Below are 144,179 nucleotides of genomic sequence, written 5' to 3'. Positions count from 1 at the left end.
GGGATTGAAATTTCGAGAGGGAATATAATAAGCAAGAAAATCTGTCCTTATTATCTTATTTTATCATTGCATGAATAATATTGAACTTTATATATATCTTTTTACATAATGTTATTTTTAAATTTAAAGTATGAATTTTGTATAACTATTTTTTATGTTACTAACTTTTTTTTTCTTTAAAATAAAAATTGGACTCTAACACTCCATTTGGATCAAGAGAATATACGGGAGAAAAGAAAACATAGGAAAAGAAATTGGGTAGAAAATTAAATTTTTCTTTGTTTGGATCATCAAAGAAAATGAAGAAAAAAAAAAAAGTGAAGTGTGATACAGCATAATATTTTCTCTTCTCCCATGACATAAAAATAGATAAAAATGAATAAATAAAGATATAATTACGTATTTGTCCTTTTGTATATAATATATTATAATTTATATATAATATAAAGAAGAATATTAATGTAATTTCACATACTAATAATTTTCTCTCTCCTTATTTTTCCTTTCATCCAAACACAAGAAAAACTTTCTTTTATTTTCTTTTCATCCATTTTCTCTTCATCCAAACAATATAAAAAAAATCAATTTTTCCTTTCATTTTCTTTCCTCTCTTTCCTCTCATTTTCCATCTTCCATCCAAACAAAGTGTGAGTGCTATTTTTTTTTCAATCTCGCTACGTTACCAACACATTTCTGCCAACATCTGCCAACTCTGATTTATAATTGTATTTAACGGAAGTGTCTTTGTGGATGTGTCTACTAAAAATATTTTTTTTATGGCTGTTTTTAATGGAAATGTCTCTATAGATATATTTCCTAGATGTGTCTCTTTATACATGTGTTTAAAATATAATAATTCATTATTGTTGGTAATAAGTTGGCAGATAATGTATTAGTATCCTATACTTTTCCTTTTTTTTTTTTACTAAAATAGGAGACTCGAACCCGCATTCTCTTAATTGAATATGGAGAGACTATGTCATTTGAGTTATTACTCATTTGCAAAGTGTGAGTGCTATTAATATCCGTAAGTATTGATAGTATATGTTAACCCGTATGATATCCGTACATAAACCCATGGCCTATAAATTAAGTTGCAGTCATCTCCAAGTTCACGAAGCCACCACAAAAGTAATATGGGTTCCAAGAAGGCTATGGTGGCACCCACCGCCATTCTCTTCTCCCTTAACCTTCTCTTTTCCGCCACAATGGCAAGTCTTTTCCCCTTGCAACCCCCTCCTCCCGAAGCGCCGCCTCCTAACACACCGCCACCCAACGCGCCACCACCTAACACACCACCGTCTTGTCCCTTAAATACCTTACAGTTAGGTGCTTGCGCGGGTGTCTTAAACATGTTTATTGGGCCGCGGCCCATACCGGCCCAATGCTGCACCCTCTTGGATGGTCTTGTTGACCTTGACGCAGCTCTTTGCTTTTGCGATGTAATTAGGGTTGACTACTTGCCAATAATCCACGTAGACGTTCCTGTTGCATTGTCCCTCTTGCTCGACGCCTGTGACAGAAACGCTCCCGAAAACTTCCAGTGCCCACCACTTATTAATTAGAAATTAAACAAAATACACATATATATGTTAATTGATGTGCTAGTATATATATATATATATATATATATATATATATAAAAGATGCAAATTTATCTGTAATTATCTTTATTAAATATTTAAAAATTATTATTTAATAAATTTAACTAAATCATCATTTAATAATTTTTAACTATCAACTTCAGCAACTGTCAAATGAGTTTTCACCATATTTATATGGATGCACATTTAATTTTCTATATATGTTTTTGTTTAATGCTTATAATATTTAATATATGTATGTATGTATATGTATGTGTGTCTTAGCTTCGATCTGCATGTAGAAGCTATCAGTCTTGGACAGTTGGACGTATTAATAACCCTCCTAAGTCCTCATCAAAACATAAGTATGCATACGTATACATATGGTATGTCCATCCAAGGAGACTATATATTATTATAATAAACGTTCACGTGAGGATCAAACTGGACTATTAGATCTTCATCTTCATGAGTTAGCATCTTTGTTGGTCTGTTGAATAAACTTCCTTTATTCCAAAAGTAGTGTTCACTGTTTTTTCTTTCCTTTAATTTTTTTTATACAAATTTGAATGAAAAATATAAATAAAGTTTAAAATTCACTATTATTTTTATGTAAAGTTAATAGTTAAAATTTGTTAGATAATTTAATATATTTAATAAATAACTTAATATATTTGATTAAATTATCATATAACGCTCAACTATTAATTAACTTTATGTAAAAATAAATGTACATAAGTTGTTATTTAAAATTAACGATATATTATTTTTTTATTATTCTATTAAAAAAAAATTTTGCTCAGATGAACAAGGTTTAATAAATAGCCACCACTCAAATAAAGATCCCAAAAATAATTTTTTTCTAAAAACACCTACGTGGTAAAACCTAAACCATACATTCTAAAGCCACACTTTTAACTACATAACACTTAAAACCATAGTATTTTATGAAGAAAAGCGTCACCTAATGGAAAAAAGTAAATTAGAAGATTTAAGAGAAGAAATAATTAAATTATCAAAATTAATAGATCAAAAACTAATGATTTTAACTAATGTTAATTGAATGACACCGAATTCTTAAAATCAATACAAAATAATTTTTCTCAAAATCTTTATTTTACTATAAGTTTTATTGAAGGACTTCAAAAACCTGAAAAAACTTATTTTTCACATGGAATTTCTAAAAAATGTTACTATGGAAATGATTCTCCACATCTTTATCATACTTTTAACCCACAATTAAATTCTATAGTAGATATGCTTGAAGAAATATTAGTATCCATAAAATCTCAAAGAAATAAGGAAAAAGAGAATCCCAAAGAAGAAAAATTTCAAAATATAATCAACATAACAGAATTAAAAGTAAAACCACCATTGAAATTATGAATATTGAAGAAAAATTAGAAGAAGTTACAATGCTTTTTAAACAATTAAAAATGGCTCAAGAAAATAATATTATGGAACAAGAATTTCAAATAGAAGAAAAATTAGTAAATTCTGAAAATATAGAAAATGAAGAACACATCCTAGATTATTCAAGTGATGAAGAACCAGCAATTCCAATACAAGTAAAAAATGAAGCTGGAACATCTAAGGATAATCAATCTCAATTTAAATGGGAAACAGGTTTTGAAAATTATGCTTTTAAAAAGGGATTTATAAATAAAGATTCAAAGTACACAAAAATACCATCAAAATACGTTCCTAAAATCCAGGAAATGGAAGGAGAAAGAATGTTCGATTTAGACTGTAAAAAGAATGAAAAAGAAATTTTCGAAAACTGGTTGAATTCCTTCTTATTAGAAGCCTTTACTAATCCAAAACTTAGTGAATTGTCTGGAAGAGATATCTGGAATTATATAGGGTTTCATACTAAAGGAACTATAAGAGATTATATGACATCAATAGGAAACCAAATAATAGAAGAATTAGCAACAAAAATAACAGTTTATGATAAGATATTACATATAATGATGATTCTATATAAAAAAATTTTTGGAAAAAATATTATAGATCATAGACAAGAAGTCTATAATAAAGAATATCAAGAAGCAAAAAACCATTTAGCTAATATTCAGATATATGATTTATGTAACGTGGAATCTTATATATGTGAATATAGAATACATTATTATAAATTAAAAGAAGAAGATAAAGACCATTATCTTAGTATGTATATAACAAAACTTCCATATCCTGCTAATGAATTTATAATGGGAAGATTTATAAGAGAAATAAATAGAGGGACAATTGAAAATAATTTTGGCGGAGCAACCTCTGCAATAAGAGAGGAAATAAAAGAACGTTGTATGCAAGAAGCGACTCAAAAAAGATTTGAAAACATAATTAGAATTTGCTGTCAGGATAATGAAGATATACCTTAAAAATATGGTCTTAATAAAAATTTTCAAAAAAAAAGAAAATATCAATTTAGAAAAAGAAAATACTATCCAAACTGGAGAAAAAAGAGGTATTTTAAAAAAAGAAATAACAATAAAAACAAAAGACAAAAAAATGACTATTGCCCAAATAAAAAAGAAAATTGTAAGTGTTGGTATTGCTAGGAAGAAGGACATTATGCAAATGAATGTCCAAAAAAGAAGGATAAAAAGGACCTCACCAAACAAATAGAAATTGCTAAGTCTTGTTTCATGGAACCATTAGAAGAATCAGATGATAGCTTAGACTATATTTTTGAATATGTCTCGAAAACAGACTCAGAGACTTAGCAATAATGCCACATTTATTACTATAAAAGTAACAGAAAAGTTTATAAATGCTTTCATAGATACTGGAGCAACACAATGCTTTGCTAGTACAAACATAAAACTTGATTGAAAAAAATTAAAGAAACCATTAAGAGTTAGAATAGCTGACAAATCAATACATAAAATTGACCAAAAAGCAGAGATGGCTGAAATATTTATTCAAAATTATAGGTTCATTGTTCCATCTATATATATGTTAGATTCTGGAATGGATTTTATCATAGGAAATAATTTTTAAAGCTATATCATCCATTCATTCAAGAATTAACATATATAGTTTTAAAAGCTCCACACGATTCTTCAATAAATCAAAAATCAAAACGTATAAAAATACCAACTACTACTATAGATAAGATTTTAAAATTTAAAATATTTTCTATATTAGAAACATGTTATTTACATTTATATTTTCAGATAAATATTCCAAAAAATAATCTTAAAATAAAAATAGAAGAACTTTTGGATGAAATTTGCGCTGAAAATTCTTTAGATATTAAAAATACAAATAAAAAATTAGTAAGCATTAAATTAAAAGATCCTACAAAAGAAATAAATGTTCCAAATAAAATTCCTTATTCCGCAAGAGATAGAGAAGAGTTCTCATTAGAATGTAAAGATCTTTTGGAAAAAGGAATTATAAGATTAAGTAAAAGTCCTCATGCGGCTCCAGCCTTTTATGTCGAAAATAATAATGAAATTAAAAGGGAAAAACAAAGAATGGTAATTAATTATAAGAAAATGAATGAAGCAACTATTGGTGATGTTCATAAACTTCCAAGAAAAGATTCTATTTTAGAAAAAATCAAAGGAGCAACTTGGTTTTCATCTCTTGATGCAAAATCAGGATATTGGCAACTTCGTTTAGACGAAGAAACAAAGAAATTAACTGCTTTTACTTGCCCAACAAAAGAATCAACAAGTGTGTTGCTCTATGAATGGAATGTATTACCATTCGGATTAAAACAAGCCCCATGTATTTATCAAAGATTTATGAAAGAAAATCTAAAAGAGTTAAATGAATTTGTTTTGGTTTACATTGATGATATACTAATTTTTGTAAAACAGGATAAAGAAGATCATCTTCAAAAATTATTAATAGTTTTAGAAAGACGTAAAGAAAAAGGATTAGTTCTTAGCAAAAAGAAAGCAAGAATAGCAAAACAAGAAATATAGTTTCTTGGATTAATTCTATCCACTCAAGAAAAGCTAAAACTTCAACCAAATGTTTTAGAAAAGGTAAATTTATTTCCTAATAAAATAGAAGATAGAAAACAATTACAAAGATTTTTAGGGTGTATAAATTATATTTCTGATCAAGGATTTTTAAAGAATATAACAGAATACACTAAAAGCTTATTTCCAAAAATAAGTACTAAAAAAGAATGGAAATGGGAAGAAAAAAATAGTATGCAAATTCAAAGAGTCAAAGAATTATGTGAAAAACTTTCAGAACTTTATATTCCAGAAGAAAACGACTACTTAATAGTAGAAACAGATGCTTCAGACATAACCTGGTCAGGATGTCTAAAAGCTAAGAAAGTTATAAAAAGTTTGGAACAAGAAAAAGAATCACTAGATTCTAAATATTCCCCAAAGAAATTACTTTGCAGATATATTTCAGGGACTTTTACTCCAACAGAACAGAGATATACTACTCATGAAAAGGAAACTCTAGCAGCAATTAAATCTCTTAAAAAATGAAAAATTGATTTACTATCCAGAGAATTTACATTAAGGACAGATTCAAGTTACCTAACAGGTTTCATACGATATAATTTAAAAGTTGATTATAATCATGGACGATTGGTAAGATGGCAATTATTTTTGTTACAATATCCAATAAAGATTGAATATATTAAGGGTGACAAAAATGTTATTGCAGATACATTAACAAGAGAATGGAGTTCATCTACAACGCATTAGATCAAGAAATTCAAAAATATGAGCAAGAACTCGAAAAATGCAAGCATTGTCAGCAAATAAGAACACAGATCCAATCTCTCAAGAAGACCATTGAAGCAATGAAATCAACACAACAAGCGAAACCATCATAGTTCAGCCAGCTAAGCATGGTGGACAAATCAGGTGAAGAAAAAATTTCAGAAAATATAACAATTGCTGAAATTATTAAAAAATCCACCCAAGATAAAAAAATATTATGTAATTTATAATAGCCCCATGAAAGGAGTATATGATGCTTGGGAAAAAGCAGCACCATTCACACATCAATCAAGGATAATTCATAAAGGAGGATTTTTAACACTGGAAGAGGCAAAGGAATCCTTCAGGGAATATGAAGCTCTTCATCCAGAGCAAACCCTAAAAAGAGCAGATAAAGCTCCAATTCAAACCCAGAGAACAGGAATAATAAGAAACATTCCTACAAGGGCTGAAATCAAGAAAAAGAAAAGGGTCTGTAGATCAAATCTCAGAGAAACCCTTAATATAGTCCTGAATTGGACTGAAGAAAAAAGGGCAATTTTGGGATATTATCCTATTGCCAAAGAACAGCTAACAAAGATGGTTATCTTTCCAGATGCTTCTCCATCTGACACTTATCAGTTTTTCCAATATGGATTAATTGATACAATTTTAATTTTTAATGATCTAAAAATTATTAGTGAGTTTCCTGCAGGATTCGTTGATGCAGTAAAGAGATTTAAAAATATGATTGACAATGTAAATCCAAGGGATGTATCCCTAAAATTTACAAACAGTCAACCTATTTTTAATGAAGAAGAAGAATGCTTGGTTCCAGCACACCAAGTAATATTCATGTCCGTCTTCCCAGGAAATTTTCAACCAATTGATCGAATTCAAGATTTAACAATTTACAGTCATGAAGGAAGACTAGCCAGCACATTAGCAAGGGTCTTTGAAAGAACTAAAAAAATAACGAAGAAATCTCACACAAGGATTAATTATAAAATTAGAAATACTCTGTTTATGTCCAGTAAAAGAAATGAAATTGAAGAAAGAGAGATGAGACTCTTGGTGGAATTTGAATCAGCATTCTATAATTTATCTGGACTTTTAGAAAAGCTCCCTGAAAGGATAAAGAGGAATCTCTGCTATTTGATAAAAGATAGAGAAGACCACAAGTGCCAGTTATGTGCCTCAGAAATATCTGAAGAAAGCAATAATGAAACGGAATCAACCCACATGATAAAAGAAGAGGACAGTGCATCTGAAGCATCCCTCAACATTATTGCATAATGACGTAAGTGCTTAGGTCATAAAGCACCAATAATTTAGCTGGTGCAAGATAATAAACAATGACGTAAGCAATGACGTCATAAGAAGGGTAAGGATGAGAATTGTCAATCAGACCCAACTATTATAAATAGGTTGCTTAGGCAATTGTAGAGATCATCAGAAAACAGAAAGCAGAAGGCTAAGAGTACTCATATGCTAGGAGAGCAAGGAGGAAGCTGTCGAGGCGATTCTGTAGTCTGACAAAGAATTCTCTTAGGAAAAAATAGTTCTAAACTCCCCTCTGGAGTTAATATTTACAATATCCCCTCTGGAGATAAAAACACCTTATGTAAAATATACTAAATAAAGGAAGTTTTTCTCCAGAAAGGTACATCTTTATTCTAGTCTCTTAGTTATGAATTATTTAGAAAGCTTAGAATTAACGGAAGAATCTGATTATTATAGATTAACTGCTTTATTAGATAATGAAAAACAGGCTGTTCTAAAAACAGAACTAAATCTCAAATCAAATGAAAATTTTAATAAACAAAATCTTTTAAAAGAAGTTTTTAATAGAAAAAATATAATATACTATGAAAAAATTCAACTTGAAGCTCCTATAAAAATAAAATATGCTAATGGAGAACTCGAAATAGCCTTGATAAATGATGAAGAATTGAGTAAACAGATTGAGAAAATTAAGGATCAACAAAAAGATCTAAAATTGGATGGATTCATATTAGTACCATACAAGTCTTAATCAAATCTACATATATGAAAGGAATTAATTCACCAATAAGTTTAGCAATCTGTGACAAAAGAATTACTGATGACCCAATAGATCAAATAATTAGAATTGTTCATGGAAATTTGGCAAATATAAATGTTAAATTTAATGCCCATCTTGGATATGCTATACCTTTATAAACTGAAAATCTTGGAAGATCTATAAGTTTAGCTTATAAATTTCACAGAAAGAATCTAATAGAACAAGATGATGAACCATTTTTAATTACATATGCAATAAATTATGCTTTAACAAATAGCCATCATAGTATAATATTTAAAAACAGAGAAAGAATTTATGTCGATGAATTATTTCAGAAAATTGTAAAAACAGAAATACCAATATATAAAGCTATTAAAAACCCAGTTCTATTATTAAAAGAACCATAAGGAAAATCGGTTTTATCGAATTTTCAAATAAGAGAATCTAAAATTAATAGTCCTTTAAGTTTATCTAAGTTAAAGATTAAAGAAGAAAATTCTGAAATAAAAGAATTAACAAAAAAGGTCGAAAAATTAAATGAAACCCTAAATACTAAATTATGACAATAAATAAAGAAGAAATATATGTAACTTATCAAGATAAGAAACAAGAGCTCTTTGAAAGAGAGAATCATTTGAATTATTTGCAGTTTTCTGAAATAAATCAAAGAGCATTTGAAGCTCTAAAAATAATCTATAACAAGTTGAAAGGAGAAGTTGAAGAGCTAGAAAAATTAATAGAATAATCTCTAGAAAATAGTGATGAATCGATAATAGAGTTTGCAGAAATTTTAAAATAAATAATGTTAAACAAAACTATCTTTAGGAATTATGATAAAGCATAAAAAGATTGAAAAACCAGAAAATAAAATAAAAAGGAAAAGAGCAAGAAAATTAAAAAGTAAAATAGAGAGTATAAAAGAGAATTAAATAATCTTCAGATTGAAATTGATGATCTTATAATAAAAAGGATAGAAATAAGAATAAACATAAACAAGTTAGAATTAAATTTAAGAAATTTATAAATGCCTGGAAAACCATATTACGATTTAAAAGAATTAAAGCTGTTGAAAGAAAAAATGAAGAATGAAATTGACAAATTAGAAAGATATTTAGAAACAAGAGAAAGTGTATAAATAAAAGAAGTTCTTAAGGATTTGAGAAATTATATATAATAATCCATGTAAAAAAGAATATTTTAATGATAGAAATTAGAACAGAATTAAAAAACTATAAGTACGAAATTAGAATTATAAATATACATCAAGGATTAGTAATAAATAATCATATAATAAATACAAGAGAAATTGTAGAAATGGTTAATATTTTAGATTACGAAATTGCAAATTATTTTTATCAAAATCCTTTGAATAAAGCACCACCAATTGAATCTATACAAATTATAAACTTATTCGAAGCAAAATATGAAGAGTTAGTAGAAATTTCGAAAAAGGAATTAAAAGAAAAATCGAAATTGAAAAATTGGTATCAGAGCCAAGTTAACGATTAAGGATAACACTTTCTCTTAAAGCAACACTTTTAGTAATACGCTTTTAAATCAATAACAACCACAAAATGAAAAACGTCTTTACAAAAAGATGAAAATGATAACTTTATCGTAGTGTCCACCTTAATAAATAAAATTAAATTGAGTAGATAGAGTAAAAAAAATAAAAAAATTTAAGGCTTATGAAAAAAAATAATTTGTGTAAAAATTATTTTAATCCGATTAAATTTTTAAAATTGTAAGAATCAAATGATTGACGCGTATATTTTTATAAATAAATTTGACTATAAATTGTTGACCTGTCATTAAGTCATATTAAGTATTTCATTTTTTGAAAATTAAATTAAGACAAGCACTTAATCTTTAGGGTAGTATTTGTTTTGAGGTATTGAGATAGAGATTGAGAGATTGAGAATCAGTATTGTGTTTGTTGGTTCAGAGATGATACTAAAATTTCTGTCTCTGTCTCCAAAATTTCAGTATTTTAGTACCTCCAAAAAGTAGGACACAGGGGACTAAAATTTTTAGAGATGGAGACTGAAACTTTAATAACATTTTATACCTAAAATACTCTCATTTCAATTAATTAATTCCAATTTTACCCTTTGTACAAATTAAATTAGAGTTTTATTCTTATTTCAATTTTTGTCTCCCATTTTGTACCAAACAGAATATTAAAATTTATTTCAATCTCTCTCTTAGTCTCTGTCTCTCAATCTCAGTCTTTCCATCTCTATCTTTCTACTAAACGCTACCTAATAGCCGTTAATTCAAGAATGCCGGCAAAATATATCAAAAACAATATAAAAATAAATGTATATTCAGCACCACCATGCCTTGTATTTGAAGCCAATCACTGTACTACTTCAAAAGGTGACTGCAAATTAAGGGATCAAGCTTTCCAAATTAAAAGAAAGAATTTAATTTGATATAATAATAATATAAAATGTTTTATATTTATTTATTAATTACATTGTCTGATTATATATATGTTATTTTAAATAATTATTTATATAATTAATATAAAAAATAATTATTTTATTTAACGTAATTTTATATAATCGAATGTATGTAATAATATTATGTAATAATTATATGAATTCAATTTTGATGGATCTCAACAAAGAAAATAAATAGTATTACAGTAGCAATTCATAAATAATTTTAACATGTAGTTGATTCGTAAATCAAATTAAAATAATCAGGATATTTGCATTTTCATTGGTCCATTACCTTTCCTGATATAAATACTATTATATTTATAGATTTAATTATTTTATATGTCTTTATAGTTTTACCAAATTTTTAATTAGATTTTTATATATATATTTTTTCAATTGGATTCTATACCATAATTTTTTTTTTTAATTTGGTTCTTAACGTGACAAAAATATTTAAAATAACAGAATATTCTGTTAAAAAAACGAATATTCTCACTATTCAAATTAAAAACTTAATTAAAGACACCTCAATTTTTCTAAAATTCCAAAATAACCCTTGGCATTGTACCACATTCAATCATTGCCCTAAGTTCTTCGCTGAGCTCCCCTGTAATCGCGTCTCCTCTGCTCGGTGTCCATCGCGTAGTCGTTCGCCGTCACTTCTCGCAACCCAGGGGTGCTCCACTACTCATGGAATGCCACGCCGCTCCTCCCTCCCTCCCTCCCTTTCGCTTGCGTTCGTCGTCGCCATTCCCTTCGCTCAAGTCCTATCTCTACTCTGCTGCTCACGTGTGACGTGTCATCACTGCACCGTCCCATTCACTCGCGTTCATCGTCGCCGTCCCTTTCGTTGGCGTCCCGTCGGTGCACCGTCCCCTTTGCTTGCACTCGTCGTTGTCAATGATTGTCCCTCCTTTTCCTCCATTGAATTTGTATGAGTTTGTTTGATTCTTTTGTTTCTACTTCTATTTATGTTCATGTTTGATTCTCTTTGTTTCTATTTTTTTTTCTGTTTGGATGTGAGTTTGTTGATTTTTTTTGGATGAACATTTGTCGAATTTGTTTAATTGTTCTTGTTTAATACCTTATGTTTGATTCTCTTCTTGTTCCTATTTGCTGAACTTATTTAATTTGTTGGGTAAAGTACTAAATTGGTCCCCTAGGTTTGGGCGTAATTCTGTTTTGGTCCTTAAGGTTTAAAGTGTTCTATTTGAATCCAAAACGTTTTCATTTAGCATCAATTTAGTCCCACAGTGAGGTCAAAATTAAATAATTAACAAAATGTCCTACATAACAACAGTTCAAGAACAAAATCGATAATCTGGAGAACAAGTACAAGCTCCAGAGGCATAAAATCAACCATTGATACATCAATACATTTATTTATTATTTTTTATAATATAAATAAAATATTTTCTATAAAACTAAAGAAAATGATAAATAAATGTATTGATGCATCAATGGTTGATTTTGTGCCTCTAGAGCTTGTACTTGTTCTCCAGATTATCGATTTTGTTCTTGAACTGTTGTTATGTAGGACATTTTGTTAATTATTTAATTTTGACCTCACTGTGGGACTAAATTGATGCTAAATGAAAACGTTTTGGATTCAAATAGAACACTTTAAACCTTAAGAACCAAAACAGAATTACGCCCAAACCTAGGGGACCAATTTAGTACTTTACCCTAATTTGTTTAATTGTTCATGTTTTCTAATTTTGTTTACCGGTCGGATTTAGCGTCGAATTTTGTTTAATTGTTCCCCATCCATCTTTTGTTATAATTGCTCTTGAAGAAAGTATGCTCTATCTATCTCATAAAACCACCTTTGTTGTTTTAATGTTATTTTTTGATGGTACTCATGTATGTATACATGTTATTAAATTTTGTTGTAGAATATTGCTATGCTTGATTTTCTACTACACTACAATACAGCTAATGCCATCACATTTTAACTCCTGTATAATTTACATACCCACTATGTATTTTATGCACATGATGTTTCCAATTATCTATGCAATTGAGTTTGTGGCAGTCAAATATAGTGGCTGCCCCAACTGAATGTTGCTTTTGTCAAGCATTTGGACTTCTGTTAACTTTTTCTTTTCTCGAGTCCTTTGAGTTTTGTCATGCTTTTATATATGGAGTTCTTTTGATATTTGATTGGTTAATTCTTACAGCAGAAATTCAGTAACAATCTTAATAGTGTTCCTATGCCAATAGTAATGATAGATCAAGACTTAGATACTGAAGCAACAATTGTGCAGCTTAGCTTTGGTGATCGCCTTGAAATTCTTATTGATATGGTGACATGGCTCTTTAAAATTTATTTGTCCTCAAACTCTCAAACTTTGCAATTCATTTGAATGTATTAGTGAATTTTTAGTTAGATATTTTTGAAGTATGAAAGCGTTGCTTTTAGAGTTAGAGAAGATTTATTATTCCTCTTACTTCTACTATGTTGTCAGTCTTTAAATATCTTATCCCTCATGCCATGTCACTGTAAGTGAGGAAGGTTGTATTCAAGGCTCAATTTTTTAGTTATGGAACCCGTGAGTGTGCTTTCCCCGGATATGGAAATAGGGAGTGCTAGACGAGAAGGTGGGACAGCTTTATGTCATGTCTAGGTGGTAGAACTCACAGGGTCCGAGTTCTTTGTTAAAAAAAATAAGCAAACAAGTCGGAGGGTACAACTTGATGATGGCTATATATATTTTATCAATCTGAAAATGAAATCGTACAGTCCGAGTTTTCTTTTTTTAATAATAATTTAAATCTGCCAATGGTAAACGGTGGGTCCGATTTAGGATTAATGAAAATATAAAAGTGTGCAACTCGTACAACAGTCTCAGATCCGTGTTCTTCTGCAAGCTTGATCGTCTTCTTCCTCTGGTTCTCTGCATTTGTTTTTTTTCTCCTTCATGGTATGTAACCCAAAAATTTGTTAGTGTGATTTCTGTTATTATTTAGTAGAGTGAGAGAAATGGATGATAGAGTACTTTTGAAAGTGTATTATTTTGGTCAGATTTTATTACAAACATCTGAGGATGTGAAGTTTATCTGTGAAAATCCGTTAGATGTTGCTATTCCTTTCATAATTTCATTTGAAGAGCTTAAAGGTGTGATCTGTGAGAAGATGGATTCTGAGATGTCAAGGAGAATATCTTGTATTTTATACAGATATTCCATACCAGTGTTTGGTGGATTCGTCCAATTTGAAGCTAGTTTGCAAGAGATGTTTTCAATGTATATTGAAAGTCGTGCTCAAATCTTGTCTATCGAGTTGTACGTTGAGTTCGAACAATCTGAGGCCGACCGGAATATTATACGCGAGGATTACAATAGTGACAGTGAAGAAGAGTTCGAAAGTAATTACGAAGTTATTGGTCCAGACGGTGATGAAGATCAAGGTGATGGCATCATGGTTCCAGATGTGGTGGACGTTGCAAATGCACTCGCAAACGAGGTGCCGTTTGAGGAGCCATCTTTCATGCGAGTTTTGGATTTGGATGTCATGCATGTTCCAGAGTTTCTGGAATATATGAGTGCAGGTACGTGGTTGCCTATATTTATAAATAGGATTAGAAGCTTGTAATTAATTAGATTGATCGATGGACGAAATAGTTTAGCAATGTGTGAATATATACTAAACTAGCGTTTGTGTATCGGTTTTATTTAGTTAAGTTTAAGGTAATAATATTGTTAGTTAGCTATTGATTTAGTTTAAAAAAATAAGTATTTATTAATCAGTATTTGATTATGTGTTTATGTTGTTGTTTTGTTTAGAATGAGACAGTGAGCAGATGTATAAATAATTATTAGATCATAATTGATGCTGTGAGTATTGATTTAGTTGTGGTTTCGATTATTAAATATTCGTGTATTAAGTATTTTATGTTTGACTGCCTTCGTCGGCAAAATTCCTATTGTCGCAGATGGTGAGTTTGCCGTTGGGATGGAATTCAGTTCCAGAGAAGCTGTTATTAAGGCAATGAAAGAGTATACCATTCGAAGAAGTGTAGACTACTAGGTGTATGAGTTGGAGCCGTTGACATTTTATGCCAAGTGTACACAATATGGGTCAGGGTGTGATTGGCTTGTTAGGGTTAGCATGATCAGCAGGAAGCACTGTTGGGTTATAAGGAGGTATAACGGTAGTCACACCTGTACCAGAGCCACCATTTCTCTGGATCATTCTAAGCCTGATTCGGTCACAATTGCAGAATCCATCAAGCCGTTGGTCAAGGCTGACCCCTTGTTAAAGGTAAAATCAGTTATTGCAGAAATGCAGTCGAAGTTCAACTACACCGTCAGTTATCAGAAAGCATGGTTGGCTAAGCAAAAGGCAGTAGAAAAAATATACGGAGGTTGGGAAGCATCGTACGAAGCATTGCCTATTTGGTTTGAGGCCATGTGTCATAAGGAGCCATCAGCTGTTGTCCATTTTGAGATTATGCCTGCATATCAAGGCGATGACTTGGTGACTGATATTCGGGTATTGCATCGAGTATTTTGGAGTTATTACCCCTGCATTAAAGTATTCAGACATTGTAAGCCAATTATCCAGGTGGATGGGACTCACTTGTACGGAAAGTATAAGGGTTGTCTGTTAGTGGCAGTTTCACAGGATGGCAACAACAACATCGTCCCCATTACGTTTGCTATTATGGAGGGAGAGACTTATGATGCGTGTGGCACTTTTTCCTCAGTAACCTGCGACAACATGTTGTCACTCGGGATGGTGTGAGCCTGATATCCGACCAACACGAATCCATCAATGCAGCAGTGGCACGCAGTCACGGAGCTTGGTCACCTCCCAGAGCTTTCCACATGTTTTGCATCAGGCATATAGAGTCGAATTTTCTGAGAAAATTCAAGGCACCGTACCTACAAAAACTGGTCGTCAATATAGGTAACATTGAGTAATTCTAAGAACGTGGCTAACAGAGTTACTTTCAAGAAGTGCTTCTCATCCATTTTTTTTACGATTGTTTTCTTGTTATCGTGTAGGTTATTCGCGGACGGTGCGCGAGTACGAAGTGCGTTACCAGCGTTTACAAGAACGGGGCGAGGCTTACAGTAACTAGTTAGACCGAATTTTCCGCGAACAGTATGCGTTGGCATTTGATGGTGGCTATTGATGGGGCCACATGACGACGAACCTAGTGGAGTGCATCAACTCAGTATTGAAGGGTGCACGTAATCTACCCATTACTGCTCTTATCAAGGCAACATTCTACAGGCTTAACGAGTTGTTCACCCGAAAAAGAGCCGACGTGGAAGCACGGATTAATGCTGGACATGTTTTTTCAGAAGTCGTGACCTCAAAGTTGCATGCAAACCAGCTAGGATCAGGAAACATCCAGGTCAGTTGCTTTGACCGGCAGAATAAGGTGTTTGAGGTGCGTGAGATGCCAAGTGGACTACAATATGCCGTCGACCTCCGGCGACAACGATGTGATTGTGGTAAGTTCCAAGTGGACCGGCTTCCTTGTCGCCATGTATTTGCATCTTGTGCAAATCAACGACTGGCGACTAGATTCGCAAGCTTATGTCCATGATATGTATAAGATGGACCAGGTTCGATAGGTGTACCGAGCCAGTTTAGGCCACTGGAGAATCCTACTACATGGCCCGCTTACAATGGGCCTCGCTTCGTACCGAATCCGTTTCTGAGACACGTAACCAAAGGTCGTCCTAGGATGACGCACTTCTTGAATGAGATAGATACGCGAATGCTACGTCACCCCAGGCAATGTAGGCAATGTAGGGATGAGAGACACAGCCGTAGTAGATACCGTCAGACAGCTGGTGCAAATGCCGACGGAGATGCTCAGTAGATTCATACGTTGTGATATTTGCAAGTTTGTAACCTATGACAATCTACTCTGTGACAAATATGACTTTATGTATTTTCCAAACATTCCTCTAAGATTATGATATTTGAAATATTTTGTAATGATATCTGAAACATTACAACTATAGAAACAAGTCTTGAAACAGTTACTTAATATAGTTACTTAATACATAAAGATCTTGAAACAGTTAATTAGTACACAAAGAAGTTAACTGATAAATAGAAAATCTTAAGATCACAACCACTACTTCTTCATTGCCCATTTTACATCCTGTACAAGACTCTTGCACTTCTTGGCGGCCTTTTTGAATACGAAAGGAGTGTACCGACTAGCACTGCGACGTGGCGGATCAATCCGTAGATTGTAACCTTTGCCTGCATCCGCTTTTGCACGTGCATCACCTGTATAGAATTTACTAAATAAAGTACATAAAGTAATCAAACCAACAACGATACAATAGCAGTATAACAACAAGTTCTACAAAAAGACCAAGTATACCATGTAGTCAACCGAATCACAATATAATCAACACTTTAAACAAGTAAGGGAATGTATAAAATATAATACTATTATTATAGGATTCTTCATCCTCCTCGGACTCCTCGTCTTAATATTAACCTCCTAACAATAATATTTATAATTAAGAAATATAAAAAAAATTAAAAAAAAAGTAAAAAAAAAAAAAAACTTACATATTTTGGATGACTGGGATAATGTATAACATGAAGTTCAGGACGATCAACATCTCTAAATTTTTTTTTCTTTGGCATCTTCAGCATGCTATCACCATGCAAGCTTGGAGGGTGGAGAAAGGAAGAAGACGAACTGGCTGAGTTTGGTGAAAAGAGTAAAGTGAAAACGGATGATGAGTGTGGGGGTTAATGTTGGGTAGGGCACCGTTGGGGGAGCCAGCTGAGCGTGACAAGTGGCAGGGGAAGCACAAGTCAGAGGGTCCGTTTTCTCACCTACAACACGGATCGTCCGAGTGGCATCATACAAGACACACGGTCTGATTTGTGGTATACCTGACACCACTACTGAGGTGAAGCACCACCCTTTTCCATAACGAGGTCCAACACATACTATACTTCCATATGAAAATTAAAAAGCGTTGTATTCAACATAATTTTTTCTCCTCCAAATTTTTATAACTGATGTTGCTGTCACTGTGGGAATTATAATGTAATATACTTATTAGTTACTATTATTTCTGTTTTATTTTATTAATTATTTTTTTTGTATGTTCTTAAGATAAGATATTTTGAATATATATATATATATATATTTTGGTATAATTCGTATATAAATAAGCAAAAAAATGATAATGATAAAATAAAAGAGATTATCATAGAATTATTGAATAGGGATTATAGGAATATTTTTTATTAAATATTTATAATTTTATCAAATTTTTAATTAGATTCCTATATTTTTTTTCAATTAGATTTTTACAAATTATTTTTTCTTTCGAGAGTATATAAATAATTTCACAATTTATTAATATTTTTTTTACGTTTAACGTTAATAGGAACTAAAGTTAAAAAAATATAAAAATTTAATTTAAAAAAAAAGTATAAAAACCTAATAAAAAATTCGATAAAATTACAGGATATCCAGAATAATTAAACCATATTTATATATAATTTCCTCATTCACGACAAAACAAAAAACAACAATAGATCCTATTGGAGAATTATTTCCAATTTTTTTTTGTTAAGTCTAATGGTAATTCGAGTCAGTTACGATAGTGGCGTTACATGTATACAGTTATTAACACTTGGTGGTATTGACAAAAGAAAAAAAATTAGTTACAGTCTAACTAGTTAACCATAAGCTCAATCATTTTGAGAAATTGGAAGTTTAAATATTGAAGTGTGAATATTCAACTCTATCGTATTTTCGAGGGATGCTCTAGGTGGGGATGCTTTTCCGATTTTCTACACGAAGTTAATGAAAGCATTAATGATTATTTTTCAAGAATAATTAGAATAGAATAAATGCAGAATTATTTTTTAATTAATTAACATTAGTTATTTTGTATTATAAAATTATATTTTAATTATTTTTGAAAAATTTAGAATTTATGTTTAAAATTTATAATTTAGAATTTAGTATTTAAAATTTAAAAAAATTATTGTAGTTAATTAAAAAAATTGATTCTCTAATTTATCTATAATAATAAGTATAACTTTATTTGGTTACCCAAAACCCAGGCATCAATGTCAAATTCTAAACTAATTAAAGTCTTATAGAATATTATTACCTCATGCGTCTATGTCCATTTTGATACCAACACATGTACAAATAGGAATATTGGATTCTTCCTCTTTTTTCCCTATAAAAAGTACTGTCTACTGTGTAGTCTATCATTCCGAAACAAAAATTATTTCACTATATTTTTTAACTAAATTAAATTTACAACTTCTAGTTCATATATAAACTCAATATACAAACTACAATAACTTAGAACATGCATGCATAAAAAATCACTTATTACAAATAGTTGACAACTACTCTAGGATTGAAATTTCGGGAGGGTATATAATAAGCAAGGAAACCTTATTACCTATAAAAATGATGTAAAAATTAGGGTACATTATTTAAAATGTTTATTGTATTGAATAAAAATAAAAGGCTAAGTAATTTATTTATAATGAAAATAAAAAATAAACCAAAAACCAAATCACATTATACACATGATATAATGAAAATCACTAATTACAAAAGTTTGTTTTTTATTAATTTTTTGTATACATATCGAATTAAATAATACTATACGAGTTAAAATAATTATTTTTTATATTGAGAATATAAATAGTTATTCAAAAAACTAATATAATTGAACCATTATGTAAAATAATTTATATTATGATTGTATCAAATTTAAACTATATATACACATATCTTTACGTAATTTTATTTTTAAATTAAAGTATGAATTTTGTATATATATATATATATTTTTAAATTGGAATCTAAATCCTATTTATATAAACTATGTACAATACTATGTCAAGAAACATTTTATATAGAAAAAAGGCTTAAATAAAAGCACGTTTGATATATGTTAGCGTTATTATATCCGTACAGAAATCTATGGCCTATAAATTAAGTTTCAAATTGCAATGCTCTGCAAGTTCACGAAGCCACCACAAAAGTAATTAAGAGTGAAATTAAATATGGGTTCCAGGAAGGCAATGGTGGCACCCGCCGCCATTCTCTTCTCCCTTAACCTTCTCTTTTCCGCCACCATGGCAGGTTACTACTATCCACACCCTCCCCATTCCCCACCACCACCTATAAGTCGACCACCACCACCACCACCTATAAGTCGACCACCACCTCCACCTCCACCGCCCCCGCCCCCGCCCCCGCCACCTCCACCTCCACCCCCGCCACCGCCACCGCCCCCTCCACCCCCACGCCCTCCACCCCCACCACCTCCCCCGCCACCTCCACCACCACCCCCACCACCACCGCCTCCGCCGCCACCGCCCCCTCCACCCCCACGCCCTCCACCGCCACCACCTCCACCGCCACCACCACCCCCACCACCACCCCCACCACCCCCACCACCACCACCATCGCCTCCTCCACCCCCACGCCCTCCACCCCCGCCACCACCGCCGCCGCCGCCACCACCCCCACCGCCCCCTCCACCTCCCCCTCCCCCTCCCCCACCGCCGCCGCCACCACCCCCTCCACCTCCACCCCCACCGCCCCCTCCACCACCGCCGCCACCACCACCACCCCCACCTTCCCCACCCCCACCTCCCCCTCCACCACCCCCGCCCCCTCCACCTCCCCCGCCACCACCGCCGCCACCACCTTCACCACCACCACCCCCACCACCCCCACCCCCGCCACCGCCACCCCCACCCCCACCGCCCCCTCCCCCTCCCCCACCGCCGCCGCCACCACCCCCTCCACCTCCACCACCACCGCCGCCACCACCACCACCCCCACCTCCCCCACCACCACCCCCGCCCCCTCCACCTCCCCCGCCACCACCTCCACCTCCACCTCCCCCACCACGACCGCCCCCTCCACCCCCTCCGCCGCCACCACCCCCACCTCCCCCACCACCACCACCGCCTCCACCCCCACCGCCTCCACCTCCACCGCCCCCACCTCCCCCACCACCACCGCCCCCTCCACCTCCCCCACCACCACCACCCCCTCCGCCGCCGCCGTCACCTCCACCACCGCCCCCACCCCCACCTCCACCTCCCCCACCACCACCACCCCCTCCGCCGCCGCCGCCACCTCCACCACCGCCCCCACCCCCACCTCCACCTCCCCCACCACCACCACCGCCCCCTCCACCCCCGCCACCACCCCCACCTCCCCCACCACCACCTCCACCACCGCCCCCACCCCCACCACCACCTCCCCCGCCTCCACCCCCACCCCCACCTCCCCCACCACCACCACCCCCTCCACCCCCACCACCACCACCTCCCCCACCACCACCACCACCGCCCCCACCTCCACCACCGCCACCCCCTCCACCCCCACCTCCACCACCACTATCCTTTTGTCCCATACCTGACCCAAGGTTAAATGCTTGCGAGAGTGCAGCGAGGGGTATAAACCGGACTAATAATACGCGGGAATGCTGCCGCGTCTTGGAAACTGCTCCTAACTACGCAACCGCTTGCCTTTGCAGGGCAGTAAGGACTAACGGAATTGGAGTCCCCGTATCCGTTTCTGTTCTTATCTCAATTCTCAACGCCTGTAACATAACGAGCACTCCCGCCAACTTCCAGTGCCTAGCAAAGTAATTAGAAATTAAACAAAACCCACACACACGCATATATATGCATGCATATTTAATTTTCTTTATATCTATGTGTCTTAGCTTCTCCATGTAATAGAAGCTACTCAGTCTTTGGACGTAGTAATAATAACCTCCTAAGTTCGATCATCAAAACATCAATATGCATACGTATGTCCATCCAAGGAGACTATATATTACATACAATAATAAACGTTCAAATCACTTTTCTTCTTTCCTTTCTGCTACTTTTCTTACCTTCCTCCTATCTCTACTTATTTGTTTTTCTTTTTACAAATTTTAATGAAAAATATAAATTAACATTAAAATTTATGTAAAATTCATGGTTAAGATTTGTTAGATAATTTAATATATTTAATAAATAATTTTACATATTTGATTAAATCATCATCTAACGATTCTCAAATATTAATTTTATGTAAAAGTAAATTATATATGACTTTAGGATATATTATTTTTTTAGGTAGAAACTGACATATAATTATCTTTATATAAAGTTGATATTTTAGAATTGTTAGATAATTAAACAAATTTAATTAAATTATCATCTAATAATTCTTAATTATCAACTTTTCATAAAATCAGTTCTACGTTATCATATTCAAGGTTTTTGAAGATAACAATTAATTTAATCCGATTAAATTTTAAAAATTATAGGAACCAAATAACTGACCCATATATTTTCATAAACAAATTTGATTCTATAAATTGTTTGACCTGTCATTATGTATTAAGTGTTTGATTTTTTGAAAATTAAATTCAGACACATACACTTAATCTTTAATAGCCGTTAATTCAAGAATGCCCGAAAAATATATCAAAAGTTCAAAACAATCTAGGGATTAAGTACTTTCAAATTTCAAAATAAAAGGAAAAGATTTAATAATTTTAATGTAGTGATAATATAAAATATTTTATATTTGTTTATTAATTATATTATTTAATTATATCTATTTTTTTAAATGATTATTCATATGTAATGATACTATATATATTCATATGAATTTAATTTTAATGCATCTACAGATAGTGTTACAGCAGCAATTCATAAATAATTTTAACTTTTCTAGTTGATTCGTAAATCAAAATAATTAGGACAGAAGAGTGCTAGAGGTCAGTAACTTTTGTGATTTATAGCCATTAAATGGTGTGAGATTGGTATTGGATTTTATTCAATGGCTCACTTTTTTTTGCTGGCCAAATTTTGGAGAAATTGCTGGCCCTAGACTTTTCCAATTTGCTCATTCACGAAAAAAACAAAAATAACAATAGATCATATTGGGGAATTATTTCCAAAATTAAATAAAAAAAAAGTCTAATGGTAGTTCGAGGCAGTTACGTTAGTGGCGTTACATGTATACAGTTATTAACACTTGGTGGTATTAACAATAAAAAAGTTGATGGTATCTATAGTTTAATGAGTTGCAACAATATAATTCATGGAAAATTTCCCTGCAAAATTATAATTATTCATATGAAAATATTAATTTATTTTTAAGGAGTATCTATTCATCCTATAATTATCAAAGTCAACCTTCTAATGTGTAAAATTTGTAAAAGTAAAAAGTGAAAAATTAATCGCTTTTAGACTCTTTGAATTCATGTCACATAGCAAGGAGACAATATCTAAAATTATTTTGTATTCATAATTTTATATATATCTAACATTTGTAAGTATATATATTTATTTTAATAATACAATTATTAAAATAAGATCATACAATTATTTTAATAATAATTAATGAATTTAAATAAGATCATTTTAGACTACTAGAATTTATTTTTTATTATTTCTCAAATAATCTTTCTACCAAATAATTAATGATAATAATAATAATGAAAAAGTTAGTCACAAAGGTTTTTTTCCTTCTTCTGCAGAGGAGTCACTTATTCTATATATATAAGCAGAAAAAATTGCGGCAAATTGAATCACCAAATAATAAATTCATCAGAAGAACGATTTCATTATATTTACACTTAAAAAATAAAATACTGCACAATAAAGGACTTAATTAATTAAAAATAACAAAATAAAAAAAAACATATGCCAGGCCTAATATAAATGACTATACATAATTACAAAAGTTCAAAAGAATATTAAACCCAAAAACATAGTTTAATTTACACCGTATACATACACAACAAATTAAAATAAAAGCTAGTTTCGGCCATGGATGAATCTATATATAATGTTGAATTGAAGTAGTAATAATCAAGTGGAGAATATTATAAGGAATATGAGTATGGCAGCAAGAACAAGAGGGTATAGCGAAAGCAATGGAATTTGCGGCGGAGAAACCGTACCCATAAAGAATGGACCCAACAAAAGTATCCCAGCGATGGTACAAAATATTACAACGGAGGCTTGACCCCATACTTCTGGCTGCCTCATCATTTTGCGGCACTTCAAAATTAATGGATAGATACAATAGAATACAGATATTGAAGTGAGGAAAGAAATACAGGTAGTTATTACTCATGATGCCGTGGCCTTTAAATAGAGTTTGAAACGTTGCAATTGGTGGTGGTTCGGGATAACCGTCACAACGGTTTATTCCCGTTTAGGGTTTCTAAACTCTAGTTTAAAATTTTTAATAGAATAATAATGCTGGGAGAGTATTCGAAGTTATTGTTTTTAGTTATTAATTAATTATTAATATTTAAAAATATAGATTAAAATATATTATTAAATTATTAAATTAAAAAAATTAAATCGATGATTAAAAATATAATAAAAAAATAATAAATTCTATAATATTTTAGTATTTTTTTAATAAAAATATTATTTATATATTAAAATCGTTCGAGAAATTAGTTACCAATAAATTTGTATATAAATATTTGTTTAATTTATTTTTAATATATATGTATATTAAATATATATTTTATATTAATAATTAATCATAATAACTAATTTTAATATATATATATATATATATATAATATAATATAATATAATATAATATAATTGCTCTTCTAAATCTAAGTGGTGGTGCTGTGGTTTTTGTTGGGGGGAGAAGAGGAAGAATAAGGTTTGCGTAAAATAGGCAAATAAAATAAGAGGCCTGCTATACATATAAGTTTTTTTGGCTTATAAGTTTTACAAGTTGGCACAAGCTCAACAAAAAATACGCATTATACTCCCACATTCAAGAGTAAATAAACGCACGTTATTCAACTATTTTCTGTTTCCAAAGCGCACTACTCACCATGTATTATAAACGACTCTTCTTCTTCCTCCATGAAAACGAGTTTCTTGCCAAATTTGAAGATAATGGAACTTCAGAAATACACCCAAACTATTACAGAAATACACTCAAACGATTACAGAAATACACCCAAAGGATTATAGAAATACACCCAAATGGTTATAGGAATTCACCCAAACAATTATAGAAATACACCCAAAGGATTACAGAAATACACCCAAAGAATTTAAGAAATACACTCAAAATTCGTTGAAGTACACCTTATGCATAATTCAGAACTCTTTCTCTTTCTCCTCCTCATCTTCTGCTGCTTCTTCTTTTTCAAAAACGATTTCAGAGTTTGATGTCAAAAAACAATGGAAATCGAGAATAACGAATAAAGAAAATAGAGGAAAAAACACGTAAATGAAGAAGGAGAAAAAGAAGGTAAGAAACGAAAGAAAAGAAGAAGAAGAAGAGGAAGAAGAACGTGCAGCAAGAAGAAGAAGAAGGTGCAGTGAAAACGTGCAGTAATGGTTGAAGAAGGAGAAAGAGAAGGCAAGAAACAAAAGAAAAGAAAAGAAGAAGAAGAAGAGGAAGAGGAAGAAGAACGTGCGCAAGAAGAAGAAGAAGGTGTACTTGTAAAGACTTGTAAAAAAAACGCTTGTATGTGAAGAATTTCTCATAAAATAATAATTTATTAGATTTTAAAAATTTAAGAAATAAGGATAGAACTAACGCCTAAAAAATTATTAGGAATAAAATTGATATATGTAAACTAAATTTTAAAAAAAAATTGAATTTTTTTACAAATATTAAACAATATATATTTTATTATAACTTTCAATTTAAGCAATATTTTAAAAATTTAATTTTAGTATATTATTAGTATAAAATAATTTTATATATATCAAATTATGTAACGATATATTAATAAAAATAATTATTTTTATTTTTATTTTTAATTTTTAAAACTAATAATAACAATTATCATTATTGCCATCAAATTTTTATTGTATATATTTTAGCCTCCATCTCCATGGCTCATCATCAGAAACTCACTTTCCTCCATTGACAACCGTCATCACCTTCCATCTTCTGTCTTCGATTTGCATCGTTGTTGTCGTTTCTTCGTTTCTTCACCAAGGTCTTCCAGCCGCGCCATCATTACCGCTCATGCTCTTATCACCAATAATATATCATAGTAGAAAGTGCTATTTTTATATAAAAAATTAGTCAACAAATTAAATTAGTTATATATGTCTTATATGTAGTGTGTCGTTGTTTTATATATTTTAAATATGTATTTTATATTTTAACATATATTATATACATATACATATATAAATGTAGATGATTTAGTATATACATAACTTGATTAAATAAAAAATATTATATCTATCTGCATACAAAAATAAATTTCTATTAGCCAGGTGTATTAATAATTTAATTTGCAACGTCACTGGAATTATTTATCTCAAGTATCCATTATAAATGCAAACATTTGACGATGGTAGGTGATGGTATAGCGGTTTCAGATTTTGCAAATTTTTTAATATATTTTTAAACATATTTAATTACCATTCATTTTAAGTGAATAAGATTTTTTAATCAAGCCTCTTTTTTAAAACTTTTTTTAATTTTATTTTTTTCTTCTTCTTTTGTTTTGTCTTTTTTTTTCTATGCGTATTTTCTCTTTTTGTTTCCTTTTTCTTCTCCCTTTTATTTCTCCCTTTAGCATATATTTTTTTTCTCGAGTTTTTCATGTATTATTTATACAAAAATTTTGTACATATATAATTTTTTCATTGTTTTACAAAAATTTGTGCATTGATTTTAAAAAGAAATTAGCATTTGTCAAGAATTATAATTATTTTAAATATGAAAAAATTCTGTAACTAATTAATGTTTTTTAAATGAGTAGTTCACATTGTAAGATTCTTTTTTTTTTTTTAGTAACAAAAGAGTTTAATACAACAAGATAGAGTACATGAGAAAATAAAAAATATTTTCTTCAATTTGTAAATTATTTTTAACATTGCCATCAATTACTCTAAGAATTAGCACTAGTTCCATCTTTGTAACTTTTATCGATCTCACAATAGTTTTTTTAACATCTAATGCTTTGTTTTGAAATATCATTTCCTACCAAATACTCCAAATGATGGTAAAGAAATCCATCAACAACTTATTTGAATTCACCGTTCTCATTAATATAGATATCCAACTCTCAAATTATTATTTTGTGGTATCCAAAAATATTCAAACACCACTAGCATCATAAATCCAAACACATCAAAACCTGCCATGAAAAATCAGAAGTAACAAATAAGTGATGAACATTTTTAACTTCTTTTATTTCAAACACAAAAACAGTATTATTATAATGAAGTTGAAAATTCACGTGCAGTTAATTTCATGTGAAGTTGATAGTTGAGAGTCATTAAATAATTTGACAAATTTAACTAAATTATCATCTAACAACTCTCAACTATCAACTTCATATAAAATTAACGAGTAAAGTATCATTTTTGTCCCCAATGTTTGGGGTAAATCCTATTTGTGTCCCTAACGTTTAAATCGTCCTATTTGTATCCCTAACGTTTATAAACGTGATTCAATGTTATCCTGCCGTCAATTACACATCATGAGTACTTTAGTTTGAGTTTTAAAAATCTTTTCTTGAAGTTAGAATACAAATGTCTAGATAGAATCGATGATTTACTTCGAAAAATAGCTCATCAAAGATTGAAACTAATTCCTACAACATTTACATAATTCATTTTTTTAGGGACATAATTGAATCTAAACACAAATAGTGAGTATAATATTAAAATCGAATACATCCAAGTGAGATCTAATTGAGAATGAATACATTCAAGTGAGAATAATTGAAAAATATAATCTAATTTGTTAGTATAATTGATAGTAGGATAACATTGAATCACTTTTATAAACGTTAAGGATACAAATATGACAATTTAAACGTTAGAGACACAAATAAGACTTACCCCAAACGTTGGGGACAAAAACGATACTTTACTCTAAAATTAACTGTACCTAAGTATTTACATATAATTAATAATATCAAATCTACCTCAGTTTAACTTTAGCTCTACAAACCAAGTAAACAATTCAACTAAAAAAAACAAACCCCTTCATAAAACTCTAATTAAACTGTAACCTGATATATTTTAGATACTTTTTTTTTGTTATAAGACTTGCACAAAGAAATTAATAATAAAAATGTCTTTATTATCAAATTACACAATATGTCTTTTTTCTTTCTTGTCAAGTTAGACACAAGACATCATTTAAAATTAATTTAACTTCTATTTCACTCACTAACATGTTCAATTCTATATATTACACATACTCATTAAAAAAAAAGGCACATGCATTTTGAGAAGATTGCACTAGTAACTTTCATTCTTTATTTGTTCCTTCCTTGAATTTTCTTTTACTCATGGATGAGACACACATATACATAATACAGTATATAATCTTGCTAGTTTTTGGGTAATACTAAAAGAGTGTAATCCTTAAGAATAGTGCATGACCATACTGTATAAATTTTAGGTTCTTCAATAACTTAAATCATCATCAATTAAAAATTTAAAATCATTAACAATAGCATACGCGTGGTTTCATCTCCGATATGAAGAGCTCTTTGCGTTTCAGGCCCGCACACATCTAAAGTGAACGTTCTCCTCCAACGTGACTTCTCTTCAAGAAGGGTGCATGTACTCCTCTCTGCTTTTGTCGTCAGTTGTCTTTTCTCACGATTTCTTCACGCAAGCTCCCTTTTTCACGGATTTGGTTGATAAGGTAATCATCAAATCGAACCCTAGCCCCATTGTCTTCATCTCCTAATTTTCTTTCCTCTGTCCTACCAAACGTTGTCTACAGCCTCTGTTTTTTAGGACTTTACTTTCCCGTCGTTCATCGTATGTTAGGGATTTTTTCATAGAGTCTCAAATTGAAGATCTGCAATCAATCAATCAGGTACACTCTTCTGGTCCCTTTAGTTCTAAACCTATTTTTCTTTTCATCATTTTTCTTTTCCTTCATTGTGTATATCCTTGTGATCAACTTTTCGTATCTCTTACACTGTTAATCTAGGTTTTACTGTCTAGGGTTTGTGAATCTGCTAATTTGCGAATTGTCTATCTGGCTTCGTATGTTTCTGGGTTCATGTTCTTTTTTACATTCTTTGGAAGTTGCTGTTAATTTGAATATGGTCTACGAATTGAATTCATCTTCTTCATTTTATTGTTTGCAATTTGGTGTTAATTTGATTATCATTTCTCCTTTTGCTAGCTGTTGAATTTTTTGTTGCATGTGGTTTGTCTATTTTATCAATTTTTTGGATTTTATAATGATTATAAAGATAAAATTTCTACTTATGTTTTTCTTTTATTTATGGATCATGGGTTTGGTTTTGTGAATCATTGTCTAGATATGGGGTTTCTACCTAATCTACTTCCTCAGTGGTGATGTGATTGACAGAATTTTTCTAGCAAAGTGAGTTTATAGATCCACCCTCTCCTATTCGAGTTTTACATTTCCATTTTCATTCTCATTCAATAATCCATTTGAATTGTTTTTTATATTGTTTAATTTTATTTTTGTATTTTTTAATAAAAACTATTTTATATTTCATCTCTTGCATTTCATAGACATAAAGTTGTTTGCGCTGAATTTAATAGCTTCATTGAGAAAGGAATGGGTATTGTGACACCAAGATGGCATCACGGTCCTGTGTTATCTTGCTTTGAAAATGTCTTCTGCACACATAATAATGTTTTGCCACATATTTTTCACTGAAAATGTGGGAATCCTTACCAACGTATGGGGTTTTTATCTAATTTATTTCATGAGTGGTGATGTGATTGACAGGAATTGATTGATAGTTTTTTGGTCATTTATTTATATTTTGATGAAACCTTTGATTAGTCAACTCAGTTGCATTTCATTTTTTTATTGGTTATGAATCCAATTTTTTTTTCATATTCAAGAAATCCCTTAACTTCACATAAAGTGAATTGCTGGTTGCATGTGGCTTATGTGAATCATTATCAAAATATGGGATTTATACCTAATCTATTGTATGAGTGGTGATGTGATTAAAAGAAATTGATTGATAGTTTCTTGGTCATTTATTTATATTTTCATTTGATGAAATCTTCGGTTATTCACTCAATTGCATTTCATTTTTTTTATTGTTTATGTGAAAATTATTTTATATTTTAGCTGTTGCATAGACATAAAGCTGTTTGCACTGCATTTAATAGCTTCATTGAGAAAAGAAAGGGCTTTGTGACACTAAGATGGCATCACGGTACTGTTTGTCTAACTAGCAAATCCCCTCCTTTAAAGAGAAATCCATGGAGCAGGTTATCTTCCCTTAAAAATGTCTTCTGCACACCTAATCATGTTCTGCCATATATTTTTTATTGAAAATGTGGGAATCCTTATCAAGGTATGGGGTTTCTATCTAATCTATTTCATGAGTGGTGATGTGATTGACAGGAATTGATTGATAGGTTCTTGGTCATTTCTTTGCATTTTGATGAAACCTTTGGTTAGTCAACTCAATTGCATTCCATTTTTTAATTGGTTATGCAAAAACTATTGTATATTTCACGTCTTGCATATAACTCAGCTGTTTGGCCTGAATTTAAGAGCTTCATTGAGAAAGGAACGGGCTTGTGCCACTAAAATGGCATCACAGTACTGTTTGTCTAACTAGCAAATTCCTTCTTCCTAAGAGAAATTCATCCAGCAGGTTATCTTCCCTTGAAAATGTCTTCTGGACACATAATCATGTTGTGCCATATATTCTTCATTGTAAATGTGGAAATCATTATCAAGATATGGGATTTCTATCTAATCTATTTCATGAGTATTGATGTGACTGACAGAATTTTATTGATGTGTGCCTATAATTTTTTTCACATTCATTTGCTGTTTGGAACATATGTTTACCTAATACATTTACCAATTCTCATTGCCATGAGTAGAATCAGTATTTGGGGTAGTTGATGACTGCCTTCCCTATGGTCTAATGATATGTAGGTGCACTGTATTAGGCATTGTGTGATATCTTCTTTTTTGGTCCCTATTCCTTGAATTCTTCAAACTTTGACTGTTTTTTTTTATCAGATTTTCATCGTGTGATTAGTTCTCTCTATGCTATTGAATGGAGATGCATATGGACTGGGATTTTCTTTTCCTTCCATTTTCATGTTCAATTTGAATTCAAAAAGGTGAGTCTTATGCCCTGAATTTTTCTATAAAAGGATGGTTGGTGAACCACATTCAATGCACAGGCATTCTGTTGTCTTCTATTTTCTCCTAGGCTATGTTTATTCCACATTTTCTGTATTTATATCTTCATCTATTTGATATTATTTCTAAGATGCATCCTCCTAGAGAGGTTTGGAGGCTGAAAGTTAGGGTTCTAAGGCTTTGGGTTGTGCCCTCTTTTGATAACCATGAGGTTCCTAACTCAATGGAGATGATTCTCCTTGATGATCATGTTAGTCCCTATTAGCTACTGTTTTAAATATGGTGTTAGTTGTTCTTTTTAAGTTTTCAACTTAAAATTATGTTTTTCACTAATATGATTTTGTTTTTTTGTTACATTTTCAGTGTGAAAAAATTAAAGCTATAGTTAAGAAACAACTTCTTAATAGGTTTAGGGATCATATAGTTGAAGGTCAAGTTTATAGAATAGCATACTTTACTGTTGTGTCAAATCATGGTAGTTATAGAGCAACTTCTCATGAATTCAAATTAGTTTTCTTTCATCGAACCACTGTTGTAGCTGTTGTAGCTGTTAATGATGTTATCCCAAAGACTTGTTTCAACCTGTTTCCTTTTTCTGACCTGCTGAATATGACCCAAGATTATGATTTTTTGGTTAGTATGTATATTATTGTACTATTCTTTTATTCAGGTTTTTTTAACGAATTGTTTGAATATTTAATAGGTTGTATTTATTTAGAATAGATGTCATTGGTTTTTTAACTTCGGTGGGAGAAGAGAAAGAATATGCAAAAGAGAAAAAAAATCGTGAAAATGATTGTGCTGGAATTAACTTCAAAAGAGTATGTTGATTCAGTCATTTATGGTGGTTTCTTTTTATCTTTGAATTATCTTTTTTTCTTATTTTCTATTTCATTCTTTTTCATCTTTTGAGTTTCAGTCTTACAATGCGTTGTGCATTGTTTGGGGACTATGTTAATCAAGTAAATCATTTTCTAGCCTCTGGCTATGTGGAGCAGCCTATTGTTGTCATTCAACTTGCGAAAGTCAAGTTCTTTAGAGGTACATTGTTTAATTTCTGTACATTTTCTTATTTATACTCTAAGTGTTGTCTCCTATGAACTTTGCTAGACTCTTTTGATATTGCTGTGTAGGTCAAATAGGTCTCCAAAATGTGATGTATGCCACTCAAATGTTATTTAATCCTGATCTTTCTGAAGTTGTTGAATTCAGGCGAAGGTTAGCATGGTTTATTTTGCTATTTTTGTTTCTATTCTTGAGATACAGCCAATCTAGAGTAATAAATACATGTATTTGCATCATTTTTTTTGTTAGTATGATTGAGCAATGTGTCAAAGATATCCAGCCACTATTTATTGCAAATGAGGGTAAAGTTGTTTCCTTGGAAGATGATTTTATGCGCTTAACTAGAAGATGCACTATTGAAGAGCTCCAAGATAACAATGAGGTTGGCATTTATTGATTTAGTTGTGTTTATTTTATACACCAATGAACAGAGAAAAAAAAACAATTTTTAGATCTGTTCTTTTATGCATATTGTTAACAAATTTTAAAATGTCCCTTTCCTAGGAGGGTTCTTTTATCATTTTCGGTATAATCAGAGGTATTGTTGAAGATGGAAGTTGGTGGTATTCTGCTTGTGTGTGTGGAAAGGGTATCTATCCTCAAAATGGTGCATACTACTGTGATTTCTGTGTGAAGCATATAACTAATGTCACTCCGAGGTAAAAAAATTTTGTTCAAAATATTTTTTCATTTTGTGTTGTGGATCTTTTATAAGAATAATGTTTCATGGTATTATTCATTTTGAAATGTTTTTTTTTCGATTATGCATATTTAAAATTAAAATAACACTTGAAGATCATAGTGGGGAGGGTATTTTCGTTCTCTTTGATCGTGAAGCATCTTATTTGTTTAAGAAATCATGCGCTGACCTGTTTACTGAGGTTCAAAAAGATGCAAGTGTATGTTCTTAGTTTTCTTTTGTGTGTTGTTCACTTTATGTGGTTCATTTTTTTTATAGCTATATTCTTTATTTTGGTTGATATGTGTTACTCAATCTGTGTATTTCTTATCTATTACCTTAAAAATAGCTTATATGTGGGGATACTTATCCTCCCATATTCTAAGGGCTCATTGGAAAAAATTTGCTGTTGAAGGTTGATACCAAAGGTGTCGGACTTGATAAATTTTTTGGCACTTTCCGAGTTAGGAGAGTATGTGATGATCCTACCATTATTGCTATGTTTGAACTTTCTGATTATGATGCTGACGATGAGTCTACTCGAAAAAAAGTTACATATACATATAAGTATTTTTAGATTGTGTAAGTTCATGTTCTTTTTTTTTTTGTATTGTGCTGTGGTCAACTTTTCTTATGTTCTTTTTTATTTTTTAACTCTTATGCTATATGAATAGGAGCCTGAACTAAAAAATATGTGTCATATGAAAAAAGGGATACTAATATTAAGAAGGAGTCATCAAGCACTTCTATCAAAAGTGACAATGTTGCTGCTAAGTCTTCTGGAATTTTATCTAAATTTCTAGTTCTTATAGATTTTCTGGCTGAAAAACAGCCTGATGTTTTTGAAGGGATTGAGATTGCTGTTTTAATTAATGATAAAAATGGAAAAGCTGAGAAAACACCCAAGAATGACACCCTTAGTGATGACTTTTCTTATGAACTGGATATATTGCTTAGCTCACCAGTGAAAGAAACTCAGGTGCTATTATATAATACCTTTTTTTCTGTCTTATGTGTGCCATTTCTAAATGAATTTTTCATTGATTAAGTCATTTTCATACCTTTTGTTAATTCCTATGTCATAGGAGGTGTTCTTCCAAGTTCTAAATGTATGTTCTTACTATGGAGAGAAGGTTATTCATGAAGATCATGTTGTCACTTCCAAGGGCAAGAGGAATTTGAATCCCCAATTTGATGAGGCGGCTAATGATGCAAATGGGCGTGGGTCCAAGATTGCCAAGGTTGATGGAGTTTGATTTAAGTTGTGGAGTTGAGCTACTGTGTCTAGGTGTAGGTATGTTATATAATATATCTACAAGTGTTTAGAAAGGCTTATGATTCCGAGTGGATCTAAACTAGCGTGAAGACTCGTGCAAATGCACGGGATTAAATTTTTGTTAACATTTTAAAAAAATAAAATTATTCAATATACTTAGTATATTTTAGAGAAGAGGTAACTACCAAATCGGTACCCGGAAGATTCTGACGCTGACAAAATGGTACCTGACTTTTGTTATTGACAAAATAGTCCCTAAAAGATTTTAAAATTTGACAAGCGTGTCCCCGAGCTCGCCGGAGCAAATCTCCGGCAAGCACAATGCTGACATGGCCACCGTATTTTGGTGACCTGGCAAGCCACCTCCCAAACCCTAATTCCTCCTTCCCCAACGCAGACTCCCTTTCCTCTTCCTCCCCATTGCAGCCCCCAATACACACTCCCCCCTTCCCTTTCCTTTCCCATCGCAGCCCTCTTCCCTTTCCCTCCCTCTCATATCATCTCATCTCATCTCATTTCTGTAACGAAGAAGAACAAAAATCTGATACCTCAAAATCACATCCTTTCACAGCATTCACAAACCAAAACGAGAATTTGAGAAGAAGAAGAAGAAAAATAAGAAGAAGAAGGAATAATGGATCTAGCACTAGAGGAGCTGCAATTCCTGAACATCCCAGAAATCTTGAGAGAATCAATTTCAATTTCAAAAAGATCACTGAAGACGTTCTACCTCATAACCCTAACCCTAATTTTTCCTCTCTGATTCGCAATCCTCGCACACTCACTCTTCACACACCCATTTCTCACTCAGTTTCAGAACCCTTATCAGGACTCTTCCCAGGCTAACCATGAATGGACTCTTCTCCTCACAATCCAGTTCTGCTACCTTCTCTTCCTCTTCGCCTTCTCTCTCCTCTCCATCACCGCCGTCGTCTTCACCGTCGCTTCCCTCTACACCAACAAAGATGTCTCCTTTTTCTCCACCGTCTTCGCAATCTCCAAAGTCTTCAAGCGTTTTGTTCATCACTTACCTCTGGGTCACGCTTTTGATATCCTTCTCTTCCTCTGCTATTTTTTGCGGTTATTGTGAATGTGTTGGTCATTGTGAATCTGGATGTATGATCAAAAGAAAAGAAATTGGGGGGGGGGGGAGGGGGTTGTAACTGAATTTTTTTCTTCTTTTTCTATCTGTGTCTTTATATGATCTGCGATGAGAGGAAGAGGGAAGTGGGCTGCGATGGAGAGGAAAAGGGAAGGGAGAGTGTACGTTAGGGGGCTGCGATGGGAGGAAGAGAAAAGGGGGTTGCGATGGGAGGGAGGGGGAGGGGGTTGCGTTGGGTAGGGGGTGGGCTGCGATGGGGAGGAAGATGGAGGGGGAGTCTGCGTTAGGGAAGGAGGAAAGGGAGAGGGAAGAGGGCTGCGATGGGGAAGGAGGAAAGGGAGAGGGAAGAGGGCTGCGATGGAGAAGGAAAGGGAAGGGGGGAGTGTGTATTGGGGGCTGCAATGGGGAGGAAGAGGAAAGGGAGTCTGCGTTGGGGAAGGAGGAATTAGGGTTTGAGAGGTGGCTTGCCAGGTCACCAAAATACGGTGGCCATGTCAGCATTGTGCTTGCCGGAGATTTGCTCCGGCGAGCTCAGGGACACGCTTGTCAAATTTTAAAATCTTTTAGGGACTATTTTGTCAATAACAAAAGTCAGGTACCATTTTGTCAGCGTCAGAATCTTCCGAGTACCGATTTGGTAGTTACCTCTTTAGAGAAAACTCTCATATCTAATATTAATATTATAGTTTTAAAAAAATAACCATACTAATTTAATTGTTAATACAAAAGAAGAAAAAGATAGTCAAATACTTCATATTCATTTACAGCAACTATTCATATTATATAGCAAAAAATTACATAGATTAAGTAACAAGTTCACATACTATACATATTTTAAATTTTAGAACACAAAAAATCTAGGTTCCAAAATATAATACATATCCAAAAGTAACACCAGAAAGTTTCAAATCACCTAAATAATTACTTTCCCATTAATAAGAAAACAAAATATGTCCAACACTGTTCAACATATAGTTCAAAATATGTGTCACACAGAATAATACATAGGAGGTCTTTTTTTATAAGCTCTAAGATCTTTGAATCAACAACTCTATCTGGCGGTTAGGTAGGGAGTCCAGTTTCAAGGTAATCTTGTCCCCTTCCTTTAAATTGTATACTTTACAACGTTCTTTCCATTCAATCCCAAACTTCCATTCTCCATCTCTTCCTCCACTTTTCAGTAGGTGAAAAAAGAATATATTCTTGCTTACACTGGAAGGTGAACCAGTGATCTTCCAAACCGAACTATCTCTAGAAAGTTTAAGATATGCAGCAAATTTTCAAGACAGATACTACAATGAATGATTCATAGTTAGGTTAAAGGGAGTATTTTTCTATATAATGAATAACAGATACAAAACCAATATTTAATAAGTTTGAAAAAAAAAGAAATAACTCTTTTAAGATCAACTTGCCAGTCTAGATTGACTCAAATCCGAATTTGTGATGGTCTTCTGATAATAAACATATGGAGTGTATCTGATTCAGGATATTTAAACTTTTTAATCACCACATTAAAAGATATCTATATGTACCACGATATTAAAATACAAAACATAAGAAAAAAAGTTGCATTTAGCATTACCCGTTGTCAGACAATTCTGTTGTTTCATTACTTTCTTCGCTGACCTCCGTTGATGAATTCGTTGCACGAGATAAATCTATGGGATTATGAGGATCATCCCCTTCCAGTGTGTCATCTTCATCATCATTTTCATCACCGTCTGATGAGAACTCATCATCAGATGGTTCAGACCCAGACAACACCATCACATCAGGTGTTGAAGGCTCATCATTCTTGTTATATTTTATATGGAACACTGTATATATGTTATTAAGTGTTTCCTGGTCCATATGGCCAGCCACATAAGAGTTACGATTGGGGTAAATCTGAATCGGTTGGTTCATGTGATTCCATAGTGAAATAAAAAAGATTCTGAAACTGACATATCTGAATTGCACAGTTGCCCCTCTATTGACAAAATAGAAAACTCTAATTTGTTCAAAGGAGCTGTCAGTTATAAGTAGCTGATCATTGTTTCTTTTCAGCTGTAGCACCAAGCAATTATCGAGCTCATCAATCACATAGAAGGTAGACTCTAATTTTCAGATGTACCTTCTATGTGATTGATGAGCTCGATAATTGCTTGGTGCTACAGCTGAAAATAAACAATGATCAGCTGCTTATAACTGACAGCTCTTTTGAACAAATTAGAATTTTTTATTTTGTCAATAGAGGGGCAACTGTGCAATTCAGATATGTCGGTTTCGGAATCTTTTTTATTTCACTATGGAATCACATGAACCAACCGATTCAGATTCACCCCGATCGTAACTCTTATGTGGCTGACTATATAGACCAAGAAACACTTAATAACATATATAGAGTGTTCCATATAAAATATAAGAAGAATGATGAGCCTTTATCACCTGATGTGATGGTATTGTCTGGGTCTGAACCATCTGATGATGAGTTCTCATCAGACAGTGATGAAAATGATGATGAAGATGACACACTGGAAGGGGATGATCCTCATAATCCCATAGATTTGTCTCGTGCAACGAATTCATCAACGGAGGTCAGCGAAAAAAGTAATGAAACAACATAATTGTCTGACAACGGGTAATGCTAAATGCAACTTTTTTTTTCTTATGTTTTGCATTTTAATATCGTGGTACATATAGATATCTTTTAATGTGGTGATTAACAAGTTTAAATATCCTGAATCAGATACACTCCATATGCTTATTATCAGAAGACCATCACAAATTCGGATTTGAGTCAATCTAGACTGACAAGTTGATCTTAAAAGGGTTATTTATTTTTTTTTTTCAAACTTATTAAATATTGGTTTTGTATCTGTTATTCATTATATAGAAAAATACTCTCTTTACCCTAACTCTGGTCCACCTTCTAGTGTAGGCAAGAATATATTCTTTTTCCACCTACTGAAAAGTGGAAGAAGAGATGGAGAATGGAAGTTTGGGGTTGAATGAAAAGAATGTTGTAAAGTATACAATTTAAAGAAAGGGGACAAGATTATCTTGAAGCTAGACTCCCTACCTAACCGCCAGATAGAGTTGTTGATTCAAAGATCTTAGAGCTTATAAAAAAAATGCCTCCTATGTATTACTTTGTGTGACACATATTTTGAACTATATATTGAATTGTGGTGGACATATTTTGTTTTCTTATTAATAGAAAATAATTATTTAGGTGGTTTAAAACTTTCTAGCGTTACTTTTGGATATGTATTATATTTTAGAACTTAAATTTTTTATGTTCTAAAATTTAAAATATGTATAATATGTGAATTTGTTATTTAATCTATATATGATATGAATAGTTACTATAAATGAATATAAAGTATTTAACTATTTTTCTTCTTCTCTTATATTAACAATTAAATTAATATAGTTATTTTTTTTAAAACTATAATATTAATATTAGATATGTAAATCTTCTCTAAAATATATTGAGTATATTAAATAATTTTTTTTTTTAAATATTAACAAAATTTAATTCCCTGCATTTTCATGGGTCTTCACGCTGGTAGTTAAAGAAAGCAAGTGCTAAATAACAAATTGCATGTACGAATACCTCATAATATTTACCAGAAGAATCTTCAAGGAAAAAAAAAACATAATACTTCTTTTACATTGTATATTACAATTTACAATATCTATTTCAAACTAAAAAAACATTATTCATTTATATTTTCAATGTAAATAATAAATTAATATATTTTATTTTCAGTTCTTATTTTTATTTTTTACAAAATTTCAAACATATAATAATTTTTTTATCATTACAAAAAACCTCTGATAGAATAATTAGAATAATACCAAATTACTACCGATCAGAATACAAAAAAATATTAACTCAAAAAAATCATACAAATAAGAGGTTAATAAAACTAAATAAATTACAAATCAAACAAAAATCATCTAAATGGATACATCAAAACATAATTAAACATAAAAACATAAATCAAATTGATGTTAGTTCTTCACATACATTCAAACATAAAATTATTACCAGGTTTGTTGCAAAAGATGTACCTGAAAATTCTTCATCACCCATTCGAACTTTATTCCAATCCATGATCATGTGATTTCACCAAACGAAAATTGTAAGAAAAAGATAATAAAAAAGGACAAAAATTGGTATAAAACTCATCAAAACAAGTGAGAAAATTGGAGGCTCTGGACTCATGTAGGAAGGAAACGTTACAATAGAAAATACTGAGAGCAAACACATAAGCACTATCGCTAATCTTTGATTATCATTGAAACAACTACTATTGACCATTTTCCCTTTTTTTTTTTTTTTGGAATTCATAGATTGTTCTTGAGTCTTGACAAATGTTCAAATTTATAGGGAATTTCAATTGAGAATATTTATTACCTATAAAATGAAAATTGGAAAGAAAATTATTTATAAATAATTTATTAAAAAATGTTTTATTATCTGTGTGACATAAATTTATAATCTTTTAATTAAATTAGAACATATTTACTACGTTGATTAACATTATATTTTGCTGGTGTATCAATATGTGATAAAATAATAAAAAGAATTAGTTGAAATAATAAATTATTTATAAATTAATTAAGAAATCATGGACTCAAGTCATAAAAATAACAAAAAAATTTGTTACGTGAATTATATATAATAAATAATATTTTAAGAATAAAAGTTAGACACGTTTCGTATTTTTATTTTATATATTTTAATATATATATATATATATATATATATATATATATATATATATATATAGCATACATTTAATAAATATACTAGTATACATAAAAGTAATTTATGATGAGTCATGTAAGGTGGATACCTATTGATTTTCTGTTTAGGATAGCAAATTGAAAATACATTAAATGTATTGTTTATTTTGAGTGCATGAATTGACAACAGTTATTTCCTTAATAATGCAAATTATACCATGTAATTAATTAGGAGACAGTTTTGCAAAAATGTAAAAAAAAAAAAAAAAACTGCCCTTTTATTATTATTTTCATTTAAACTGGATTAATGGATAATAAATAACATAAGGAAGTAATAACAAAAGGTGCATGCATCTGCTACAAACATAATGAGAATGCTGATTCTTTTTTATTAATTTTCTCTTAATTGTTGTACAAAAACTAATGGACTATTCTTAAAAAAGATGAGTATTTTTTTTATTCTTTCCATTTTAAAATAATTGTCATCTTTATTCAATTAGAAATCTAAGAAATTGATAGACCTATATTTAAAATTATACTAAATACATTATTTTAAAATATACCAATTTAATAAAAAATTTCTACATATAAAATTCCATCTAAAATAATAAGAATAATAAAGCAAAGCATATCCCTAAAGATATATAACAATCTAATGGTTCATCACATATTGTGCAAATTGTTAACATAATTTAAAGCATATCCCTAAAACTGATGACTTGGACATTGTTTTTGTGGGGATGGATGGTTTCAAAGCATGTAAAATTTGCGTTGGATTTCAGTCAAAAGTCAAAACTCATAAATGGGTCATTACATATTGTTAGACAAAATATAATTTTTTAATAAAAAATTATAAAAAAAATAATTAGTTGTTTGATAATGTTCCTATATATAATATTTATATTTATTTTAAATTAAATTAGATCATTTGATAGTTGATTATTTATTTAAATTTTGAAATTAACATTAAGTAAAAAGTGCGGAAACAGTTACAAGAAATTTAAATTTTCTGTAAGTAGTGTACAAATGGTAACTGTTAGCTAATATTAGGCTAATCTATAAATAGAGTTTTAGGAAAATATTGTAATAAGTTCAGTTCTTTTTGGAAAACACTTAGAAACCCAAAAAACGCTCTCAACCCCTTGGCATCACAGAGTAAAATTGGGAATCTTAAGTAATTCATCCGAACTCATCAAACACTTGTATTTTACTTTTTTCCCAGTTTTTATTAATAAAATTCCTCTACTTTTACGTCTTCTTCTCTTTTACGTTCATGTTTCTTCCTTCATCTTCCTTTTAATTTCATGTTTACTTTAATTTCTGCATTTTACTTTGCCTCCGACACTTTGCATGTTTTCTTTTTATCTTTAATTTTACTTTCGAAACTACAATTGAGACTTTGAGACATCCACAAAAGGAGTCGTTTCCACTCCTTAAATTAAGATTGTGAAATAAAACTCGAAAATTGTTGATTTATTTGTTGTTAACAATGGAACAAAAATTCGAGTAAAACACATATAAACTAAATGTCTTGTTTATAATAAATAACTATCACAAATGTATTTTATATAATATTGTATTTTTTTAACTAAATATCTTGTTTATAATAAATAACGAACTTTTTTAAATAAATAAAATAAATATAAAAATGACTGAAATATGTAATTTCCAAGATTTTTACCGTTTTATATTTTTAATATTATCTTGTTTACAGTATGGCTGTATCTCGTTTACACTATAAATGAGATAACGACCATACTTATCTTGATTACATTGCAAACAAGATAAGATTAAATCGTTGATACAGTAAACGAGATATAATAGAACAAAAATATGGACTCTATAAAAGGACCAGCAAACCATTGGTCCCCTTCACAAAATCATCAAATCTTCCTTCTCATCCCTTTTCCTTCCTAGAGATTTGGAAAAAATGTCTAGTAGTGATTTTTTTGTTGTGATAGTTTATCCCAACTGTCAAATAAAAAACAGTGACACCGGGGTGATATTTGAATGTGAGAGTCTGGTGCTCCCAAAGTAGAAGAGCGGATTCGTTGTCGGAGCTAAAGAGCATGATATTGTCTCACATCAGTGGTGCGGAGGCAAAAGAGGTTGGTTGAGTTGGGTATAGGATGCTAGCACCGATGGAGAATGGGGTGTTTCGATTTCATCTGTTTTGGATCGATGGCAACGAGCATGTGCGCCTTATGTTTGATGTGCATGGAAGAATTATGGTTGAACAAGTCATGGTGCTTTCAGCGGAGATATGTGATACTGGTGGGGGCGGTAGTGGTACCTCGGACTTCGTATCGGATGACCCTCCTCTCGCACCACGTTTGTTGCACTGTGCGAGTCCAGTGCAGGACATGGAGGTTGACGGTGAGGAATCGGACGATGACTACGTTGCAGATAATGATGAAAGCGGCTCATCTGAGGATGATGACGAAGATGAGTTCGTGCTAGAGACTTCCATTGGGGGATCACGTCTATACCTGTTACCACCTCCGAAATCAATCTCGGAGTTATCATCTTTGCCCAACCACTACCACACATTGAATTTGGATGCGATGCATGAGAAAAGGCCGTACTCGAACACGGGGGCCAAAGATTACAACACAGATCGGGGTATGAAGTTTACGATTGGTCACAGATTCAGGAGCAGAGAGGCAGTGCTGCAATGTGTAAAGAACTACAGCATTCGATGGAGCGCAAAGTATCGAGTAGTTAAATCTGACCGGGTGAAGTACCACATACGATGCAGGCAGTTCACTAACTTCTCTAGCATGTTCAGATCCATTCTAAAAAATATCATATGCATCTCAAATAAACATCAGAATAAATAGCACTAATAATTTCTATTTGCCAACTAACATACTTCTCGAATTTTCACTATGAATAAACTTAACTTCTGCCAACTAATTTGTCAACAAGCCATCCCTATTTGTCAAAAAATTCACGATACATTAAGTTAACTACTTATAAATGTTTTAATCCATATTTTTCAACTAACTTACTCTGTATTTACCTAAATATAATTCCATCTATCCAGTTTATTCGCTAATTAAGATACAAACAAATATTAATTTGAGACACAAAAGATAGCACCAATCTCCAAGTCGATGGCTCCTGCATTGTGCCAGGTCGTGTTCAGCCGATTTATGTCATGGTTGCGTGCCATATCATTCCACAAACTCAGAAATATAAAAAAATGGCCAAAGTTTTGAGAGAAAGAAGAGAAATGTGCGTCATGAGTGGTCCCAACCTATTTGTCAACGAGTTGTTTTTATAGGCGCGGGCTAACCTTATCTTGTTTACAGTGTAAACGAGATAAGTATGGTCGTATCTCATTTACACTGTAAACAAGATAAGACACATATCATAATGCATTTATAAACGTGATACGTGGAGACGTATGCGTGCCTTATCTCGTTTACAGTGTAAACGAGGATACGACCATACTTATCTGTAAACGAGATAAGATTAGAAATGTAAAACGGGAAAAATTCTGAAAATTACATATTTCAGTAATTTTTATCTTTTTTTCAAAGTCAAATAATTTTATTCATGAAATGAAAGAAATATATATGTGTCCATATATGAGACAAATAAAAAAATGGGAGACTCCCAACTCTCTACTATAGAGGTAACATCATATAATAATCTAATAAGAGAAATAAAAGGTAAAGTGCTCATCAATTAGGAAGTGAAAATTTGTTGAAACTCTTTCTGCAGCTTCAAAGTTGACGCCATTATCTCTTCCACACTAGTTGATACATTATCAAAGAAGAACCTATTTCTAGCCTTCCATAAGAACCAACTCAAAATCAGCATCATCATTCTCTGAGAGGAGCTATTAGGTTGGATACACAAAACTCTCATTCTCAAGTTCCACTCAACATAGAAATTAGAGTTTTTGGTTCCCCTTCTAGTAGCTGGTAAGCCCATTTTTTACCAAATTTTCTTTGATTTTATACAATGGAAGATGCAATGATTGATTGTTTCTGGAAATTGTAGGCATCTTCGGAAGGTACGTTGAATCGATGAGATGCAATGATGAAACTTTTGTAGCACTGGAAGCTTTTCATGGAAGCCCCTCCAGAAAAAAATCTTAATCTTCGCTAGGATTTTCAGCTTCCATAGTTCTTGCCACAAATTTCGTTGTCTTATAATCTCTGGACAAAATTCAATGAGAGGATGCGAGAACCCATAAGTCACACGGTACCCAGTACTCACTTCATACAAACCACTTTTATTAAGGGACCAATAAATTTTATCTTCTCTACCCCTAATTGTTGTTGCTAGCACACGCTGACTAGTACCCTCAGAAAAAATACTTCTAATTAGAGTTTGATTCCACTGACCATTAGAAAGTATTAAGTCTTTGACCATCAATAGTGGTTGATTTTGTAGATTGGAAGTTTCAGATAAAGAAACAACATAAGAATATGGAGGAGCAAGCCAAGGAAAGTTGAAGATTCGGATACTGGACCCATCACCAGCTCGCCAAACCAGCCCCTTTTCAATAACCTTACGCCCTTCCAATATGCTATGCCACCCCTATGAAGGTACTGTTTCGATATCTGCATTCATTATAGAACTTTACCTTTGAGGAGTATAGATAGGAGTGATTGTGATTGAGAGGCAACTTTCCAACATTATTTTGCTAATAGCGCCAAATTCTGATCCCTAGGTCCTTAAAACTTAGTCCACCTTCCACTTTCGATCTTGTCATAGTATCCCAACTAACCCATGCCATTTTCGCTTTGTACCTTTTTTATCCTACCAAAATTGGGAGAGTATGTTGTGAATCTCCCTAATTAAAGTATCAGGAAGATGAGAACATGATAATGAATAAATTGGGATAGCCTCCCCAATAGGTTTGATTAGAACATGCCTACCTACAGAGGAGAGAAGTTTTTTTTCCATCCTTGAACTCTCTTCCTCACCTTGTCCTTGATTTCTTTGAAGGTAGCTTTTTTTGTTTTTGGACTCTAGATAGAAAACCCAAATATTTATCATGTGTACCAATATGAGCAATTTCTAATTTCCGAGCAAGTAGTAATCGAGCAGCGGGAGGATTATTATTACTAAATAATAGAGCTGATTTATACAGATTAACTTTTTGGCCACTGAACTCCTCGTATGACTGAAGAAGATTGAGAATATTTTCACAACTATTTTCTGACACTTTGCAAAAAAAGATTGAGTCATCCACAAACAATAAATGATTAACAGTAGGACATCTTCAGTTAGCAAAAAGGATAATCCTTCTGCACACAAAAGAAAAAGGTAGGGAGATAGAGGGTCTCCATGACGGATACCTCTATTTGGTTTAAAAAAAACTAAAAAGTTGAACTTCAACAACGACAGAGTAAGAAACTATAGTCACCACCTCCTGCATCCAACCAATCCACCTAGATTCAAATACCAGCTTCTCCAAAATGAACCAAAGAAAATGCCACTCAACACGATCATAGGCTTTGCTCATATCCAATTTACTAGCCATTTCACTCGATAGGCCCCTCTTCTTTGTCTTTAGACAGTGCATACATTCATGAGCGACTAGGACATTGTTTGAAATCAATCTACCCTTAATGAAGGCACTTTGATTAGGGCTGATCAGCGAAGTCATAAATTTCTGTAGCTGATGGACTAGTACTTTAGAAATAATCTTATACACAAATGAGAAAAGGATAATAGGTCTAACCTGTGTCATATCCTTTGCATCAGAAATTTTAGGTATGAGACAGATTTGTGTATGGTTGAAGCTCTTTAGTAGTCTACCACTGACAAAGAAACTGCGAACAGCCTTAAAAACATCCTCCCCTACTAAACTCCAGTAGAATTGAAAGAATTTAGCCGTAAATCTATCATCACCAGTGGCGCTCTAGGGGTGAACATTAAAAACCGCACATTTTACCTCATCAAAACTAAGCGGTCTAGTTAATTTTCTGTTCATAGTTGCTGAAACTTTGGTTTCAAAATCTTCGAATGGATGTGCTGGATTAACTTGGTTAATCGATGTGAAGATTTCCTTGAAGTATGTTTCAGCTACTTGTGAATTTTCTTACGGGTGGTAGCATACGTACCATCATTATTTTCCAGTTTCCAAATTTTATTTTTCTAGATTCTGGATTGGAATGATTGGTGAAAGAAACTTGTATTTCTGTCCCCTTCTTTTAGCCACTTTATGCGAGATTTCTCCCTCCAATAGCTTTTCCCCCTAATGTAAGCATCTTCAAGTTTATTTTCCAAGGCTTCAACCTGTTCTCCCCCTTGTAATACCCTCCTCTCTAAGAATTTCAAGCTGAGATGCGAGTTCAGCAATATCATTCTTCGAATTAGATTTATTCTGTTGCTGCCATTGAACAATACGGTGCCTACAATGCTTCAATTTTTTAGCCAAAATAAACATTGCTGAGCCATCCACCCATTCCTTCCAAGCTTCAGTGATAATTACCTGAATTTCTTCTAAATCATACAATCTCTCCTGAAACTCAAACCTCCGATTAGATTTTTTCATGACCGGATTTGTATCAAGGAGGATAGGCGCATGATCTGAACCGTTTTCTGCAAGCCGAGACAGCGAGGCTAATGGAAAACAATCCATCCACTCACCGTTTGTAAGTGCACGGTCAAGCCGCTCCCTGATCTGGTCTTGCCCTCGTCGTCTATTAGTGCAGGTGAACCTTTTCCCAATCATACCCAAGTCCTTCAGTCCACCACCATCAATAAAATTCACAAATTCAGAAATAGATGAAGCTGATTTTAACCCCCTTCCTTCCTTCTCATCGAAGCTCATTATAGCATTAAAGTCAGCCATAAATACAACTTTTCCAAAGAAACATTGTACAAAAGAGGAAAGTTCTGTGTATTGGGTAGATCGAATCCCATCCAAGCTATTTAAATGTACCCCAATCAGTCCTCCAAGAACAGTTCAAAGCATGATCAGTTACCTTGGCAGCTATGAAAAATTCTTTTTTAGCAAGAATCTAAACCATTGTGCTCTCCGTCCATGCTAAAGCCAATCCACCAGCTGTACCCGTCGGACTAACAATCCTCCAATCCGTAAAATGACAAGATCTCAATTTACTTTCTACCAGACGAGATCGGTTTTTTGTTTCACATAGAAACACAATCTCGAGCGAGTGGGATTGGCACCTCCCTTTAAAATTATGAACAGTTAGGGGTCTTCGAAAACCGCGACAATTTCATGAAAGAACTCTCATGGCGAATTAAAGGAAAGGAATGAAGAAGGGAATAAAGAAAGAATTAAAGAAAGGAATTGACAAAAATCAAACATTGATCTAAACGGCACAAGAATTCTATTTTGGAAAAAACCCTAGCAGAGCAAGATAAAAGAGTATTAACTCCTCATGTGAAAAATCCAAAGGCGCTTATTCATTTAATTTTAATATTTATTTTATTTATTTAAAAAAAATCCAATAAATAACAATAACAAATGTATAACTGTTGTAATATAAATAATTAAAGAAGATATAATAAATATAAAATAAGAAAATGTAAATAAGAAACTCTAGTATTATTATTCACTATAATTACTATCACAATATAATTAATATATTAATATTGTAGTATAAGAAAGAGAGAATAGTATAAGAGAGAGAGAAGAGATTGTTGTTATTGATTGATTGTAGTGTTCACGGAGGCTTAACCTCCTATTTATACACATAAGGGGTCTTCATTTTCAACTTTCAATTAATGCTCCTTTAATATTCTTCATTCTTGGAATATGAGCTTCACATAGAAAATGGGCATCCACATCCCATTCTTATCACAACACTCCCCTTGGATGACCATTTAGAATTATTGCCTCGTTAAAACCTTACTAAAGAAAAACCCAGTGAGAAAAAACCTTAGTGAAGAAAAAAGAGTACAATATCCTTTAGTGATGGGGACTGCCTCATTAAAAACCTTGTCAAGAAAAACCCAATGGAAAAAAACTTGACCAAGGGAAAAAGAGTATAGTCTCCCCCTCTTGCCGACATTATTTTATATCTCGAAATTGGCGCATCCCAATCTGATATACCAATCTTTCAAAAGAAGATTTTGGGAGTGACTTTGTGAATAAATCTGCCAGATTATCACTTGAGCGGATCTGTTGGATATCAATTGTCTCTTGATTTTCAAGATCATGAGTGAAGAAGAATTTGGGAGAAATATGCTTTGTTCTATCACCTTTGATATATCCGCCTTTAAGTTGAGCAATGCATGCTGTATTATCTTCAAACAAGACAGTTGGAGCTATCTTATGATCAATCAGTCCACATGATGACAGAATATATTGGATCACACTCCTTAGCCAAAAACACTCGCGACTAGCTTCATGTATCGCTAGTATTTCAGCATGATTAGAGGATGTTACTGCTATCGTTTGTTTCGTGGACTTCCATGATATAACTGTACCACCATATGTGAATAGGTATCCTGTTTGAGATCTCCCTTTATGTGGATCAGACAAATATCCAGCATTTGCATAGCCAACTAATTGTGGCTTGGATCCATAGGGATAAAACAATCTCATATCAACCGTTCCATGAAGATATCAAAAGATCTGTTTGATTCCACTCCAATGTCTTCTGGTTGGAGAGGAACTATATCTTGCTAGTAAATTCACCACGAATGATATGTCAGGTCGTGTATTATTAACAAGATACATTAGTGCTCCAATGGCACTAAGATATGGTACTTCAGGACCAATGATATCTTCATTCTCTTCTTTAGGACGGAATTGATCCTTTTCCACATCTAAAGATCTTACAATCATTGGGGTACTTAATGGATGTGACTTATCCATATAAAATATTTTCAAGATATTTTCTGTGTATGTTATTTGATGAATAAAGATCCCATTTTTTGTATGCTTGATCTGCAGGCCGAGACAAAATTTAGTCTTTCCAATATCTTCCATCTCAAACTCTTCCTTTAGAATTTTTATAATTGTTGGAATCTCTTCAGGAGTTCCAATGATATTTAAATCATCAACGTACACAGCAATAATAATGAATCCAGATGCAGTTTTCTTTATGAAAACACAGGAGCAGATATCATCATTCTTAAATCCGTTTTTTGCTAAATACTCAGTAAGACGATTATACCACATTCGTTCAGATTGCTTTAGACCATATAAAGATCTTTGCAATTTAACTGAGTATAATCCTTGTGAATATTCATTGGATGGTTTAGATATCTTTAGTCCTTCAGGGACTTTCATATAGATATCCCGATCTAATGAGCCGTATAAATAGGCTGTTACCACATCCATTAAATGCATATGCAGTTTATGATATGTAGATAAACTGACCAAATAACGTAATGTTATCGCATCCACTACAGGGAAATACATTTCTTCATAATTTATACCGGGCCTTTGTGAAAAATCTTGTGCCACAAGTCGTGCTTTATAGCGCACAACTTCATTTTTCTCATTTCGTTTTCTCACAAATACCCATCGGTATCCAACAGATTTTACATCTTTAGGTGTATGGACTACAGGTCCAAAGACTTCACGTTTTACAAGTGAGTCTAATTCAGCCTTCATGACTTCTTTCCATTTTGGCCAATCATTCCTTTGTCGATATTCTTCGACTAATCTTGGCTCAAGATCCTTACTTTCATACATGATATTTAATGCCACATTATATGCAAATATTTTATTGACAATTATCTTATTTCGGTTCCATTTCTCTTCTGTAAAGACATAATTTATCGAGATCTCATCATTTTCACAATTTTCAAGTACCTGAACGTCTTCTGGCGTTAAAATTATATCAGAATTTTGGACAATTGCAGGTGTTTTTACTGTGTCTTTTTCAACAGGAATAGTATTTACCTCTTTTTTCTTTCGAGGATTTTTATCTTTGGAACCGACAGGCCTGCCACGCTTCTGGCGTGTATTTGCTTCAGTGGCTATTTGTCCTACTGGGACATCAATTCAAATTGGGACATTTCCGCCCTGCCACACTTCTGGCGTGAATTTGCTTCAGTGGCTACTTGTCCTACTGGGACATCAATTCGAATTGGGACATTTTCCGCTGGTATATAAGATTTGGTTATCCTCTTTGTCTCGGAAAATGCATCAGGCAATTCATTTGCTATTCTTTGCAAATGTATAATCTTTTGAACTTCTAGTTCACATTGCCCTGATCGAGGATCTAAATGCATCAACGATGATGCATTCCAATTAAGTTCATTTTCAGAAAGCTTATTCTCTCCCCCTAATGTTGGAAATTTTGATTCATCAAAATGACAATCCGCAAACCGGGCTTTAAATACATCTCCCATTTGTATCTCAAGATAGCTTACTATAGAGGGAGAATCATATCCAACATATATCCCCAATTTCCTTTGGGGTCCCATTTTGGTGCGATTAGGTGGTGCAATGGGAACATATATCGCACACCCAAATATTCTTAAATGGAAAACATTTGGCTGCTGGCCAAAAGCTAATTGCATAGGGGAGAATTGATGGTAGCTCGGTTGCCTTAAACGAATAAGTGCTGCGGCATGTAAAATAGCATGCCCCCAAACCGAAGTTGGGAGATTTGTTCTCATAAGTAAGGGTCTAGCAATTAATTGGAGGCGTTTAATAAGTGATTCTGCTAACCCATTTTGTGTGTGAACATAAGCTACTGGATGTTCAACACTTATTCCATTGGCCATACAATAAGCATCAAAAGCTTGGGAAGTAAATTCACCAGCATTATCAAGACGAATTGCTTTGATTGGATTTTCTGGAAATTGTGCTTTTAATCGAATAATTTGAGCCAGTAATCTCGCAAACGTCAGGTTGCGAGAAGATAATAAGCACACATGTGACCATCTCGAAGATGCGTCTATCAGGATCATAAAATATCTAAAAGATCCACATGGTGGATGAATAGGTCCACATATATCACATTGAATCCATTCTAGGAATTCAGGGGACTCAAATCCAATCTTTACTGGTGATGGCCTCAAAATTAACTTCCCTTGAGAACATGCAGCACAACAAAATTCACTAGATTTAAGAATCTTCTGGTTCTTTAGTGAATGTCCATGAGAGTTTTCAATAATTCTCCTCGTCATGGTTGTTCTCGAATGACCCAATCTATCATGCCAAGTTATGAATTCATTTGGGCTAGTAAACTTCTGGTTTACAATGGCATGTGACTCAATTGCACTAATCTTGGTATAATACAATCCAGATGAAAGTGAGGATAACTTTTCTAATATAACCTTTTTATTTAAATCATGAGTTGTAATACATAAATACTCATGATTTTTCTCATTCATTGTCTCAATATGATATCCATTTCGGCGAATATCTTTGAAACTCAACAAGTTTCTTAGAGACTTCGTAGATAATAGTGCATTATTTATTATAAATTTTGTTCCTCCAGGAAACAAAATTATAGCTCTTCCGGAGCCTTCTATCACATTGCCTGAGCCAATAATAGTATTAACATACTCTTCTTTTGGCACAAGATGGGTAAAATATTTATCACTTTTAAGAATAGTGTGCGAACTTGCACTATCCGCAAGGCAAATATCTTCAGAATATGTCCTTGCTATTTTTCTTCAAAGACAAATGATAATAATAAAATGAGTAGAAGTACATGCACAGTAAAATTATTCACATGAATACTTAACAAACACATACACATATCAAACTATTCCATCATTGATCAAATAGCCAATATTTTCTTCAGAATCCTTAAAGAAATTAGATACATCATAATGAGTGGTGGAATTTTCATCATTTGAAACAAAATTTGTTTCTTTTCCTTTGTCATCCCTTTTCAAGGATGCTTGGTAAAGATCAAGTAGGTGCCTTGGAGTACGACAGGTACGTGACCAATGGTCCTTTCCACCACAACGGAAGCATTTATCCTCAATTGATTTACTTTACCCATTATTTCTTTTTTTATCCCACTTCTAGTGAGATTCTTTCTTGTGAACATAATTTTTCTTGCTACCAAAGCCTTGCCATTTACCTCTTTTGGGGTTAGAATTTGCCACATTTGCTTCAGTAAATTGGGCGGCGCTAGCTGGGCGCGCTTCATAATTTCTTAAGAGTAACTCATTGTTGCGCTCAGCAACAAGAAGGTAAGAAATTAGCTCAAGATATTTTTAAATCCTTTTTCTCGATAGTACTGCTGCAGGAACACATTCGAGGCATGGAAGGTTGAGAAAGTTTTCTCTAACATATCGGGCTTGAGGAAGTATCACATGATAAATAATTATTTCCAGATATATCAAAAGCATTATATTCAAGATGAAAAAGCTTTGACATAATAAAAATTTGTTACCTGAAGTCTTCCTAAAATTTCATTAGAATTTCGTGCTGATAACGTGTTGTAATATAAATAATTAAGGAAGATATAATAAATATAAAATAAGAAAATGTAAATAAGAAACTCTAGTATTACTATTCACTACAATTACTATCACAATATAATTAATATATTAATATTGTAGTATAAGAAAGAGAGAATAGTATAAGAGAGAGAGAGAAGAGATTATTGTTATTGATTGATTGTAGTGTTCACGGAAGCTTAACCTCCTATTTATACACATAAGGGGTCTTCATTTTCAACTTTCAATTAATGCTCCTTTAATATTCTTCATTCTTGGAATATGAGCTCCACATAGAAAATGGGCATCCACATCCCATTCTTATCACAACAATAACTACTTTATAATATTGCATTTTTTTTTGACTTTTTATATATTAGGGTTAAGTATGGTTTTGGTCTCAAAAGTTTTGCGACAGAATTGAAACCGTCCCTCTTCTAATTTTCGATTTAGAATCATCCTTAACGTTTTTTTCGTATTAAAATCATCTTTTTTATTTTTTTGGACAAAAATACCCTCACCACTACCAACACAATTACCTCCTCCACCACCACCACCACCAACACCAACACTAACACCACCGCCACAACCAGCACCACCAACACCGACACCAACAATAACACAACCACCACCACCACCACCACCACCACCACCACCACCACCAACACAAACACCACCACCACCATCAACACCAACCAACACCAATACTAAGAACACCAAACAAAAGCAACTTCTTCCATTAACAGCAATTCAGAAATCAAAACAAGAACAAAACCAATAATGATTCAACAAATCAAATCAGATTCAACAAATTAAGAAGCAGAAGAAGCAGAAGATGAAGCAGAAACAGAGATCGAAGCAAGAAGCAGAGGCGGCGAGGAGCAGCGGAGCGGAAGCCGACGACGACGAGGGCAAGGAGGAGGAGCGGAAACGGCTCGACGAGGAGGGCGAGGCGGTGACGACGGCGTCGGCGAGGAGCGACGAAGAGCGGCGGCAGCGAGGACCCCTTCTCTCCCCCCCTCCTCCCTATTTCTCCCCCACCCATTTCTTTCTCTCCCCACCCCCCGCTTCTCTGTATCTCTTTCTCTCCTTTCTTTCGACGACGGCGATGGCAGCTCCAAGTTTCGCCGGCACCGTCCCCCTCCCCCCTTCCCCTTCCCCCTTCCCCTCCCCCTTCGTATACCCTTTTCTCCCCCCCCCCACGCGTTTTCTTTTTTTTTTTTTTAATTTTATAACTTATTATTAAAATAGAAATAGGAGTAGTTTAGGAATTAAATTAAAAATTTAAATAAAAAGGACGATTTTAATACAAAAAAAAAAAAACGTTAAGGACGATTTTATATCGAAAATTAGAAGAGGAACGGTTTGGATTCTAACGCAAAACTTTTGGGACCAAAACCATACTTAACCCTATATATTACTATGCACATAAGTAGTAGTGCCTATCAATTAATTTGCTTTTGTCTCATGATTTATTTGAGTTGGATAAGTCTTTATGACTTCTGATATGATCTGTAAATATATCCTTAAAGTAATTTCGAATTTAATTTTCAATACTTTTCTAACACAAATTACTAACATAATAATACAAAAACAAATATTTTCCATCAGCAATTTATGATAAAACGCACACACAAAATAGAAGAATTATGCCGACATGATATATGATTTTTTTTTTTAAACTCTACATTTGTTTGATATTTTTTTTTTCAAACTCTTTACATTTGTTTAACCGAACGAGTTAGTTGACTACTCAACCAATCCACTTAACAAAAAAAAAAAAAAAAGTTCAAAGGTAGATGATCCAGTCACTCATTTCCATCATAATTGACAACTACTGGAAATGAATCCAATTATCCAAAAGCCAAGAACAGTCCTGAGTTCAATAGTCATCAGGGAGGTAGGTTTCTTCAAAGTACATCATGGATATCACTCTTGATGGAGCATCCAGCAACAATTTTGTCAAAAAGAAAATAAAATACAAAAAATTATGCTAATTCATTATGTCAGAATTGAAGGCAGTGAAAAGTGAAAACACTGATATGAAATTTGTGTATTTATATGTTAGATTCAACTTGCAAGAGGTACCACTCCGTGCAATGACCGAACAGATATGGTGAGATACTTTAAGCTGGTGACGATTCTAAATTTCTAACAATTACAAGGTTCCTCCTCAACACATTTCTTTTTACTTGCCTTTTCATCATCCTTTTGGTCATCTTCTTCTAATGTATCTTCTGCTTCTGCATCACCTTGACATCTTTTCCTTTGAGGGATAACGGCAAAGAAAGATGTTTTCCAATCCCTTGTCTCCAGGAACTTCAGTAGTATTTCCAACACTTGATTCACAGTAAGAACCTGAAAATAAAACAATAAAGTTACACTACATCAGAAACTTACATTACTTTAAGTGGAGGCCAAATGTGAAATCACTTGTCAGATATCAGTTGAACAAGCATTCGAGGATGTAATAACCATAACGTGCAAAGCAAATACACCAAAATCAGAATTGCAGATGGTACAATAACAATAAGACGTGCAAAGATTTCATTATGGAAATTTCATGCTTTATTGCTGGAAGAAGGGTCAAAATCAGAATTTACATAGTACTTGCATTCAATTTCTGACAGAAAAAGCAATGAGTGCTCAAGATGAATAATACCTGAGAACTAGACATCTTCATGAAATTTCCAATTGGGAGCTTAGCTGTTTGGATTCCTTGTTCTTCTGCTTTCTTCATGGTTATCCCCTTCCACCGATTCCTATCCACTAAGCCACCAATAATATATATCTTCTTCAGATCAAGTTCTTCAAGAACATGGTCTGAATCTGCAGTGAGATATACCAAATTCTCCTTACGATCTTGCAAGGCTTCGATGTAGGATTTCGCTTCCTTCTCAATTATCCACTTATCAAATCCAGGGATCCTTTGTAATTGGTCATCCATCTCTCCACTGCACCCAGTCAGCCAAAGATGGGCAGGGGAAGAGCACCTCCCATTCACTGCATAGCAATACATTATCTGTAGGTTCAATGGCAACAAAGGTAATTCCAGTAGTTAGGAAAGATTCTTCTTTTTGGTGACTAGTTAGGAAAGATTAACATTAGTTGGAGGTGAAAATCCAGAATAAGCTGCAATCAATTTTCTTTTCTTTCCCTTTTTAGTTTGGCAAGGCCTATAATTTTATGAAAAACGAAAGCAAACCAAAATTTTGCCAACAAATGGGTGCTTATTGATTCACAGATGGTTAAATAGACAGTACTATTTATGCTATCTAATGCCATTGCCACCTATATTTTCTGATGAACTCTCTATGTATGTCCCATGCTCTAATTTTATACATACACACTACACTAGCTACAGAAATACAGCACAAAGTTGAAAAGTAAAATTTCTTTTTTGTTAAAAAGCATCTTTTTTAAAAGTAAAAAAAAAAAAAGATCTTTTAACAAAATGATAATTATAACTTCTAAAAGAAAATAATTTTTTGATTTTTCTATTATTTTTACTTTTACCACTAAAATTTTGCCAAACATACTAAAAAAAATCTTTTTTTAACAACTTAATGACATTCAAACAAACTCTAATTGGATAATGGATATAAGATTAAGAAAAAGTAAAGTGCTCCTTCTCATTCTCCTAAACCTTGCACCCTACGAAATTCTTTTGTATCCCTCATTTGATCAATTTTCTCAATGGGACTTCAACCTCACTTGATCATTACAAAAAGCTGCAATTTTATCTTCTTTTTTTGGGCCAATGCTTTCAACTTGAAGAATACCTACACAATACACATGTTTACAGGGCACTTCCTAGCACATTTCACAACATTCAATAGTGTTGAGTGATTGAGTCTACTAATATCCAAACATCAGATTACGTGACTTTAGTATAATATCCTCCAGTATCAGCTTAATTTGAAAACAGAAAAGTTCACTCCTTTGTATTAAAAAAACGAGAATTAACAAAGAAAATTAAACAATGAAAAACAGCAATAGCATTATAGCAATAACAAAAATTTTTTTAATGAAGGAACCTGTTGAACGAGGCTGTGGATTTCGTTAGGGTTCATGAGGTGAGCGAACTCGAGGTCAACGACGACGTTTTGGCCATTCTCCCTGGCTCCACAGAGTCTCTCTCTCTTCTGATCCTTCTCTCTCGACCTCTGCTCCATCCTCTCCTTGCGGAGGCTCCTCCGCGACTCCAACAGCTTCTCCTTCTCCTCCTCCGTCGCCATCGCCGCCAGCCTCTCCTCCCACTCCCTCCGCTTCCTCTCCACCTCCATCTTCCTCTGCTCCTTCGCCTGCGCCTTCTTCTCCGCCTTCCTCGCCTCCCACCTCTGCATCTTCGCTAACTTCTTCTGCGCATTCTTCGAGATAGGAGGAGCACCTGCCTCAGGAACCAGAGGTTTCTCGGGGACATTTTCGTCATTCAGGTACGGTTCCTCCGTTTGTACGGTGGCCTCGCCGTCTCCGTCGGCGGCGCGTGGCTCCTCCGACTCCGGCATTGTTATAGTTAGGGATTTGTGGGGTGCGGTATGGTGTTGGTGTTGGGTTTTGGGAGAGTGTTTAGGGCTCATTCGTAATACTAACTTAGTGCCATGTCTAATTTGGTAAATTCCTATGTAGCGACTTTTATTTTCAAGAGCGCTAAAATGTTTCCCTGTTAGCGGCAAATGCAAAAATATTTCCATGTTATAAAGGCTCCCAATACTATCTTTCCCTTCTATTTATATAATTTTTGTCCCTTTAATAATAATATTAATAAACAATTTTACCAAAAGTTTTTTTTTTTCTTATTTCGTCATGCCGATATTTACTGGTGAGATGCTGTAAACATAAGATATAATTTAAATTTTTAATATTTATTTAAGTAAATTAGTAAACTAATTATTATATTAACTTAAGTTTTTTTTTTCAATAAAAAACTTTTTTCTTATACAAGTTATTATTGAAGCCCAACACAATAAACATATCTAGAGTTCTAGACGTCTAGTAATATATTTGGGTAGGGAATAAGCTACTTTATTGCAAATTTGCAATAATTAGGAACAAAACAAGACAAAATTTAAATCTCCAAAACCATCAAGCTAAATGACAAATATCCATTACAATTAAACTATATCTCACTTTCAAGACAACTGTAGATATTTTTTTTTTCTTTTTTGACATCTCCCTCCAATATTATATTTCGAACGCCTAAGTATCAAGTAAAATGTAATAATATATAATTCAATGTATTTATAAGTTTTTTTTTTTCATTTTTTATCAAAATAAATATTCAATAACATAAATAAGAAAATAAGATGATAATTAATATTATTTGTGATAATAGCAATCATAAAAATTAAATTCTCTAACAAAACTTAACTTAAACTAACTTTTTAAATTTTAATTTTAGAAAAAAAAAATTAAACAAAATAAAACTAATACTAGAAATAAAAAAATCAATCATACTATGCTAATTGATTTTGTGACTATTTTTTAGTATAGTAAATATATAATAGTTGATTTTTTATATACAAAAAATATTTTTGTAAAAACTAATAACAAACAATTTGATTTTTTTTTTTAATTCTTTATGTTATATATGAAGTTTAATTTTGATATATTACCCGATACAAAGTTAATTAACCATATTTTTGGATTGAGTGAAATTAGAGGGAAAAGGGAGAAAAGGGAAGAAAGAAAATAGAAAGTAAGAGTGTAGTTTGAAAGGGGGGTGAATAAGTTTTGAAAGAAGAGGAAGTGAAAATTGAAAATGAATTGGCATAGATTTGGATTAGGATTCCGAATGCGTCTAGCTTCGTGACACAACAAGATAGACGCACACTCACACACTCTCGCACACACAAATAATAACAACGAAAAAAAAAAAGGAACACAGAAAGAAAGAAAGGAAACCCTCTTCTGCTATTTTTTTCACTCTCCCTCTCTTCTCCGTTGAAAACCCCTCCACATGAATTGAACTCAACACGCAAACGCTGCGGCACCTCAACACATAAACGACGCCGTTTTGTTGACCGCAGGGAAGAAGAAGAAGAACAACAACATAGCATGGCTCAGAAGCCTCACCTTCAGCTCAAGGAGCTGGGATCCAAGCTCGAATCTCTTCCTTCCGACGACGACTCTCTCCTCACCCTCCTCGAGGTGCTTCTTCCTTCCCCCAATTCTCATGAAATTTTCAACTCTGTGCTTGTTTGCTTTGGTTTTGGGGGGTTGGGTTAGTTATTTCCGTTGCTGAGCTATAACGATGGACGATTTTTTATTTTTTTTTGCCTGCAACGAGTTTAGCTGATTTGTGTACTGGGAATTGTTTAATTTAGCTCAAATCCTTAATTTGGGGGCTTCTACCACTATTTTGATGCACCAAAGTTGTATGCTTGTTGTGTGTGTGGGGTTTTCTAATTGCGGATTTGAATTGTGTTGGTGAGGATTTGGCAATTCAGGAGTGCAATTAACAGATTTGCTCTTTTGGAGGTGAGGGTTTAGGTTAGGTGAAGCTAGTTTGTGGAGATTCCCTTTGAGTTAGGTTAATATGTGAATGTATGGTCATGTAGTGGTACGTAAGATTTGTACATGCTAGATTATAAGGGTGTTATCTTGTGCTCTAGTTGAGTTCAATAATAGTGTTAACTTGTGCTCTAGCTGAGTTACACTTAATTGTATTAGGTACAGTGTGCATGCCTGGAAGAATTAGGGTTCCCTTTCAATTTTCAAATACATTTGAGGTTGAAAGGTTAGCTTGCTTTAGTTTGGATACTATGAGATTGATTAAGAGAGATAGCTTTTGTTCCAAGGAAAAGACTTGGAAAGATGTGGGATTACACTTGCAGAAGTGTCCTCAAGAGTTGAAATGATTGGTCAGATTATTTGTTCCACACTACCACTATTAATGTTAAAGTATACTCTATAGTACCTAGCTTCTTGACCGAATATGATACCTATACACCAGTATGATGCCTAAAACTTAAGTGATAATGAAAATTTCCTTTCTTTTAGGAAGTACTTTAAGCTTTTATGTCTTCAATTTTTTCAGTGCCAAGTATATTCTCCGAAAATTTTGAGGATCTAGCAATCTAGTTGCTGAGTTGGCTCAATACCTCATGCTGTTATTCCGTAACCAAATGGACAGTGACTAATAATGTAGGTGTCCAATCTCAATGGCTAATATTCTTGTAATCAACAAGATGAAGGGATAAATTTGAGAAAGAAATATTGAATTTTTAATGAGGACTTGGATTAAGCTTAGACAGGTCTGTATAAATTGGTAATGTGGACATACTGAATTAGTCTTTTGGCAATAGTTTGTTAAATAGATTTTTGGTCTTTTGATTATGGATGAACTTTTTAATCATAAGATGTGCAGTGCTAATAACTGTGTGTGCTTTTGTAGAAAATACTCCTGAATAATTAGTGATAGAGAGAGACCTTGAAAAGTTATAATATGGTTTATCATAAGATTCATTGGCATAGCTTCATCCATTTAGCCAACCCCACTTAGTGTGACAAGGCTTGGTGGTTGTTATTGTATTCATTTTGTGGAAAATTCCTTCTTTCTATGTAAACCTACTATGAACTTCATAGTAGTAGGTAGCACAACTGTTTTATGAGTTTGCACTTTTCTACTTCATAGTGATTGTTCTTTGGAAAAAAGAAAAGAAAAACTTAGGTTTATGCCTAACAATGAAATCTAGTCTTTAACCCTATAAAGGCTATAATCTTGAGGATGTGTGCACCACAATGTGGTCCAGTATTTAAAAGTAACTTTTTATTTTAATCTTTCTATTCAAGGCATGTGAACATTTTCATTTTAAGTGAAAATTGATTTATTGTGGCACCTGCCAACTTCCCTGCTCCCTTGTCCACTCAACAAAATGTTTTTCCATCCGCAGCAAGCGGCAGGATGCCTTACAGAGTTAGATCAATCACCATCAGCTTCAAAACTGGAGTCAATGAAGCCCTTTTTTAATGCAATTGTTAAGCCTGAACTACTGAAGCATGAAGATCGGGATGTTAAGCTTCTAGTTGCAACATGTCTGTGTGAGATAACTCGGATCACTGCACCTGAGGCTCCTTACAGTGATGACGTGCTAAAGGTGCCTTTTGTTTACATTAATCTGGTTCTGCAAATTAGATTTCCTTTTTTACATAACATTAAAAGTGTGATTTTTAACCTATTATTTCTGCCAAAAATATAAGAACAGAGATTTTAGCTGGGAACATAATGTCCTTCATTTTAATTTTTGTTAAATTGCTTTGCAGGACATCTTTCAGCTGATCGTGAGCACTTTTAGTGGTCTAAGTGATACTGATGGTCCATCTTTTGGCCGGAGAGTTGCTATGTTGGATACTCTTGCAAAATATAGATCGTGTGTTGTAATGTTGGATCTTGAATGTGATGATCTAGTGAACGAAATGTTCAGAATTTTCTTTGCGGTTGCTAGGTTAGTATGTGAATAAAATTTTTAGCTAGTTAGTGGTTTAAGCCATTTTCTTGTGTTGCAAGTAATATTTCCCCCCAAAAGCTTTTGCTATATGTTTCTTTGATTGCAAACTTGATATTGTGTTGGTTGATATTGGTTTTTTTTTTTTTTTTTTTTTTTAAAACCAAAGATATGAGACTCGAACCCGCAACCTCTTAATTGAGTATGGGGAGACTATGCCATTTGAGCTATTACTCATTGGCTTGGTTGATATTGGTTTTGGATCCTATGTTCGGTGATAAATTAATTAAAACTATGTGTAAATAATAAAACTATAAACTATACATATTTGTTTGCTTGGAAATGATATTTTTAGAATGGAGTGTCAAGCATTTTAATTCTGCATAAACTATGAAACATCTCTCATTTTATTCCTCCCTGCCCATCCTGTCTTGTCCCATGGTTTTATTTTTCTTAAAATTGCATTTTCCATATTGCATGGGTGGTGCTTGACATATTATTACGCACACAAAAATCCTAAGCATATACGAAATTCGAGTACTTAATTTAATACTGATTGTTTTATTATTTCATCTTTGTTTTGCAAGTTGTTTTTTGTGTCTAATACTTGTATATTTGATTTATCAAATCATATCACTGAGTAAATACTTCTATGTGATATCAATTTTGAATAATTAATTATAATGTTGGTCACTGAGTTTAGAGTTAAGCCAATTTGTAGGTCTTCGACCCTATTTTGGATTAATGAATTGTGCTTGAATGTTTTGTTTTGCACTCAGAGATGATCATCCAGAAAGTGTTCTGTCGTCCATGCAAATGATAATGGTTGTTCTCTTAGAAGAGAGTGAGGACATCCACGAGGATCTTTTATCAATTCTTTTATCTACACTAGGCCGTGAAAAAGGAGTAAGTGCTTTTTTCTTATACACTTTCCCCTTCTTTGAAGAAGATGCTTATGCCCCCAGTGAATGAGTATCATGCTTTTTACATACAATATTATATGAGAAACATGATTCTCACAGATTTTTATTTCCAGGATGTTACGGATGCTGCAAGGAAGCTTTCTATGGATGTCATTCAGCAATGCGTGGGAAAACTGGAACCTAGCATTAAACAATTTTTCTTATCCTTAATGTCAGGAGATAGCAAGCTGGTGAACAATCAAGTTCAATACCATGCAGTTCTCTATGATCTCTATTGCTGTGCTCCTGAGGTCCTATCTGGAGTTCTTCCATACATAACAGGAGAGCTAATGGTAACTCGTGACATAGTGACTTTCCTAATGCTTGATGTTATCACAACATACGAGTTTATCATAATTATTGTCTTAAATATAATTACAAATTCGAGGCCTGGGTCCTTATTTCTAGTGTGGAAATTTGCAGACGGATGAGCTGGAAACTCGTATGAAAGCAGTGAACATGGTTGGCGATATAATTGCTCTTCCTGGATCTTCCATTCCTGAAATATTTCAGCCTGTATTTTCTGAATTTTTGAAAAGGTTGACTGATAGAGATTTTGGGGTTCGCTTGTCTATCATTAAGCATGTAAAGAGCTCCTTGCTGTCAAATCCTTTTAGGGCTGAAGCACCTGCAATATTCTGTGAGTGCATTAAACAAATATGAAGATATAAAAGTTCCAGCTTCTTATTCTTTTACTGTATTTCTAATTTGTATGGGTTTGAATTCTTAGCTTCCCTTTGTGAGCGGATGCTGGATTTGGATGAAAATGTTAGAAAGCAAGTTGTGGCTGTTATCTGCGATGTGGCATGTCATGCTCCAAATGCTGTTCCTCTTGAAACATTAAAACTTGTTGCAGAACGGCTTCGTGACAAATCTGTATGGATGCCTCTAAAGCTGCCATTTTCTTGTACCCTCTCTTAACTCTGCTGATTTCAGTTAACTGTATCTTAAATCTTTGTTTCTCTTTGTATTTCCAGCTACTTGTTAAAAAGTATACCTTGGAAAGATTGGCTGACATATATAAAGTGTGTTGTGAGAAAAGCTCCGACACAGTTAATCTCAATGAATATGATTGGATTCCAGGGAAGATCCTTACATGCTTCTATGACAAAGATTTCAGGTGAAAAGATGTTGATGCATCCCTAGATTTTTGTTATCTCTTCTTTGCAATTATTTGGGTGGCATTTGAAAAAATTATCCCTTTTTTTGTATAATATATGACGACAAAGGATGTGGTAACCTTTTTTGTGACAATAAAGTAAGGACAGACCATTCTTTTTCTTTATTCATATTAAATTGAAACATTTGCGTAAATATGAATCACAAACACACATTAGATTAAGTGCTTATAATTTAGCAGATAAAGGAGTTTGGAACTTGGAATGAAACCACTAATTATGAATCTGGGGGAGCTATGTATATCTTAGATAATGAATATTTGTTTAGTTTTGGTATAGCAATTCTTTTCTCTTTATGAATAAACCTTTTTTAAGAGAATATTGAGATAATAAAATAGTTGAATTTTTAGTGACTATCCAACTAATTACAAATATGTGGTATTTACCAAGAACTTGGAAGGCAGCCATGTTGTAATTGCGAAAGCAACCATCTGTGCTATGACTTTGAGGCTTAAGCATGCCTAACGTTTCTCGAGTTGATTCATGAGTTCAGAAATAGCAGCAGCAAGCAACTAAGCAATTATTGGAAATCCTAGGATCCTAGATTCGTTTTTTTTTTAAGAATGTGGTTAGAAGTTATTTGAATGATACCTGCCTCCTCAATGGCATGCATAATTAGTGTTCTTAAGGGCAGATGGAAGAAAACCTGAACGAAAGAAATCTGACCATATTATTTTCTTTGATGGTACACTTATCACTTACGTCATGGATCTTTCTCTCTTGGTATAATAAAAGGTGGCCAATTCCATGGGCCTTTCTCTTGGTGGGATGAGAATAGATGTCCACAACCAACCTCCTATGTTTCCAATTTTTCTTGGTATACTATTGATTGAAGTTATAAAATTTTATTGAATTCGGTTGTCCCTTCTTTTTGTAAAATTTGTCAGCCTGAAAGGTCCTTGTTGTACTTGGTCAAAACTTGCATGTTGCCATGTCATAATCTGCTGCTTAAACTTGGGTAAAACTTGCTAGTTTCAACAATCTTTACTGATACAATTTGATTGAATAAACAATGCATTAGTGATGTTTATATAGAGATAGCACGATTGTTTCCTATGGATACGGCTATTTTAGTTATTGATTTTTACGTTTATTCACTTCATTCTGCAGATCAGATGTAATTGAATCTGTTCTAAGTGGGTCTCTGTTTCCATCAGAGTTTTCAACCAATGATGTAGTTAAACGTTGGATTGAGATTTTCTCTAAATTTGATAAGTTAGAGGTCAGGGCTGTTGAAAAGATACTTGAACAAAAACAAAGGTAAGTTTGGTTTATTTCTGTGATAATTTTTATGCTTCTGGTGTCTGTTTTCCAGTCTGCATGATATAACTTTGTTGGCAGGTTGCAGCAAGAGATGCAGAAGTATCTTGCTATGAGGCAGACGAGTCAGGTATGTAGCTTTGGAAGTTAGAAAGATGAATTTTCAACAGGAAATTTGATGAAAAATTAATTGATGAAAAAATAATCTTCCTATGCAGGATAAAGACAATCCTGAGGTCCAAAAAAAGATTGCATTCTGTTTCCGAGTAATGTCCCGTTCTTTTTCTGACTCTGCAAAGGCTGAAGAGAATTTCCAGATTCTTGATCAATTAGAAGATGAGAATGTCTGGAAAATTTTGACGAATCTTGTTGATCCAAATGTTAGCTACCATCAGACCCGTGTATACCAGGTAATATAATCAGAATCTGATAGATGCAGTTTGGGATTACTTATTTGGGACATAATGGTTGCAAGCTATATGGAACTGTATTTTTGAAGTGAATATGCAAGATTGATAACTAAATCTTTGAAGCTAATAGCTAACCTAGTGTCAGAGCTTTTTGCTAATACAATATGCATGAGTGATGTTTCTCTGGATATGCTTTTTGAATGCCACCGTGAACATCTTAAATGCACCCTTAATGAACTATATGGGTTGTAGTAATATAGTTCTAGAGAATAATAACCTTTTGGTGCCTTCGAAACTAGTATTTGAACATCCAAATTTTGCATTCAGTTTATGATTCAGAGTTTTAGAACAAAAGGCTCGTTATAATTTGGATTGCGACACATAAATGGTTATATATATAACATGCGTTCTCATGGAAGAGTCTCTTTTAGACTTGAAGCATGAATTTATACATATTTTTATATATGCTTTATGCTGAAATTTTATCTTTAATTAGAAGAATGTGGGCAACAAGGATCAAACTCTATATCTTTTGGTAATAGAAGATTTAATATCATGTCATGAAACCATCTCTCCTAAAAGCTTAAGCTGTTAGGTAGAGATACATAAATTGTTTATATCTATCAGCTTGTAGCGTGTCCTTTACTAATTTTGGTTATTTATTTATTAACTTTTGTATGCAGGAAGATCTGCTTAAATTACTTGGTGAGAAACATCAGCTTTATGAATTTCTGGACACATTCTACGTGCAATGCTCATATCTGCTTTTCAACAAGGAGCATGTCAAAGCTATTCTTTCAGAAATTGTTAAACATAAAGCTGCAGAGAATGAACAACGGATACAGTCCTGCATGAATATGTTGGTGGTAAGTACATGATGTTTTAGGTGCAGTAAATTATTGCATTTGGTTATTGGAAGCACTTGTATCTTCTGTTGTGTTGCGAATATTTTTTCCTCTCTTGATTTTTTTAGAGAAGAATGACTTTTTTTTTTTAAAAAGGCCCAACCCTTTAGTTTATTTTTCTTTCACTAATTGCAAAGCCATTTCCTGTAATGTACCAAATCATCCCAAAACTTTGGTTTTAGAGGCTCAATAAATAATTTAATATATCTCTTAACACACTCCTTACCTTCTAAGCCTTTCAAACATATAGCGCAGAGAAACCTTACTCCTATAATACCTTGTGTTAAGAATTGATTTTACGTGGTAATGGGTGTGTGAATAATTATGGAGCCAATACCTCTCTATTTTTAAGTTGTTAGGAAGAGCCCTACTAAAGTTATCAATGTCTAATCTGTGGGGCTGTATATTTTAAATTAGTTTCTACAGTTCTGTTATGACTGTAATTTTGTCATGAAGTGTGTGTGTTGGAAACACCTTATGTTACTTTCTAATTGAATTTACTTTGTGAATTCAGATAATTGCTCGTTATAGTCCAGTTCTTTTTAGTGGCAGTGAGGAGGAGCTGGTGAATTTACTTAAGGATAATAATGATGTGATCAAAGAGGGGGTGTCAAATGTTTTAGCCAAGGCTGGTGGTACTATTCGTGAACAACTCGCAGTTACATCAAGGTGGCACTGTTAAATTCTTTATAAAGTTTTTATATCTGTTTCCTTGAATAATTTTCTTACCTCCCTCTTTGATGCAGCTCTGTCGATCTTATGTTGGAGAGATTATGTTTGGAAGGCAACCGGAGACAGGCCAAGTATGCTGTGCATGCCCTGGCTGCAATAACAAAGGATGATGGCCTAAAATCTCTCTCTGTTCTTTACAAGGTTTTGTATAGTTACTTCACTTACTGTAATATTCTCAATTTTTTTCTCTCTGATTGTTCAATTTTCTTGTCTTATATGCAGAGGCTTGTGGATATGCTGGAGGAGAAAACTCATTTACCTTCGGTACTACAGTCTCTGGGGTGCATAGCACAGACTGCAATGCCTGTTTTTGAAACCAGAGAGAGTGAAATTGAAGAGTTTATAATAAACAAGATACTGAAACAGGATAGTGTAAGACTAATGATTTCTATCAATGTTCTCCTTTATGGGATAAGCATGGAAGCAATTAATTCCTATTTTTATGTTTCAAATGTTTCAGAAAGAAGATTACACGAGAGCTTCATGGGATGACACAAGTGATTTATGTATGTTGAAGGTAGGTAGGAAGAATAAATCTATTCTATTTGTTTTGATGCCATGAATAGCATTTGCATACTCAAAATGCCTAAGTTGAAAATTCCAAGTAGCTGCTTTTTGTTGGCCAATTATTTTGTTTTTATGTTTCCTGCCGTATTTATTTATTTTTTTATCTTTTGCTGAAGATATATGGCATTAAAACCATAGTGAAGAGCTACATGCCAGTTAAAGATGCTCATGTTCGTTCTGGTATTGATAGTCTCCTGGATATCCTTAGAAACATGCTTTCCTATGGTGAAATATCAAAGGACTTGCAGTCCAGGTATAACAGTTTTACCAAGCTGTATTTTAAGTTAATTTATATGAAGTTTGTCTTCTTTTATTTCCTTTTCCAGTTCAACTGTACTTGTAGGGTTCAGATGCTACATAGTATGCCTTCATATATGTCCTCTTGCAGTTCAGTTGATAAAGCCCATTTGAAGCTTGCTGCTGCCAAGGCAGTTCTTCGTTTGTCAAGGCTCTGGGATCATAAGATGCCTGTTGATATTTTCCACTTAACTTTGAGGGTGTCAGAGGTGACTTCTTCCATCCTGTGCATAATGGCTTCATAAGTATTACTAATTTATTCACCACATTTAATAGCAAAATAAGATAATGCTTTTATTTGTATAGGCAGACATTATGTTGTCAAAGTTTCTTTTCAATCTAGTAACTGCTCTGTCTACTTTTGGATCTTATAGATTGGCTTCCCTCAAGCTAGGAGCATTTTCTTAAGCAAAGTTCATCAATATATAAAAGACAACCTTTTGGATGCCAAATATGCTTGTGCCTTTGTATTCAACATATTTGAGTCCAAGCCAGAGGAGTTTTCAGAGGTAAGTTTCTTATTTCTTCAATCATTGTTGTGTTTGCAGTTCCTAGCTTTGTGATCAATTGGTGTCCTTATGGTGGCTTTTGCTCATAAATGTAGGATAAGCTGAACCTGGCTGACATTATTCAAATGCTTCAACAAGCAAAGGCACGACAGCTTTCTGTTCAATCAGATGCAAATCCCTTGACCACATACCCTGAATACATCCTTCCATTCCTAGTTCATGCACTTGCTAGCATATCATGTCCCAATGTTGATGATTGCAAGGATGTTGAAGCCTATGATAACATATACAGGTACTGTGTTGCCCATGTAGGACATCTCTGTTGAATGCATATTTGGATAATTTTCTGTGAAACTGGTTGAGACTAGAGGCCTCAAGGAGTCTCTCTCTCTCTCTCTCTCTCTCTCTCTCTCACACACACACACACACACATAGCTGTATAGGGCCTGCAGATTGAATGTCCTGTATACTTTGGTACATTTTGAATGTTGGTGTCATGTATACTGCTTTTGTGATTTATATTTTTTTAATAGTTCTTATCAGCGGCTTTCTGCAGAATAAGTGGTATTATGCATGCCATCTGCCATTTTTAGAAGCTTTCCTTTATGCATGTCAGACATCTACCCTGTCCAAACCAAATTAGGGTCCTTGTGCTATCGTGCATTGTTTTTTGTTTGTTTGTAACTTAGATATATCTGTTTTACTTGTTTGTTCTCCACAAGTATAGATGGTGTGATGTTTTGAACATTATGGTGGAATGCATGTTGAGTTGATACCTATAGATTTCCAGCTGCTGCTAGGGTTCAAAGTATTTAATATGTTGAAAATGCTGAATCTTATGGGATTTGTATTCTGCCATGAATTTCAGGCAGTTGCATTTGGTGCTATCAATGCTAGTCCAAATAGATGAAGATGTCAAATCGGAATTAACTACTAACTGGGAGAAGGAAATCATATCTACCATCACATCTATTTTTCAGAATATCAAGCACTCTGAAGATGTAGTTGATGCATCAAAGTCAAAGGTGGGTTTTTTTTTTTTTTTTCTTGTGTATTAAATTAGTGACATAGGAAAAATTTTGTACAACATATTGGAGAGAATCTCATGTGTATGATCCATGAATAACCAGAATTCTCATGGCATATGTGACCTTGGGTTAGCAATCACTAAGCGACTGGTACAGAAGGATGTTGATTTACAAGGGTCTTCTCCTTCAATTTCTCTTCCTCCAATACTATACAAAATGCGTGAGAAGGAAGATGACACGGTATTCTCTTCTGCTAACAGCTAAGTTATATAGACAATTGTATAATTTATTTATAAGAAGCCATTTTGCTCTGATTAAATGCTGATAGCATCTTCTTAGGCTGTGTTTGGTTTTGAGAATAGGACAAGACAAGACATTGAGAACAAGACACAAAAGACAGTGACAAAAATTAGTGTTTTTGTATTTTGTTTGATGATAAACTAGAACAAATTATGAAAGTTTAATTTATTCTCATTTTTCTTTCATTAAAAAAATTTGGGGAAAAAATTATGATAATAAAAAATATAATTATGAAAAATTAACAAGAATAATGAAAAAAAATGAAAAATAAGTTGTCTTTTGTTAGTGTCTAATTGTCCTTCTGGATGGACACAAAATACACTAATTCAGTGTCTTTGGACACTATTTTTGTCCATGTCTCATTTGCCAAACACGATTTTGTGTCCCTGTCTCAATGTCCCGTGCTTGTAAACAAACGCAGCCTTATTGTTTGGTGGGGTGTGAATGTGTTAGTTATGTATAAGCTTCATTCTAAGCATGGAATTTGCATTCAACTTAACATATGCAGATTTTACAAATTTAGGATCTTGATCGCTTCTAATTAAGATGTTAAAGCTGTTTGTTTCATCTGGCAGGTAAGTGAAGTGAGAACCTGGTTGGCTGATGAAAGTGCCGTGACTCACTTTGAATCACTTGAATTAGAAATGGTAGGTTTCCTGCAAAGGGTAAAATCAAATATCAGCTTTGGGTTGCCTTTATATCTTCAGCAGTGTGATAATATTCTTTTTGGTGTATCAGGTTCCATCTCAGTCAGTTGAGGGCAATGCTTTAAAGGACAGTGAAAAAGATGGAAATGAAATGCCTCTGGGGAAAATAATGAAGAACATAAAATCAAAGGGAACCAAGGTCAAAAAAGTTAACAAGAAGAAGTCTGTGCCGGCTGAAACAAAGAAGGCTGAAAATGATATTGATATCTTAAATATGGTCAGAGAAATTAACTTAGATAACTTGGGGATATCTACTAACTTTGAGTCAAGTAATGGTCATGAACATTCTTTGAGCAAGAAGGAGCAAAATGATCCAGAGTTTATAGCTAGAAAGAGAAAGGTTGAAGAAGCATCATCTGTTCCAGTGCCTAAACGTAGGCGAACTTCTTTGACTCATGGTAAATTGAGACCAAGTAGTACATCAAAGGCTTCTCAAATAGTTTCAGGGGAAGAGTCCACTAGAGTGAAACCACAATTGGAAGCAAAAATCAGCCTTGATACAGATAGCAAAGCTCTGCCAAGAAAAATGGTCAAAAGCAGTGAGCGCTCGATAAAACCTAAAGCTAAGGCCTCTAAGAGCTATCACAATGACAAGGCCATCAAATTTGATGAGCATGACAAGGTGAAATCTTACTGTCAAGTGATATGTATTATTGTATGAGGTAGAATTTATCAGTTTGTAGACTTTGATTATTCTTCTCTCTTTGTTGCAGAGTCTTGATGATTTAAAAAGAACTGACAAGGCTGAAAATGAAAATCTCAAATCATCAATTGGGTCTCCCAAAAAGCTTAAAAGAAAAAGTATTGGAGGATTGACCAAGGTAAATCTTTCTGCAGCTATGTAATCAATGTTGTGGTGGTTTTGACTTTTGATGTCAATAACATTTCTATGCCATGTGCAGATCTTATATCTACACGCCCATTATATATGCTATAATGTTTGTTTTTTTGGCTTTTTCCTTCGATAATAGTTTGATTTTGCTTCTTTTGTTGGTAGTGCACAATGAAGGAAGATGATAGTGAGGCTGAAAATCTAATTGGCTGCAGGATTAAAGTTTGGTGGCCAATAGATAAGGAGTAAGTCTTTTGTTTTTAGTGTTCTTTTTTCCCCTTTTTAAATCAAGAGATTAGCTGTAGAAGTAGGAAAAATGAATTTATGCTATTTGGTTTGTATGAAGGACAAACAAGACAAAGAACAACTATTTATTTTTCCAAAGTATGTTGACATTTTGACCATATTTTCTAATCTTAACTGAAGGGTAAAGATGTTTCTATTGACTATACCTTTCTTAGTTTGCATATTTTTGAAGTTTTTAATACTCTGTTTGTTTTGCATCAACTGATGCTAGTTTCTGTTTGGTACTGGGGGGTTGTTGTCATGAAGTTCCCTTTATACTTAAAATGCCCTTTCTATGTTATATGAACCCTAGGAACAAATTTCTAAAATCCCTAATGCCTTCTCTTGTTTTGATAATATTTTTAATTGAGGTTCTGGTTTTGCTGTATTATTGTTCCACAGATTTTACGAGGGAACTATTAAGTCATATGATCCTTCAAAGAAGAAGCACGTGGTAAGCTCATGCTCTGATTATTATGAAGGTATTTTGCTGCCTAATTGTAACATTTCTGACACATGTACTGTGGCATGTCGTGTAAGATATTATATGAAGATGGAGATGTAGAAGTACTACGCTTAGAAAAGGAGCGCTGGGTGCTCATTGACAAGGATCGCAAATCTACCAAGGTTCTTTCTCTCTCTGAAGTATATTTTTTTTGAACTATTGTTTTAGTCTGATTTGTTTTATATTTATATTCTTTCCAGAAGATGAAGCCTTCAAAAACTCTCTCTACTCCTGAAGCGTAAGTATTCCCTCTACAAATTAGTTTTTACTTCTAGTAATTTGAATGAATAAATATCACTTTAGAAAAAATATGAAATTTTCTCAATACTCTTATGGAAAATTTCAATAAATGTTAACCTGCTTAAAGTGTGATGCGAGTTATAGGACTATTAGCTTTATTGACATGATTTTGTACCCCATTATGAGCATTTTCCTTCTGTGGGCTGATTCCTTGAATTTTTTGTAGGTCTACGGGGAAGAAACAGAGAAGTTCAAGTGTTTCAGCCAGTAAAACGACCAAAACAATGTTAGTGGAAGAGCACGAGATCCTTCTTACATTTGCTAATTTGTTCTATGCTAACTAGTATCATTGTATTTTGTAGAGCTAATGGCAAACAATCTCCTGCCAAACATGTAAAACATGGACAAAAAGGCGCATCACAGGGCCATCTCCATCAAGAGGATGCCAAAGAGAGTTCTGAGATATCAAATCCTGAAGAGACCATGGTATCCAAAGCTGAGGCAAACTCGGGTAATGTCTTAAAATTTATGTAATGTATGCATTGGTGCTTGTGTGTGCTCCCACGTGTGTCTCTCTTAAAAGACTTGTGCCATGCTGGATGTCGCACAACTATGCTCTTATATTTTCTTCTACTTATTATTTTGGTGAGGTTCTTAAGTAATTTTCCACTACAGATGGTTCTAAAGGGGAACAGGCTGAAGGGTCTGACTCTGATCAAATAAAAAAGAATAAGTCTACCAAGAAAGTAAAATCGACTTCACATGGAAAGAGGCCTAAGAAAGGGAAGAGCTCAAGTAAAAGGGACAAATTAGAAGAAGAAAAGGAGGAGTCAGATGAAGAGATGCATGATCATAGTGAGAGGCATTCTGAAGATGCTGAAGAAACTGCCCCTCTAGGAGCTCGAAATGATGCCGAAGAAAACAGTTCGAAAGAACAAGATGTAGGCAAATCAAGTGGAGATACAAGAGAGAAGGATAATGGAGAAGCAGAATCAGGTTCTGAAGGGAATCAAAATGACAACAATGAGGAAAGTAGTCCCAAAGGCGTTGAAAAATCACACGTGGAGTCGACAACTCCTCATAGCCCCAAAATTGCTGAGGTTGCTGATGATGAGCCACTGGTAATTTATACCCTTTTTTTTTCGGTTTTTAATTATTGTTCTAAAAAATAGTACATTGTCAAAGCTGATAGCTGAGAATGGTTGATGCAGAGCAAATGGAAACAATGCTCAGGTAAGAAAAGCTCAAGTAAGAAAAGCTCGGTGAAGAAGCGATGACCGGTTTGGCTGCTGAAGCACAAACATCTGTAGATTGCGGCAATAGTAGTTGTGGACAGCATGTCATCTGTTCAAAGTGAAGTACATGTCTATGTTGTGAATGATGACTTCCATATGTGTTCACTCACAAATAGATTTGCTTATCAATCATGTCTTGTAGCATCTTTTGTAGAATGTACAATAACAGGTGTCATTCCCACGTTTCGGCGAAGTTAAAAAGATGTAAAAGAAAACGTTGACGACGGCACTTAGGGATTTTTAGGATTGTGTTCTACGAAATGACCTTGTGTTATTTAGGTGATAGGTTTAGCATATGATTCATGAGGGTGTTGTTCATCCTTCCATCATAATTAATTGAGTGGGGAAAAACATGTACAGCTATACGTGGGGATATAAATTGTACTTCTTGTATCATTTGCTTATTCATACTTCTCTAGTCTTAGCATCCATGGAAAAATATGGCCTTACCATTAACTTGAAGGTGTTGTGTTACACATGGTTATGGTTTGTGAACATCCTCTGAATTCTTAAATGTGGACTGAAATGAGTTTCATTATCATGATGATGACTTTGAATTTTCATGGTAATGTATTCTATGAATCTTGGAACTATTAGAGGCTTCTTTGGTTGTGACATTGTGTTCGTGTTTAAGATATTTTTGGAAATTAGGATCTTATAAAGAAAAATGAAAAAAAAAAGTAAACAATGAAGCTTTTGTTTCCATTTTCTATCATGAGTTCTTTTTTTTATCTTCACAATTTTGAAAATGAAAAAGATACCCAAAATGAATAATGAGAAATTAAAAACAAGAACCAAATATTTATAGTTTATGAAAGCCTATAAATTCACCCATCTTTTGCATGAAGCTAGGTGCGTATGAATTTAAACTCGGATTTTTTTTCCCCTTTAACTAATGAGCTGTAACTTACTTAAATGACATCTGTTTCATTTGCATATATAAGTTTTAGGTTTTTCACTTGATGTAACTTGGAAAAAAAGAAAGAGACTGGTTTTTGTGCAGACATGATTAGCTACTTTATAACCACTAACCTACCATCCCCAGTGTTTTACAAGTTATTAAAACAACAGGTTACAAATAGTCAAATTCAATGTTCCCCCTATTCCACTTTTTCTTTACTTTGTGGGTTTTTTCAGAAATCTTGTCAATTGTAAGATTTTTTTTTTTGTTAGGCAATTGTAACTTACATAATAATTGGTTGCTCAGACTTTATGTTCATACTTCATAGTCCATGTGCTTGTAATATTATTGGACGTTTTATATTGGTTGGTTTCTTACCAAAAAAAAAAAGAAGATTGGTTGGTTGGGTAGCAAAATAGCATATTTGTACTGATTCAACTTCATATGCGAAATTGGGGTTGTCCAATTCACTAACCAAAAAAAAAAAAAAAAACTTCATATGCGGAATATATAAATCAAGATCGTTGAAATAAAAGCAGTTTTACACGTGCTTAGATTAAGGCATTCATGTTTAAGATAATTGATTGATAATTAATATTTTAGCGAAGACCCTTGGAAAAATTATGAATCCTTAAAAGCAAATCCAGCATGCGGTAAATTTATTATAAAGTCCAAAAACATATTAAGAGCGTGTGAGGCCAAGTCAAAGGAGAGAACAAATATTTTTTGTGAACGCGGCTGAATCTTAATATACGTAGTAGAACAAATTAAATAAGGAGAATGTAATAAGGAGAATGTTTCTTAAACATCTACATCATGCTATATTTGTCTTTTGTCAGAGCATTATTATTATTATTATTATTATTGTTATTATTATTATTATTATTATTATTAGATTTAATTATTTTATTAATCTTTATAGTTTTACTAAATTTTTAATTAAGTTTTTATTTTTTTAATTAATAGAATATTTTTTTCAAAAAATATGTGGTCAAAAATCTAATTAAATTTTTAATTGTAGATAACTTTAATTTGTAAAAAAATATTCAGTTAATTCTAATATTTTTTACATTAAAAAAATCTAATTACAAAATTAAAAGTAATGTAGAGATCCAATTGAAGGAAAAAAATATAAAGATCAATTATAAATTTAATAAAATCATAAAAACTAACAAAATAATTAAATCTTATTATTATTAAAATTTAATTTTAATTTTGTAAAATAATTTTATATAGACATTCAATTGATTATCACAATTAAAAATAACTAATTTTTAAATTTACTATTTAAAAATTTAATTAAATAAATGTGTAAAAAAAATTTATATCAATCAGTGCATTGTCTAAATGCATCAAAATTAAACTATTATTCTTATTTAAATAAAGAATATTACACTTCTTATTAATTAAACAAATCTTAATTTTTTATTTTGTTATGTTATATATGAAAGGTTGATATTTAAAATGATAACCTACTAATCAAGTTAATCATTTTTCTAAACTTTCAAATGGGTTGCATATTTTTTTTCATAAAAAGGGAAAAAATAAGTCTATAACTTGCTGTTTTATTTATTATTTTTAATAACAGATTACTTTTTACCTAGAGCACATTAGTATCCGTAATATATATCTAAAAAATACAATTTTAACAAAATTTGTGTATAATAATAATAATAATAATAATCCTGCTAGGGAGCCAATGTACTCTTGACTTTTTAGATTTAGAGCTCTGATACCATGTCATGATACCACTCATCCCAAAAGCTTCAGCTGATGGAAAAAGATAATACTAATGGTTATATCTCTAATACTTTTCTAAACTTCCATGGTACACATTGTACAAATATTCCATTGGCTCCCTATACTTTTTCTAATAATAATAATAATACGTGAGTTAGTGGTGTATCCGTTATTAAATTTTCATTTTCATACGAAGGCAATTCTAATTATCTACGAGTTTCTCCCCATTAATAATAATTAATAAGACATTACTAGTGTTGGTGTGAAATGTGGGCTGATTTTTTTGGATATGATTTGGGGGTGTGAGTTATGCTGGGATATGATCATTACGGGTGATTTACACTGTTATGACGGTGTTGCTTTTTGGAATCTTGGGGGGAAGAAATCGGACCCACCGATTTGTGTGAGGGAGACGTTGAAGAGCATGAAATCGGTGCCACCGATTTCTGGGTGGTGAAAAATGTTAATCGAAGAGTGCAGTAATCAGTGGGACCGATTACTGGAGGCAAAAAATTTTATTTTAATCTGGGGTGCACCAATCGGACCCACCGATTTGGGGTGCACGCGGTCGGTCCATCCGATTTGCCCGTTAGTGCATACAAAAACTGAAAAGAGCTCACAGAAGCCCCATTTCTTCATCGCCGATCTCAGCTAATGTTCTTCCTCTTCTCTTCTCTTCTCTGATTCTTCTCCTTCATTTTTGTAAAATAAATTTCTGTGAGGTTGAGAATAGTCAAGTAGGTGTAGTGTTATGGATGATAGAGTTGTATTGAAGATTTATTATTACGGACAGATCTTATTGCAAACATATGAGGGAGTTCAATTTGTGTGTGAAAATTCATTAGATGTTGTTATTCCGTTCACATTGTCATTTGAGGAATTGAAAGGTGTGATTTGTGAGAAGATAGATTCTCAAAGATGTAGGAGAGTATCGTGTATTTTGTACAGGTATCCTTTATCTGTGTTTGGTGGGTTTGTTCAATTTTAGACCAAGTACGTGACGGACGAAGCGAGTATGCATGAAATGTTTTCAATATACATGGAAAATTGCCACCGAATGTCGTGCATCGAGTTATATATTGAGTTTGAGCAATCTGAAGCGGACCGTAACATTGAATTGGAAGATTATAATAGTGAAAGCGAAGATGAATTTGAAAGTAACTATGAGATCGTCGGTCCAGGTGAAGACGAAGATGAAGCTGGCGGCGCCATGAACGCAGATGTGGCGTAAGTTGCAAATGCACTAGCAAACCCGCATCTGTTTCAGGAGCCTTCTTTCATGCAGTCGTTGGATTTGGAGGCTATGCACGCACCGGAGTTTTCGCAATATATGAATGCAGGTGCGTAAACCTAGGTAGCTATGTGAAACTCTGAGTAGCAGATCAATAAGTCGGATGAGTAATGTATGTGATATTTGACTAAGCATTTGTGACCATAGCGTTTGATTTTTTTATTAATTAATAGTTCTTTGTTGTGAATTATATTTAGTTATTCTTTACGTAGATGGAATAGCGAAAAATAAGACTATAACGATCTTACATAGTAAAGTGTGTTTATTAATTGAGTTGTAATAAAATACTTATTACTGAGTACATAATAAAGCATTTATTACTTTTGATGTATGCAGCGCCTCCTGTTGTGGCGGATGGTGAGTTCACAGTGGGGATGGAATTCAGTTTAAGGGAGGCAGTAATCAAGGCAATGAAAGATTATACCATCCGGAGAGGTGTGGACTATCGGGTATGAGTCAGAACCGACGACATTTTATGCCAAATGTACAGAATATGGGAATGGTTGTGACTGGTTGATCAGGGTTACCAAAATGCAGAAGAAGTACTGTTGGGAGATAAGGAGGTACAATGGAAGTCACACTTGTACCATGTCTACTATTTCTCAAGACCATTCGAAGCTGGATTCCAAGACAGTTGCAGAAGCAATTAAGCCGTTGGTAGAGGTTGACCCGTCTATAAAGGTGAAATAAGTAATTGCTGAAGTCCAGTCAAAGTTTAACTACACTATCAGTTATCGCAAGGCTTGGTTAGCAAAGCAGCAGGCAGTCGAATCAATTTTCGGAGGTTGGAAAGCATCGTATGAAGCTTTGCCCATATGGTTTGAGGCCATGTGCCACAAAGAGCCATTAGCAGTGGTTCACTTTGAAACAATGCCTGCTTACCAAGGGGATGATTTGGTTCACACTCCGACGTGGAGGATCAGCTCTAAGGTTGTAACCTTTACCTTTTTCACTTGTGGTCGTACCTATGAAAACACAACAAATACAAATACAAGTTCAGTATGTAATACAAATACAAATACAAGTTCACCATGAAGCTACTAATAGAAATTCATAATCAAGCCCTAAATCATTACTAACAGTTTATTTTACATGAACTAGGCGCTGGATCCTCGTCAACAGCATCGTTATCATCCTCATCCTCATCCTCACCCTCATCATCATCATCATCCTCATCCTCATCCTCATCCGCATCCACATCCTCTGGATGGTCTACTAGGTAGTTATCAGTCTCATCATGAACTGCTCTATTACTCTCATGAATCAGAGTCATCAGAATACGTCTAGGGTTTCCACTTTGTATAATCCCTCCCACCGCTTCAGCACTTCTGCTCGAGACAACAGACATTCTGGCACCAGAATTATCAGATGAAGTGCGAACCCGAAGTCTCAAATCCAATGACCTCCTAGCTGGAGTAATACCACCCGAATGTACTTGATGGTCGGTGGGAATGTCAACATAATTACCTGAATGTGAGTGGTGCGACCCCGATGCCATGAAACCAAGCAGCTGACTGAATGAAGGTTGCTCTCCATACTCAAACTGTGGACCACCCCATACTGTTGATGTACCGGGACTGACACTGAGTAATAATCAGACGGATGCGTGTCAGGAACATATGGTACAAAATACTCAACCCTCTGTTGTGGCGGTTCCGGTGGCGGTGGCGGTGGTGGAGGACCTTCTGGATTCTCTTCAAATACAAGGTTCGACAATTGCAAGTGGTCACCAAATGCTTCTCGGTACCAATGCATGTAAATTTTCAATGGATAATGTAAATGCACCAAGTCATCAGAGAGAGTCTGACTATACCGATTGGTCCACTGCATCACCCAAAAAGAGTGGGTATCGGCCCAATCTTGATTCTTAGGCCCAGTTAGAACTTCGCCGTGTGATGCACCTAGATCCCGCTCTTGATTAGAAACACCATGTGTCAATCCAAATTGCCTCCTGACTCTATCAGATGCATGCCACTCGATGCATTCAAAAGATATAAGTGGCACTGTGGCACTCCAGATAACCGAATTATGACGGATGTCTAAAGGAATCACGTTTGGGTCGATGTTTCCAATGCCATAAGCCTGCCAAACAAACTGGACACATCGAACCAGTCAGATGATTACACAACAATTAATTCACTTAACAAGTTACATAAGGTACTTGTATTTTACAAAATACCTGTCCTTCTTGTAGATCATTCAACAACCTCCTGTAGTGCGCAAGCGTTTTATATCGGTAGGCATAATTTTCACGGTCCCAGTTATGCCACCTGCTGTCGGACAATCCATTAGTTAACTTATCTTGTGGAAAACAAAATACAATTTCTATTAATTCTTTCAATGCATACTTTAATCAAAATTACATGTTTGCAATTGGAAACACTCGGAGATTGCCGGGAATCGACGCTAGAAATGGTAGCCTGATCCAAGCCCAAGTGACCAACAGTGTCAGTGGACCGTCCATCTCCTTGCAGTCGACACGAGTTGCCCTACACAATGATCTATACAAGTGTGCCAGGAATGTCGAACCCCAACTAAACTGTATGATCCCACCGAAGTTACGGAGCAAAGGTAAAAATTTCCAGTGCACCGCTGCACCCGACTTATCTGCAAACAGAATTGTCCCAAATAATAACATTATGTGACACTTTACATACATCTGAATGTGCACATCATCATTCAACACTATACGATCTTTCAAACCCCTAAACCACGTTAATTTTATAAAGCTCCCTCTACAGTCCGTCTTCTTCGGTGCAACTCCAAATTGGTGCAAGCACTCGGCTTCCAATGCCTCAAAGCTACTCATGGTCGGACCTGTAACCGGAAGACTATTTGTCGGCAGACCGAGAATTACCGCCACATCCTCCAAGGTCACGGCACACTCACCAACCGGAAAATAAAATGTGTGAGTCTCGGGCCGCTATCTCTCAATCAGAGCATTAATCATTGCTGACTGACATTTGATAACTCCAATTTGGGGTACATAATAAAATCCAGTCTCACGTAACTGTGTCTCAACAATTTGGTTGTATAGATCCGGCGGCTTTAAATGATCACACATCAACATTTTTGAACCCTACAATATCACATTTCCGTTATAAGAACAAGTATAATATAACTATATTATCAAAAACACAATTCCTTAACATGTCCATTATAACTAATTCCCAGCATAATTGCATTTCAAACATACACATTAAATCTGTTATACAAAAATTCTTCAATCATATTCATTACCTTATAACAAAAATTAATTAACCTTACACAGTAAATCAGCCTCTACTATTATTATTATTATTCATAAAACAGCATACATACTAATTTTATTATTATTATTATTGTTATTATTATTATTCTTCATAAAACAGGATACTAATTTTATTATTATTATTATTATTCATAACACAGCATACTAATTTTCTAATCTAAGTTTAGTTATTACTAATTTATTGTCTAAATTTTACTGAATTAAAATTCAATTATTAATGATCATAAATAAAATAATTAATTAAATTTTTGTTATTAATCATAATAATTAATTAAACTCAATTACTAATACTAATAATAACAACAATATATCAATATCTACCTATTCCAATCTAATATGTACAGATCTCATTTTCCTTCTTCTTTCATTCATTCATTCTTTACATGAGACATTCATTCATTTTTTTATTTTATTTTAACTAATATGCATAAAAAAAAGACACCCGGTTCACCGGTAGAATTTACTTACTAACCATATCATTCATACATACATACATAGTTAATTCCTATTTTAATTTCTATTTCTAACCACCTAATAATAAAATCATACATACATACATGCTTAATTTCTACTTAGTGCTATTATAATATATATTACTAATAAAATCTAAAATTATCACTATTATTATCATTAAATCAGATTATTAAAAAATAAAAACTTACATAATTTTGATATCCAAGATAATTAACAATATGAAACTCTGGTTAATTTACTTACTTAATTTTTTGTCTTCTTGACATTTTTATTTAAATTTTTCACTAGAATTGTTGTGGTCCAACAATGGTGAAATGAAAAAAGTGGTGGGGTTTTGAGAGTAAGCAAAAAGGGATACGAGAGTGAGAGTGAGAGTGAGAGTGAAAGAGATAGTGTTGGGAGGGGGTGAAACACGGGTCTTGAGATAGAGAGTCACGGGCCAACCAAGAAGCCAGGTGCATGCGTGACGCATGGACAAGGGGTCTCAAATTAGACTCACCGATTTGTGCACCTTCCGCGTCCTGAAATCAGACCCATCGATTTCCATCCCCCAATCGGTACCACCGATTTTTTCGACACTCCCGTTACATCTCGATAAAATTCTCGAAACTCTCATATTGCTGCGAAACTTTTTCACCGGCTCCATATCAAAATTAAAAAGCTCGTGAAATGTGATGAATGAAGAAAAGAAAAAAGAGGCCGTGATTGAGGGTCAGAGTCGGAAAAGAAGGCGCACGCATGCATTTGATTTGAGTGAGTATTGTTATTGTTTCACTTTCAAAGAAGTAATTATAAAAAAGGACCAAGTCTGGTCAATCCCACGGCCCAACACAGTCCATCAAACCTCATCATATCCTTTGACCTTTGACCAACATTTTTCTCATCTACCTTTCATTTTTTTACTAATCTCTTCATTAATTGATTTTCTTATCTTTTCTTAAATTAACTATATATTACTCATATAATGGCTGGCTATGTAACATAAGTTTTTACATAATTTCTTTTGATGTATTCGGACAAAGGGCAGGATCATCACAATTTATAAATTTTAGTTAGTAATTAGCTAATAATATTTAAAAGTATTAACTAAAAATATAATATTAGATGATTAAATTAAAAATATTGAGTTATTAATTAAACATATTAATCAATATAAATTAAAAATTCTAATCCTTAAGTTTTTCTCTTAGGTAAATTTTTAAATAATAATTAGTTATAATTTTAAAGAGAATTTCTGCCAATTCTTTATAAATTGAAAAAAAAATTCAAATTTTATAATATATTTTAAAAGATAATTTATATTTTTTGACCAATAATTAACTAATAATATTTAAAATATTAATTAAAAATATAATACTAGACAACAAAATTAAAAATATTGGGTTATTAGTTAAAAACGTTGACCAATATAAATTAAAAGTGCTCATTCTCAAATTTTTTTTAGACAAAATTTTAAATAATAATTAATTATAATTTCAAAGAGAATTTCTGTCAATTCTCTATAAATTAAAAGAATTCAAATTTTATAATAAAATTTAAAAGACAATCACTAAACTATTTTTATGTTTATACAATCAAAGTTTAATACCCAAAATAAAAAAATATACATATATAAAAAATAATGAATATAATATTTCAGTTTCACCGATTAAAATACTTCTGAAGATATCTTATGCATGTGCCTATAAAAATGTGGCAGTGAGATCTCTGTGCTTTGCAACTTTATTGCTTTGCTGTTCCACTGCCTTTGAAATCAGTGCTTTGCTGAGTGCTGAGTCACAACAAATATAGAACTGCACATCCCATTGGTGAGTTCTCTCTTTTTCATGGCTTCTACCTTCCACAAAAGGCATATCCAATCCATTCTTTAATAATCAATCAAATGTTGTTTAAAAAAAGAACCATGAACATTGGGCTCCTACTTTATAAATATTCATTTAGTTTGTTTATTTGATTTGGATTCACTGAGAAATACATGTATACTCTCCATTCTCCACATGCTTCTTTCTTTTCTGCTTGAATAATCCAAGTCTTTCTTTCTTGGTTCCATGATGCTGTTGTTTCTCTAGCTGATTTTCAATTATTTTTAAGTTAATTGAAGGGGGCAAAAGAAAAGCTTACTTTTGTTTTGGGTAAGTGAAATTTCTAATTTTGACTCAGTTCTTTTGAGTATTTCTCCACCAGAATATGCATGGTTTATTCTTGTATTGTCTTGTTTACTTTCTTGGTTATTCTTTTGGGGGAAAATTTTTTTCTTTTGTTAAAAAAATTGAAAAACATCATTTGGTTCAAAAGAAAAATCAGATTTTTTTTGGTGGGGGAGGTTATTTTTCTTCTGTGTTATTTTATCTGCATATTTTGTGTTTGAATTCTGATCTCTAGTCTCTACCTACCTTTGGCTGATTAGTGAATTAAACTTGTTAACAGGAAGTAACATTAATGGGTGAACAATTGGGGCAACTCAAAATCATAGTGGTGCAAGGGAAGAGGTTGGTGATCCGGGATTTCAAGAGCAGTGATCCTTATGTTGTCCTCAAACTAGGCAATCAGGTAAATAGGATTTCGTATTTCGTTTCGATTTCGGCTTGTTTCAACTTGACATCAACATTGTGCAGCATTTTGTAACCTCTAAAGGTGTTTGAAACAATGTTCAATTAAACTTTGTTCCAGACAGCAAAGACCAAAGTCATTAACAGCTGCTTGAATCCTGTTTGGAATGAAGAGCTGAATTTCACCCTCACTGAACCTTTGGGAGTTCTCAATTTGGTGAGTTTTTCTGATGCAGGAATTTGGAGATTTAAGACTTTGTAAACAGTTCAAACCATGAAGGTTTATATTCATGCCGATTTTTAAAATATATAAGTAGGTGAATCCAAGATATCAAATTTCCCAATATTTTCTTCCAAATTCTTAATTTTAAATAGAAAAACTAAATAATAATCCATAAGGGTAACCAGCACCGGTTGGTTAAGTAGTTTGCAAGCTTGCCGGTTACCCAATGTGATAGGCAGCCACATCTCCTCTAGCTAGATCAGTCAGATTCTTGGTAATATAGGGTCTACATAGGATCGCAAAGACGAAAATATTCCATAATGGTAATAGTATACCTAAAAAATGTTGTATCTTTAACAACCTTGTGATTCAGGTCCATTCATTTAGTGTCACAAAAGTGAAGAATTGCTAAAGCAAGCATTCTGTTGTTGCAGCATCAGCAGATTCCATTGATAGATTTTCGCCTCATCTGGTGCATCGATATTCATTTTTACAAACACTGTTGTAAGGTCTATTTAAATGAAGCTCCCCTAGTATGTTGTGTGTTCCTGTATATCTACTTGGATTTGTTCAAATGAGTCTTGACAATGCTAGAAATTTTCTTTTGAATCCGAACACCGGTGCTGGCATAATGGTACACTAAGGTCCTTAGGAAAACCCAGGTTCAAAAAGAACACCAGTTGAAAGAGCAAGTCTGATTATACTCGAAACTAGATTAGTCTTCTTCTGACCTTTGCCAATGTTAAAATCACTTGCCAATGACCACCAGATCCTATGTTAGACTTGCTTTCTATGCCTCCTTGAACGTTTAAACATCAGTTCCTCGTGTTGATGCATATATTCTGCTGAAATTTCTGCCATATATTGCTAATTTTTCTTGTGGAAAATTTTCAGATTCTAAGTTCAAGGCATTATTTAATATGTCATTTATGTGTTGTTTTCTTTTGATTATATAGGAAGTGTTTGATAAAGATCTTTTGAAATCTGATGACAAGATGGGAAATGCATTCCTCAACCTTCAACCATTGGTCTCTGCAGCTAGATTAAGAGATATCTTAGGAGTCTCATCAGGTGAAACAACATTAAGGAAGGTCATACCTGACAACGAAAACTGCCTCGTCCGCGAAAGCAGTATCAATTGCGTAAATGGCGAGGTTGCGCAGAATGTTTGGTTAAGGCTGCGCGGGGTGGAGTCCGGCGAGGTAGAATTGACCATCAAGTTGGTCAAAAATGTTACCACCAAAACATAGCTAGTGCAGAATTTGCAAGTGGGCATATCAAGAGTACCAACTCTTCTAACAAGATCATAATTTGTAAAATTTATATGTTTGTGTAGTTAAATAATGGTTTTGATTAATTCCTTTTGATTTATAGATGCAGATTCAATTGTAAGTTAGCAGCTAGTGTGATAGATATGAACCAGTTGTGATATATGTATGGCTTATTTAGTCTTTATTATGGTGTGCTTTCTTTTTCTTTTGTTGTAATGTGGTCCTTACTTTAGTATCTAAACTTTTTTTGAGTTGGATTTGTTGTTCATAGTCACCTCAATCACCAGGCTCGTTAGAAGGTTCATAGTTTCTTTTTTTTCAAACATGTGAAATATCTACTGTATCTAAAGAATATAAGATATATGAGACATTTGGTGCATAATTTTTTTTAAACAATATATATTTTGTAATGTTTAAAAAATATACTTTCCATTATCTAATATTACATGATTTTTAGTGTATATAGTATTTCTGAATTTTAGTCTTTTGGAATTTGCATAAGAATATTTGTACATCAATTTTTTATTAATAAAATATGTAATAAATTTATAATAATATACTATATTTAAAGTTTTATATGCATATCTAGTTACGTAAAAATATTATTTGCATACTAAAATCAGCTATTAAAATCAATCATTATTTATTTATGTATAAATATATATGTAATTTAACTTATTTTCATATATATTTTGTATTTTTATGTGTATTTTATATTAGTGACTGATTTTAATATATGCCTAATATAATTGTTAATTATATATAGTTAATAAAAATAATTAAATTTAATTTATTACTAAAATATAAATTGGATACACTAATAGTGTACACTTATTTTTTTAAAAAAAAGAGAAAAACCCAAATCAGCCACTGACAATTATCTCGAAAGACAACGAGGCCCTTGAAAAAAAGAGAATATTATTTATATACCAAATATTTTTTACGCTTGTATAAAAATATAATTATTATTAATTAATTATATATTTACATTAATTTTTAATTAATAAAACAAAAAACACGTATTTAAAAAATACTAGTATCAAAATAATATCTATTATAAAAGAGATAGACATAATAGAATTGTTATTTATTTTTTTATATACTTATAACCGTTTGTTGAAGTGTATCAAAATTACCCAAATCCTATATATTAAAATAGGTTTCTAAGTTTTTTTTGGGTCGGATATTTTGTTCTAAAAAAGTTTTATTATATTATGGTCAGATCCGTTGTAAATAAATTTGTGTGACATAATGATATATATATATATATATATATATATATATATATATATATATATATATATGTATTGTTCATACCCTGACCCAATAATAAAGGTCTAGGATCCAAGCAAAAAGGCCTAACCCAAAGGGTTGGCCCTCACCCAGTACCAGCCTTCATCCCCAGAAGTCGGTACTGAACACGACCTGCTCCAAAGAAGTCGGATACGAGGGTTAGCTGGCAGATAACACTCATTCGAATAAGTAACTGCCCCTAGAAACTCTCTAACCACTTCATAGAGCCATATCTTAACCTCCCTAAAAAGGTGGCACTACTTCAGCGGTGGTTATTGGTTCACCACTATAAATACACTGACACCATTCAGGTATCTCTAAGTCCCAATACTCTCTAACCTGCTCACACTCTTGCTAACTTAGGCATCGGAGTGTCTTTGCAGGTACCACCCCCCATTCTCTCACACGTACAAGTCGGACGGAGGAACACCGAGTAACAGATCCACTCGAAAGCCACCTCCTTCTTACGTTTGGGCCAACCAACGCCATCCAGCCCATTAATCTCCGGTTACCCACTGTAACATTGGCGCCGTTGCCGGGGACCCGAGAGATCAACCAGTGATGGCGGATAGATCCCCTGAAGAGGGTCATGTGGAGACAGATTCTGAACAAGAGAATCTGAACACTGGAAACAATGAGGCAGACCAGACCCTTCACCAGGAAGCCAATGATCAACACAGGGAAGGCACCTCCGGAATCAAAAACCCGAAGGTAAATTCCTCGGAGGGGCGCGAATCAGAAAAAGAAGGACCATCCCACGCAATTGAGCTCATGGGATTAGTCCACAGTCGCCTCGAGCAGCTAGAACAGGAACGGGAACGACAAAAGGAAACCGAAAAGAACCTAAAAGAGGAGATGGAGCGACGAAAAGAGTTAGAAAGAAAACTCTTAAAGTTAGAATCCTCCCTCAAAGGTCAGAACTCCCATGACGGTAGAGGAGATTCGCCCTTAGGGGAGAAAGATCCTTTTAGCGAGGACATAATGAGGGCAAAAGTTCCGAGAAACTTTAGAAGCCCCGATATGGACCTTTATGACGAAACCACTGATCCAAAGCATCATCTGAGCAACTTTAAAAGTCGGATGTATCTGGCTGACGCTTCTGACGCTACGCGATGCAAAGCTTTTCCGACAACCTTGTCAAAAGCAGCGATGAAGTGGTTTGACAGCCTCCCTCCGAGGTCAATTACCAGTTTTGAAGACCTCTCAAGAAAGTTCTTGATGAGGTTCTCCATCCAGAAAGACAAAGTAAAACATGCACCAAGTCTCCTGGGAATAAAACAGGAGGTCGGGGAGTCCTTACGGGCCTATATGGAAAGGTTCAAGAAAGCATGTTTGGAGATTCAAGACTTGCCCACCGAAGCAGTCATCATGGGGCTAGTCAATGGTCTTAGAGAAGGTCCCTTCTCACAGTCCATATCAAAAAGACACCCCGCCTCTTTAAGTGATGTACAGGAAAGAGCTGAAAAGTACATCAATATGGAAGAAAATGCTAGGCTAAGAGACCCGAGTTGGCGACCTGGTCACCCTCCCTCAACGAAAGAGAGGGAGAGGGAAGCTAAGAAGAAGGAAGAACTCGGCCTCGATAGGCCAAGAAAATATCACTTTTATACTCCACTGAAAGTTCCTGTAGTGGATGTATACAGAGAAATTTGCAATACCGAAAGGCTGCCTCCTCCCAGGCCCATTAAAAATAAAAGAGGGGGGAGCCGCGGTGATTACTGTGAGTACCATAAGATATATGGGCACTCCACAAACGACTGTTACGACCTTAAAAATGTGATAGAAAAACTGGCCAGATAAGGTCGGCTTGACAGATATCTCATAGAAAGGTCGGACAGTCATGGAAAAAGAAAGCGAGATGATATGGATAGAAGAGACCCACCACCACAAACTCTGGAGAGACATATCCATATGATCTCAGGAGGGTTTGCGGGAGGGGGACTCACAAAATCTTCTCGTAAAAGACATCTCAAGAGAGTTTACCAGGTCGGAGAGGGGTCCTCCGACCTTCCAACCATTTCATTCACAAAGGAAGATGGGCGAGGAATAATCCCTGGGCACGACGACCCAGTGGTAATTACCATGATCCTGGCAAATGCCCATCTACACAGAACACTAGTAGACCAAGGAAGCTCAGCGGACATCCTCTTTAAGCCCGCTTTCGACAAACTAGGGTTAGATGAGAAAGAGTTAAGAGCCTACCCTGACACCTTGTACGGATTAGGCGACACGCCAATAAAGCCACTAGGATTTTTGCCCCTCCACACCACCTTTGGAAAGGGGGAGAAATCAAAGACTCTGAGTATAGACTTCATAGTCATCGACGTGGGGTCGGCCTATAATGCTTTAATCGGCAGAGCTACCCTTAATCGACTCGGAGCGGTGGTATCGACACCCCACCTCTGCATGAAATTCCCGACCTCAGCGGGGATAGCAACGGTGAGGGGAGATCAGAAGTTGGCAAGGAAATGCTACAATGAAAGCCTAAACCTGAGGGGAAAAGGCAAAGAAGTTCACACAATAGAGCTCGGTGGAGCAAGGATTAAAGAAGAGCTGCGACCACGACCCGGAGGAAAAACCGAGGAGATTCAGGTCGGAGAAGAGGAAGGAAAAAACACTCACATAGGAACCAACCTGGGGGAAACCCTAAGACAAGAATTGACTAAGCTCCTAAGAGATAATTCCGATCTCTTCGCCTGGAAGGCCTCCGACATGCCTGGGATAGATCCAGAACTCATGTCCCACAAGCTCTCGGTCTACTCGGGATCTCGACCTGTACAACAACGAAGATGCAAGCTCGGCCCAGAGCGAGCTCTAATAGTAGAGGAGCAAGTACAAGCGCTCCTAGAAGCCGGTTTCATCAGAGAAGTCAAGTATCCAACATGGCTAGCCAATGTAGTGCTAGTCAAAAAACAAAATGGTAAATGGAGAATGTGCGTCGACTATACCGACTTAAATAAGGCATGTCCCAAGGACCCTTATCCACTACCAAGCATTGACGCCCTAGTAGACTCTAGCTCGGGGTATCAATACTTGTCGTTCATGGACGCCTACTCAGGGTATAACCAAATCCCGATGTATGAACCAGACCAGGAAAAAACATCATTCATCACGCCCAGAGCTAACTTTTGCTACATGGTCATGCCATTTGGATTGAAAAATGCAGGGGCCACATATCAGAGGCTGATGAATAAGGTGTTTGCCCCTCACCTAGGGAGCTTAATGGAAGTGTACGTCGACGATATGCTGGTAAAGACCAAAAAAGAAGTCGACCTCTTGTCTGACCTTTCACAAGTCTTTGACACCATAAGGTTGCACGGGATGAGACTAAATCCTGCAAAGTGCGCCTTCGCGGTGGAGGCAGGAAAATTTCTAGGATTCATGCTAATACAAAGAGGGATCGAAGCCAATCCCGACAAGTGTAGAGCTATCCTAGAAATGAGAAGCCCGACTTGTTTGAGAGAGGTCCAACAGCTGAATGGCTGACTAGCAGCTCTCTCCAGATTTTTGGCAGGATCAGCACTAAGATCCCTTCCACTATTCTCCCTATTGAGAAAGGGACACCAGTTTGAATGGACTCCCGAATGCGAGGAGGCGTTCCAGGAGTTCAAAAAGTTTTTGAGCCAACCTCCTATTTTGACCCGACCTGTAGCCGGAAAAGACCTCGTCCTATACCTATCCGTGGCAGACAAGGCTGTCTCAGCAGCCTTGATAAGAGAAGACGAGGACGGTCAACACCCAATCTATTTCATCAATAAAGTTCTACAGGGCCCTGAGCTAAGGTATCACAAATTAGAGAAATTTGCCTACTTCTTAGTGGTAGCCTCTCGAAGGCTACGGCCTTACTTTCAAGCTCACACAATAAGAGTCTGCACGAACCAACCCATGAAGCAAATCCTCCAAAAGACGGATGTTGCAGGAAGAATGGTTCAATGGGCAATAGAACTCTCCGAGTTCGACTTGAAGTACGAAACTCGGACGGCGATTAAAGCCCAGTGCCTCGCCGACTTCATTGCAGAATATGCAGGGGATCAAGAGGATAAACCAACTACATGAGAACTCTATGTAGATGGATCCTCCAATAAAACAGGAAGCGGCGCAGGCATAATACTGGTAGATGAAAGGGGAACCCAGATAGAGGTTTCCCTCAAGTTTGAATTCCCAGCTTCAAATAATCAGGCAGAATATGAAGCCTTGATTGCAGGATTGAAGCTGGCAGAAGAAGTCGGTGCTACGAAGGTAATGATATACAGTGACTCTCAAGTGGTGACCTCCCAAATAAGTGGAGAATATCAGGCAAAAGACCCAAATATGAAGAGATACTTGGAAAAAACTCTGGAACACCTTGGGCGCTTTGCAGAAACCGAGGTCACGCACATAACTCGGGACCTAAATAGCAGAGCAGACGCCCTATCCAAGTTAGCAAGTACCAAGCCGGGAGGAAATAACAGAAGCCTGATCCAAGAAACTCTCCAGGAACCTTCAGTGGTAAAAATGGAAGACAAACAAGAAGTCTTTGAAGTGGTCGGATTAAACCTCGGATGAATGAACCCCTTGGTCGAATACCTGAAATTCGACATCCTCCCCAAGGAGGAAAAGGAGGCCAAGAAAATTCGAAGGGAAGCACAACACTATACCTTGGTGAAAAATATTCTCTATAGAAGGGGGATATCAACACCATTGTTAAAGTGTGTACCGACCTCAAGAGCCACCGAGGTATTAGAGGAGGTACATAGTGGAATCTGCGGGAACCATCTCGGAGCAAGGTCATTAGCCAGAAAGGTGATCCGAGCTGGACTCTACTGGCCAACCTTACAGAAAGATGTCACAGACTTTGTGAAAAAGTGCCAACCGTGTCAAATGCATGCAAATTTCCACGTGGCCCCCCCAGAGGAGCTCATCAGTATCACCTCCCCATGGCCCTTTGCAAAATGGGGAATGGATTTGTTAGGTCCTTTTCCCCAGGCGCCAGAACAAGTCAAATACCTAATAGTGGGAATAGATTATTTCACAAAGTGGATAGAAGCAGAACCACTGGCCACCATCACTGCGCAAAGAAGTCGGAGGTTCCTCTACAAAAATATAATCACAAGGTATGGGATACCTTATTCCATTACCACAGATAACGGAACCCAGTTCACCGACTCCACCTTTAGAAGCCTAGTAGCCAGTATGAACATCAAACACCAGTTCACCTCAGTGGAACACCCACAAGCCAATGGGCAAGCCGAAGCAGCCAACAAAGTCATACTGGCAGGGCTGAAGAAAAGATTACAAGATGCGAAAGGAGCTTGGGTTGAAGAGCTCCAACAAGTACTATGGGCTTACAGAACAACCCCCCAATCCGCCACTGGAGAAACACCCTTCCGACTAGTCTATGGCGTAGAAGCCATGATCCCAATAGAGGTCAATGAGCAAAGCCCAAGAGTGATTTTCCACGACGAGATCGGGAATATACAGGGGCACAAAGAGGAGCTCGACTTGCTCCCCGAAATCCGAGAAGAAGCCCAGATAAGAGAAGCAGCGTTGAAGCAAAGGATGACCACGAGATACAACAAAAAAGTCATTCGAAGGAGTTTCACCCCAGATGACTTGGTCCTAATCAGAAACGATATTGGAGTCAACAAATCGGGGGAAGGAAAGCTCGCTGCTAATTGGAAAGGACCATACAAGATCAACGAGGTCTTAGGAAAAGGCTATTATAAGGTAACCGACTTCGACGGCAACGAGTTACCAAGATCATGGCATGCTTGTAATATGAAAAGGTACTACAGCTAAAAGCGAACCCTACTCCCTGATGTACTCTTTTCCCAATTTCGTGATTTTTTCCCAAAATCAAAGGGTTTTTTCTGAAAAGGGTTTTTAACGAGGCATCATAGTAGGGGCTAAGGGAAAATAAATTATCAAAAGCCCTTAGTAGCAATAAGGTACCTCCTCAATTAATAAAGATCTCTTTCATTTTAAATATCTCTTTTAAATTCCCTTTTTATTCTCTTTCTACGAAACGCGCCGATTTAAGCTCGACAAAACGTGAAAATCCCATGAACCGACCTAGATGGTCGTCAGGATAAAACGACGAGGTACAAGTCGGCGTAAAGAGGCTATAGAAGTCGATCATGATAAACTCGGGAGCAATCCGACTCATAAGTCGGAAAGCGAAGCCGAGTAAAATTAAAATGAATCGCAAAAGTAGCCTAAGTCATGAAAAACTCAATGAAACAAAATTGAGTACTAGGAATAACAAAAAGAGATAGGAAAAACTAAGAAAAAGTTATAAGGCTGCCTTGAAGATCAAAAAAGATTCAGAAAAGCAGGCAAGCCCCAAAGGAAAGGTTTTTTCCAGAAAAGATCAAAGAGTCAAAAGAACCACGAATAGAAAAGCATGCGCACATAAGGTAACTCAAGACCCTTATCCAAAAAAGGGCATTTATTTAAACGCTAAATTAAACCCTTATTAAAAAGGGTATCGAAAATTTGTTTTGTTTACGGCCCTAAAAGGCCAAAAAATTGTTGCAAACATCAACAAATAAATATAAAAGAGTTTAAAAAGAGGGGCCCACAGGCCGGGCCCCAATAGCCAACAAATCACTTCTTAGCAAGGGGAGTAGAAGGATCACCACCACCAGGACCAGGAGTTGGAGAGAAAGTCGGAGGAGCGGCAGAAGAACTCGGAGCGTCCTTAGAGCGAGGAGGGGACTCTATGATCCTCTGCCCCCGAGTCTTCAAATCAGACTCAGACTCCACCACGGGGACAGGAGGATCCACGATGGCACCATCAATAACAATCTTATCAGGGTCCAAAGGAGAAAGGTCCAAGTCAGGAGCAATGACTCCGACCTGCTCCTTAAAAACCCTCCAAGCCTCATCAGCACCATCCGCAATAGAGTCCTCCAACTCGGTATAGGCCTTCCGGGCATTCAGCAAGTCATTCTTTACAGACACAAGATCAGCAAATAAACCGTTGTAGCTGACTTGTGCTGCTTTCCTCAAATCCACCTCCATGTTGCATTGGGCTTGTAACTTCCTCTCCTTCTCCCGGAGGCTGTCCCTCTCCTCCTTCAGCTTGGCAACTTCCCCCTCCAACTCCCTCTCATGCTCCTGATATATGTGAAGCCTGCCTTCCAGCTCCTCGACCCTCGAGGTCGTCCCTAAAGAGCTGAGAGGAGTCTTCTCAAATATATCTAAGAGTTTGCCACAAACCCCCGCCGTCTTGAGACTCTCCTCAACCACAGTGGTGAGGTAGTGCCGAACAGAAACATCATCCATACTCATACGAGCATGGGGATAAATGTTCTTTCGGACGAACGCAAGAGCGTCCGCCTCACCAGAAGCGCCAGACTCTAAGGTCTTGCGCTTCTTCGGCTCTGGTTCAGGAGTAGGTCGGACAGAAGGGGGTGGCAGAGAGGAAGCAGAGGAAGAAATTACAATAGGTTGGGAGGGAGTCCCGACGTTCCGAGGAGGAGGAGGAGGAGAGACAACCGCCCTAGCACCACCAGATCTGGCACGAGACCTTGCCTTGGCCTCCTGAACCCTCTGGTAAGACTCTTGAGCGTTTTTCTTTGCCATCTCTGCAAAAACAAATTGGTAGCTAAAAGTCAGACAAGTCGGTAAAAGAAATTGCAAGTCGGAAATAAATGAGAAACGCAAAAAGCTACCTAGTTGTGACTGGACAAAAGTCGGCGACCCCTGGAGAAATTTTTTAGTATCCAAGTATGGGGCCCTCCCCCACACTTCTCGGAGGAACCCTACGATGGCCGCCTCCACTTCGTCTAGGTCATCCAGACCATATTTCTCACAGGGGGAGGCCTCTAACCAGTATAGAGGAAAGCGAGGAGAAGAACTCTCATCTAAGAAAAAGGGGTGGTGACCCTCTACTGCTTGAACTTTGAAAAAATAGCTTTTAAAATCGTGAAAGGATTCGTCAAAAAGGGTAAAAAGCCTCCGACCTTGTATGGCTCGGAAGGACACCCATTGTTGCTTATTATTTAGCCCACTGAAGGGCTTGGTCATATGGAAGAGATAGAAGAAAATCCTCAGAGAAGTCGGGAACTCTAAGGCCTGGCTGATAAATTGGTAAATTTTCAAAAAACCCCAAGAGTTGGGGTGAAGCTGGGTGGGAGCAACCCGGCAATGACGTAACACAGACATTTCAAACTCTGAAAATGGAAGAAAAACGCCCAAACGGGTGACCATACTCTCATACATAAAAAAGAAATGAGGGGCCGCCTCGTCGGCCCTCCCGAAGCAAACCCGGTCTTCTGGACCCGGGACTACCAACTCATACTTCGACTCATCCTCTTCAGAAATACAAATTCTGTGGTGGGTGCGAAGGTGGGTGATAAACTCGGTATCGACTGAAGGCTCCTCCCCTAGGACCGTGACATCAACCCACTGAGAAAGAACATCTATGGAAGCCATTTTCTTTTCTTAAAAAGGGGTGACAAGAAACCTACAAAAAGAAAAGGAAAATCAACACACGGTCTCTAAAGGGAGGGGGTACGGAACTAGAGCCTACAAACCAATCTACCTACAAAATAAAGGCACGCAAATAGAAAGCATGTTACAGAAGGGGAAAAAGCTAACCTTTAAGTCTGAAATCAAGACTGGAGGAAGTAAAAGCCTTCGAAACACAAGAATGCAGCACGAACAAATGAAGAAGAGATTTGAAAGATCGCAGAAACGAAACAATGAAAGAGAGGGAAAGTATTTATAAGAACGTTAGGGGCATAATGGTAAAATAGGGGCAGTCATTAATGAAGATGCACCGTTACCAAGGCTATTGAATCCCTATGCACACCCCTAACGGACACGACGCTTGATTAGACGTAACTGTCAGAACCAAAAGGTCACAAAAAATCACGTCGGTTCTTAAACCGTCACGTCGGTCCTCTTGCAAATCGGCTACGACCCCGAGTTGAATACTCGAACCCAAATCCTAAAAAGAAATTGGGCTCGAGTAGGGGCACTGTTCATACCCTGACCCAATAATAAAGGTCCAGGATCCAAGCAAAAAGGCCCAACCCAAAGGGTTGGCCCTCACCCAGTACCAGCCTTCATCCCCAGAAGTCGGTACTGAACACGACCTGCTCCAAAGAAGTCGGATACGAGGGTTAGCTGGCAGATAACACTCATTCGAATGAGTAACTGCCACTAGAAACTCTCTAACCACTTCATAGAGCCATATCTTAACCTCCCTAAGATATGGGAACGGTTATCCACCTAAAAATGTGGCACTACTTCAGCGGTGGTTATTGGTTCACCACTATAAATACACTGACACCATTCAGGTATCTCTAAGTCCCAATACTCTCTAACCTGCTCACACTCTTGCTAACTTAGGCATCGGAGTGTCTTTGCAGGTACCACCCCCCATTCTCTCACACGTACAAGTCGGACGGAGGAACACCGAGTAACAGATCCACTCGAAAGCCACCTCCTTCTTACGTTTGGGCCAACCAACGCCATCCAGCCCATTAATCTCCGGTTACCCACTGTAACATATATATATATTGTTTAAGTATCTTAATAAATTTCTTTTCCAAACCAAAACGTTTTGGGTAAATCAAAAATTAATTTACTTTTTCATGGAGAATTTTGCAAGAGAATCAATGAAGTATTTGTACAATATATATAATAGGTGACTTACTTCTAACTTTATTTATCAGTGTACAATCTACTTATGTAAAAGCATTTTGGACAATTAAGATGAGCGTGAGAGAAAGAGAGAGAGAGCGTGAGCGTGCGAGGAAGGGAAACACAGGGGGAAAAAAGATCCTAGAGTTTGGAATCATGCAGAGTATTTGCAATTGGAGTTTGATTCGTTCTCAGTTTTTGTCGATAATTTATCGACAGATATATCTAAAAGAGAACTCTTTCATCTTTTTAAGTGGACAGGAAGAATCATTGATATATACTTGTCGAGGAAGAACAAAAATGGTCAGATCTATCTGTTCGCGTTTGTGCGGTACACTACTAAAGGAGGTGCGTTGAAAGCTGCAGCAGAGATGAATGGTATGATGTTGAGAGGCAATAGAGTATTTGTCGGAGAAGCGAAGTACAGAAGGGGAGCCGTAGGCCAGAATACAAGGGGCAAAGAAGTGAAGGACAACACCAGGGAGAACGATAGAGGAAGCAACCCACATACAAGAAGTGTGAAGACAGCAGAACAGCAAATGATACGGCAGCGGCCTGATGATAACATCAAAGATCTAAATAAAAATGGACGGACGAAGAAGGTAGAAATCCCTGTAGTCAATGAGAATGTTGTCTGGCTACAACGAAGTATCGTGGGAGGCACGAAGCTGGCGATCGATTTTAATGCACTGCAGCGAAGGATTGCCAGGTGTAACACACATTAGGGAGATGGGAGCATATAAAGCACTGATAACGTTCCACTCTGTGCCAAGTGCTGAAGAAGATTATACCTTTAGAATGAACGTTTTATTACAGATGTTTCATAGGGTATGGAGATGGAATGAAACAGAGAAAAGCGAGTCTAGAAGAGTTTGGTTGGAGTGCTATGGCGTCCCATTACATGCATGGTCAAAGGACACCTTTTGCAGAATTGGGGAGCAGTAGGGCAACGTAGTGAAGTGCGATAAACTAACAGGATCATGTAATTCATTTAGCGCGGGCCGAGTACTGATTGATACGTGTGTCTTTGATTTGATTCACGAATGGATGCGCATTACAATCGGAGCAAGTGGTTTCGACGTCCTTGTCAAAGAAGTGGGGGGAGAGGTATATGGCGAGGAATGCTTTGGGAATAGGGAGGAGGAGACAGCGGTTAGGTGTATAGCAGGGAGAGAAGGGGTGCAGTATGAAGAGCTTGGCGGCACTCTAAACAAGAGTCGTCAACGACCGGAGGTGGCTTGGGACCAGGCGGCAGTACTGATATCGGTGGACAATCGCTCTGCTGAAGACGAAAAGGATAGAGTGGTAAATTCAACTGTATTTTTGAATGAATTGAATAAAAAAAATTTAAATCTTCAATACGGAAATGAGAATTGTGCGGCATGGAAAGAGGCTGAGGATTCTCAGGGATCCTATCATATTAATGAGGGGGCAGATTCGAAGGAAACAACTTCTTTTGATTTCAATCAGCGTAACGGACGCCAAAGTTGCGTTGGCACTTGTTTTGATCCTGGGCGGGCTGTTACTAGGCCCATTAGGGGAATCAGAGGGAATGGACCAAATGGAAGTCAAAGCTGTGTTGGCGTTTATTGTGATACTGGGCTGGTTGCTACTGGGCCCACCAAGGAAATGAGTGGGAATGAACCAATTGGAACAAATGGGGAAGCGTTGGGCTGTTAGAGCAGGCCTTCCATTGACATCCCAAACTGGGTTGCAGATGACCCGGGCTCCCTGCCGACCCGAAAGGAGAAGGCGATCCTGGCGCACGGTTCAGCTATTGCGGCGCACCAATCCTCACTTGAAGATGGCCATCGGTCGCGAGGAAGGAGGGAGGAGAACCACGGACACCCCAGATCGGCGGCAGGGGAACTCGCCACTAGGCTGGCTCGGTAAGGAATCAAGGTGCAGCTCAGGGGCATGGAGGGAGAGCAGCCTGACAGGGTGAGGGCTGCAGGGATGGGATCGGGCCAGGATGTGGATGAGATCTGTGGCTTGCGAATCGTGCCGGGGAATGTCGCGCAGGAGGCGGAGTTACCAAGGCTTGTAGGAAGAATGGGGAGGAATGGGGAAGCTTTGAATGATGCAGGTGAAGGAGGACGGTGGCAACAAGACAGGGAGAAGCGCACCAACCTGATCCAGGAACAACATACCTGCGAATCACAAGACAGGATTCGGTTACTCGAGGATGAGGGATATGGCAATCTCAACGGGAGTCTGATGGGTTGCACGGGAGCAGAGGAGAATCAGCACTCTGGAGGCGTTATAGGGTTGGGACCGGAGGAGGGAGAAATTGCGATGGAGAGCGAGGAACGGGTGAATGGCAGGGAACAAGAGGAACAACATGTCATATGTACCCAATCAGGAACAGAGAGGGGATCTGCCATGGACGGTGGCACTGATGTGCAAAATGAAAACCAAAGACCAAGTTGGGAAGAGGAGATGGCTGAGAATAAAGAGGCATGGAAGCTAGCTGTGGAGTCAGGTGTTCAATGCAGTGACGAGGACGATATTATGACCATTTTACAGGAGCAGAATGAAGCGATTGCTCTGAAGCGAAAACAAGCGAAGCAAAAAGAAAAAGCTCGACGAAGCAGGCCAAAAAACCGAACGCAGGTGTGTAATAAATTTGTGATATGATTTTAAGTTCCTGGAACATTAGGGGGTTGGGAGGTAATGGAAAAGTTGCTATGCTTAAGAGTTTTATCAGTAAGATTAGATTGGGTATGCTGGGGTTGATAGAAACAAAGAAACAGGTTGTGACTAAATTTGATGTAGCTCGTATCTGGAGAAATAACAGTGCTTATTGGGAGTCTGTGGGTTCCATTGGAGCCTCTGGAGGGTTATTGTTAATCTGGGATGAGACGGTTTTTAAATTGAATAATTACTATAAAGGTGATAGATGGCTCTGTGTAGAAGGGGTTGTGGTAAAAGATAACTTTCATTGTGCTATATGTCTGGTGTATGGTCCACATGAGAGAGCTGAGAAGGCCTCTGTTTGGGAAGAATTGAGCTATATTGCAGGGCTGTGTCAGGTGCCGTTCTGCTGTTTAGAGGATTTTAACAAAATTCTGCATCTCGAAGAAAGAAAAGGCGCGACTAGTTTGTCAGCATCTGCGGAAGACTTTAAAGTGTGGATGAATGATATGGAACTGATCAATTTGGCACTGAATGATTGAAAGTATACATTGTTTAGAGGGCAGTCGTGCAGTCGTATTGATAGGTGCTTAGTGTCGCTGGGGTGGCTTGATGAGTATCCGGGATTGCATCTAAGGGGAGGGCTAAGAGGTTTATCGGATCACTGCCCTTTGATAGTGGAAGATAGAAGAGGACTTGAGGGCCCAAGACCATTTCGCAGCTTAGACTCTTGGTTCACACATGAAGGATTCTTGAGAATGGTAAGGGAAGAATGGAGGAATTTGGGGGCTATACACTTCTTACAGAAGATGAAAGCACTATCAACACCTCTGCGCATATGGCATAAGCAACATTTTGGGAATTTACCTGAGAAGATTAAGAGGTTAGAGGAAGAAATACAGAAGGTCGATGATATGGTCAGTAGTGGGCGATATGATAGTACAATGGAGGCAAGGAGAAAGGCGCTAGTGAGGTGCTGTGAAAAGTGATATGAGAGGCAGGATCTGCACTGGAAGCAAATGTCTAGATCTCGACATGCTACTGAGATTGATAGAAACACAAGGTATTTCCATAATATAGCTTCGGCGAGAAGAAGAAATAAAAGGATTGAGTCATTGGTTATCCAAGGGAGGTTAGTGAGGAATCAACCAAGAATTAAGGCAGCGGCTCGTGACTTTTATAAACATCTGTACCACCAGGAACATTCTCCAAGGGTGAGCTTTAGGGACGGACTAGTTAATCGACTAGACAGAGAGAAAGCTGAAGCCTTAGAGGTATTACCATCTTTGGAAGAAGTGAAGAAGGCAATTTGGGATTGTGAATCTTCTAAGGCTCCAGGGAGTGACGGGTATAACATGAACTTTATAAAAAAGTGTTGGAATGAAATTGGGCCCGACTTCACTACAGCTGTTATGTGCTTTTTCGAGACAGCAACACTACCGGAGGACTCCAATGTTACTTGGGTAGCGTTAGCTCCGAAATTTGTTGGTGCTAAGGAGATAAAAGACCTCAGACCTATCAGTATGGTGGGGTGTGTATTCAAGGTCATTTCTAAATTGTTGACAACAAGAATGAGGAGTGTCATGCCAGGCCTAGTTGGGGAGTCACAGAGTGCCTTTGTGAAGGGGAGGAAGATACATGATGGAGCTTTAATCACATGCGAAACAGTGCAATGGTTGAAACTGAAAAAGAAGGCGTCAGCAATTATTAAACTTGACTTTCAAAAAGCCTATGATAGAGTTAAATGGTGCTTTATTGATACAGTGTTAGAGAAGATGGGCTTCGGTAGGAAATGGAGGTCATGGATTCGGGAGTGTGTCAGTACGGCTTCTATTTCTATTCTGGTTAATGGGTCTCCATCGAAACCTTTCAAAATGGAAAGGAGGCTTCGTCAAGGTGATCCGTTATCACCGTTCTTGTTTGTCTTGGTGGTAGACGTGCTTAACAGGATGATCGGGGAGGCGGTAAGGAACGGTCGAATCTCTCCACTCCTTGTTGGTCGGGATAATATAGAGTTATCACATCTACAATTTGCTGATGACACTATATTATTCTGTCCCCCGGATGAGGAGACCGTTAGAAACTATAAGAGGCTGCTGAGGTGTTTTGAAATGATGTCTGGTCTAAGCATTAATTTTGAGAAGTCTAATTTGATACCAGTGAATTGCATACAGGAGTGGGTTACCCGAATGTGTCACCTGCTGGGTTGTCAGGAGGCGGCCTTACCGGTGAGGTATTTAGGAATTAGCCTAGGCGCGAACCCGAGGCTGGTAAAGACTTGGAAGCCGATCATAGACAAGGTAGAAGCGAAACTCAGCTTGTGGAAAGCAAAAGTCCTTAGTAAGATTGGGAAACTGGTACTCATAAAGTCGGTAATTAACAGCTTACCAGTTTATTACTTGAGTTTGTATAAGATGCCAAATGCGGTTGCAAGAAAAATTATCACGTTGCAGAGGAGGTTCTTTTGGGGGAAGGATGATGGGCGACCGGGCATGGCTCTTGTGAAGTGGGAGTTGGTTCAGGCACCGAAAAAGTTAAGAGGGCTGGGGTGGGTGATGCAGTGGTACGCAATGCTGCACTACTGTTCAAATAGTGGTGGCGATTCTCAAAGGAGGAATGTCCACTATGGAAGAAGATTGTGTGCTCCTGTTATAATTTGAACCCGGACCTATTGCTATCAACTCAGAATCTACCCTTAAGAGGTGGACCGTGGAGGGACATATGTCAAGTGCCAATCAAGGAGCAACATGTGAGGTAGAAGTTGATTGATGGACTTGCTATAGAAGTAGGGGATGGAAGATCCACCAGATTTTGGGAGGATACATGGCTTCAGGTGGGAAAGTTGAAAAACTCCTTTTCGAGACTCTTCTTGATTTCAAACTAAAAAGGATCAGTGATTGGGGACTGTGGGTTCTGGGATGAGATAGAGTGGGTTTGGCACTTTCAATGGAGAAGGAAACTACGTGTATGGGAAACAGAGACCTTAGACCAACTGCTTCAAGTCTTGCAATCTGTTAGATTGATAGCAGATGTGCAAGATAGAGTGGTGTGGAAATTTGATAAGGAAGGCGTTTATTCTACTAACTCATTTGTGCAGGTTATGCAGGAAGAGACTTTGGACGAGGAGCTTCTGAGCTATAAATTTGCAAAGGAAATTTGGAAAGGACTAGTTCCACCTCGAGTAGAGCTGTTCACTTGGTTTGTTTTGGTAGGCCGTGTCAATACAAAGGATCGGCTATGTAGGCTGGGAATACTACAACTGAATGATAATCTGTGCGTCTTGTGTAACAAAGAAGCAGAAAACTTACAACACTTATTTGTTACTTGTGAGTTCTCTTGGAAGGTATGGTGTGCATGGATCTCATAGTTTGGACAGAAGTTGGCTGCACCTGGTACATTGAAAGACCACTTTGAGAGTTGGAAATTGACGCCGTTGAGAAAAAGCTTGCGCAGGAGTTGGATGGTTGGGTTTTTTTTCAGTTATATGGAACATCTGGCTACGAAGGAATGATGACGTTTTTTAGAATAAGACAACAGGAGTTGAAGATTGTGTGACTCAAACATTTTTATATGCTAGAGAATGGTATGGTCAGTAACTCAGGTTGTTGATGGCTATGCCGGAGATGACTTAGGAGTTACTTTTTATTAGCTTTCCTTGTCTTGTTTGCTCCATTTCGATGTTGAGCTTTTTCTTTCAAAATATATATATTTAGTCTAATATGAGTTAAGAAATGAACAGAATAAAATACTATTAATTTCTTAAATACAATACACTTATAGTCTTATACTATCCAAAATAATCATCCGTACCAAAAAAAAATAAACATATAATATCCTATTGAATCAAACATTCCTAAACACTAATTGTATATATTATACAAATACTCCCTATACTTCCTCCTGGAGAAAAATAGTATATCTCAACAATATGCGTTTGTCAATAACAAAAATTAAAAAAAAAAAAAAAGGAAAAAGAACAGCACCGTTGAGAAGAGTTACGATCAATGAATGTGTTGAAGCTGAAGGCGGTGTCTGAAGCAGCGAACCCTAATGACACCGCGAAGAAGACGGAGACGGTGGACCTGGGTAACGGAAGCGACGTCGTTTACATTCAGCGCTTAATTCCCTACGAAGACTCATGGCAATGGTTCCATTACCTCGACAACCATATCTCATGGACCAGACCCACCGTTCGCGTCTTCGGAAAATCCTTCCTTCAGGTTATTCACAAATTCAACTCATATCAAATCCTCTGCTTCCTTCAAAATCTCATCTTTCGTTTCTTTTGTCGCATGCCTCATTGTTTGTTTTGTTAACCCCTCTTTAATTGTAAAATACTAATGTTTATTTTTATGCAATGTGAAACCAATCATGCATGTTATGTAGGACTTCTATTGATACAACAATGCATAATGGAAGTTTGTGTAAAGGAAAATTTACACTCAAGAGTGTCTCAATCCTAAGAACATGTATTAGTTTTATTTTCAATTTTTCTATTTTGATTGAGTTTATTTTGTTCTGGAAACTGTCTTTACGTGAAACTGATAGCTGAGAACCTTAGATGATTTGACAACTAAATTAGAATTTAACATTTTCAACTATGAATTCACACGAAAACAACTGAATGTGAGTTACATGGACTAAACTAATTAACTTCTGCCTGAATTTTCCCATATGAAACCACTTTTATCCAGGTGATTAACCTCCTCTATCTAAAAAATTAACCACTTTCATAAATGTATATAGAAATAAACTTAATCTTTCATAAATGTGGTTAACCTTGTGTTGTGATTCTGTGCAGCCTCGGGAGACATGTTATGTTGCAAGTCCTGGGTTGACTGAGTTGACTTACAGTGGCTATCAACCGCATGCATATACTTGGGATGATTTTCCACTGCTTAAAGACATCTTGGATGTTGTAAGAATGATTTTCTGATCAATTGTGACTATGATAATGTACTTGAATGATGTTATTTGTCGGTGTTACTGAATATTTTCTATTTAATTTCTTGAAGGTCCTTAAAGCTCTTCCTGGGAGTATTTTTAATAGCGTACTCTTAAATAGGTATAAAGGTGGTGATGACTATGTTGGTTGGCATGCTGATGATGAGAAGCTTTATGGATCAACGCCCGAAATTGCTTCCATATCTCTTGGATGCGAACGTGATTTCTTCCTGAAGAAGAAGCAATGTAAAAAATCTTGTGGTATGACTTCTTCTGTCACTGCATTATGCATCTGTTTCACATGGGTTCTTTTTTTTTTGTAGTATGGGAACTTGTAGTGTGCATTTCTAGAAGCATTTGGGGATTTTGTTCGTTGATTTCAATGTCTGTTTGTCTAAAGTCATCCAATTTTATGCTTCTGTTTACAATACTTCTAAATTAGTAGGTGATTCAGTCTACTTTTCTTTTTTTTTTTTTTCGGTTGATGTAACAATTCATGACTAGATGTCTGTGTAAAAATTTTAACTTTGGTATTTTAAGTCAAATGAAATGAAATTCGTATATAAAACTCTCAATCTCTCTTACCTCTATGGCATTGAGGGTTTCTAAGTTTTTCCAGTTCTGAATTCTACAATTAGATCCGAAGAGTTTATGTTTGTGAGTTTTTCTCTCCCTGAAATTTAATGCAATAACAGTTGAATTTTTTTAGTTGGTTATTCATGAATACATTATCCTTTTGGTGTGGAACTTCAGATGGAAGTGATGAGCCTGCAAGAAAGCGATTAAAGAAGAGTAGCCATGCTGATCAGCACACCTTTAGACTAAAGCATGGATCCCTTTTGGTGATGAGAGGCTATACCCAAAGGGATTGGATTCACTCTGTCCCTAAGCGTGCAAAAGTGAACGGTACACGCATTAATCTTACCTTTCGACGTGTTTTTTGAAAGATTTTTGGACAGGGTCCAGCTTTTGGAATATGATCATGCATTGTTGTAAATCTGCTTCTGGCATTATTATAGGATTACTGACTAGTTTCTTTGACAAGTTGATACGAAAATGTAAAACTTTGTAGGATATTTTCTCCTAACTTGAGTACAAAAGTGGTAGCCTTGGATTTTATTTGTAAAGCTCTATGGTTACTACTGCTTCTGCATGGAGTTATGAAGCCTTTCATGTAATACAAAATTTAATTGTCATCCATTGATTAAAGGCTATACTGTGAACTTGAAAGATTTAACATTCTTCTACGTCAGTTATCTTAAAACAAAATACCAGTTCAATGTTCATAATCGCATTGTTTTTTCTGCTGAGATGGAACTTGAATTCCAAATTAGAAAGTGGCTTTGATAGAGCAGGGAACAGATAACCTTATTATAATGTTACTTTGCTGGAAGAGGGTGACCTATGAGCCAGCTACTACTTGCAAAAGTGAAGTATAAGCAAAAAGTTTAGAAGTGAATTGTATTTTTTTTTTTAACCTGACAGTTACTTAAGTAGATGATTGAGATAATTATTTGACCAACTTAAGATGGTGGTTGTATTGGTCTTTGGTGTGCATATATGGTGTACATTAATATTAATTAATGTGCTGTATGAAAAAAATTCATTCGAAAATTTAAATAATAAATTATAATATATTATTTTTTGGCTATAAATATCTACTTCAGTTATTTATTTTGTGTGCGTTTTTACTTTTTCACTTAATTTCTTCATCATCTTAAACTTGAAGCCTCTTTCTCTCTTCTCTTCTGTATGTTTTCAGTTTTACCGTCCCCCTTTTCTTTTATTTTATTTGTGGTTTTAGCTCTTGAGCACCAAAAGAAATTTCTTGACAAAAAAAACTGAAAAAATGGATTATACAAGTATTGCTATGTTAACATATTTTAATGGATCTATTATAAGTTGTGATTATGGAAATATAATTTTTAGATGTAAAAATCTAATTTTCTTAAGTATTTTTGAAACCATCTCATTTGAAGTATTGAAAATGTTAATTTATCAGGAAAAAAGTATAGGGAGCCAATGACCTAAGCGTACAATGTGTACAATGAAGGTTTAGAAAGTATTAGAGATATGATTATTAGTGTTACATTGTCCTGTTAGGTTACGCTTTTGGGATGAGTGGTTTTAAGACATGGTATTAGAGTTCTAGATCTGAAAGGTCAAGAGTTCGAATCTTGGTGAACTCAAAATTAGTTTTTTATAACATGAGATGTTTATTATCCCTGGTATCCGGATGGTTATTCTGGATAATATAGGTGATGTTCATTTTATTCATAAAAAATTTAGCCCATTGTACACATTGTACGTTTAGGCCATTGGCTCCCTAGTACTACTCTTTATCAGGACCTAAATGTGGTCAATGTAAGGTTTAGACTTCCATTCTATTTTAACAATGAAAATACTAGTTTTCGAGAACTAAAATAACAACGGTGATGTGCGAACAATGTTCCATAATTTTAGTCGTTTTCAAACAAATCTGGTCACCAACTAGAAAATCCTCCTCCAAAGTGGAAATAAGTTAGAGCGACTCGAAGATGATGTGCTTATGTTAACAGATTGCCACGAAACATCAGGTGTATTGTTTGACCAATCGTTCGCAACCTGTCTTTGAAGTTGGCCACCATCTACAGTAGCTCTTGAAGCTGACGGTTGAGGATACTGTTGAGTCCTATGATGATAGTGATGGTAGTCAGATGCCATGAACTTCCCATCGATTGCATGGGTGGAACAGCAGCAAAACGTTGCCATAGTTCAGAAACTTGATCAAGTCTTGGGACGTACAAGTGAACCTATGTGGCCAAAAATGCATTCGGTTCGTGCCGACGATTCCAATCCATATAAATGTTAGATGGTCTATAGTCAGTAGTAAGGTCCCCATTCATCAATGATTGTCGTCGTTGGACTCAAGCCGCAATCCAGATAGAATGAATGCCATCCCAATCCTCATAGTTACGACCCCTTAAGTCTCTGTTGTGGCTATCTTTAAGATCCACAAGATCTTCAAGCTCACTTTGAGACCAACCAAATTGACGCATAACCCGGTCAGCTGGATGTTACTTGACAATTTCGAAGCAAATTACTGGGCAATGATAGGCACATCGTTGTTGAATGTCATGCATAATATCAGGTGGAACTAGCATTATCACACGCACATCTTGATATGGTCGCCAAATCTTCAATTTTAACTCCAAAATTATCCAAGCACAATTGTTTAAGCTTATCAACATCTAAACCAGTAACTTCAGAGACAAATTCACCATTAACCCGCAAACCTAGATGTACTGCAACATCTTCCAATGTCACAGTGCATTCTCTATAGAAAAAATGGAAGGTGTGACATTCAGGTCTCCATCTTTCAACTAATGCAGCATTGAGAATATGATTTATATTATATCTTGGAATGTTAGCGGCATATAACATTCTTGCTCTAATCAATTGCAAGTGCACCTCTCAATCTAAATCTAATCTCACATGGCTAATGTTATTTTAAATAAACACCATATCAATACAATTTATTTTATTTTAAAAGCGAAATATTTTACTAATTTATAATTATTTTTATTTAATTTATAAATAATTGTCTACTAAATAAAGTGTTATAAATTCAAAAAAATATTATTTTAAAAAAAAAAAAGCAAAACTTCTATCTGAATCCGTAATTTAATGTTTTCATATTATTTTTTAAAACAAATATAATCAAGCTAGGAGCTCCTCCACTGCATCATCAAACTTAGCTCCGTTTTGTCTTTACTTTCCCGAGTTAAACCCCAAAATGGTTTTTGAGATTGGCGTCGTTCACTGAAATTGTCTCTGAGATTAAAAAAATGCACCATATTAGTCCTGACCTATTTTCCATTAACGACGTAATGACATGGCATAATGACGTGGACTGTAAGTGACATGTGTCACTTCATGATTTGGCAACGTGTAATTGTATGATGATGTGGTGACCAGTGACACGTGGCATACTGACGTGGATGGTTGTGCCACGTGTCACAATGTTATTTGGCTACGTGTCCGTTTGTGCCACGTGTCGCAACAGTATTCGTCCACGTGTCATCTATTATGTCATTATTGTATATGCACCAAATTAGTCCCTCACTTTGCATTAAGTGACTCATTTTAGTCTCTGAAATTAAATGTCGTGCACCAAACTAGTTATTCTTCACTTAACCACCATTGGTGAATGAATTTTTCAAAACAAACTTATTAATAATTTGTGGTGGTTTTAAACCCCCCACAAAATTCAAATAAAAGCCCCACAAAATTAATTTTTGTTATTATTTAATAAATTTTTTAACAGAGGGATCGTATTATCCCAAAATAAAAAGGTTGAGGGTTTAAGTGTCCCTTTTTTTTTTTTAGACAAGGATCGCTTTGTCCTTCGTGAAAATGGACAAGGACCGAGTTGAGTATTTACTCTTTATTGTGATGATAACTTTGTCATTTTCTCCGTTGGAAGGGAAGAAGTACGTTTAAACTTCTTGAAAGCTTCAACTTTTGGTTTGGCAAAATTTTTTTCTCATGAACGCAGAAGTGATTTTGCTACCAAAACCACGTTTACAAGAAGCAACTATTTGTAGCTTCGTTTTCCTAACGGGCTTTTAGCCATGAATACTAATTATTTATTTACCTTTTACCAATTTTATCCTTTATGTATGTTATTATATTATTTATAAAATTCTTGTTATTTCTATTTATATGAACTCTATTTTTTATTATTTATTATTTTTATTTTTTTCAATTGTTTGTTTGACATTATACACTTTTATAATTGTGATTTTTGTATATTATGTTTGTTATTATCTTTTTATAATATGATTTATTAATTCTATTAGGTAAAATAAATTAAAACAAAAAATTAACTGTAAATAATAATAATAGTAAGAAATTATAGTATACTAAAAGAAGTACTAAAAATACTAAAAATATACTATATAAAAAGATTATCAAGAACTTTTATATTATTTTTATTTTTATTTAAAAATATATTTTATCTATTTTTATATGTTATTTTATTTTAGGAAGTAAATATTAATTTTATTATAAAATTAACTAATAAGATCTATTTAAATATCTAAATTAAAATAATAGAATAATATAAAAAATTATTTAGATTGATGTCTATTTTAGTAATTTTTTATTTAAAAGTGATTTTGATTTGTGCAAGCCAAACAACATTTATTTTACTATAATCAATTTTGATACAAAAATTACCAAACATAAATCACTTTAACACAAACTTACTTTTTATCAAAATCAAGTTTGCAAAATCAATTTTATGCAAACTCCAGTTTACAAACTGTAATCCAAACACACACTTAGATGTCCATTGACAACGTAAAATAGGTTTGAAAAAAATGAAAAATTAAAAAAAAAATAAGAGAGAAAAATTTTTGTTATCCGCAAATCTTTTGTAAATTAGATATTGATTCATTAGAGAAAAAAATAACTAAGTTCCAAAAATAAATGTTAGATTAAGGAGCTATTTTAAAAAAAAATTATTAAATAAAAAGTGTTGCACTCTTTATGATTAATTAAATAAAGTTTAATTTTTTATTTATTATAATTTATATCAATTACTCATATTTAAAATTTAAGATTTAAAATTTATAATTTATTAATTATGGCTAGAATAATTATATAATTTTAAATATAATAAATATATAATTATAAATATTACATACATAAAATTATAATTATTATATTATATAAAATAATTTTAGATATCTTAGATATCTATTATATATTACTAATTTCACAATCAAAATATACTACATAGTCTCATTGCAATTGAAATCAAATATTTTTTACTAAAATTAAATAGTAATCTCCTCCTTTCTCTTCTTTTTTCTATTTCTCACCTTTTTCCACCCACTCTATTAAATGGTTATAATTATAATTTTAATATTTTAATTTTAATTTTAATTTTAATTTTAATTAGAAAATGTTATGTTGCATATTTTGATTGTTAAATTCGTAATTAGTTATTGATAATGATATATAAGAGAAATAGAGTGGGTGAAAGATAGTGAGAAATAGAAAAAGAGAGAGAGAGGAGGAGAAAACTATTTAATTTTGGTAGAAAATATTTGATTTTAATTACAATAAGAGAGTGACATATGGTACATTTTGATTATAAAATTAGTAATATATAATAGATATCTAAGATGTCTAAAATTATTTTATATAATATAATAATTATAATTTTATATATGTAATATTGATAATTATATATTTATTATATTTAAAATTATATAATTATTCTAGTCATAATTAATAAATTTTAAATTTTAAATCTTAAATTCTAAATTCTAAATATGAGTAATTGATATAAATTATAATAAATAAAAAATTAAACTTTATTTAATTGATCATAAAGATTGCAACACTTTTTATTTAATAAAAAAAATTTAAAAATAACTCCTTAATCTAATATTTATTTTTAGAACTTAGTTATTTTTTTCTCTAATGAATTAATATCTAATTTACAAAGGATTTGCAGGTAACAAAAATTTTCTCTCTTTTTTTTTTAATTTTTTATTTTTCTCAAATCCATTTCATGTTGTCAATGGACATCCAAGTTATTGGATCACAAAATGACAAAGTTACCACCACAATAAACAAGCGCTTCGTTGATTCCTTCTAATGTTAATAAAGACTGTGGCATGTTACTTTTTTATTAGCAAATCAAATATTAGCCATCAGTAGTCACTATTTTTGTAGCTACCAAACTGCCTTTTTAAAACCATCTCATTTAAATTATTGAAAATGTTAATTTGTCAGTGCTTAAATATGATTAATGTAAGGTTTAGACTTCTATTCTGTTTTAACAATGAAAATATTAGTTTTCGAGAACTTATAATAAATAACAACGGTGATGTGTGAACAATGCTCCATAATTTTAATTATTTTCAAACAAACCTGGTCGCCTGCTAGAAGATCCTCCTCCAAAGTGGAAACGAAAGTTAGAGTAAGTCGAAGATGATGTGCTTATTTCAACAAATTGTCACGAAACATCAAGTGTATTGTCTGACCAATCGTTCGCAACCTGTCTTTAAAGTTGGCCACTATCTACAGTAGCTCTTGAAGCTTACAGTTGAGGATATTATTGAGTTCCATGATGATGGTGAATTGGTGATGGTAGTCAGATGCGATGAACACATCGATTGCATGGGTGGAACAGCAGCAAAACATTGTCATAGCTCAGAAACTTGATCAAGTCTTGGGTCGTGCAAGCGAACCTATGTGGCCAAAAATGCATTCGGTTCGTGCCGACGATTCCAATCCATATAAATGTTAGATGGTCTTTAGTCAGTAGTAAGGTCCCCATTCATCAATGATTGTCGTCGTTGGACTCAAGCCGCAATCCAGATAGAATGAATGCCATCCCAATCCTCATAGTTACGACCCCTTAAGTCTCTTTAAGATCCACAAGATCTTCAGGCTCACTTTGAGACCAACCAAATTGACGCATAACCCAGTCAGCTGGATGTTACTTGACAATTTCGAAGCAAATTACTGGGCAATGATAGGCACATCGTTGTTGAATGTCATGCATAATATCAGGTGGAACTACCATTATCACACGCACATCTTGATATGGTCGCCAAATCTTCAATTTTAACTCCAAAATTATCCAAGCACAATTGTTTAAGCTTATCAACATCTAAACCAGTAACTTCAGATACAAATTCACCATTAACCCGCAAACCTAGATGTATTGCAACATCTTCCAACTTCACAGTGCATTCTCTATAGAAAAAATGGAAGGTGTGATATTCAGGTCTCCATCTTTCGACTAATGCAGCATTGAGAATGTGATTTATATTATATTCTGAAATGATAGCGGCGTATAACATTCTTGCTCTAATCAATTGCAGGTGCACCTCTTAATCTAAATCTAATCTCACATGGCTAATGCGCGGCTTGAAATCTCTTGACTCCTGCATTATTTAAATAAACACAATATCAATACAATTTATTTTATTTTAAAAGCGAAATATTTTACTAATTTATAATTATTTTTATTTAATTTATAAATAATTGTCTACTAAATAAAGTGTTATAAATTCAAAAAAATATTATTTAAAAAAAAAGAGCAAAACTTCTATCTGAATCCGTAATTTAATGTTTTCATATTATTTTTTAAAACAAATATAATTAAGTTAGGAGTTCCTCCACTACATCATCAAACTTAGCTCCGTCTTGTCTTTACTTTTCCTTTCATCTTTTTTTTTTTAAAGGAAAAGAGCTCAACACACTAACGTGGAGCAAACAAGATCAAACCAACTAGAAAACAGACTTCCTCCAAAGAATCCTACCCCAAAGATTCAACATCCCCACGCCATCTTTGGCATAGCTATCAACAACCCTAGGGATGCGTACCTCTCCACTCGTCACAACTCAAGGCGGTCATCGATATGATCTCGTCAACGCCTTTACCTATATTCTGAAAGATCCTCCTATTTCGCTCCATCCAAATGTGCCAGACAATCGCGCAGAAGCATCTCAGACACTGCTTTCGGTCTTCCTTTCTTCTCGGCTCATCTGTCCAACTCAGAAAATGGTCCTTCACTCGCTCCGGAAATACCCAGGGTCGGTCAGACACAGATATCCATGCACTCCACACCTACCAAGCAAAATCACAGCCAAGAAACAGGTGATGGACGTGCTCATCGTCCTTATTACACAAGACACACCGCTTATCATCCTAGCTAATAATCCCCAGGCGGCTTAGCCGTTCCTTTGTATTCACCCTGCCTATCAGGACAAACCAGACAAACAGCTTTACTCTTGGTGGAGCCAACCCTTTTCAGATGGTCTTCGTGAAATTGTAACTGGAACATCCTCTGATAGCATTCCTTCTTGTAGCACCTGCACAAAGGAGTTAGTCGAAAAAATTCCAAGTCTATCATATTTCCACACGACTTTATCCTCCCTATCATTCGCTAGCCTCACAGGTCTCAACACCTCATGTAGCTGACTCAGTAATTCTACCTCCCAATGAAAAAGCTCACGCCTCCACTAGAAGCTCCAAACCCACTCTAGCCCATCCCAAAACCCACAATCCCCAATAACCGACCCACATTGGTTTGAAACAGAGAAGAGCTTGGGAAATCGATCTTTCAAGAAACCACAATGCAACCAAACATCCTCCCAGAATCGAGTCCTTCGTCCGTCACCAACCTCCATAACCAGACCTGTAATCATCTTATCCCTCAGATACTGCTCCTTGAATTCTATTTGGCAGATATCCTTCCAAGGGCCTCCTCTAGTAGGGAGCACTTGCGTGGATAGTAACTCATTCGGCCTCAAGTTATTACATGAACAGACCACCTTCTTCCACAAAGGGCACTCTTCCTTCGCAAAACGCCACCACCACTTAAACAATAGTGCGGTGTTCCGAATCATAGCATCTCCAACTCCCAGCCCACCGAATGTTTTAGGGACTTGCACCAACTCCCATTTTACCAACGCCATTCCCTGTCCCTCGTCCTCCTTACTCCACAGAAATCTTCTTTGTAGGGAAATCAGCTTCTCTGCAATCGCCTTCGACATCTTGTATAGGCTCAGATAATACACTGGTAAGCTATTCAAGACAGATTTTATAAGTACCAGCTTTCCCGCTTTGTTTAGCACCTTAGCTTTCCATAGGCTTAGTTTCTCCTCCACCTTATCAATAATAGGCTTCCAGGTCTTGACCAACCTCGGATTAGCTCCTAAGAGAACTCCAAAGTATTTAACAGGGAGAGTACCTTCCTTGCAACCCATAGTCTACACATACGTTGTACCCACTGCTCTTCACAATTGAGTGGAATCAAACTGGACTTGTCGAAGTTGATATTGAGCCCTGACATTAGCTCAAACTAGCGCAGCAGCCGCTTGTAATTCTGCATGGTCTCCTCATGTGGTGGGCAAAACAGGATAGTGTCGTCAGCAAACTGTAGGTGTGAGAGCTCCACACTGTCTCGACCAACTACCAAAGGGGAGACACGATCATTCCTGACTGCCTCGCCAATCATTCTATGCAGTTAGGGGTGCACATGACCCGACCCGACCCGAAGGTCCGGCCCGGTCCCGAACACTTTAGGGGCTAATTTGGTGTGATTTCATCGGGTTTAGGGCCAGGTAAGGGTCTCAAAAATAGACCCGGTCATTATTTCGGGTCGGGTCCGGGCCATAGCTCGGGTCACCCGAAGTCGGCCCGGTGGCCCGGTCATCATACACAATTAATATTTTGTGTTATTAGTGATGGATCATGACTATTCTTATGTGAAATTTAAGTATTGTAAACTTTAATATTTTGTGTTATTAGTCATTATAAGACTATAAGTTAATGTTTTATGTTTAGAATGCATAAGACTTTAGACTAATGCATAATATTGTGTTATTTGTATTGATTTAAATATTTGGTATTATTAGACAATATTAGTATTAATTGTGGTTATGCTTTAATTTTGAAGAAGGGTTAGTTCTTGTTATATTTTTCTAAGTAAATTTTACCATGTTAAATAATGGTTAGAGTCTTGGAAATTTGGATATTTTTACATGCTAGCTTACAAGAAGGTATCAACGTAATGTAATGTTAACGGCGCGGTTTTCACCCGGTATAATTGTGGCCCGAAAGTGTATTGATTTCATCGGGTCTAGGGCCGGGTTCGGGTCTAATAAATAGACCAGATGTATATTTCGGGCCGGGTCTGGGTCATATCAAACCCGGCTTCACCCGACCCATGTGCACCCCTATATACAGTACATCCACAACCAGCACAAACAAGAACGGAGAAAGCGGGTCCCTTTGTCTCAAGCCCCTTTTCATTTTAAACGGTTTAATTGGTGATCCATTAATCAAAACTGACATCAAAGCTGTAGTCACACACTCCATGACCCAAGCCCTCCACCTGAGACCAAACCCCATCTTCTCTAGCACAATATCTACAAAACTCCACTTGACTCTGTTATAAGCCTTCTGAAAATCTAGTTTGATTATGGCTGCGTTTCCCTTTCTCCTTCTAAGTCAGTGCACCATTTCACATGCTATGAGAGTCTCATCATGAATTTTTCTGACCTTACCTCAACGGTGTTTAGTGTATAAACAGATTTATTTTTATACAAGTATTAACTATTAAGGGTGTTTAGTGTATAAACAGATTTATAAACAATAATACTAATAACATTAGAAAATGTAAAAAATAAATATTATTACTTACCTTGACTCCACGTACTCGTTCAACATGTTGCTCTTTTTCCATTGTTATATACTTATATCACGTCTATTGCGAAGTCGATGAGACATTATTTAAAAATATTTATAACACAAATATACTTAATCTAAAATTAAAATTTCTTTTACAAAAAAAAATTAAAAGAAGAATAAAAAAATTTTCATAATACAACAAAATTAAAATCACCCTCTTTTAAAACGAACTCCTCTACTCATATTTTTCAAACCCAAATCCCACGAAGAAATCAAGCAATGCTCTGTCAGTCCCTCCTTTTATATCATTTTCGCACTTCTTCCAAACAAGTTCAAAATTTTCAATGTCATAATAAATTAATTTTTTTTTTTTTTGGAAATTTTCTGTTTATTTTTCCTATGTATACCCTAAGTGTAAATTTTTTACTTTTATAAGTTATGTATTTATTTATATTTTTAATTGACAACCCTGTATGGTTGCCATTTACCTAATTGCACCACCACAAACCTCTCTAAGCCCTGTACCCTAAAAACAGCATATAACCTAATTATTGGAACCATGCAAGCAGAGTTTTTGCACCAACCATCTTTTAGGATATTCCCTTTTAATTTTGTTTCCTCAACGTTCTCAAAACCTGGACTTAAAAGGAACCTACTTGTTCATCTTCGTTTTTTTCAGCTTTGCTTTATTCATTCATAAAAACTCTTGAGGCCTTAGCTTCTTCACATTCATATATTCATTTATTCATTCATGTAAGAATTAATACTAACAATGTTGGCGTGATCATATATTATTGTGATGTGTTATGCAGTTTCATCATTCATTTGATAACAATCAAGGCTCACTATTTATTAATCTTGCAGATATATACACATAGATATTATTCATATTGCTGTCATTGTAAGAAAGAAGAGAAGAGAAAGAATATATTGTTATTGTTATAATAATAATTATTATCAGAAGAAGAAGAATGAGCTTCAGAGTAAGAGAATCACAAAAGGAATTGGGGTCTCCAAGGGGAGAGATTGGAGAGATAGATACAAGGGCTCCATTCCAATCTGTGAAAGCTGCTGTTAGTTTATTTGGTGAGGTAGCAGTTCCAAAATCTTCTTCTATCAAGAGGAAATCCTCTGAGGTAATTTAACAAACACCTATCATTCATGCCAAATGTAATTACCTTGATCACATTTCAGGCTACATAAACTGGGAATTTTCATTGTAGTAATGATTTTTGGCATATATATAACATAGTTGCGATAAATATACGGCATATCGACTTAAAGTACGATGATAGATATGTTTGAAGAAATATGTTTTTATCTGTATTTCAACATGATCGTTTATCGTAAAAACATTGAAACAACCTTTTTTGTGGGATAAGAGATGTTAGCAAAATAATGAAATACAATTGAAAATGCTTGACTTAGAAGATTATTATTTTTCTTACACTAAGATATCATCTTTTTTTTCCTCCCCTTTTTCCTTAAAAAAAATCATTTTACCATTTGGCTGTAAAAAGAATGAACATTTTTTTCTTTTAATTAGAGGAATGTTTGATCCTTTTTAATTTTTTTATAGAATCAAATGTGAATTTCATTTTCTTTTCCTCTTTCTTTTCACATTTATCAACAATGTACTCAACTACTCCCTTATTTTTATTATAAGGTCATTCATACCTTATACATTAATATTCATACTCATTCATTTCATACCAAATAACACCCAACTAGTTTTTATCATAATCAGTTATGAAAAAATAAATTATACATACAATAATTGATATAAGTAATTTCTTCCACAACTAATCTGAACACTCCCTACAAGAGCCTTCAATGTGTTTCTAGAAATGCTTGTTCAAGATGCTATTAGGATACAACTAAAAAAAGTCTCAATTTTGTGTGTTTGGCAGAATGTACTGGAAAAGGAGACACAACTTCTGTTGGCCCAAAGAGAACTAAACATGATAAAGAAACAGCTTGGCAGTGCTGAGAATACAAAATCTAAAGCACTTGCTGAGCTTGAGAGGGCCAATGTAACACTTCAGGACTTGACAAAGAAGCTCATCGGTGTCAGAGAATCTAAGGAGACGGCAATAGAGGCAGCCGAAGTCGTGAAGAACAAGGCCAAAATACTCGAGGAACAACTGTCCCAAAAAGCTATAGGATATGAAGCTTGGAAAAGAGAACTAGAGCAAGCAAGAAAGGAGTATCAAACAACTGTGAAGGAACTAGATGCTTCCAAGCAAGAACTCAATCAGATAAGGCAAGATTTCGATGCAGCTTTGGAGGCAAAGTTGGCTGCATTCCAAACTGCAGGGGAAGCTCAACGATCCACTAAGATGAACTTGGAAAAAGTCAATGAAATGTCAAATGAAATCGCAAACATGAAGGCGTCAATTGAACAGCTGAAGCTTCAAACTCTAAAAGCACAAGAAGAACAGGTACAGGTCATGCAGGAAAGGGAAAGCCAACTAAGCTATTACATAACCGCAAAGGAAGATGCGCAGGCAAAGTTGACGGCCTTAAAGGCCGAATATGACCCTGAACTAACAGCAAGCCTAGAGGTGAAACTGGCCGAAACAAGTGCAGAGATTCAGCTTCTTCAGGAGCAGATGAGGGAGGCACATGCTTCTGAAATGGAATCTGTGAGACAAATGACTGATGAGATTAAACAAGCTACAAAGATGCTGCATGAAGTTGTTGCAGAAGAAAATTCCCTGAGAGAATTAGTTGCTTCTCTTAGGACAGATTTAGAACAAGTGAAGAGAGACCAAGAAGAACTTAAGGAGAAGCAACAGGCGGCTGAAGCTCTTGCTGCCAGCCTCACCAGTGAACTACAAACTATCAAGGAAGAGGCAGGGCCTGACCCTGGTTCTGTGGAGGAAGTTGATCTCACTCAAGAGATGAGTTTGAAGATTCAGGAGCTAGCATTGGAGACAGAAAGTGCAAAAAGGGAAGAAGAAGAATTGAGAGTACAAACCGAAGAGCTGAAGCGAGAAGCTGAAAAAGCTCAGGCCATGGCTGAAGAATTAGGGAGAAAGCTGGAGGATGCCCTTAGAGAGGCTGAAGAATCAAAGGCAGCAGAACGGAAAGCGATTCAGGAAATGAAAACATTGTCTGATATGCGAGGGAGAGTCTCCGATGCAGATTCTAATTCTAATGCTAATGCTAATGCTAATAGCAAGATTGTATTATCAGTCAAGGAGTTTGCAGCTTTGAGTGGAAAGATCAAGGAATCCGAAGATTTGATTGAGAGGACAGAAGCAGCTGCACATGCTCAGGTGGAAGCAATCAATGCAAGGAAAAGAGAAGTGGACAAGAAAGTAGAAGCTAACCTGAAAGCAATTGAAGAAATTAAGGCTGCAACAGATATGGCTCTTAGAAATGCAGAGATGGCAGATTCTGCGAAAGAAGCAGTCGAGGATGAGCTAAGAAGGTGGCGTGAAGAACAAAACAGCGATATGGACTATGCAGAAAATTCTGCAAGATCAATCTCCTTGCACATCTAGAAGGCTATAGAACGTCAAAGATCAGATATTTAGATGGTGTTCAATCTATAATCAAAAGGAGCAAAAGGGAACCATATTGGTTGTAGCATTTCAAATTTTGCCCTTTCTCTTTTGGATTTGGGAGGTTCCTTTCAACTACATGTCCATGATGATCATTTTATCGATCAACAGCTTCCATAAAACAATTTGCAAATGCAGATAAGCTCATTGTCAAGATCTGTTTTAAAGTTTTGGGTTCCTAGGACCCTTAAAACTTCCAAAAACTAAAAAAATAAAAAAATAAAAATCAATGGTTTAGGAGAAACATTTAGATTTAGCTTCTCTTTAGATTTGCTTCTTTACTTTGCAAAATTATAAAAAGCTGAAGATGATGATTGAGTGCAGGAAATGAAGGACATTTGCAATTTGTTTCCAAATGAGGCAACAAAATGGACAAGGCCAGCTTCTGGTAATGGTGCATTGATGATCTTGTAAAGTGTAAACCATGCAAATAGAAAGTGCATACTATTTTGTTTTGTTCTTATTTCCAAATTCCAACTCCCATCATGTATTTATTCATAAATTTGTTTATGAAGAAAATTTTTCCTAATCTATTACTCCAATGTTTAGATCCTGAAAAGATCCATCTCACTAGAATCTCCAACTACATGAACAGAATTATTATCATTCACATTTATTGATATAGAATTCATTTTTGGTAAATATCAAACAATATCAATTAACCTAACGTGCTTGGGACTAAGCATCAATTGAGACAACATAAAACTCATACATTTTACATCCAATTAATTGCTTTTCAAATTCATCTAAATGGTTTGTAATTAGTAGTATTTTGTTTTTTGAAAAAATCTATGCACCAAGTATAAAAGAACATGTTGAAATATTACAAATAAAGTACAAAGGTAAGACATTTAAGGAAAAACAACAAAATTTTTCCTTTGTGAATAAATGGAATAGTATATTTAATCATATTAATAATTAGACCCCTTTTCCCAAGTTCAACCCTACAAATTGCAAGCGTAGACAAATACAAATTGAGAAGGCAAACCATGGAAAGTTGAGATGGAACACATTACGTCACAAACAAAATACTATATTTGACATTTCTCTATTGTATATTTAAAGCTGGGGTATCCACTTTATTCCAACTACTACTGAATTCCTCAACCTTAACATAAAAGCTAAACTAATTCTGCAGAATCCTAATGTTTAAGCAATGTGAATGTTCCCCTTGACTACACATAGATTGGTTCAAATGGTTAAACAGGACAAACCATTTTAACTCATCAGTGCAAATCCTGAATGAAAGGTACTCCGTCGGTTCCTTTTTATCTATCACTGTTAATTTCCGGCACATCCACGGATCAATGTATCCAGAAAACAATACAATTAATATGTATCAGAAAGTAATAGTAACAGATAAAAAGCAAACAAAGGGAGTAACTAACAAACCGTCAAAACCCCCAAGCTACTTCAGTAGTTCAGTCACCATTGATTTTGAGGCCATCTAGTGAATCTGAAACTCCATTGCAGTTCTCAAACTTGTGCAACTCTGACTCTATAGTCTTGGCAATCTCTACTTCCTCAGCAGGAGGCTCGGGGAAATCTACATGGAAGGATCCCTGCTTGATGGGTTCGACCTTTTCATGGATCCTGGATTGCTCCTTGATGTAATTGTAGAGTTCTTGGTGGAAGGGATGATCTAAGGAATAGCAGTTCTCACTGCTGCCCTCTGAGCGTCTGGAAGATCCGGAGCCTTCTTTTCTACAGAAATGTGGTAAAGATGCCTCGTCCATTATCTGCATGCCAAATTTTGATTTTTAAATTCTATCAAACCATATAAGGCAATAAATGAAGATATTTTTTTCTGAAACAATACAAGCACTTTGAGGAGATTAACCTGTGCTACAACTACTTTTTAGAGGAAAAATGCAAACACGAATATGCAAAGAGAAACATAAATAAGATTACAATATCTGCTTTGGGAAGCGCATATTTCAGTAATGCTTTTTGAGGAATCATACAGAAACCAAAAAGTTTACCTGCAACAGCTCATCTCGCCCACAACCCGGTAAGACTTGCACTTTTCTTCTTGTCCTTTCTTGCAAAAGTGGCTTCACTACCTGCTAATGCTAAATGTTTAACATTATGCTGATATTTCAAATAGGTGCTTAACTTAAACTAATATGCCATGAATATCACAAGAGTAACCAAGTCGCAAGACGAAATATCTTCTCACCTTCCAACATGCTGAAAATATGTATGGGACATTTACAATGTAATATGTATTTGTCTTCTCAGGGTAGTTCAGATCATCAATAGATGATATTATTGTTAACAACTGCAATGACATGAATGACAACTTAGTAACAGTGTTATATATAAAGAGAAATGTTATTAACAAGGAGGAAAGGGTATTACAATAGGCCTCGAGTCCTCAACAAAAAAGAAAAGCATAGCTCAATAATATTAGAAATATCCAAAAACAAATAAAACCAGTTGACAAAGGTTTTCTGGCCTAAAAAATCAGAATCTTGGAGTGCAATTGAGTATGTCATTTCAGTAACGCCAAAGGTTACTGATAATGACATGTGAATATTCAATTCTTTCTCCCTATCTTAATTATAATAAATAAATGAATAAATTCTATATGTTCTCAGATTTATTCAGTATACCAATTCTGAATTGCTTTTACAAACTTACTATTCAAATATTTACTCTCTTTTTCTTTTTCTCTTTTAGGGTTAATATATTAAATACATACCATTCACATCAAACCATCACGCTTCTTATTTTAACATCAAAATTCATTGTTAATACATTGAAGTCACAAGTAGAGTAACTGTGCCGGACCAAGTAGCTACATGAACTAAATGTACCTTAATTTGGTTCAAGGCCGAGAACTTCAGACCAGTCATATCCAAAACCTTTACACATGTGGTAATAGGTTGCCCATGTTTCTTTGATGAAGAAGGCTACAGACAAATATGGGTAAAAACTCAGAATGAAATGGCAGAAGCTAAACTACCAAATTAATCTTAGAAGAATCCAAAGACTAATACTCACCAAGACCACACGGTCACGATATTCATTGATCTGAATGTGAGACTGAACATAATAATGAACCTGCCGATCATACAAGATCAGGATACACAGAAGTCAAATAGTGCCCCCCAACAGACCAATGTTTCTCTTCCTTTCTCTAATAAATTGAACTTACAGATGCTTTGTCAAATGTGCTAAGCCCAACACCAATTGCAAAGACAGGAAGACCCTGGAATTGATCACAGAGAAAGAGAGAGGGGAAAAAAGAAACAGAGATAAGACAATTATATAAATTTGATTTAGGAGAATACAATGTGTGCTGAACTGCATATATAGCATAACTTGCACATGTTGACAAGAAAATACTTTCAGAAGTGACCGAGATGACATGGGATACCAACAAAAAAAAGATTATGTTTCAGAATGAGCACCTCTCTTGAGTAACCTGACAATCCTATTAGTTGTGAATCGCGAATTGATCTGTATAAATCAGGCGGGACTATTGGTTTCTGAAAATGAAACATCATCGATAATAACCAAGTAAAAACTCATAGCCATTTGTCAACAAGGTCTTGCCAAGTATATAAAGGGGATTTCTAAAAATAGAAAAATGAACAAATAAAAGAAACAGAAACAATAAGTTCAAAGGATCATCAAAAACATAAACTTACGGATAAAATGTTGTCAATCTCATTTTGTACTCTCCAGTTTAGAGAATCAACTAACTGCAACATGATAGAGCAATTATGTTACGGAAAATTCATAGTTTTTATAACAATTAAGAACATACTTGCTTAGCACTAAACAACATAACAATTGGCTTAAGTATGTCTTACCATTTTATGAGCCTTGGAAGCATTCCACTCCCTTGCTTTCAGAAATCGTACTAAGGTTTCGGTCACATATCCTTGATGAACATTCTGCATATCACCCAGGATTAAATTCCAAAAGGGGAACATTTAGGTGCACTTTATGAAATTTGCATCCATCCAGAAAAGAAGAAACTATTAATACAACTATGAATAAATAAATCCTTCAAGCAAATTAATGAATAGTGTTAAAGATATACAGTGCTACATTGATTGAAACTTCAAAACTTGAAAATCAGATCTCAATTTATCCCCTTCCTACTAAATCAATACAAATTATAAATCCCCCCAAAAAAATGCAGGAGATAGCAGCACTAATTAGTCAACAGCATGAATGAAACATTCAAAATTACTTTAACCATCATGACTCCAAATGGCCACACTAGACACAATCCACCGAAAAGGAACTAATAGAGAATAATTTACACAGCCACACAGTACAGAGAGATCAAAACCAGCACATGTTGAAAACAAGCAAAAACTATACCAGATAACAAAAAGGGGCAGCTTAGAATGAATAATTCAGAATGTTGAAATCAGATCAGAATGAGTATCTAGAAACAATAGATAAAGAAAGATAGAAAATGGGTTACCTGAAAGGTTCTCTGCAATGGCTCCTCAACTAAGCATAATTACAAAAAGAGAAAAGAAGCAATTTTTTAACATGAGCATAAAAAAAAGGGGGGAAAAGTGAGAGACCCAGATGAGAAAAAAGAGCAAGGATTAAGAGAGAGATGAAAAAGGTGAGACCTTGATCCATGAGAGATTTGAGGTTGTTGAGGGCATCCTGGGAAACATCCCCCATTTGTTGCTGTTGATTCTTTTTGAGTTCTTTGAGGAATGAGGAAGAGAAATCAGAAGCAACAGCAACAGCAACACCAACCCAGAATTAGTGTAGCTTCAAATTCACTGTGTCTGTGTTGTTTGTTTGTTTGTTGCACCTCTCCGTTACTGTGAAGAGAGAGCAAAACCGAAACTTGAAGGAAAAAAAGAAAAAGAAAAGAAAGGAAAAGAAAAGAAAATGAAAAGGAGAAAATATAGTGAGAATCTACTAAGACAGATTGAAAAAGAAAATATATAACAGTGAGTGAAGAGTGAAGTGAGGACCCAAGATTCAAGCATGGTGGGCCTACACCGCCACTCATCTCTCCCACTTTCCACCAACATGATTTTATACACGGTGAAAATTCACTTGCAATCGACTTCACGTGAAGTTAATTCTTAAGAGTAGTTAAATAATTTAATTAATTTGACTAATTTTTTATCTAAAGACTCTTTTAGGTATCAATTTTACGTGAAGTCGACTTCAGCTGAGTTTTTACCTTTATATATTTTAATCTCTGAAAAATTACAACCTTGACAATTTAAATTGTTTTTAGAGAAAAAGGAAATACATTATTTTTACTTTTAATTTTTCTGCTCATATTTATAATTCAAATAAAATTATAATTAAATTTTTATATTTTTTTAATTAAATCTTTATATTATCTTTTATTTTGTAATTAAATTATTTTTATGTCAGAAACGTTAAAATTAAATGAATATTTCGCACACAAAAAATATATGATCAAAGATTTAATTAAAATATTAAATTTTTACTTGTGATACTTTTAATTTGTAAATAAATATTTAGTTAATTCTAATTTTTTTACACTAAAAATAATATAATTATAAAATTAAAAATAATATAAAAATTTAATTAAAAAATTAGAAAACCTAATTAAAAATTTGATAAAACTATTAAGATGAATAGAGTAATTAAAATTTATTTTTATAAAAATAAAAAATATTTCAAATTTTATTCTAATAAGTATAATAGAAGATGCCAAATTATTAACTTCATATTTCAGAATATTAAATTGAACAAATTTTTCTCATAAAAAATTAAAAATGATATAAATAATCTATTATTAAATGACTGAACTTAAATTTTGTATCCACAAAATATTAATAAATAATTATTTATATTTATATTTATAAAAAACTAAAATACTGATAAATTTATTCACAAATAAAATTAATGTTTGAATATTTTGTCATATGAAAATTATTTTTCGTTAAAGTAAAATAATTTTGTTAATTAATTTATCGAATTTTTAAATTTCATAAATAAAAAAAATAATTTATTAATATATATTATTTAACATTTTTATTCAAGATAATTTGCCTTTCCACTCAAAATTTTTCACTTGTTTCAGATCATTAAACAACTGATACTAACTGTAAAATCGTTGTCGTTATTATTAACTAGTGTATTAATAGAAATTAATGTAACTATTAAACTACCTTTATATAAATTAAATATGGATAATAATGATAATAATAACAAAAATAAATTTGAGATAATCAAGATGATAAATATGCTAAAATTAAAAGGTCATGCATTTAATTTTTTTGTGGTTAGCAAAATAATTTTTTAAGAATTATATACCAAATTTTTTCATATCACCATTATATATAGTATAAAAGTATAGATATAGATGATTATAAATAATCGGGTATATTAGAGTTCTCAATATATTAATTTATTCAAATAAATTACTTTATTACCAAAGGAAAGAGAAAGAAAATCACTAGAAATTGTCTACGTGATTTTACGGATTTTATTTATTGAAATATATAATTTATAGTGTTTTTATCGATTACATAGCTTTATGTATATTATTTATAGTGTAAACGAAATAAGATTGTAGATATCTTACACGAGAAATGAAATAAGGTTTAGATGTGTTTATATAAGGAACTTATTTATAATTCCTCTTTTGTCACTTTTTTCCTCCATTACCTTCATTTCTTTCTTTCTCGATCGTTTCTTTTGATATTTGTGAGATACTCAAGCTTTATAGCGTGTGCGGACACACGGAACGGAGACATCAACTGCATAAACACGACTTAACACATCGTGAAAGCGATCAACTTCGAAGTTACTTTTGGGCCTGTGCCTCCCAACCCTTCCTGACAAACAATTGTTGTAGCCTTTTGTAAGTGTATATGTGATTGTGGCTGAGTACAGCTGATAACTCCAAAATCTGTTGCGGGGCAAACAGAAGATACCGAACTGATCTACCTACCAAAGTCTCTGGTATAAAGTCCTCATCCTCATCATTATCGGAAACATACTATTTGTCAGACTCCTCACCGTCCACGTCTATAGACACCTCCAGACTAGCACAATATAGGGGGTGGTGCAAGAGGTGGGTCGTCCTAAACAAAATTCGAGATACCAAAACCACTACCGCCAACATCGCTGACCTTCACAAAAAGCTCCATCACTTGTTCAGGTATGATTCTCTCGTGGACATCAAACATGAGCTGCACATGTTCATTGCCAACGAGTCAAAACAGACGAAATCGAAATACTCCAGTAGCAGCCCATCAATTAATACCCCTCAAGAATAGTTAACAAGTGTGGGTGTATAAAAAGGATCAGTTTTGTTAGGGTTGTGAATATGATTTCTTTTCCTTCTGTAAACATTCTTTTTCATTCAATAAAAAGTTACTCTAGTAATTCTTTAAGATTCTCTTCTTCTTTTATGGTATCACGAGCTTCAGGTTTTTCTCAACCATGGATGCATCTCCACATTCATCTAACAATTCACCTCCTAGGACCAACAACAACAACAATTTAGATCCTGAAAATTCTGCCAACAACAACAACAACAATAATCTTTTTGCTAATCTCAATCCCTTTTCTTTCCCACCTCAATTGTTCAACTCCTAACCTTTTACTCCGAATAGTGAAAAATTGGGAGAAAGAAATCACAAAACTTAGCAACAACAAGCATTGGCGGTAGTTCAAGGTCAGCTTTTAGAAAATCATCTCTATAAAGATCGTGTTCCTCCCAGATTCACTACGATTGAAGATCAACAAAATGAAATCGAGTCATCAGCGTATACCCAATGGCTCCAAGATGATTATAATCTCCAGTCTTGACTTCTGGCATCTATTAATCGTGTATTCAAAACCAAAATGGTTGGTTGCTCTTTCAGTCATGAAATTTGGAAAAGAATTGAACAATATTTTGAGGAATCTACCAAATATCGTGTGAAACAGCTCAAAGCACGAATAAAGATTATCAAGAAGCAAGATTCAACAGCTTCTGAATATATTTCGAAGATTAAGGAGATTGTAGATTCTTCAGCAGCTTTAGGCTCTCCTTTCACTGTTGAAGAACAGGTTAATGTGCTGCTTGAGAAATTAAATGAAGAATATCAAGTTTTAATTTACACTATCAATTCCAAACGAGAAATTTTCAGTCTTTGTGAGGTTGAAACTCAAATTTTAACCTTTGATGATATGCTTGACAAATTCTGAAAATCCACAACCTCTATGATTCAAGCTAATATTTCTCAGAGTTCATTTCCTTCCAATTCCAATCCAGGTCATGATTTTGGAGGAAGAAGAGGTAGAGGTGGTAGGTTTTCATGAGGAAGCAGATCCTTTTTCAATCAGAATAGGCCACAATGCCAAGTATGTGGTAGATTTGGTCACATTACTTGGCATTGTTTCAACAGATTCAACCAGCATATACCTCCTCCATCACAAAATTCTCAGACTCCCTCTTCCACCTCCTTCACCAATTCACCGAACTCTTCTAATCTGTCACAAGCCAACACCACTACAACTACACCACCACCACCCTCTCCATCTTTTCATCATCCTACTGCCTACATAACTGCTCCAAGATCTATTGCTAACTCCTCGTGGTACCTAGATACTGGTGCTTCCCACCACATTACTCCTGATTCATCTTTGTTTATCACATCCTCAGATTACTCAGGTCTTGACCAAGTTCAAATTGAAAATGGCTCAGGTTTGCATATATCTAAAATTGGTACTTCTTTATTATATGGTTATAATTCTAATAGATATTTTAGATTACAACAATTAATTTATTCTCCAGAAATTACCAAAAATCTTATTAGTGTCTCCAAATCTGCTAAAGATAATGATGTTTATTTTCAATTTTATGCTCATGTGTGTTTTGTTAAATGCCAATAAACTGACAAAGTGCTTCTTCAAGGACATAGACAGAGTGGCTTTTACAAATTTTTCAATGTTATTGTTTCTAATTTTTCTCTAGATTCTTTACAACATTGTGCTTTTATTTCTTCCAAAGTTTCTTTGGACTTGTGGCATAAAAGACTTGGCCACATAGCCAAGAAAACTGTACTCACAATTCTATCAAGTTGTAATATTGACATGAAAAAGAATAAAGATATTTTGTTTCCTAATGTGTGTGAAAACTGTATGCATGCTAAAATGCATAAATTGTCTTTTAATTCATTACTTACTGTCTACAATGCACCTCTCCAACTTGTTTACTCTGATGTTTGGGGTCCAGCACCCATTGTATCACACTTAGGATTTCGTTATTATGTTATCTTTATTGATGCATATTTTCGATATACTTTTCTTTTTTTACTTATCTCTAAATCTCAAGTTCTGTTAGCTTTCAAACAGTTTAAACAAGAAATGGAGAATTTTACAAATCACAAAATAAAAGCTTTTCAGTCTGATAATGGTGGAGAATACACTTCTCATCAATTCAGTCAATTTCTGGCCAATGAAGGTATTGTTCAAAAGTTTAATTGTCCTTACACTCCAGAACAAAATGGCAGGATTGAGAAAAAACATAGGTACCTCATTGAAATGAGTCTTGCCATGTTATCTACAGCCTCTATACCATTTCTTTTTTGAGATGAGGCTGTTTTAACAGCTACTTAATTAATCGCATCCCAACTCCAATTTTGGACAACAAATCTCCTTGCGAGATCTTGTTTAACACTGTCCCTGGTTATACTTCTCTAAAAAATTTTGGTAGTAGTTATTTTTCTCTTTTAAGGCCTTACAACAAAACAAAGTTAGATTTTAGATCTCATAAATATGTCTTTCTTGTTTATGCCCCAAACTCAAAAGGCTACAAATGCCTTTCATCTTGTGATAAACTTTATACCACAAGACATATTCAATTTGATGAAATCTCCTTTCCTTACAAGGAACTATTTGTTAAAATTGATAAGAATGACTCTTTTAGAGATTCTGATAAATCTAGTTCTTTTAACCATTTTATTCCTGGTATAGATTCTGTTTTAGGCTTTTCATCTCATAGTTCTTCTATTTCAAATATTCAGTACATAAATCGTAATCCTAGCAATATTAGTAGTCATAATCCAAGTACTCCTATTAATTCTAATTTCATACACTGCGATATTGAAATACAACATCTTATTCCCGTCTCTGGGATACAAATCTGTCCTCCACCTATTGACTCTAATAATAATAATAATAATAATAATAATAATTCTACACCCGTTTCTACATCTACAAATGCTCTTATAACTCCTAAACATCCAAATCAACATTCCAAGCTTACCAGGTCTAAAATTGGAAATTCCAAATCCAAAGCCTTAATTAGTAATGTTGATTTAAAAATTTTACATGAAATACCTCTTAAAAAACCTAGTACTGCATTAGCTATTTCTCATTGAAAAAATGCTATGCAAGAGGAGTATGATGTCTTAATCAGAAATCATACTTGGACACTTGTGCCAAAACTTCAAAATGCCAAAATTATTGGATCTAAATGGGTTTTCACTATAAAAAGACTTTCTGATGGCACCATATAAAAGTACAAAGCCAGATTGGTGGTTCAAGACTTCCACCAATTTAAAGGCTTTGATTTTGAACAGGTGTTTAGTCCTATTATCAGACCTGCCATTGTTCAAATTGTGTTAAGTATAGTTTTATCTAAAGACTGGTTTATAAGATAATTGAATTTTAATAATACTTTTTTTAATGGTGATTTACATAAAACTATACATATGCATCAACCTACTGGTTTCTCTCATGATTATGACAGGTTAATGTGTAAATTAAATAAAGCTCTTTATGGCCTCAAGCAGGCTCTGAGAGAATGGTTTCTAAATATTAGTAATACTCTAAACAGGTTTGGCTTTGTTAATACTAAGTCTAATATATCTTTATTCATCAAACATAGCTCTCATTATGTCATTTATATTCTATGTTATGTTAATGACATTATCATCACTAGTAATGATTCGAATGAAATTAATATTATGATACAAAAGTTAAACAAGATTTTTACTCTAAAAGACTTGAGAGAGTTATCCTACTTTCTTGGTATTGAGGTTCATAAAACTGAAACCGGACAGTTTCATTTATCCCAAACTAAATATATTAAAGACTAAGGGTTGCAAAGCGGGCCGGCCTGCCCCGTTAATTAAGATGGGTTCAAAATGCTAGCCCACCCCACTTTATAGCGGATAGGCGGATTGACGAGTTAGCGGGCTAGCCCGCTTGACTCTCTTTTTTAAAAATAAAATAAAATAAAATTCATTAAAATTAACCAAAAAATAATAATTAAAAAATTAAATACAAATAAAAAAATAGTCAAATTATAATATAATTTTTCACTATCTTTTTTAAATTTTTAACTTCAATAAAATTGTTCAAAATAATATTTGTCAATAGAACCATCTTTATTTTAAAAAATAAGTCACATAATTTGAGCAAATATATGAAATTGTAAAATAAAATAAATAAAGTTAATAACTAAAAGAAGAATAAAAACAAAAACAAAAGAAAAGTGTTTGAAAATTCTATAATTATTAATTTTATAATAGTAATCACTCTTTTATTTAATAAAAAAAGAAAAATAAAAATCTTCGGCTCGGCGGACTGCCCCGCCCCGCCCGGCCAAAACCCACCAATTTGGCGGTACGGATTTGACAGATTTTTTAATTTGGCGGGCTCCAAATCCTAGCTCGATCCGCCTTTTTAGCGGGTCGGTCCGACGGGTTCAACCCGTTTTGCCACCCCTATTAAAGACCTACTGTCTAAATTAGGAATGAGTGCGGCAAGTGTTATACCTACTCCTATGATCTTCTCTTTGCAGTTACTGTCTACAGGTTCAAAACAATTTGAGTATCCAAAACTCTTCAGATCTGTGGTAGATACATTGTAATATGTTACCATCACTAGGCCTGACCTGAGTTTTGCTGTAAGAAAGGTTTCTCAATTCATGCACAGCCCTTTACTTGCTCACTGGAAGGCTGTGAAGAGAATTTTAAGATACCTTCAAGGAACACAAGAACATGGTTTACTCTTATATAAATGCAATGACTATAGGTTATATGGTTTTTTTTATTCTGACTGGGCAGCAGATTTAGAAGATCGGAGGTCTGTTTCGAGTTATTGTGTCTTATTCGGAACTAATTTGGTTATTTGGTCTTGCAGGAAATAAATAACTATAAGTAGGTCTTCAACTGAGGCAGAATTCATAAGCTTGACAACCTGTAAAACAGAGATTACATGGGTGAAGAATTTGCTGTCTGAGTTGAAGATTGCATTGACTACTGCTCCATCAATATTTTGTGACAATTTAAGCACTGTTTTGCTCACTGCAAATCCAGTCTTACATAACAAAACGAAACATTTTCAGTTAAATATCCAAATTGTTCGAGAAAAGATCAACAACAAGTCATTACAAGTTGTACATATTCCTGAAATTGAACAAGTTGCTGACATTTTAACAAAATCTTTGTCAGTAACCAATTATGAAAGGCTCAAAGACAAGCTGAGAATTGTTCCAAGGAGCAACTTGAGCTTGAGGGAGTATTGAGAGCAGCAGCCCAAAGTATAAGCTTAGCTAGTAATAGTCAACTGCAGCCCAGTGAAGGATGAACCAGTAGCAGCCCATCAGTTAATACCCCTCAAGAATAATTAACAAGTGTGGGTGTATAAAAAGGGATATAAACATTCTTTTTCATTCAATAAAAGTTACTCTACTAATTCTTCAAAATTCTTTTCTTCTTTTATAAACGATTTAACTTTGAGTATATCTCGATTATAGTATAAATGAGATACGTGGATCTCACTCTATCTCACATATCATGTGTGCAAACATGATACATGTAACTAATCTATAATATATCTTATCTCATTTATACAGTAAACAAAATATACTATAAAATAAAAGATAACATTTCAATAAATAACATAAATAAAAAATAGATTTCAATAATAAAATTATAAATTACATATTTTAATAAATAAAATATTTATTTTATTTATTTAAAAAAATCCATGATTTTACTTTCTTTCTTTCTTGTGGTACCAAACACTTTTCAACGAGAGATAAACATGTTTTCTCACCTCTATTTAGGAAATAATACTGAAATATTTTATTTTTTTGTAAATTTCAATGAGTCAAACAAATTTTATACGGAATAAAACCTATTTAGCTTATGTAATAATATTCCTTGTTTCGTTGGACTATTTTGTCTCGTTAAAATCTGAGAGACTAATGTGAATATAACCAACTTTTTTTAGTTTTTTTTTTCCTTTTTGGGTAATTTTTTATTTTTTAATTAAAAAAAAACCGCGGATTCATAATGATTGTGACTGCTGATGGCCCAATAGATGAGCATCAAAGAATCCCAATCGTTAATTTTGGTGGTCCCACTCAGATCCATTTTGTAGCATCCGATTCACCGTCAATTTTCTAAAAAGAAAAAATCGGAGAAAATGGAATATACTTGCTGAATCATTAAAATTCGCACAATATCTTCGTCTTGCATGTTGCATCCATGACCAAAGCTTCCTTGGTGGGACCTTTAAAAATTTATAGTTTCAACTTTCATGACGAGTAAACACGTTAAAAATGGAGTCATTAAATTATTTATTATGTATTAATATAAAAATATATATTATTAAACTTATTTTTAATATATATTTTATATTTTAAATTAAATTTTATAAAATAATTAATTTAATAATTAATTTTTTATATATACATAATATAATTGATTGATTAAGTACGATTTTAGTCTCTAAAATTGAAATAAAAAATTTTATTTGTCCTCAACTTTTTTTTGAATTCAAATTTGTATCTAAGGTTTAATTTGATTTTAAAATCATCTTTCAAACAATTATACCCTTAATATCATCATCTCCTTCACACCTTTAGAAGAGAAAAAAGCAGAGACTCAAAGAGAGAAACAGAAATTCGGAGAGAGAGAAGGAGAGAACTGAATCCTCACCGTCGCCCTAACCTCGCCGCACCTCACCTCGCTCTTGTCATGCCTTTCCCTCACCGCGACGCGCCTAGCCCAACTTCTTGTCTCGCCGATGGTGCCACCTCTGGAAGGATCTCCAAGCCTTTGATTTTGATTTTGATACCCAACGCATTTGAAGCAAGCCTCAAACCATGGTAGAACCAACAAGCTACTCCAATAATTAGGGTTATATGATCGAGCAATTGCGCATTCTTCGGCAAGTGCCGCCTACCAGAGTGATGACAAGTCATTTTGTGCATGTTTTCTATACTTTTTCATACAAGAAATTAATGATTAGTGCTTAAATATTTAATATTTTTGTGCCTAAATAGTATATTCCTTTGATCTTTTGATTTTATAAACTTTGTAGAAAATAAGTGAAAAAAGAAGAAAAAAAATACAAATTAAGCTCAAAAGGAGAAAAGATGAATTCTGGGGCACACTTTGAAGTTTGAGCACGCTTTGGAGCCTTAGGCCACGCTTTTAAAAGCGTGACCCATGATTAAATCAAAGAAGCGTGCTCTGTTTTTCACAAAAGAGCGTTCTCCAAAAGAGCGCTATGCTCATCAATGTTCTGAAAATCGGTTCGGATCAGCCGGTCGAACCAGTCGAACCGCGAACCGGACACAAACGATTCAGGCAATTAGAAAAATCGCAAAATTTAAAAACCAGAATTGAACCGGTGAACCAGCCGATAACCGATCAGTCGAATCGAACCGTGACCGGCCGATTTTTAGGCTGGGCAGCAAAACGCCGCCGTTTCCGCCTCTGAAACCCTAAATTTGAAAACAAATCCCTAATTGCCTTCTTCTCATTCATCGAGCTTCACTGAAGCTGCTTCAGAGGTGAAGTGAACTGAGAACTGAGAACGCCTCACTCTCACACGAGTCGAGCCACCGCCGTCGAGTCACTGCGTCGAGCTACCGCCGTCAATCCTTCGAACAGCCACCTAATGACGCAGCAGCCGTCGTTCCTTCGACCAGTCACCTCCGTCGTTCCTTCGACCAGTCACCTCCATCGTTCCTTCGACTAGTCGTCCCTTCGAAGGTGCTCCAGTCTCCACCACTGCTTGGTCAATCGGCGTCGCTGTCTCCCACTCTCCCTATTGCATGTTCTGTTGAAGCCTTGAAGGTGCCTTCGAAGATCCAGAGTTCCAGGTAATTTTTTTTTAGTTATGATTGTTTGATTCCTGATGAGTTTGATTGAGTATTTCTTTGATTTTGTGAAGCTCTGTGACATGATGAACTCTGAAACTGTGAACTTTGAAACTGTGAAGAACTGATTACTGAAATTGAACTGATTCCTGATGAGTTTGATTGAGTATTTTTTTAGTTATTTTATTTTTCTTTGAACTGATTACTGAAACTGAACTGATTACTGAAACTGAACTGATTTTGCTTTGTTTACTGAACTGGATTTTGTTGTTTGCTAAATAATTGTGAATAATTTTGGATGTTGTTTGTTGTGAACTTGAGAGTTGAGATTATTGGGTTGGATTGCTGGTAATGTTTAGGTATGGATGAAAGTATCAACCTTTTACTTCTGTTATGTTGTTGCTCTGTTGTCTTTAATATTTTTTGTTTTATTGTGATTTTTTGTTCTTGAACTTGTTAATTTGATAATTTGCTAAATTATTGGGATGCTGTTGTCTTAATTTGCTAAATTATTAGGTTGCTGTGATTTAATTTGTTGGATTTTTTTATTCAAGTTTTGTTATTGTTTATTTGGTATACCTATTATTGTTCTTTAGATTATTGGGTTGCTGTGTTTTATTTTTTAATTGTTAATTTGTTGATTTTTTAAATTGTTATTGTGATTCTTGGGTTACTTCATCCCTGAGGAGGAGAAAGCCAAGAAGGAGCTATTCGAACACACACAAGGCGTTGCTGAGAGTGCATTGGAGAAGCTTCACAAGTTTGCCGAAACAATGCTGATGGAGATCCTGAATAGGAAGAAAGACGGTTTCGATAGGAATCATTTGGAACTTTCTCATCTGACCGTTGTTACCAAGAATTTCTTTGATAATATGGTGACACAATTGGAGGATAGAGGGCTTGATGATGTGAATGTGAAGAGTTATGGTGAAAGCTCAAGCTCCTCCTCATTGTCTTCTTGGCCTCGAGGTGTGGTGAAGGATGGGATGACAGAGATTGGTCTCCAGAAATGCAGTTATTGCGGTTACTACAACCTTGCCAGCACTCTAGAGTGTCCCTGCATTGAGAAGAAATACAAATACCAGTGCTGGATCTGTTCTCGTGATCCTCGTGTCACTTGGTGTCCATTGCGTATGGTTAATTAACATCCATTCAATTACTCAAACCATTTTCCTTTTGCTAGCACTTGGTTTTTTTATTCCAATCTTGCTCTTGTTAATTCATTAAATTATTGCTATTGTGATTCTTATTATTGAGATTGTTCTTGCTAGTGAGTAGTATTAATTTGAATTTGTTGAAATTTGTTAGACTATAACTATATTTGGTGTGTTTATAATAGATGAATAGAGAAAGGGGCAGCTAGCATTGTTTCATTGATTGTTGTTTCAATTCTGCCTCTTCTCTGCTCCAAGAAGCTCACCCTCTCACTAATTCAATCTTCCTTCTTAATTGTTGTGAATTTGCTTGTTTTATTGATGGTTGAATTATTCACTCTATACCTTATGCTTCCCCTAATTCAATATAATTGTTGAGTTTGCCCGCATGTATATGATATCAATTTATTTATATTTATTATTTTATTATAAAACAGTTTTTTCGGTTCAACCACGGTCGAACCGGTTGAACCTATAAACTAGTGAACCAGTAACTAGAACGGTTCGATGACTGGTTCGGTTTTCAGAACCTTGATGCTCATTCTTCAAGAGCGCTTGCGATAGTGGAGCAAGAAAAATTCACAAGCGACGCGTACGCATAGGCCACGCGTACGCGTCGAAGTGATAACTTTGGAAGGCCACGCGTATGCATACGTGATGCGTACGCATGGAAGTGGCATTTCGGAAGACCACGCGTACGCATAGATGACGCGTACGCGTGGAGTGGTAATTGTGAACGGGCCACGCGTACACGTAGGTGACGCGTACGTGTGGGACAACGTTCTCAAATCGAGCGCTACGCTCTCAAAGTGAGTGCTACTATGGACGCGCACGCGTACAGCATGTGTACGCGTCACAAGTTTAAATTCTGAAGGTCACGCATACGCGTAGGTGACGCGTACGTGACGCGTACGTGATGCGTACGCGTGGATGGGCCAAAATGCAAAATGGCGCGCACGCGTAGATGACGCGTACGCGTGGGTATAAAAGCGCTCCGTTCTCCAAATGAACACTACGCTCTCTTGGAAGTGAATTTCTGCTCAAATTAACTGCATTTCAAGCCCATTTGAACTACAAGCAAGCAAGCCCACTCATATCACTTAATGAAGGCCACAAGGATCATCTAGAATAGGAATTTCATTTAATTGCAATTTGTTTTCAATTTCATTTCAATTTGTAATTTAGGAAAGTCTATATAAAGGCTTTAGTTTAAGAGGATTCAGAAGGCTTTCACAGACAGTAGGAGTAGGAGTAGAATAGAAGGCTGGAGGATTAGAGACTCCAGAGAGCTTAGCATAGTTGATACACTTGTTCTTCTCTGCACTTTACATTTCTTTTGTATTGAATTTAGTTTAGCCAATGCAATTTCAGTTTCTGATAATTCTCTTCTGTAATTTTTCTTTCTGCAAATTTTATAATTCAGTTTACAGTGAGCTTGATTTACATTTCTGCAATTTAGATTTCCTACAATTGTTCTTAGAGCGATGATCAATTGAACCCCAAATCATTAGGGGGAGGAGCTCTGTTATGATTCACATGATTGAGTGAATTTCTCCTTCTTCTCAATCCAATTGAGTAGCTATAGGATATCCTCTGTTTTGATTGAGATTCATCCACTCCAAAAGGGGGTTTGAATCTGTTGAATGCTTGTGTGAGCCTCGGAAGGGGAATCATGAGCATTAGAACCGAGGCTCTATCCTTCACAACTCTCTTGATCAACACCATTCGAGAGGAATTGAGATCTTGAGAGATTGTGTGGCTTATGGATGAGAGACATATACTTAACCTCTTCTCGTGACAATTAGATCAAGGAATTGGCAAGATTGATTGTGATTAGAGAGATTGGATTGCCAAGAAATTGGGATCCAATCAATTTCAATCTGCCATAGATCTACTCATATGATTGAGAAAGGAGTTGAGACCCATTTGATTCATTGTGGATTATGATATCTCCAATCCTTAATGAGTTTTTCTTTCTGTTACTTGTTCTTAAGTTCATTTCAATTGCTTGATTTACTGCTCTCTTTAATTTTCCTACACCCAAAGCCCTTTACATTTGATGCAATTTAAGTTTCTTGCCATTTAAATTTCTGTCAATTTACATTCTCTGCAATTTACATTTTGTTGGTTAAATTTCACTCAATTTACCAATGTTAGCTTAACTAAACTAATCACCTCACTAAAGTCGCTTGATCCATCAATCTTTGTGGGATTGACCTCACTCTTGTGAGTTTTACTACTTGATGCGACTCGGTATACTTGTCGGTTAGTCTGTGTGGAATCAATTTTCCCTCATCACAGAGTAACCGCACCGCAGCCCTTACGGGTCTTGAGAGGTTAGGTGAGGCTGTGAGGGAGTGTGAAGAGGTTGTGAGGTTGGATCCTAATTATAACAGGGCTCATCATTGTATGGTATCTTTTTTCTTAAGGTGAGATTGCTGTGTTATTTGTTAGGATGTTGAGGTTGTTAGATTTGCACTGATTGTGCTATGAAATTGCTGGTTGAGGCAAGTTGAGAATAATGCAAGGAAGCACCTTTGCTACCCTGTGATGCATCTGGATCCGTGTGAGATGCAGAAGCACTGTTGAAGTTACACCAAATTGATGATACAGAATCAATTTCGATACATATACCCAAATCGGAGCCACTTACTATTTCTTCTTCTCAAGCTACATGTGTTTTGGAATGCTTTCTGGAGCTTATGTGTATTCCGAAGCGTGCTCGGCATATGGAGATGGTTTGAGGCTTGATCCTTCAAATTCGATTTTATATTATGACTATGATTTTCTTGTTTCTTATTAATGATGATGGTTTTAATAATAAATTGTTGTTTTGATTTTGATTTATTTAAAGTTGTTGTTGAAGGTTGGATTTTTTTTTTTGTTGGATTCATGAATCATAAACAGATAGTGATGAGATGGTAGTGGGTGAGGTGGTGGTAATTGTGAGGAAAAAAAAATCAATAATGATGATGATAAGAAGAGAGAGAGGATATTTTTGTCATTTTAAAAATTAATCTATTTAAAAAGATGATTTTAAAATTACATTGAACTTTAGAAATAATTTTGCATTAAAAAAAGAGTTGAAAAAAAAATTAACTTAAATCATAGAAACTAAAATTGATCTTGATCTGTATCTAAATTAAAACTCAAACCTATAACTATAAGTATCAATATATTATCATTATTTTCATCGGTTTTAGACCAAAGTTGTTATCAAATCCTTTTCTAGAAATTTTAAATTCTAAGGTTGTTACTTGATAGCTGTTTTCTATGTAAAACAGAGAACAACACACCTAATTTAAGTTGTTATAAGGTTAATCTCGAAATTTTAAATTCTAAGTTTGGTTTGTTAACTCTGCAATGGGAAATAATTCATAAACAACTATGGAATATTTCACTTACACGCACCAAACTCATACAATATAGAAAGAATTTTAAGTGTATCAGTAATATTAGTATTACAATAGTTTTAGTTATTAATCTCGATCATAAAATATATACAATTAAAATTAACTATTAAAACCATTAAAACACTGTATTTCTAGTATGTCTAAAATTTTCCTATAATATAATACATGAATCATGATCAGGTAGTAAAGTTATATAATAGAAAGTGTTGATATGCGGCAGGTCATTAGGAATTTTATGATGACGTGGTGGGACCTAATCCGCTGCTCAAAATTGACTGCAGTAATAAGATATACCGTTGGTTACATTACCACACCAACGTCATATTTGAAACGTGTATTAATTTAATTTAATCGAAAATAGAGAGACACAAGTTCATAAATTATTTTTAATATAAAAATAAAAATGATATTTTAGTTGAATATTAATATTTAAAGTATATTATAATATTATAAATATGTAAAAAATATGTTATGTTTATTGGCCAGAATATTGATACTAGTCTAACATATACTCTGCGTGTTACTAGAATAATGACACATTCAATACACATTCTATGTATTATTAGAATGTTGACACATATCCAATACATACAAGGACGGAGCTACATTGTAGCAAAGGGGGGCAATGATTCCCCTAATTTTAATTTTTAACATGTAAATTTTAGTTTAGCCTTCTCTTAAAATTTTATTCTAGTATTATTTTATTATATAAATATTTTTTACTTCCCTCTAATCTTTCATCTAACTCCGCCTTATACATACACATCCTGCATATTAACTCTCTACATACAAAATTCATCCACATGTAATTATACTAAATAATTTATTTTTTGATAAAAATACTAATATTTTTTTCATATAAAACATAAATTAGCCACACAAATTTGTCTTTGTTTTTACCTTTTAAATTTATTGTAATTAAATATTGAGTTTATTTTTAAATTTTAGCTTAACATAAATTTTTTTATTTTAGATTGAAATTTAATTTTTTATTATCTATAAATATCGTATAATTTTTCTTCGAATGAAATGTTATCTTTTATGAAAAACATTAAAATCTTTGTAATTTAAAAATTTATAATTAAGTTTTTATATGAGATTAAAATTTTTAATTATTTTTATTTTAACTATTTTTTTTTGTTAAAAACACATTCATTATTTTTTTAAATTTTTGTTTTTTGTTTGATATATGATAAATTATCAAATATTTTTTAAAGTTAATATTTTAGGATTATTATATTTTTATTTATGAAACATAATCATTAATAAGGATTTAGTTATAAATTTTTATATAATATAATAATCTAATTAAAAATTTTTAAAATATAAAGATCTAATTAAAAATTTAGTAAAATTATAGATATTAACAGAATAACTAAATGACTTAATCAGTAAATCTAAAAAAGTAAACTATCAAAATAAAATCTCAAAATTTACATCGCTAACAAAAATAACTTCAAAAGATGTTAACGACAAATAAGCCATCGCATGATTTAAAAATACGACAAATAGAACAAGATATTAAATATATATTGAAAAAAAAAACTTTTAGAGATTATGATGCAATTTCTTGCAAATATTATTAGAAAAATAAACTTTTTTATCTTTAAAATTTTGTAATTTTATGTCAAGTGAATTTTTAAAATTTTTTTAAAATATAAAAAAAATTTAGAGATTAAATTTTGTTCTAAATTTTTTTACACCTTTTAAAAAATATTTATTCAAATAGTGGCACAAAAATTTGGATTAAATGAATAAATCGTTTACTAAATATGAAAGTGTTTTTTGTTACTTATAAAAAAATTATTAGTTATTTTTTTTATATTTTTGAATTATTTAAAAATTGTTTTGTTAATAACATCTTTTAAAAAAAATTATTAGTGTCTAAATTTTGTAGGTACTAAATTGCTATTTAACACAATCTACAAAATACAAAGAATACTACTTAAAATTAAAAAATATACATCAAATTGAGTCTTAATTTTTTTTAAAGATAAAGACGCATGATCATCAATCTATGAAGCTAAGCTTTTTGTAAATAGGGCTTTTTGTAAATGGGGCTTTTTTCACCAACTAGCTTTTGTGATTTGTACTAATTCTTGCAAACTTTTGACCATCTTAATTGACAATCATGAGATTATAGTAACAAAAGGAATCCGACCCACATATAGCACATTTATATACAAGTACAGTACAATAATTAATAAAAAAATAATCAACTTATCTTAGATTATAGTTAGTTTATTAGTCTATTTAAATAAATATTAAAAATTCAAATCTTATTTTATATATACAATAATTTATTAACGAATAACAAATTTTTAAATAATACTAAAAAAAAGAAAGAAGAAATTACAAACTATTTTTCGCTCAACTAATGAGTGATTTTTTTTTTTTATAAAAGATAGGAGACTCGAACCCGCAACCTTTTAATTGAGTATGAGAAGATTATGCCATTTGAACTATAACTTATTGGCCCAACTAATGAGTGATTAATGATGACAAACTATGTAATTTCATCATTCTTGTTATTTGAAATTATTTTTAAGGTTGGATGCCATAGAAAAATATAGAAATAAATAATTAAGAAAAAAGAAAAAAAAAAAAACACAAGCGATAAGAAAGTGAAAATAAAATTTTAGAGTACACAATTTGTTTAATAAAATTAAAAAAATTAGCATAGACACAAAATAAGTTCGAATAGCAATTTTTTCAACTTTACTATCATGTTAAGGAAACATTATTCTAAATTAAAGTAATAGTAGCAATGGTCATGCATGCATATAGGAAAGGTGATAAAAAGCATATGGAGCACATATAATGACACTTTATCTTTCAAAAAGAAAAAAAATTCGTAAAAGAGACTTATGGTAATTTAATTTGTTTATGCGTATACACGCTTTGTGGGTTTTTAATTAGAAAAATAATATTTATGTTATTTATATATATATTTTTATATTTTTCATCAATTATTTTTTATACCAAAAATAAAATGTTTAAAAATACTCAAAAACAGTATATATAAGATTTTTTTTATAATTAAGCTACCTAAAATTCTACTTATTGTGCTTGGTTATGATTTATGAACTTATGACATTTTGATATTGATCGATCCATGACGACAGTGACACACCGACACGTATATAAGAATTTTGGTCTCGTTATGAAATGTCTTAAAAATCCTTTTTAAATATATTAAATAAACAAAAATATTTAAATAGTAAATAAAATTTTTTAATATTTAATTTTGAAATATTTATTTATAAAATTATTTTATATAATTATTTAATTATTTTTATTTTTTGAGTAATTATTTATATAATTAATATAAAAATTATTATTTTATTAATATAATATTACAGAATAATATATATATATATATATATATATATATATATATATATATATATACTGATAGTATATTAAAATTAAATTTTATAATAATACACTTAATAAATTAAAACTTTTTAAACCAATATTTGTAGGACATCTTTTACATCTAAATACTAATTAAGAGCTTTCCTTAGTTAAAAAAATTTCTAAAATTAACGTAACTCTTTTAATATTTGAAAATATTTTTAATTTAAAAATTTAAAAAATATTATAAAAATATAAAAAATTTTAATTCTAATTTTAATAACACTTGTAAAAATTATATAACCATTGTCCTGTAATAATAGTCATGTGATAGTGATATGTAATCTCATTAAGTAGCAGCTACTAATTTATGTGTGTGTTTTTTTTAATTTAATTTTCTCTCTCTACAAATCCATCAGGTTTTATGTTAGCCCAAAGTGGCGATATCCTCAAACAATACAATGGGCTAGAAGCCCATGTTTTGATTCATACATTTTAGGGTCTTCTTACCTAGCAATTTCCTTAAGCGTTGACCAAAAAGAAAAAAAGCAATTTGCTTAAGCAAAAAGTTTATAATATCTACTAATGAAAATTTTTGATACCTTTATAATTAACATATTTAACAATTAGATACTACTTGAGGGAAAATTCCGGTGTATATGCATTTTTTTTTGAAAGAAGAGATTTTCATTCAACAAACTTGGCCTAAAATATTGAAAGAGGCTAGATTACAAATTTGTAATGGAGTCTCTTTCAATCACACTAAATTTAGTTTGGTAAGAGTTAATTTGGCTAATGTATATGAAAAGTTTGATAATAAATAGCTAAGTTATAATACATACATCTGTGAAGGAGTTAAGAGAAATAATAACGAACTAAACACGCTAATGGAAAAAATAATAAAAAGAAGTTACATGCATATTTTTAATAAAAAAAAAGAATAAGTATATTTATTATTTATTACTAGTATAATAACCGTAGCTTGTTAAGCCATCTGTGATTCTCTCAATTAACTAGAATAAAAAAAAAGAGAAAACGGGGGTAATACAAACACGTTACATTACATTCTGTTTTTGAATTTTTTTTTCTGTCCGTGCGTTTAGGGGTGTCAAAAATTCGTAGGAGACGAGAATTTTCATGGAGACCGCCCCAAATAAAATCTCGATGACAGAAAATTTTTTCTACGGAGATGGAGATAGAGGATAAAATTCCTCCGAAATAGGTGCGAGGACTCGAACGGAGATCCCTGTTCCCATCTCCATATTTCCCACAATCCCAAATATCTTAAATGACTTAAACACCCTTAGTAATTTATTTTTTACTCTAAATTTTTAGTCATTTCATCTTCCATATATATATATATATATCGAAAATTTGAAAACCTACCCGCTACCCAGTCACCCTCACCCTCCTCGCGAAGACGCGAAACCACTCCCCCCCCCCTTTTGCGTTCTCTCCGTCTCTTTGCACCCAGCCAGCCACCTCCGAACACCTCCCTCGCGGCCTCGCCACTATCCGTTTCAGCCGTTCCACTCACCGCGTCATCACCGCACCGTGCCGTTCCCCCTCTTTCTTCGCCAACGTTGCTGCTTCGTTGAGTCCGTTCAACTCCTGCACCGCCGCCGTCTTGCATTGTTACTCCGCGGCTCTACTCTTCTTTTCACCTGCGTCTCTCACCTCTTCGGCCGTTTCTCCCTTATCCCTGGTAAGATTCACTGTTCTCCTCTTTTCTGCTTGGATTTTGGCATTTTACTTCATTAATTTGAATGCATGCTAATTAATAATTATTTTCTGAAAATGTAATTTTTCATACTTTAAAATTATGTTTTTTTTTTCATGAATTTGATTTTGATTTTGATTTTTTGATGTTGGTGGTTGTTGTTTTTGTTAATGAATGCGGTTCTGAACTTCTGATTTTGTTGGCTGTCTGTTTATGATCTTAGCAGTTCTCTCTTTCTGTCATGCTGTGTTCATGCCATTCCTTCTATGCAATACAAAAAACTTGTGTGGTTTATATTAAATCATTCCTCCTGTGTTCTGTTTATAATCTTGGCCCTGTTTTATTTATCATTACTAATGTCATTTTTTTAATTATTACAAATATGTAATAAATAAATACATAACATATTGGTATTGGCATCTCATACCAAATTAAAAGGACTTATGCTTGGTTGACATTCTGCAATTTGTGTATTTGGGTATCACATGCATATTCTCAAAGCCATCAGCATCACAAGTCTGTACTGTGAGGATGCTTAATAGTTATAGTTTAAAACAGATTAATTTAATTAAATTTATATAAGTATATGATGTGAGCATACCATACATGGAGTTCTATATATGTTTTCCTACTTACTTTTAAGTTTCAGCTTTCAAGTTTCAACTCATATGCAATGTTTGTACTGTATTGTTAGTAAATTAACTTTTTCAGCAATTCAAATAGAGAAGAAAGAAATAATGGTTCCATGAAATCCTCCTTTGTAGTGTTGGCGTTAATTACATGGCAGTACCGTTGCAAACTTGTGTGATTCAAGATCATCCACTCTCACTCCTTTTTATTTATACTTGTTTAGAATTATACAGGCCCTGTTTTGCTTTTTATTTTTGTTTTCTGAATTTTTTCTTTGTATATGAAGTTGAGCTAGAATCTAATTTAGTGTTTCTGTGTTAAATTTTGCTGTTTATGTACAGGAAGGATAGTTTTAACTCAACTCCTAGTGAAAATAATAATGAGATAGAACCAACTCAAGGTGATGAGGGTTAAGCAATTGAAGCACATCTCCAAGAAACACAAGAGGAAGGACAAGAAGAAACAAAAGAGGGAGGACAAGAAGTTAGCCAAAGCATGCAATAATGTTTTGTAGTTTGTATTTTGATTTTTTTTTACTATAATTTTCATATAAATGTTAAACATAGGGAGATGGGGAATGGGGCCCCGCGGAGAACACGGGGAATGCGGGAAACGGGGATGGGGACAATTATCCCCCCATGGCGGGGATCGGGGCGGTGGCGGGGATTAATTCTGGGGGCGGGGACGGGGAGCAGGGAGGCATCCCCCGCCCCGCCCCGCCCCATTGACATCCCTACGTGCGTTTCACTTCAACCCGTCCCCTCCTCTTCCTTCTTGAAAACCCTAAATCCCATCCTCCTCTTCGTTCTCTCCTCGATGACCCACTCCATTCTTGTGGTCGATATCATCGCTTGCTATTGACGCTTCGTTTGCTTCTCTCACCGAGTAGTTTGATGCCCCAGTTCCCGAAGAACATCTCTCTAAACCCCGATTTGAAAACCCTAACCAACCGAGCTAGGCGGATTATTCGTCTAGGAGAACGGTTCTGGCGTTGGCGACGGCGATGGTGAGTTTCAGCCGGGGAGATGCTCGCGATGATGATTGACTACGATCTCTGTAATACGCTTAGGGAAGTGAACAGCTTTGGTGATACATGTTCGGTTGCGATCTCAACCGTCGCTATCCTCGTGCAAGTATTCTGCTGATCTCTTTGTTTGTCTGGTTCTGTATGTTTAAAGTCGGTGATTTAGGGTTTCCTTTGTGGGTTGGTGGTCTTTGATTTGGGGTTTGGTCAAGGAGGGTTCAGCTG

At 34.5% G+C, this 144,179-nt stretch overlaps 10 protein-coding genes and 1 pseudogene across 21 annotated transcripts in view; 7 read left to right on the top strand and 4 right to left on the bottom strand.

Annotated features, from left to right (window-relative positions):
- Positions 1–1,136: 1,136 nt before the first annotated feature.
- LOC107635967 (putative lipid-binding protein AIR1 pseudogene) lies at positions 1,137–1,565 on the top strand (annotated as a pseudogene).
- A 30,124-nt stretch (positions 1,566–31,689) lies between these two features.
- On the top strand, positions 31,690–33,054 carry LOC110270885 (replication protein A 70 kDa DNA-binding subunit C-like). Its single transcript, XM_088483100.1, has 7 exons — positions 31,690–31,718; positions 31,817–31,938; positions 32,031–32,115; positions 32,212–32,344; positions 32,467–32,621; positions 32,732–32,861; positions 32,986–33,054. Exons 1-7 carry the CDS (start codon positions 31,690–31,692, stop codon positions 33,052–33,054), a joined length of 723 nt encoding a protein of 240 aa, XP_088339226.1.
- A 12,961-nt stretch (positions 33,055–46,015) lies between these two features.
- On the bottom strand, positions 46,016–46,579 carry LOC148566609 (uncharacterized). Its single transcript, XM_088484336.1, has one exon. It carries the CDS (start codon positions 46,577–46,579, stop codon positions 46,016–46,018), a length of 564 nt encoding a protein of 187 aa, XP_088340462.1.
- Positions 46,580–53,968: 7,389 nt separating this feature from the next.
- Positions 53,969–56,807, bottom strand: TRM10 (tRNA (guanine(9)-N1)-methyltransferase-like protein). The gene is made up of 3 exons (XM_016342128.3): positions 56,151–56,807; positions 54,776–55,135; positions 53,969–54,471 (listed from the first exon to the last, which is right to left on the bottom strand). Exons 1-3 carry the CDS (start codon positions 56,805–56,807, stop codon positions 54,265–54,267), a joined length of 1,224 nt encoding a protein of 407 aa, XP_016197614.2. The 3' UTR covers positions 53,969–54,264.
- Positions 56,808–57,870: 1,063 nt separating this feature from the next.
- LOC107638753 (sister chromatid cohesion protein PDS5 homolog A) lies at positions 57,871–73,174 on the top strand. 2 transcript variants are annotated; one of them, XM_016342126.3, is made up of 33 exons: positions 57,871–58,263; positions 60,009–60,212; positions 60,379–60,560; positions 61,340–61,466; positions 61,597–61,815; positions 61,946–62,162; positions 62,253–62,398; positions 62,500–62,642; positions 63,811–63,960; positions 64,042–64,090; positions 64,179–64,370; positions 65,054–65,236; positions 65,790–65,944; positions 66,022–66,148; positions 66,230–66,379; positions 66,468–66,524; positions 66,691–66,827; positions 66,963–67,080; positions 67,246–67,380; positions 67,476–67,672; positions 68,249–68,405; positions 68,511–68,648; positions 69,284–69,355; positions 69,447–70,037; positions 70,129–70,236; positions 70,413–70,492; positions 70,935–70,986; positions 71,073–71,159; positions 71,238–71,275; positions 71,504–71,563; positions 71,640–71,788; positions 71,953–72,398; positions 72,489–73,174. In XM_016342126.3, the coding sequence occupies exons 1-33, from the start codon at positions 58,171–58,173 to the stop codon at positions 72,552–72,554; spliced, it is 5,025 nt and encodes a 1,674-aa protein (XP_016197612.1). In that variant the 5' UTR covers positions 57,871–58,170; the 3' UTR covers positions 72,555–73,174. The 2 variants fall into 2 exon arrangements, with proteins under 2 accessions (XP_016197612.1, XP_020976312.1); XM_021120653.2 differs by having other exon boundaries at positions 57,913–58,263; positions 66,918–67,080.
- An 8,744-nt stretch (positions 73,175–81,918) lies between these two features.
- Positions 81,919–84,546, top strand: LOC107638752 (protein C2-DOMAIN ABA-RELATED 11). Of its 3 annotated transcripts, none has more exons than XM_016342125.3 (5): positions 81,968–82,057; positions 82,341–82,381; positions 82,677–82,799; positions 82,920–83,015; positions 83,978–84,546. In XM_016342125.3, the coding sequence occupies exons 3-5, from the start codon at positions 82,689–82,691 to the stop codon at positions 84,269–84,271; spliced, it is 501 nt and encodes a 166-aa protein (XP_016197611.1). In that variant the 5' UTR covers positions 81,968–82,057; positions 82,341–82,381; positions 82,677–82,688; the 3' UTR covers positions 84,272–84,546. The 3 variants fall into 3 exon arrangements, with proteins under 3 accessions (XP_016197609.1, XP_016197611.1, XP_020976310.1); XM_021120651.2 differs by having other exon boundaries at positions 81,973–82,057; positions 82,319–82,381; XM_016342123.3 differs by lacking the exon at positions 82,341–82,381 and having other exon boundaries at positions 81,919–82,057.
- A 7,624-nt stretch (positions 84,547–92,170) lies between these two features.
- LOC148566608 (uncharacterized) lies at positions 92,171–94,003 on the bottom strand. The gene is made up of 2 exons (XM_088483227.1): positions 93,241–94,003; positions 92,171–93,153 (listed from the first exon to the last, which is right to left on the bottom strand). The coding sequence occupies exons 1-2, from the start codon at positions 94,001–94,003 to the stop codon at positions 92,171–92,173; spliced, it is 1,746 nt and encodes a 581-aa protein (XP_088339353.1).
- Positions 94,004–101,753: 7,750 nt separating this feature from the next.
- Positions 101,754–103,957, top strand: ALKBH2 (oxidoreductase, 2OG-Fe(II) oxygenase family protein). Its single transcript, XM_016342122.3, has 4 exons — positions 101,754–102,072; positions 102,654–102,770; positions 102,868–103,057; positions 103,550–103,957. The coding sequence occupies exons 1-4, from the start codon at positions 101,857–101,859 to the stop codon at positions 103,738–103,740; spliced, it is 714 nt and encodes a 237-aa protein (XP_016197608.1). The 5' UTR covers positions 101,754–101,856; the 3' UTR covers positions 103,741–103,957.
- Positions 103,958–114,823: 10,866 nt separating this feature from the next.
- On the bottom strand, positions 114,824–122,563 carry LOC107638749 (phosphatidylinositol/phosphatidylcholine transfer protein SFH9). Of its 4 annotated transcripts, none has more exons than XM_088484014.1 (12): positions 122,173–122,563; positions 122,016–122,044; positions 121,390–121,473; positions 121,225–121,278; positions 120,985–121,062; positions 120,729–120,782; positions 120,575–120,634; positions 120,388–120,483; positions 119,748–119,849; positions 119,551–119,631; positions 118,961–119,307; positions 114,824–115,151 (listed from the first exon to the last, which is right to left on the bottom strand). In XM_088484014.1, the coding sequence occupies exons 1-11, from the start codon at positions 122,225–122,227 to the stop codon at positions 118,990–118,992; spliced, it is 1,011 nt and encodes a 336-aa protein (XP_088340140.1). In that variant the 5' UTR covers positions 122,228–122,563; the 3' UTR covers positions 114,824–115,151; positions 118,961–118,989. The 4 variants fall into 4 exon arrangements, with proteins under 4 accessions (XP_088340140.1, XP_088340139.1, XP_016197607.1 ...); XM_088484013.1 differs by lacking the exon at positions 114,824–115,151 and adding an exon at positions 117,340–117,401; XM_016342121.3 differs by lacking the exon at positions 114,824–115,151 and adding an exon at positions 118,581–118,846.
- On the top strand, positions 114,971–117,526 carry LOC107637560 (WEB family protein At1g12150-like). Its single transcript, XM_016340964.3, has 2 exons — positions 114,971–115,135; positions 115,910–117,526. The coding sequence occupies exons 1-2, from the start codon at positions 114,971–114,973 to the stop codon at positions 117,506–117,508; spliced, it is 1,764 nt and encodes a 587-aa protein (XP_016196450.1). The 3' UTR covers positions 117,509–117,526.
- Positions 122,564–141,797: 19,234 nt separating the features above from the next.
- The window catches only part of LOC107638747 (uncharacterized), a 21,877-nt gene continuing 19,495 nt past the window's right edge, over positions 141,798–144,179 (top strand). For 4 of the 6 annotated variants that reach the window (XR_001619854.3, XR_015880570.1, XR_015880568.1 and 1 more), the window contains exons 1-2: positions 141,798–142,285; positions 143,272–144,179. The exon at positions 143,272–144,179 is cut by the window's right edge. The gene's annotated coding sequence lies outside the window, so the exon portion shown is untranslated. The remainder of the gene's footprint in view (positions 142,286–143,271) is intronic. The other 2 variants (XR_015880569.1, XR_002360617.2) reach the window with 2 other exon arrangements.

Source organism: Arachis ipaensis, chromosome B4 (assembly GCF_059453495.1).
Source record: "Arachis ipaensis isolate K30076 ecotype BB chromosome B4, ASM5945349v1, whole genome shotgun sequence".
Classification (NCBI taxonomy): domain Eukaryota; kingdom Viridiplantae; phylum Streptophyta; class Magnoliopsida; order Fabales; family Fabaceae; genus Arachis; species Arachis ipaensis.
This window is presented reverse-complemented; position numbering and strand designations above follow the sequence as displayed.

Coding starts and splice junctions, on each gene's coding strand:
- TRM10 (XM_016342128.3), bottom strand. CDS start 56,807: ATGGAAATATTTTTGCATTTGCCGCTAACAGGGAAACATTTTAGCGCT. Junction 55,136..56,150: donor TCCACAGCCTCGTTCAACAG/GTTCCTTCATTA, acceptor TTGAACCTACAG/ATAATGTATTGCTATGCAGT. Junction 54,472..54,775: donor TGAAGATGTCTAGTTCTCAG/GTATTATTCATC, acceptor TTTTATTTTCAG/GTTCTTACTGTGAATCAAGT.
- LOC107638749 (XM_088484014.1), bottom strand. CDS start 122,227: ATGGGGGATGTTTCCCAGGATGCCCTCAACAACCTCAAATCTCTCATG. Junction 121,063..121,224: donor AGATTGACAACATTTTATCC/GTAAGTTTATGT, acceptor TTTCATTTTCAG/AAACCAATAGTCCCGCCTGA. Junction 119,308..119,550: donor GGCGAGATGAGCTGTTGCAG/GTAAACTTTTTG, acceptor TTTGGCATGCAG/ATAATGGACGAGGCATCTTT.
- LOC110270885 (XM_088483100.1), top strand. CDS start 31,690: ATGATTGTGCTGGAATTAACTTCAAAAGA. Junction 31,939..32,030: donor GAAAGTCAAGTTCTTTAGAG/GTACATTGTTTA, acceptor ATTGCTGTGTAG/GTCAAATAGGTCTCCAAAAT. Junction 32,116..32,211: donor GTTGTTGAATTCAGGCGAAG/GTTAGCATGGTT, acceptor TTTTTTTGTTAG/TATGATTGAGCAATGTGTCA.
- LOC107637560 (XM_016340964.3), top strand. CDS start 114,971: ATGAGCTTCAGAGTAAGAGAATCACAAAAGGAATTGGGGTCTCCAAGG. Junction 115,136..115,909: donor TCAAGAGGAAATCCTCTGAG/GTAATTTAACAA, acceptor TGTGTTTGGCAG/AATGTACTGGAAAAGGAGAC.
- LOC148566608 (XM_088483227.1), bottom strand. CDS start 94,003: ATGGCTTCCATAGATGTTCTTTCTCAGTGGGTTGATGTCACGGTCCTA. Junction 93,154..93,240: donor TTTTGTCCAGTCACAACTAG/GTAGCTTTTTGC, acceptor TTGTTTTTGCAG/AGATGGCAAAGAAAAACGCT.
- LOC107638752 (XM_016342123.3), top strand. CDS start 82,689: ATGGGTGAACAATTGGGGCAACTCAAAATCATAGTGGTGCAAGGGAAG. Junction 82,800..82,919: donor TCCTCAAACTAGGCAATCAG/GTAAATAGGATT, acceptor ACTTTGTTCCAG/ACAGCAAAGACCAAAGTCAT. Junction 83,016..83,977: donor CTTTGGGAGTTCTCAATTTG/GTGAGTTTTTCT, acceptor TTGATTATATAG/GAAGTGTTTGATAAAGATCT.
- ALKBH2 (XM_016342122.3), top strand. CDS start 101,857: ATGAATGTGTTGAAGCTGAAGGCGGTGTCTGAAGCAGCGAACCCTAAT. Junction 102,771..102,867: donor TTAAAGACATCTTGGATGTT/GTAAGAATGATT, acceptor AATTTCTTGAAG/GTCCTTAAAGCTCTTCCTGG. Junction 103,058..103,549: donor GCAATGTAAAAAATCTTGTG/GTATGACTTCTT, acceptor GTGGAACTTCAG/ATGGAAGTGATGAGCCTGCA.
- LOC148566609 (XM_088484336.1), bottom strand. CDS start 46,579: ATGGCTGACTTTAATGCTATAATGAGCTTCGATGAGAAGGAAGGAAGG.
- LOC107638753 (XM_021120653.2), top strand. CDS start 58,171: ATGGCTCAGAAGCCTCACCTTCAGCTCAAGGAGCTGGGATCCAAGCTC. Junction 60,561..61,339: donor ATTTTCTTTGCGGTTGCTAG/GTTAGTATGTGA, acceptor TTTTGCACTCAG/AGATGATCATCCAGAAAGTG. Junction 67,081..67,245: donor TAACTTTGAGGGTGTCAGAG/GTGACTTCTTCC, acceptor TGGATCTTATAG/ATTGGCTTCCCTCAAGCTAG.